Source organism: Akebia trifoliata, chromosome 12 (assembly GCF_017979445.1).
Source record: "Akebia trifoliata isolate Shusen 1 chromosome 12, ASM1797944v1, whole genome shotgun sequence".
In the NCBI taxonomy this organism is placed as follows: domain Eukaryota; kingdom Viridiplantae; phylum Streptophyta; class Magnoliopsida; order Ranunculales; family Lardizabalaceae; genus Akebia; species Akebia trifoliata.
The window spans coordinates 646707-780682 of NC_141386.1; the positions used below are offsets into that span (position 1 = coordinate 646707).

The following is a 133976-nucleotide window of genomic DNA, read 5'->3' on the forward strand; positions in this document are numbered from 1 at the left end:
GTAAATTACTATGAATTTCTAGCTTGGTTACCTCTAAGATGAGATGACTTGCCCAAATCATCTCAATCGTGAGCAAATTTTGAAACCATGATCCCAAAAGAGGTTTGTAACTTTGAAAATAACAATACCTAATTTCTTCAGAGTCATGATTTTCTCACTTCCTCCTCACCTCCACTCTGACATACTCTCCCCCACGTGACTGTGCATAGAACAATAGATTTTTTTTCTTTGGGATACATAGCTTCACATCCTAAGAAAAAATGTGCAGTTGTGTATCCTAAGGAAAAAAATCTATGGTTCTATGCACAACCACGTGGCGAGGGGAGTCGAAAAATCATTATTCATTTCATTGTGAGATTTGGTAAAATGTGTCCTAATCTTGGTTTTGAAATTTTTTTCGTTGGTACTTATCAACCAGCGAGACCAAGTTGACTTGTCCATGTCATTTCATCCTAGACCTGTCACAACAATACCTAGAGAATTCTGATCGGCTAAACAAATCGTGTCCCTTTATTCCACTTTGTCCAAAGTTAGATAATTTTTTTTTTAAATATTGTATCGGATGAGGGAGGAGGGGTGGTGTCCATTTTATACCGCAATCATGATTTTCAAATTTTTTTCCTTGGTGCTTATCTACAAACGATACCAAGATAACTTTTCAATGTCATATCATCCCAGACGTGTCACAACAATACCTAGAGAATTCAAGTCGGCTAAACAAATCGTGTTTCTTTATTCCACTTTCTCCAAAGTTAAATATTGTATCGGATGAGGGGTGGGGGGATTGTTTACATTGACCTCCAATATGACGCAAACCTTATATTTTGTTTGAACTTGTAAAAAAGGATGTAATGTAAAAAATGGAGAGTCAAATTCTTTTAAAATGGTATTGTTTCTTATTATGAGCTTAGATTAATAGGTGTTCAATCACAAAATCTTATTTTATTTAAATTATTAAAAATTAATTATTTTATATCCAAAAGTACTACAATCAATCAATGAGGCAAGAGTTCCAAACAATTGGGTAAATCTTCTGGGTTTTGATAATTTACTATGACTTTCTCGCTTGGTTACCTCTAAGATGAGATGACTTGCCCAAATCATCTCAATCGCAGGCAAATTTTGAAACCATGATCCCAAAGGAGGTTTGTAACTTTGAAAATAACAATACCTAATTTCTTCAGAGTCATGATTTTCTCACTTCCTCCTCACCTCGACTCTGACATACTCTCCCCCACGTGACTGTGCATAGAACAACATATTTTTTTTCTTTGGGATACATAGCTTCAGATCCTAAGAAAAAATGTGCAGTTGTGTATCCTAAGGGAAAAAATCTATGGTTCTATGCACAACCACGTGGCGAGGGGAGTCAGAAAATCATTATTCATTTCATTGTGGGATTTGGTAAAATGTGTCCTAATCTTGGTTTTGAAATTTTTTTTGTTGGTACTTATCAACCAGCGAGACCAAGTTGACATGTGTATGTCATTTCGTCGTAGACCTATCACAACAATACCTAGAGAATTCCGATCGGCTAAACAAATCGTGTCCCTTTATTCCACTTTGTCCAAAGTTAGATAATTTTTTTTTAAATATTGTATCGGATGAGGGAGGAGGGGTGGTGTCCATTTTATACCGCAATCATGATTTTCAAATTTTTTTCCTTTGTGCTTATATACCAACGATACCAAGATAACTTGTCAATGTCATATCATCCCAGACATGTCACAACAATACCTAGAGAATTCAAGTCGGCTAAACAAATCGTGTTTCTTTATTCCACTTTCTCCAAAGTTAAATATTGTATCGGATGAGGGGTGGGGGGGATTGTTTACATTGACCTCCAATATGACGCAAACCTTATCTTTTGTTTGAAGTTGTAAACAAGGATGTATTGTAAAAACTTGAGAGTCAAATTCTTTTAAAATGGTATTGCTTCTTATTATGAGCTAGATTAGAAGGTGTTCAATCACAAAATCTTATTTTATTTAAATTAGAAAGATTTAAATTATTACAAATTAATTATTTTATATCCAAATGTACTATAATCAATCAATGAGGTAAAAGTTCCAAACAATTGGGTAAATCTTCAAGGTTTTGATAATTTAGTATGACTTTCTCCATTGATTACCTCTAAGATGAGATGACTAGCCCAAATCATCTCAATCTCGGGCAAATTTTGAAATCATGATCCCAAAGGAGGTTTGTACTTTGAAATAACAATACCTAATGTCCTTAGAGCCGTGATTTTCTGACCCCCCCCCCCCCCTCCCCTCCCCTCCCCTCCCCTCTGACAAATACTCCCATACTCTCCCAACGTGATTGTGCATAGAACAATAAATTTTTGTTCTTCAGGATACACAACTTCACATCCTTAGAAAAAATGTGTAGTTGTATATCTTGAGGAAAGAAATCTATGGTTCTATGCATAGTCACGTAGCCAAGCAAGAGTTAGAAAATCATTATTCATTTCTTTGTGGAATTTTGTAAAATATGCCCAAAGGTGTATTTAATGCACCTTAACTTTGCTTCAGGACATGTGTTAGAAAAATCATATTAAAATAATGAAATTTTTTACGATGATTTGCAATCGGACAATTAGGTTGCAAATGCCTAATAAAAATTGTATTTTTTTACGGGGGTTTACAATAATTTTCATCCAACTTCAAAGTTTTAGTCCTAGATTGTGAACTTTTCCGTTTGTTCAAACTTCAAATTACTGACAGATTCGTTGAGAAAGAAAAGAGAGAATAGAAAAAAGAAGATTGTCCTATCAAAATATCATCATCATCATCTCTCCTTTTCTTGGAGAATAAAAGGATGTCACAGTTCGACGAACACCTCCTCGGGATCACCAAAGTACACATCTTTATCTTTATCTTTCTCTCTGTTCGATCGCCCCTTTAACAAAAGCTGTCTTGCTCATTTTCCAACATCTGTACCGATCACTAACTACACTATATCATTGGTTACTATTGAAGGGTATTTCAGTCATTTTAAATTTATGAGGATGCTTATAGGTTGGGCCTAAGTATATTTTATGGGATATGTGCAGAGACACGTGCTGAAGCAGGGTAGGTTTGAAACCATTTGGGCCAGTTTCCCACGTGCGCTTCTTTATCGGAAGCTATAGGTAGTGTTTGGAACAGGAACAAAAAGCGTTCCTCGTACTTTTGGTCATTAAAAGTTATTTTGGAAATCTAATTAGCGTTTGATAATGAATTATAATAATCTGACTACCCCATGTGGCACACTCGATCGACTCTCTTGACATGACAAGTTCAGAAATCGTAGATCTGTATGTCTTGAGATACAAAAGTTTAATTCTCCCACAAAAATGTGTATTCCGAAGGAATTGTATATCCCAAGATGTAAAGATCTATGATTCCTGAACTTGTCACGTTAGGAGTGTCAATTGAGTGTGCCAAGTGGGGTAGTCAGATTATCACAAATCTTTGGTAATATTTATGATAAGCACTTCTCTCAAAGTACGAAAGTTGAAAATACGTAAAAGTGAGAAACTACCCAAACCAATTTATCACTTTTAACATTTGTATGAAGTGGATGTATAATTATAGGAAATACGCTCTAAAGGGGAATATTAAGAGTCATGATTTTCTTACGCCCCCTCTGACACGTGATGTCATATGCCCCTTGATGTGGTATAGGCTAGACCATAGATTTTTCCCTCGGGACACCCAACTATATATCCCTATATATATGTGCAATTGTGTATCCCAATAAAAAGATTCAATAGTTCTAACACATGACACGTCAGGGGCGTGTTTCAAAGGGGGGTTTTAGAAAACCATTATTCAAATATTAAATTTAAGAAAAATAATCATGGAAAATGAATTTTGTGGAAAAAATTGAATTTCAAAACTTAATTGCACCTAGAAATTTTGATAGGGGAGTGAATGTGTGAATGATAAAATAACATTTGAAAGTGAAAAAACTGATTTTCTTGGAAGTGGGACGGATAAAAAATTTCTCACCGTAGATGGAAAATCAATTTAAGTTGGATTTTGAATTTTTTTTTATTTTTTAATAAATATTATAAATTACAATATATTTTAGATACATATATGATTCTTATATTGAAATAACAAGATAAATTTAATATAAATCGAATTATTTCCATTTTGGATGAGAAGAAGATTTGTGTAGATCATCTAATAAGTGAGATTGGTGGCAGGTTTTATGTGTATAGTTGGTAAGTGACATGCCTCGCTAGTGGCTTACCCATTATGTGGCTAACCAACTGGACATCTTATTTATTTTAATTAGTTAGTGAATGAAATCTCCTTTATGATCTATATATATATACATTTGCATAATGCACCCAACACTAAAATACACACACACAAACATTAACAACGATTGATCTTGACATTTTTTTGTTCTTATTTATTTTAATAGTCGTGTTAGAGTGACCTCACCAAAGGACACAAGGTGACATCTTGACGTGGTGGCGTGCGCATTTCCATCGATACATTATCTCTGAAACACAAGTAAAACACATCTACGGATATGCACGCACCACTACATTAAGATGTCTCCGCTGAGGTCACTCCAACATTAATCTTGTTGGTCAAGATCAAAATGGATCATGGTCTTGTTTCATAGATTTAATGAAAATTACCTACGTGTCCTCATTTTTAAACTCAAGTAAAGAACTCCCAAGATCAAGGGTTTGAATTATGATCGAGACTTGATCCAATTAAGATATGATTTAATAATGTATCGGAGCGAATTTAATCAACCATATCCTGATCTAATCTGAACTTAATCCAAAATGTGTTTGTAAATATATAAATAGTGTAGTTATGTTATATTTTTATTTTAATATACTCGAAAATGACATGTGCAATCATACATATATCAAAAGGGTTCATAGTGAAAAAGGATATTTTTATAATTTTGAAATATCATTATAGAGTATAGTCGTTGAGATATTTATTTGATTTTAGATCAAAATGACATTTGATTATATGAATTTTAAATGTAAAGACTGCATTTGTCAAATTCAAATTTGAGTCGTGATTTTCTAACCCCCCCCCCCCTCTTTTTCTAATGTGGCATAGGTTAGAACCATAGATTTTTCTCTCGAGATACACAATTATACATCCTTATAAATATGTATCATTGTATATCCCAAAAAAAAAAATCTATGATTCTAGCCCATTTCACATGGCCCATATCAAAGAGCATATGGGGGAATGTGTCAGAGGGTGGGCGTCGAACAATGATATTCTTTCAAATTTTGGTGTCAAATCACTTCTAGTAAAATCGTGTACTATATTTATATACTTTTACGACATCACAGATTAAGATGGACCCAAAAATATTAATTTTTTGAATCTAATGGAAATAACACATTATATCGTATTGGATGTAAAGCCTAAAATTATAAGTCCAATTAGACCCAAATCTATTAATTTTTTATCGGGATCAGTCCAGTTAAGTACAAACCAATCCAAACCCTACCAATTGAGAGCTCTATATGAAAGAGATGATACAAACAGATCTCCAGGAACCTTTATTAAATTTCTTCAAATCTCAGCCGTTTGTTGGTTTAAAAAAATCAATTTTTGTTGCGAGTAGGGGAGATGATGGGTTATGATGAGAGAGTTATAGGGTAGTCAACGCCTAGGAGGATAGGGTATCTCACGGCCATCACAATTAACCTAATCATCATTGTAACCAACCCTCCACTTCACCTAACGTACGAACCTTTTAAAAAAAGGGAGAATAATGAGATACAATAGTGCTAACTACACTGTTTATTAACCATTAATATAGAATCTTTATCATATTATAATACATATTAGACCTTATAGAACATTTAAAACTTATTTATATGTTCTTGTTTTAAGTTCAAGCCTTCAAAAGATTTTTAATTTTTTTGACTTATTGAATCTAGCTATTGATTAGACCTATAATGATGGGCTGAAAGCCCTTTCATGCTTGACATGTGTCCAATATTATAGTTATAACTAATCTCATTCTCAACCTACAAATTATCATTTTTTTTTTAAAGGAAGACAAATTGATTAAGTATGATTACTATAAAATAAGTGAGGATGTCACAATGTTTAAGAATTTTGAGATTATCAATAAAGTGTAAATTTTCTCATCTTCTTCTTCATTTATTTCTTGAGATTTGGAAATAAAATTGTATAATAATGTTTCATAAATTAAGTTTTAATGGGATATTTTTAGTATTTCAAAATTTTAATGATACTTAAAAAATACTGATTTTAAATAAAGGGTAGAACCTTATATTGAATTATACCGAAAAAGTGACTATGCAGTACATTACCGACACTAATTTGATGTGGAGGTGCGCACGAAACCAAAGACACTTTGCCTCGATATATGAGGTAAACGCATCAATGATTCTTTGGATAGACACCTCTCTGTCAGTTTAATATGGTGTCTTTCATAGTCACTCGAATAGTTCTTTTTTACATAAATAAAGAATAATATTAAATTGATCTCCTACGACATTGAATTCGACACTTAGCTGATGTGATGGTGTGCTTAGAATCATAAATGTTTTTCGATACGATTGTAAAGTATCTACGATTTCAAGCACGCCTCCACGTCATCTTAGTGTCCAACCCAATGTCATGCTTAGTCACTCTAGCGTTTTTCTTATAAAAATTCAGTTTTTGTTTGATAAGGAAAATCACCATTACCAACGGCATGTGCGAATCAATGCTTTGGAACTGTGAAAATCATCAAATGGAGTTGATTTTGGAACTAAGCGATTAACAAATCATAAGTCGCAACAATCAAATAGTCCAAAAATAGTCGAATCGTTGAAAGAGACAAAGATCAACCCAAACGTTTAGTATGTTAAAATCGACTAAATTAACGATATATGGTAGGAAAGTCAGACTGACATACAAGACTTTAATGTTCGTTGAGATTATGAACTCAGATCTCGATGACAATTAAGATCCATAATCTTTGCCATCAAACACGCCCCAACCCCAATAGATTCAAAAATGTAATCTTCGATGATGTCTCCAATGTTCAAGTAAGGTGAAGTGAGAGGGCCCACTCGAAGCAGAGAAAGCTAAAGCTATTCGCTTTCTCTCTATCTCATGTTAGAAGATTTGCTCTACTTTACCTCCTCTTCGTCTTCTTCTTCAACTGTTTACAGTGTGAACGCGATCTCGATTCTTCATTGCTTCTTTACTCTTTTTTTTTTTTTCACTTTAATCTGGATTTCATCTTCTTCTCTCGAAATAGAGATTTCAGATTCTTCAAATTCGACAAAAAAAAAACAAAAATTCACGGAAACAAACACTGAAATTGAACTAAAATAAAGAAATTAAAATTAAAAAAAGAAGATTTATTCTCTGATTGTAAACCCCCAAACCAGTAATTAAAAAGATAAAAATTTTCCATTTTTCTTCTTTGTTTGAGATTTTTTTTTTATAAAAGATCTACAAAATGAAACCATTAGCGATTGCTCGATTCGTCGCGAGATGCGTAGTTTCGTACACTGGAAGCTCTTCTCTGTACCTCTCGATCCCAATCGCTGAAAGATTATCGAGTTCGAAGAGATCAGAACTCGAACAACTTGCCACGTCATCATCATCATCATCTTGATAACTATCTCTCATATCGAAATCAGATTTATCTCGAGAAATTCCATAACCTTCGAGAAGATCTCTCGCAGCTTCTTCAACTCTTCGATTCTTCTCCACAAGATGGAATTTGAGTTCTTCGTTAATCGACATTAATTTTGGATCATCTTCGTAAAGAGATTTGTGTCCACACGGACGACAATCTTCATCCACAATCACACTAACAGGATAAAATCTGACTGATCTCTTAATGCCGCCATTAATGGATTTTCCTCTCGAAGAAGGAGTTTTGCTTAAACAAGATCTCGAAAACGAAGAAGCCGAAGAACAAGTTGATGTTTGCGTGGATTTCGATTTCCTCTCAGAATTTATGATTTCTTCACCGATTTTCGCTTTCTTTGTGCTTCCAGCTGTGAAGATCGAGTTGAGGAAAGTAGCGAGTCGTCCTCCTGGAGAGATTGGTTGTTTGACCTTCTTTAGATCTCCGTAGATCTTCAAAGCTCTTGATTTCGTCTTGTTGAAGCCTCCTTCGTGCTTCGGCTTCTGCTTAGTTTCATAGATGTTTGATCTCTGTTCAGAGTGAAGAGACCTCTCTGTTCTCTCAGAAGGAACCGAAGCACTTGTTCGAACCGGTTTTAGTTTCTGTGAAGTTAGAGATGATGATCTAGATCTTGATCCGTAACCAGACTCGGCTTCTGAGGAAGAAAAAGCTCCTCCACAGCTTGAATCAGAAGAGCTTGAAGTCGAATGGAACACCATTGAAGAGCGAGAACGATCATTTTGTAGTTTTCGATCGAAATCAGGAACCGATTTTCGCCTAATAACAACTTTCTCGCTCACCTTCTTTTCCATCCATTTCTCGATCATACAAGCTTGTCTAAAATTCGCCATCTCTTCTTCTTTCACGCTTTTTGATGCACCTCTGAAGGTATTGTTGTTGCTGCTTTGGTTCTTTTTCATGTTTTCTCTATAGAGAACCAATTCTTCTTCACCTTCGTCTCCTTCGTCGATTGAACGATAAATAGCGTCAAGAAGAGTAGAAGAGAATGATGGATTCTTCCTGTGCTGAAATTTATCTTCTCGTAATGATTTCGTCCACTGATCCATAATTTTTTATAGAACAAAAAGATAAAAGATGAACAAGAAAAAAAAAGAAGAGTTTTTGAGATTGTTTCCGTTTGTTGTCTGCTCAGAAGGAATCAAAAGCTGCAATAAAGATCAATTAATCAAGCACAAACAAGGCCAAGGTCACGAGTGAGAGACAGATTTCTGGAAGAAATTTCATGTTTCTCTGTTTCACAAACACTCTGTTAACTCTGAGTGAATGAGAATGGGACGAAAGCATTAGCAGACAAAGTAATCGATTGATACTCGAAGGCTTCTTTTTTCTGGTTTTTGGTTGTCGAAGAAATTTGGATGTAGAGTGAGAGTGAGAGAGAGAGAGAGAGTAATGAAAGCCTAATGCCACGCCTGGGGAGGACTGGAGTGTGGAGAAGAGAGAGTGGGTTTTAAAGGGCTCACGCGTGTGCATTTAGTCCTAGCTGGCATCAATGCCAGGGTGGCATTTGATGACGTGTGATGAATGTTACTACTTTTTTTGTGCCTTGGGGGTACCCTTATTTTCGTTAGAAATGACGTAACTTTCCTTTTATGTCCTCTTGGTTTTGAAATTTGAAACTAGTAAATTCTAATTAAATTCTGGAAGAAACCTTCAACGCTGCACTCTCTCTTTTAGAAAGAAAAGTTGAAACTTCGAATGTAGGGAAAGAATGGGAACAGTGTGAACGGATGGACTCAAACTTCCGGCATAATTAATTGGAAGAAAGTTAATTGTATTAAAAGTGTCACTATGTATTTAAGTTAATGTTTTAGAAGCATTATATATAGGGGTATTTAAGTCACTAAATATATAAATAAAAAAGTGATTCAATATGGGAAAATCCCTCCTAAATTAATATTTCTATCATATTCTTCCAAACCTTTATGTTAGAACCATAAAGCAAGTCTATACTTCATATAAAAGCGTGAAAGTATTTTTTATTTTTTTAGAATAATGCTGAAGTGACCTCAAGATTGTACCTCATATCGCACATCCTAATGTGAAAGCATGCAAAAATCATAGATACTTTCATCGAGATACGAGTCAAAAGCATCTATGACTTCCACCCACTTTCACGTCAGGATGTGCGATATGAGATACAATCTTAAGGTCACTCCAACACAATTTATTTTTTAAATGTAAATCCAATCGGGCATTACATGTTTTCTAGGAGATTAATGGTAGAGTGACTTCATTAAGGGACATGTGGGGAACTTCTTGAAGTGGTGGTGCTTGCATTCCCATAGATGCGTCTAACATCGATTTTTCAAAGGAGTCTTTAAGAGTACTAATCTCATCATTGAAATTTCCCTTCTAGGATGATGAAATAATATGAGGAACATCTTCATCATCATAATCTTTTTTTATTTATTTTCAATAACTACCAATAATTTTTAGTAGACTCCCAAAAATCTATTTCATATAGCAAGTAATTTGGAAGTGTAGCAGACATAAATAATATTAAACTAATGATTTTCTGACTCTAAAATTTTAACTTGATCTGTACTCGATTGACATGCTAAGGGTACAGAAGTATTGATCATTTCCTTGTGAATCACGAAGAAAAAGATTTATGATTTTGTACCCTTACCACATCAGTCGAGTACATATCAAGTGAAAAAATTCTAATTAAAAAATTACAACTCATAGTATTAAAATTGATAAGTCATGAAACATATATAATAAATGAGTCAAGAGACTCTATTCAACCTAACAAATGACTCCTAAAAATTAAAAAAAAAAAAAAAAAAAAAACCAAATAAACAGACAAACACCAAATTATTCCAAATTACTATTATGGCTCAAAACCATGAGATATGGATCTAATGTCATTGGCTCATCTCTTTTTTTATATTGGGAAAGTTAGGTCATGAGATCCAATTGAGCTGTCAAAGTCCCGATGATGTGAACTTAACTAATATAAGAGTGAAAGACAAAGGAAACAATAATTAGGAAAAATCTTTCCTTTTATTCTTCCTACCAAGCCATTCTCAGGACTTAATCGACATTACTTGCAAACACGATGGTATTCTTGTAATCTCGAAATATATTAGTTAAAGAATATTATAATTTGATTGTGGACACGTGGTGCACGATACAGAGTTTTGTATAACTGTTTTTATGTGGCTTGCCGCAGCAAATTTAGACTTAAAGTGGTGGGAAGCACACGAGGGGGTGGATTCTTAATGGACACCTTTCCAGACAAAGAAGGATTACCAACGCACCCACATCATTTCATCTAGTCAAGCTCATGCTCATCAATCTTCCTATTCTCTCTCTCTCTCTCTCTATTTTTTTTTTTTTTTCTTTATATCTTGATGTAGATCGGAAAAATGGCCCACTTATAAACATGATCATCGTCCTCGAAAATTGCATCAAGAGCTGACGAAGGATCAGATTTGAAATTCAATCTATTTTAAAATCATCATTCATTGTGATCCGAATAATTAATTATACATCAATTATGTCAACCAACAAGCGTTAGTGCGAAGTAGCCAGGACATCCTTCCAAAGGGAGAGGTCTTGATAAAACCCGCTCGTACCTGCTGGTTGATTCTACGAGTTCAGAACCCCATCATAAAAAATTTTATAAAAATATACATAAATCATGTCCTAATATGTTTTCTGATAAGACTCAATCAAATAAAATATGAGAAATTAAGTAACTTAGATCATATGGTTTGTTAAAATATATAAAGTTTACTTATATTTTGTATATTTGATTCGATTGTCATCAGATAAGAAAGGAACCCTAATACTGAGACCCAATAAAGAATTTAATCTGACAAGGTTCGAATCTTATCTAATTAGTTTTAGATCAACCCCAATCCGACCAGAACTCAATCCATTGACAATCCTACTTATGTACATCAACCATCTATCCAAGAACAACACTTACTCTACTATCATAGTTGATTTACTTATATGATTCAACAGATGGTCCTCTACTTGAATGATCCTTATTAAATATAGAGGGGCCCATTCCAAAATCTACAAATTGGATATGAATCCGACCGAATCCGATGAAACGTTATAAGAACTCATTCTGATAAGGACCCAATATATTAAATACTAAATTGGTCCCAGATCAACCCTAATCCAATCCGAACGCATCCATTAACAACTCTAATGAATGGGATTTGAAAAGAGTAAAGTGTAATACTAATTAGTGATAAAGAAGAATCTCTTTCAAGTTGAGCAAATCTTTGAGATTAATGGATAAGCTATCCACATAATCACTACAAGGCTTTGAAATCTTCATATTTGTGCATTAAAACATATAATTAGCACAATTTTGGTACTAAAGTTCTCTTGCACAATAATTCCTCTTTTTAACCTTGAGGTTGGTAAAAAAAAATATCATTCTTCATTATTGTTTGGGGGACATAATTGATGTAGCTGGCTCCAGGATGACCCTATCCCATATCATAAAGGATGACCCATCTATACATATATTGGTCAATTAGTGGGCCACTTGTTGAATTTAACCTTCTATGAGATCTTATAGGGTAAAATAGGAAATAAAAGCATGATGAGCTTAGTGAAGTATATTTAGGTGGATCTCCAACATTTCAAAGCCATGGTTTGTCCAAGATACAAATCCAAATTTATCTTGTAATTTTGTTGTTTTTTAATAAATTATTAAGGGTCGTTTGGTGGTGCCTCAACTTTATCAAAATCATAAATTGAAAATGGGCCAAAAGTGGATTTGTCCGAACCAGATTTATGCTTTTGAAGTTTGTTAGAATCTAATAAAATTTAGGGTTTGTACGATTGCACTCTCGGGAACACAATATTTAAGCATGTGATTGAGTATTTCCCCAAAATTTTATTTTCCAACCCGAAGTAGGATTATTTTTCACCTCTTATTAATGATTTTCTCATAAGATTTCTCCTCAACCCCAAAATTAAAAGCCAACTCTCTTTTTGACATCTTTCTATGCGCAACCAAACGGAGGAATTGATTTTCCCACGGAATTTAGTTTGGGTAATTTTAAAAGCACCCCACAAATTAATAAGTGCAATCCACTCATAGTAGAATTGTTTTGTCTTATATGGGTTAAAAGTATGGAAATTAGCTAAATTTTTGTGAGGATGATCTCTATCATGAGGAGATCATCCTCACCAAAATCAGCCAATTTCGAAACTTCTAACTCCATCAAAATTGGTTTACAAAAAAATAAATGGATGATTTATAGTTCTTGAACTTGCTTTGATGGGGTTAAAAGTTTCAAAATGAGTTGATTTTTTGTAAGGATTATCTCCTCACCAAAAATCAGCTCATTCCAAAACTTTTAATCCATGTAAAACATAACAATTCGGCTATGGTACGGATTGCCCTTATTAATTCCTCAGGTGCTTTTATAATTATCCATTTAGTTTTTCATTGCCATTTTCCTATGGAATTCTTGTTCCTTTAAAAGCAAATTTTCTACAATCATAAAAACCATAAACTTAGCGAATTGGTAAAAGGCTCGAGGAGAATTGATCCCATAACCTAAGTACAAATCCCATTGAATCCCCACTTTCTTAGCCCCCACCCCCTCAAAAAAATTACTTAAAGGACTTTGGGGAAAGAATTTATTTCTAATCAATCCCCAAGTTTTAGGACTTTTCTTAATAGTCAATTTAGTAAAATTTTATTTCTAATTAGTCCATGAATCTCACTCTAGACATTTCTCACGGTTGAAATGTTGAAACCATTCAAATTCATCATTTTCGTCAAAAAAAAAAAATTGATTTTCGACATCCCCATCAAGTTTCGGAGACTCCATTTTAATGGAAAGGATTTGAGAAGGAAGAAGTCATTTTCAAGGGATTTTTCAAGTATTTTCAAGATGTATGTAAAAAGTTATGATTTTTTTCAATTCTTTTACTTTATTTTTAGATGAAAATCGATCAAAGGGGATTCTCTTGGTTTGAAATCATCTACACAAGTCGTTATGTCAAGTTTTTAGTCGGTCTTTCCTTGTATCTTAGATGGAAAACTTGAAAAACAAAAAATTGATGGATTTTACTAGCATCGACCTCACCACTTTTTATTTTTTAGTTCAACATTTTTATTGAGTTTAATCCCACATCAAACCCTCATTGTCTTGTCTATCTACTTACAAGCTCTTGGGCTTCTCTACTCGTTGGCAATTGATTTTTATTTAGACCCCCAAATGCATTATGGTATCAGGGCAAGCCTGTCTCTTCGCCATGTCACCCAATTCATATATGTACGTGTTTTGGCCCTGTCCGATCCACACGTGCGGGGGTGTTGAGTTTAGTCTCACATTGGACCCTAATTGCCTTGTCTTTCTACTTACAAGCTCTAGGGCCTCTCTACTCATTGCCAATTGGTTTTGAGTTGGACCCTCCAAACTTATTAATTTTTATTGTCGAGTTTAACATTTTTTTTAAAATCGTTGAACTCAACAATAAAAATCGATGAGATTGACATTATAAAAAAAAAATTGAATCTCAGTTTCACTCTTCATTTTTGTAATAAATTGTCGAAATAAATCAAAAACTACATCCAAATGTTCAAAATTAGAAGTATATCGTTTTTATTTGTCATTCACTATAAATAAATTAAAACAAAAAAAAACATTGGAAATGATTGTAATCGTCATTGGAAAACCTGAGTGTATAAAGAAGATGAAAATTTCGTAGTTTGGGTGTTTCAAAAATATTTTAACCAGAGATGAAGTTGATGGACCATTAAGAAAAGAAAGTTTTACAAAATGGATTATCAAACAACTTCATAAAACGAAAGGACTAATTAGAAAGAAATTCCTCCACCAGATTCCTTTAATTAATTTTTCCTATATAGAAACACTTTTGTTGGACGACAACCGTCCAAACAAGACGTTAATAAATAGGGATATTATTTAAAGACCCTCGCGGATGAACATCTTTTTTAAATAGTCGCTAAAATTTCAATAGTAGCTAAGCAGGATATTTAGTAAGCTATTCTTTTCTAAATGGTCCCTCATTATTGGCGAACTCACCACTATTTACCATTGAGTTCACCACTTTTATTTACTGTCGAACTCGATGTTTTTTATTTACTGTCGAGTACACAATTTTTACTGTTAAACTCACTAAAATTTGGTTTTGAGTTCATCACTTTTTATTTGATGTTAAACTCGAGGCTTTTTATTTATTGTTGAATCACCACTTTTTAAATAAAAAGTGGTGAATTCGACACTTGTAAAATTCACTCATTTTTCAATTTTCGAGTTTTTTCGACTAAAATACATGGAAAGATCGACTAAAAACTTGAGATAATGAAATGTTTAGATCATTTCAACTCAAAAGAACCATTTTTGATTGATTTTCATCCAAAAAGTGAAAAAATTCTAGTTTTTTACATATATTTTCAAAATATTTGAAAATAACTTGCTCTTCCTTCTTAAATCCTTTCCAATAGTATGAAGTCTCTAAAACTCGATTGAGATGACAAAAATCCAAAAAAAAAAATAATAATATTTGGATGAAAATAATGAATTCAAACAATTAGAACATTCAATCAGGAGAAATGTGAGTGATGAGGCCCAGGACTGTCAAGAAAAGAAAAAAAATTACTAAAAGCTTAATGCCTATCTAGAAAGAACATCTTCTGCAACGGTCCTTTTAAGTAATTTTCCCGAATAAATAAACGAGTCGCAATAACATGACCTCCCTTGACAAACACCCCCCCAACCCTCATCAAATGATTTACGGTTATGTGATGGGGGCGTAGGTGACGTGTGTCAGAAGGGTCGTCAGATACTTACTATTCTAAATAAATACCAATTGGTCCTACCAATATTGAACCGTGGTCCATCCAACCACTATAAAATATTTCGATTAGTGAGAGAGAGAGAGAGAGCTTAGTGGGGGGCTTAGATGTGCTAATGATTGCGCTCGTGGCATTTTATCTTTATCTTAAGAGAGAAACTGCAATGCTATCTGTTCACTCTCACTTATTTATTTATTTATTTATTTTCTCTCTCTCATTTGTTTTTATGGTTAGGAGACTTCCAAACACCTCCCTCTTCTCTCTCTTATCACATGCAGTCTTCCTTCGCTTTACCGCCAACTTTTAAATATATATGTAAAAGAATTAAAATTATAAAAAAGAATATGATTTGGTACTACTGCCAACTCTAAGAATTATTCATTCCATCCAGTCTCTTTATGACAGATGTCTTGATTCTACTTCTCAATTGATCATCAAGAAAGTATCATACACTATGAAAGAACCGTACAATTATACATAATTTAAGAATATCAAGAGTAATTTAGATTTTTAAATTGTAGGTGTATATGCAAAATGAGACTCATTTTAGGATTCAATGAGAGTTAAATCAAATATAGAATTGCACACATCTCATCCGTAGATGTTGATATTGTCAAACCATGTAGATCTTGATGTGTTCTATGCAAGTTATTTTATTTTTATCCTGTTTATGATTTTGTTTGGAATTTAAAGCTCACAATGTAAGAGAAGCCCTTGGACAAACCTAGATCAATTATCCTGTCAAGAAAACTCTCAGATACTTAAGTTAATCAACAATTCGACAGAGTAATAATGTGAGTATAAAAAATTATGTATATTTTCCCCTCCTTTGAGGTCTTATTTATAAAGATTAGTTGGTTCTTCAATCCCTGCAAATTACGAATACTTCATCAATTTATGAGGGAATCAGTCACTGATTTCCCTTTTTAATTGTGTGAAATTTTGCTTTTTTATTTATTTTTTAATTGGATATCCCCGCCTGTCAAGTGAGACTAATCCCATGGTCAAACGCACTATCCCCCCTCGAAAAGTAGTACATGCAACTGGTTAAGTCAAGGGTCAAACAGACCCTGAAGGGTGGCCCCAAGGAATTCATTGCTCCATGGGGTTTCAAACACTTAACCTACCACTTCCTGAGGAGCTTATTTGAGTCCTCAAAAGAAATAATATTATGGAGCCGTATTTGACTCAAATACCCATCTTTTTCGTCAATAATGCCTTACTCCTATAATTTGTAGGGGGTGTTTGAATGAATTTTGTTTTTTTTTTTTTTTTTCAAATTCTATCTAAAGTAATGCATTGGTTATAGTACACATTTGTCCTTGCCATCTCAATTCATGTTCTTGTAGATCTCTTTTCTTTAAAAAAATTCAACGAATACGTCCCTAATATACAGTGATTTTGATTTTCATCAATTTCAAATCTAGTACTATATATATATAATCCAAAATTAGCATAATCAAGTATGATTTTGATTGATAGTGAGAGTTGCGATAATTACTTGATTAGGTAGTAATGGGCACGCCACTACCAACCAATTCTGGAAACTAACAATATTCTCTTTGTAACCACCTAATGATGGATAAAAATAGGAGCTTTTGAATGAGAGATAGATTCAGTTCAGATCATGGCTAATGAGGAAATTGGGCAGCCTAGATTCCATTCACATCAGGGTCTAATTCAATTATGCACTTTAAGAAGAAAATTTCTCTCCAAATATTATTTTTGAATGTAGACTCCATTTTCGAAGAATTTGGGTTTGATTGCTCTTTGAATTATTTTCCCATAGCCTATTTAACCATATAGTAAAACAAATTTTAGATGAATAATGATTTTCTGACACCCTTATGACATTCGCTCCCTGATGTGGCATGTGTTAGAATCATATATTTTTTCTTGGGATACACAATTGCACATATTTATGAGAATGTATATACCGAGAAAAAAGATCTATGATCCAAGCCTATGCCACGTTAGGGGGGTGTATGTCAAAGGGGGGCGTCAAAAAATCACAACTCATCTTAGGTTGTTTGAGTTTAGATCCTACACTCCCCGTCGCTAGTTTTGTCAAAGATTTGTGATAATTTGATACTCCCACATAGTATACACCCCTTGGTGTGGCCATAGATTTTTCTCGGGATACACACTGCACATCCCATAAATATGTACAATTGTGTATCCCGATAAAATAAATCTATGATTTTGGCACATGCCACGTTAGGGATGTATTGGGGAGAAAGTCACGTGGGGTGTCAGATTACTCTTTGTCAAATGTTCTTAGTCTTTTGGGTTAGTGACTTGCAAATATTTGGCTCATATTACGTACGGTAGATTTTAAAAACAAAATTGAGCACGACGAGAGAGAGGTGATTTCTAGCCATTGAATTTGAACATTTTTTCGTCGTAAAATTGTAAATTACCGATATTTCTTGGCCGAGGCAAATTTACAGTGAGGGCACTTAAAAAAAAAAAAAATTACTCTTATTTGCCCCAACAAAAATAAACGTGGGTTTTAAATCTCATCCGATACATCGACTTGTCTGTCTGTCTCATTGTTGGGCAATACCGAGACGACATGTGCAGACGATACGTCTTGGTCTCGGATGAGTTTTGAAGCCATGATCCAACCCGACCCCATTATAGATCAGATTCAAAATTTTAGAATCAAATCAAATTTATAATAAAATAAATACATGGGAATATTGGTTTTCAAAGGTTTTTATAGCATGTGAGGAGACTCTTATAGTCTAGTTAAACGAATGACGATGTTCACTTGCTTCTTGTTGCAAAAAATGATTGAAAGAAACATAAGCGGAAAAAAACAATTAGGTTTAGATTGATTTGATTCCCACCGAATTTTCGGACCCACTGAACAATGTCGTTGACACTCCCATGACATATTTTTCAAAGAATATTAGGTAGTAGACTACCACTCAATTACATTTTTTCGATGATCTTATTTGCACCACTCCTTTTGGTGGCGGCGACCCATCGCGGAGCCAAGTTCTTACGAAAAGGAAATTAATCGCAATCTTCTTGAAGAGAAAAAGAGTGCCATCTCTAAGTCGTTTCTTTTTCGTGGCCTCAAAACCATTAATCTTGGCAAATTCCCACACGACAAATCTATTTCACTCCATGAAAAGCCCACGTCGTGTATAAAATCTTGTCCTTATGTTCCCTCAACCATCAAATCAATGTGAAACACGTCATCGATCACACGCCTTTTACGTTGACCCACTAATCGATTATAATCGTTCGATCGATAGACTAATTTGTGTTGACTATTAATTAAGGCTTTATTAATTAATTGGGAGAGATTATTTGTAAATATATTTGTTTATATTATGGTGACAATTAATGCTAGATGTTGCTAATTAGTTTACATAATATCTCATTAATGAGGGTATGTCTCTTACCAACCATGCAAGGTGACCTAGCAATCCGACCATGGCACTCTGACTGACCCAGAAGTTCAAATTAGTGCTGCTGTTGTGGCTAACCATAAAGGGCTCGAAACAGTGGTCACAATTTGATTGAACCTTGGTTCAGACCAGTACCACACATTTGCAGGTAATGAAGTTGGACCACTTAATTTTATTTCAGTATCTGTCTCGGCAAAGAAACTAGTGGGCCATAAGCTTAAGTTATTGTTGAAGATCATTTTCTTCAAGTTCTGATTCAATGCATCGAAAAACCCACGTGTCATACATTCGATGCATCAACCCATTGATTGGGACTGCTCAACCATGGCCCACAGCTTATACTCAAAAAATAATAATAATAATAATAATCTTAGAATACAAAATTTAGTTGGGGGAATTTTTTTTTTTTAACTCTAGAACATAAAATTTCCCCATTATTTGATTCAAAAATCCGATAGGATGTTTGGTTCTGATTACAAAAGCAATTCTTATGATATTGGGTTTTTTTTTTTTTTTTTAACATTAGTAGGAATTTGTGTCATTGTTGTACCTTTTATCAGTGATTTATGTTATTAATCTTGTTTATAAGAGTAAGAGAAGGATGGCAACCTTTTTATTTTATAATATGTTTAGGTAATTTTTTTGTTGAATGATGATTTTCTGACACTCTCCCTCTAACCGTAAGTCATTTGTCTCGGGATACATAAATCATAAATCTTTTTCTTGTCTATCCCGAGGCAAATGATCTACGATTATCTGATGGGGGTGTAGGGGGGACGTTAGATTATCACGACTCTTTTTTGTTATATACTTTGGGATAGCTAGTTGGATTGAGTATTGTTGTTCTCCAAATTGATTCAAATTTGATAGGGCTAAACAATTTGAGCCTAATCCTATCTTTATGGGCTTCGGATTAAAACCTAACCTCATTTTTTTTTTTTTGGGTGATTTAAACGAGATTAGTGGGCCCAATTAACATTCCAATAGAAAAACAATTAACAAAAGTGAATTATGATTCTATATTCTAAAATCAATTTTTCTTGGCATCCTAAAAAAAAAAAAAATCTGAAAATCTGCTTATTCGTAGTAAACTGGGATAAAAAATCAAATTCAAACAAACCCTTATACGACCACCACCCAATCGAATGAGATCATGATCTGGATCCGGGCCCACAAGAAGGAAGAGATTTGATCCTCGTTGACATAAATGTAACTGACAAGATATTGTTATATGACAATTATCATTGCGTCACTGTACGGTTGTTCACAAATACATACAAATTGTAGTTGTATAATAGATGTGTGTGTGGGCCCATAAAACAGCTAATATTAAACATGCCAAGGCCAAAGCATGCCAATAATTAACGGTTTGTTATACTTCACACGAACCGCATGGGAAGGCTCAGCAATGGCACGTGAAACCACGTCCCCTCATGTCTCAAACATGTCCCACTCCCACGTGCGGTATTTGCTTCTATGCTAGACAACACAACATCATCATCTGACATTAAAATAAGTTTTCCTCTTTAGACAAATCTACGGTCAAAGCAGTTCTAAACATATATATAGGCCTTGGCATAATGTGGAATATCTTTACTATAAAAGTAATAATCGTTTTTATTTATTTATTTATTTTATTATTATTATTATTATTTTTTTTTGTAATCGAGATGTTCGATTCTCTTAGATTACCTGATTACACCTTTGCCAAGTATGGTCCCCTCCAACCACACACATCAGATAATTTCTGAGATAAATCCCCGAAGGTGACTCCTAAAAAGTGATTCAAACTCAAGACTTACGCTTCCTAAACCATGGTCTCAAACATGAGACAAATCCTTTTTGAGATTAATATAATCGATGAATTATTGTGATTAGATGAAAAAAAAACTCGAGTGAGGCAAACGCAATGTTGGACCACTTCTTACTCATCATAGACAACTTATTTATGATTAAATAATTAATTTAAATATTATTTGATTTATTAATAAAAGTATAGATTCAACAATCGGTCAAATTTAACTTGTAGAGTCAAAAATTCTTAATCCCATGGGATTGTATTGTTGTTTTGAATCACGTGTTCTCACTTCGATATGAAGTTCTTTGATTACTAAGAGTATACCTGCAAAAATACCTTGATTTCCCAAGTCGATCAAGATATTCTTTATTTCCTTACACTTTTTTAAATCCTTGTAGGGGTAATAGCGACATATTTTACTTTTCTCATTGTTATCTGTGTTACAATAGCATATAAATCTTTTTATGTTTTAAAATTTCTTGTGAGTACAAGTGCCCTCATTGCCCCTACTGTAAATCCACCATTGTGTTCAATTCTAACTTTTTAAAATCATTACTCACTCACATGATAGTCATCCCTGTGATTCTAACCATCGATCACAATTTTATTTTGCTACATTTGGTAGTTCTTGCACGATATGTGTTTTCAGATTGTAATCGTCAATAATAACTTGAGATTCCTCTACAATCTTCAATTAATGGTTGGTGTTTCTGATTAATTATATCTGACTTTAAAACTCCGACTCTCAACAATTCAGAGCAAAATATAGGTCTTGCTCTTTAGTACAAAATCCAAAGACATGATCAAGACCCCGACCTTTCCTTGCCATATGTAGAGGTGACACATCACATTAGGAACTATTATAAATTTCTTAAAAATACAATTTATTTGTGAAGATCTGAGAATAGTATTTCATCTCAATCAGTCATTTAGCTATTTAATTTTATTATTTTTTTATTATAATAAAATAGTATTTATCTTTTAAAATTCTCTTGATAAGTAATAAAATATCGATCATGATTTTAAAATTCATTGTTTCGTCTATGAGATCAAGTCATTAAATTTATTTGAGCATCTCATTCAACAATCACACAATGAATTGACTTTTGAGAAACACGTCAGGTTTGAAATGACTTGTCAATCCGTCTTGTTGATGAACAATATTGAGATGATTTGTCTCGATCTCGAACGAGATTTAAAATCATGATTTCGAACCTACAATATAGTCTATTAATATAACATGACATATATAAAGACTAAATCTTGATAGAAAGATAAGTCATGACTATTGGTGCTTGCGTGAATGGAAAGAAAGCTAAAGAAGGGAAGAAAAAGACAATCAACATAAGAGATAGAGAGACAAAGCAGCAGCTTTTGTTAAAGAAAGGATTAGAAATCTGTCTATCTTGTAGTTTTAGTATTAGAGAGAGAGAGAGAGAGAGAGAGAGAGAAACAAAAGGACAACAGTTTGTGAGGAAGAAAAAGTAAAAGAGGTCTTTGGCGATCCCGATGAAAGGGGGTAACGTCGCGATCCTTTTTCCTGAAAACAAAGACCGAATCATATCTTTTGCTTTCGTTTTCTCTCTCGATTCTAGTGCGTGTGTGACTTGTCACGTGCATCGCATGAATCACTATAATACATTGTGGACCCACTTCACTGTGTAAAAGAGATGAAATCACGTGCGTCCCATGAGATATTAAGTGATGTCTCTTTGAGGAAAATCTTAAAGACACCCTTCTCTCTCTTCTCTTCTCTTCTCTTAAATGTATGTTGTTGGGGATGTATACAGTTGACTGGGACCCACAATTCAACAAATTTTATCGTTTATATTTGTGGGCCCACCCATCCAATCAAGTGACAGCTGATGGGCTGATTACACGATGTATTCGAAACCGATTATAGGTCCATTTGTTCAATTATATAAATTAATCTTATGGGCTCTATAATCCCTTGTATGGATATTTTCAAATCTGGTCCGAGATTAAGATGACTCATCCGAGTGAGGAATGAGTAAGATATTAAATATAATCTTCTCGCACAATATCTTATTTGAAAATCGAGATGAATTGAGTGATATTTTTTAAAGAGCCGTGATAATTTGACAGTCCCCCTACGCCTCCAATCACAGAATCGTAGATCATTTGTCTCGAGATACACAAGAAAAAGATTTATGATTCTAAGTATCCCAAGGTAGATGATTTACAATTTTATGATGGGGGGCGTATGTCAAAAGGGAGTGTCAATTTGGCTCAATTGGGGTTTTTTTTTTTAAGTTACATATGATCATGTGACTAATAATCTTTTAATCTACATTATCTTATGAAGAACTTTAAAACTATTTACATTATAAATATTACTAAATAATTGTAGAGGGTTTATCTCATGCTAGATGAGATGTATAGGACGAGTCAACTCGGAAACTGTAGGGGCAAAATACCCAGTTTCAGAAAAATTTAGCCTGATTGGGGAATTTTAGAGGTTGAAATTAAGCATTAGTTTTAGTTTATCATCATGGGCTTTGTAAACAGGCTATTGGGTCTTCCCAAGCCCATAAAAAATTGATTTTTGGTGCTTACGTCCATTAAGAGGTGGATCAATATAAAGTCTAGAGTGTTTTATAAAAATGGGGTTGACTCTATTGAAAAAAAAAAGTGGACCAATTTTTTTTTTTTTGAGATTTACGAAAACGGTCGTACATCCAATTTCATAATTATTAGTTTTTGATAAGCAAGGCATTTTATTAATGAAATCTTGATCGGTCGAGGTGATCAGACGAGAGGAAACAAAAACAGAAGCTTAATCAGTAGAAATACCACAAACCCCTTCCCATTTAAACACAAAATCCTCGAACCTAAAGTCTTTAAATTCTTTGAATGAATTTGATTTCAAGAACATCAGCCCTAAAATTGATAACACGATGGATGAACCGAACATCTAGAATTTTGTCTTCAAAAATGCGTTTATTACATTCCAACCAAAGACCAACGTGAGTTTAACTCCGAAGGATTCTTTTGTGACCATGAAAGGTGCTGCCAGCATTCAACCATGATTCGAATAACATCTTCGCCGATCTTGGAGAAAGTGATTCCACACCTCAGTTGCCACTCGACAATGCATAAGCACGTGATCCGCTGTTTCCGCATCTCGAAGATGTATGGGGCAGCAACTAGCTCCACAAAATCCTCCGTGCGTCAGGAGATCCATAGTCTGAATTGTGTTGTGCACGGCTGTCCAACTTAAGAAAGCCACTTTTAACGGCATCCTCGGCCCCCACACCAATAACTCTGGGAAATGCACATGGCCACAGTTGACTAGAGAATGATAGAAAGATTTTACTGAGAATTTTCCATCTTTGGAATCTAACCAAACCAGATTTGAGCATCATCGCGACCAACTCCCAATCATTAAAACATCTCTGAAAACCAAAATCCCAATCCCAAGACCCATCTGACCACCGTCTAAAACTCAACACTGGAAGACCCTTTTTAGTGACATTGAATATAGGACGGGGAATTCCTCTATAAGCGTTCCGTGACCACACCAGAGTCCTCCCAAAATCTAACTCTATCTCCTTTTCCAACCTTAAACCGAGTTCTTATTTTAAACACAGGTAGGATTTTCAAGATTCCTTTCGAGATCCCACAACTTTCGTCCCACTTTCCTTCAAAACTATCACTCGTCTCCATAAGCTATCATCCTCAACACCAGTGGAAACTTCGAATGAAAATGTTCTCTCAGATTGGACATTCAATCAGTCACCTTTGCCATATACTTATTTGTCCTTCTTGTGAATCAAACATTAAACGCAAGGGTATAAAAGAAAATCCATCAAGTTGTTGTAGAGAGCTTCTACCGCCACACCTTTTGCCAAAGCCACCCCCAAAATGTGTGCTGATTTTCCATAGGAATTGAGGTGGGGTTAGCAAAAGTTGGTGTGGCTATAGAATCTCTCTTTGTTAGTCACCCCTAATTTCCATGGGACAAATAAAATTCTCAGCCCATCACCTTCCATCATCCATCAGTCTCATAAAATAGACTTGTGTACATCAATCCTGTACAAGTGAAAAGCTAATATAAAAACAAAACAAAAAATTCGATCTCAAATTTTGGGTTTGATAATCTAAATCAATTTAATAACCTGGAAAATTTCCACTTTATAAATTAATTTCCAAAACTTATTTAGTTCCAAAATATGGTTTATATCTCTTGTATCTAACTCATCAAATCTAAGTTTTATCCAGTTCTTTATACTTCAGTACCTATCCATAAAAATACCAGTTTCCAGATTTTCTCAATTTCACATTATAGTCTTCAATGTGTCCTTGTTTTTCTCAAAACATAAGACCCTTTTTACGCCCACTTTCAACAATTATCCTCTATCCAAGCTTAGACGAAAAACAGAAAGTTGTGTACCGTTTCAAATCATTCTGAGCAGACATTTACAAATTTCAAGAATATTTCAGTATATGATTTTTACCCTAATCAGGAAATTACTTCGAGACAAACTATAAGGCTTGGACAGATTTGTTAGGAGACCCACCACCATCAACTGGTCAGTCCAGGTTTTAAAACACTGGGATCTACTGTAGAATTACTTTAGACTGATACAAATTGCGCTAATTTTTTATTCATTTTTTTATTTTATTTTGATAGTTAAAAATGTCTCAAGATGGGTGCACAACAGAAGTGAATTGTGCAAGATGTTTGGAATTAGGAAATCTCCTTTAAGTTATTCAAATTGTATGTTATATTGTTCCCTTATTTCCAACTTAATTCCATCTCCATAAGCCCATCTTTCAGACTAAATCCATTTCTTCCTTCTTCACTTCCTTCTTCACATAAGTTTCAGAAATTTCCTTACTAGAATTGAGCCTCTGAACGTCTACCAACTGGTAAAGATCCCCCCGCCTTTGCTTCTGTAAAGGAAGGTTCGTTCTGCAATTTTCAATAAATAAAAATGTTTTTTAAAAATAAACAAAGAAGAAGAAAGCAATTAACGTCATGGTTTTTAAACTCGTCCGAGACTGAGACATATCACCCGAGTTAACTCGGTATTAGAGCTGAACGAGACCACCTCACAAAGTCATTTTTTTGACCGAGCTTAACATCTCACTTTTAATTTTTTGAGTTGTCTCACGAGACGTTTCAAACGTATCGGAAAACTTGTCCGAGACGACTCGGTATCGGAGCTGAACGAGACAAGACGCGATACCGAGTTTAAAAACCATGATTAACGTTCTTCGAAGTTCAATTGGATAAATATATTGATAAATTTGATGGCCAACTCAATACCAATTGGCAATGAGTGGAGTCCCAGAGTGAGTAGAGAGACAAGGCAATGAGTGTCCAATGTGGGACTAAACTCAACACGCCTTGCACGTGTGGGTCGGACTGGGCCAAAGCATGTGGAGATATGAACTGGGTGATGTGGAGGAGAGAAAGACCTGCTCTAATACCATGATAAATTTGGGGGAGGTGGGTCCAACTCCAAACCAATTGGCAATGAGTTGAGAGGCCCAAGAGCTTATAAGGAGAGAGACAAGGCAATGAGTGTCCGATGGACTAAATTCAACATGTATAAAAGAGTAAGACCAGGTGGGGGTACAAGCAACATCAAAGTGAATAACAATCTTTTGGGTTTGTGAGCATATTACCTTCTGAGCTCCATTTGTGAATAATCGATCTCCGCTATGACTATCGTCTCATCATGCTCCGTAGTTGCAAGTACTTCTCCGAACTGCCAGATTCATTTTATTCAATACTTTGTTGCTAAGTGTGTACTAGAACTCAAACTATTATGCTTTTATAATTTCCAAAATGGACAGAACCATCCTCAGTTTAATAAAGGGTACGAATAATTGTTGGGAATTTGTTTTGGAATATGAATTTCTAAGGAAAATGATCATGGGAAAATAAATCTGCTGTTTGATTGAACCTAGGAAAATGTCAAAATGAGAGTTTCTTTTTAGCATTAGAGGTGAGGTAATTGTGAGAGAAAAACAATAGGAGACAAGGAAATCCTTTCCCTTGGGGGGTTGGAGAGGGGGAACATTTTCCCTACAATGGAGTGGAATTTCTTTGGGCAGGAAAATGCACAATCATTCACCTCAAAATTGCATTTTCCCACCCATTTTCCATTCACAATCATAGAGACCGAAAAGAGTCTGTCTAAAAGAAACTCTGATGGGCATCATATCATTTTGACTGTCACTTAATGTTCAATGTATTACACCAGCTTAGTAGTCTTTTGAGAGTTTTCCACTAACCGGTCCAACAAGGGTAGAATGACCCCAAGCAACGTAACCAGCACCAGCACCTCGAGCAGGTGAACATGTTGCCACAAATAGCTGCCACTCGGAAACAGACACCAAATAAGTTAACAGAAAAAAATTAAGCTAATTACAAGTATTGCTATGCAGAAATGAAAATTTCAAGCCTCTTTTAGCCAGTAGAAAGAACAACACTTGGTCATCTTACAAAGTTTATCAATCATTGGTGTGCCAGTAAAAAACAAAGGTTTACATTAAGGTACAGCGCATGGTTTATTCAGTAAAAGAAGGTTTACATTTAAGAACTGGATTGCCATCAAGTCTGTAACTAACCTATCCAGCATTGACTCATACCTTACTTTTAACAAGTAATAATTATAGATAGAGAAGATGAGAAACAAAAAAATGTGTAAAATATGACAGAGAATCCATAAAACTCAATGAAAATCTTGCAGTGTGTTGTGTATGTGGTAGGCAAGCGTGATTAGTGGTCAGTAATTAGTTGTGAACCCAGATTGTGGTATCAACACTCACAGATTTTTAATCAATTTAGTAAGCTTGCATACATATAACTATAAGAGAAAACAACATTTTATTCTGAATACTAGGAAAAAAAAAACCTATATAAGCAAAAGAAAGACAATGCAAAATTCCACTACTACTAATTAACAAATTAGAAGTTAGCCAGTTTAGCACCAAGTTTTCAGAAGGTCACGTGGAAAACATAGAGAAACTTTACTACAGAAAGGAAATGCCCATCCATTTGTTAGACTTTCTATAGTTTCTGCAATCAATCAATTAAGTTGGGAGATCTACAAACAATAATCTTTTCTGAAGCAAAACCGAAATGATGATTGATGAATACCTCATTCATGCAAGTAAACTATCTTAATAAGAAAACTAAAGTGTTGACAGTCCGTCATGTTAATAATCCAAGAATTGTTGGTTAAGAAAACCAAACTGGACCAACATCAGATGGTTCAAGCCCTATAGATGTCAAAGTTCCAGTTTTAGAAATATTGGTTTAGTTACACCTTGATATCCCATCTGAATCCATAACATTGAGGTACACTCATATCTGGATTTACATTGCCAAAAAGTTAGGAACTGCAAAGAAATTGATTTTAAAACTTTTTGCTAAATATACAGACAAGAAAAATAGGCAGAATTAAGTTAAAATACCTGATTATCTGCAGCCCTGGGAGATGAAACAAAAAAAAGCATCAGTAAAAACTCTAACAAGTGATAAAATTAGAAAAAACAATAAATTGAACAGATAACATGGTTAAACATCTATAAAGATTTTTGTGATTAGTAATCATGGTTTAAATTTTGTATTGTTTCGAAATGTTTCGCCCAAGATATTCCGGTTTCAACTGAGACTGAAACTAAACATTGAATGTTTAGGATTGTCAGAATGTTTCGGTCAAGATTGTCTCAGTTTTTCTCCTGACCAAAACATTGCTTCAAGACAAGAATTTAAACCTTGCTGGTAATCACCAAAGCATCGAACCAAAAGTATAAGAAAAGGCAAAAAAAAAAAAAATACAACTAAAAGGTGGTGCTTGGATACTGCTTTATGTTTATTCATGAATATAGACTTTATTGTAATAGAATAGCTCTTTCTTGGCTTACACTTGAAAAAGACCTAAAAATTGTAGTCGAAGTCTCTGTAATTTAGTGTAAAAGAAGAACCAAAATACTTGGGATTCATTTTATCTTCAAAAAAGCCTAACATGATCAAGAGAAGATAAAAAATAGAATAGCTGATGTTTCCCATCAACAGTATCTCAAGGCTAAGGCTTCAGAAATATCTACTTGTTGAGGGGCAGGTAAATTGGAAGCTTCCGTGATCCCTCTCTGAAGGAACACTGGTTGCGAAGATAATCTAATGATTACACACACGTGTCTGTGTATGTGTAAGCATCTAGGAGGACCATCCTCACTAAAAATCAGGTCTTTCTGAAACTTCAACCCAAACAAATGTGGCATTCAAGACAACAATAACCATGGAGAGTCTATCATTGTTCAACATGTATAGATCTTTTTAAAAGACTAGAAATATTTTTATGAGCTGAATTTTGGAAAACAGGATGATATCTAGAGAAATAGATATCCCTTAGCTGAAATGTGGCTTGGATATCTTAGGAATCATTGTTTTAAGTTTGATCGTTGTCACTCCAACGACCGCAATCGATTTTCTCTTAGAAATGGTTGCAGTATCATAAGAATATATAGAAATATGACACAGGAGTTTTACTACAAAATATTATTACCTTGCCCTTTGCAATAATTCCCAGTGTAAGGGACCTGTAGTCATGTTAAATGCACCTGGGTAGCATAGCAAATGAGCACCTGATCTCCAAACCATCATATCCTTAATGATTAGTACAATTATACCAATATGACTATCAAGATATGAATGGTTTTTCAAGTATCACCAGCAAAATAATAATAAACCACGTGATATGAATTGACTCAGAAGATCAGTGGCACAGTAAAACATAGGAGATATGCAAGGTAAAAAGATCAAAGATAAATCTCATCAACAATAAGCAATAAACTAAAAGAAAGTCAAATGAGATGACTTGGGCATATTCAACGAAAGCCGATTACAGCTCCAGTTAGAAGAAATATTCAAGTTGAAGATCCTAAAAGAGAGGGAAGAATGCCCAAAAGAACATGGATGAACACACTTTCAATAACAAAAGACTTGGCTTTGAACAAAGTAGAATGGAGGAACGGGGGTTCGTTTAGCTAAACCCCAAATCTTTGGAATAAGGCTTACCTCTATGAAAAGTGAAAAGTTGCAAAGTCAAATTTTAGGACGAGGACGATGTAATCATATCAAAACAAAACCATCTAGATATTGGCTCTTTATTAAACATCAAGAGACTTAGTACAATTGAAGGTAGAGGTCTTAAAGTGAGATCAAATATCAAATACATGACAAATAAAAAAAGTATATCCCCTGGATGTCCAATTCCTAGGATGTTTAGTGATGGGCAAGGCCACATAATCTAACTCAAAGGTGGAAAATCATCTGCTTAGTTTCCACTTTCCAATAATCTAAGTCTTGGAAAATTACTACCTTTGAAATCAAATGCATTTGTCCTTCAAAATATAAGTTTTTTGAATATTCAATGCACGGCAACAAAATACCAAAGGTAATCCATCTCTTAAATATGATTCCATGCTTAAAATATAGTTGTAATTATGTAGTCCTTTGTGGATCCCGCATCTTGTGTTGTATCAACCCTTGTCTTTCTGGGAAAAAAAAACTCATTCTCAAGTTCAATGTGATAAAAAATTTCAGAGTAGCTTTTCTTATAGATGCTTTATGTTACGATCCTTAGGTTAAGACTTAAACTTTCCACTCTATTAACGCCTAGGTATTTTTGGAGCATTGGTTTGGGTCTTAACATTTGGTATCAAAGCCAACCCACGTCCAAGGTTCAAGTCATGGGGAGGCGATTGTGGAGAATGAAATAAAATTTAAAAAACAAAAAAAAGAGGTAAAAAAGGGACTCCTCTTTAGTTTGAGATATGGGGGTTCTTAAAAAAATGAGGAAAAAAGGGACTCCTCTATAGTATGGGATATGGAAGGGGTTCAGAAAAAAATAAAAAGGGGCTCCCATAGTATGGGAATGGAAGGGGTCAGCCATAGTAGGCCACCGTGATTAGTTAGGGAAGGGGCGACTTATGGAAAAAGAGAAAGGGGTACCTAGTACTTGGAAAGAAGGCCAAGGAGCTAGGGGGCCATAAAGTGGGCCAATGAGGGCATCGGCCTTGAAGTGTGGGGATATGTTATGATCCTTAGGTTAAGACTTAAAACTTTCCACTCCATTAACGCCTAGGTATTTTTGGAGTATTGGTTTGAGTCTTAACACTACATCAGTTCTTACCAGTTAGAAGGAACTTGGCCTCAGTTTTTGTCGGTGTATTGTCATGCACATCCACTTGACTAGTTTCAGGTCTAGCATGTTCTCCAATTTCATGAACAAAGTCCAATCTTCTTAGCTGAAAAGAACTATCTACCATCCTCCTAGATTAGACATCCTTTGCAAATCCATATGACATTTTCTTCATTTCTCAACAAAATGTCCATCATCATTATCAGACTTGTTCCAAAACTTTAGGAAAATGTACATTCCATATAGTACCAATATCTTCGTGCAACCTTCAAACAACATATTTGATTAAAAATTCTAGTCAATCCTCAATGCCACATTGTCAGAGACTTCTCTTGTGACTGTTGTATTTTCTTCAACAAAATTCGACACAGTTAAATTTTCCCTGGTTGAATTTTCAATTACGTCATTTTCATTGTCATCATAATCATCATAGATAGGAGCTTCATAGTAGAGCTCCCAAAGATCTAAATGTCGGTGCCATATTTTTTTGTTCAAAGAATGTAATCCTAATGGAACTGTTTTAATACCAAATTGATGCAAGGAGAAATACTTCAAACCCAAGAACACAAGAGGAAGAAAAAAGAGATGAATGACAACTGTGGGATTCAAAGCAACCCAAGCTGCTACAATGATTTAGACGTTTAGTTTATAGGAAAACCACAAAAGGATGTAGTTGTTTTAATGTTGAAACAACAAAACTCAGGAAGCTGTTCTCATAGATGAAAATAAGTCAAACGGTGATGAATGAGTTGCTCAAGAGGACAAAACCAAAAGCTTTGTGATAGAAAATCCAATATATATACCATCCCCTGGATGTCCATTCCTAGGATATTTACAGAAGGGCAGGGCAAATAGTTTAATATAAAAATTAAGGAACCAAAATACTAACATCTCTCTCCTTGGGACCTTGAGAGTCGTTAAACTTGAAAATTCACTACCTTTGAATTCCAATGCAAATACTCCTTAAAAATGCGTTCTTTAATCTTTGATGCACATCCACAGAGACCAAAGCTAACAATCTCTTAAATATGATCCCATGCTTCTCAAACGATTAGCAATTATGTAGTCCATTGTGGACCCCACCAACTTGTATTGCATCAATTCCCCTCCCTGTAAAGGAACTCATCTTGAATTCAACATGATATGAAAATTCAGGACCTCTCTGCTCATTGGCGCCTGCATCAGATTCTCCTTGGCAAACAAGTGCTTTATGTGCAACTCCAGTGAAGAATTGACAGACCATTGACTGTGCAAAGCACAGCAGTTCAAGCAATATGGGAAACTTCCTCCCAGATGTTAGGCATATACTGGATCATTCCAAGGACGGCCTTTGAGTATGTGAAACATTCTCTATCAAAGGAAAACAGATAGAAGATACGTTTGCTTGTAGTTTGTTACACAATTTGAAAGAAAGCGGACAATAGAGTTTTTGAGAACAAATAATCTGATTTTGACCCTTTTGTTTTGAAGATAAGGCATCAATGTCTTTTTGGCTGTCTATTTGAGGATTTTGTTTTTAGTCGGGAGGATATGATACATGGCTCATCCTAACTTTGTATCTATTATGCCTTGTACGTTGAGCTCACTCCACTGTTAGATTCCCTTGCATTTTTTTCTTAAATTTTGTGCTTCGGCCTTTTCTCTTAATATAAATATAAAACTACTTCCATTGATCAGAAAATGTATCATCATCAAGGCCTTTCACCAAAATTTTGGGATAGAATGAACGGATCTTCATCCTCCATTCAATTTTGTCTAAAGCTTTCTTTTGTCAACCCATTTGTGTTCCTATCTGCTCTCATTACCTCAACCCACGTTAATTTTTTTCCTCTCACTCTTTTAATATCTTTAACTTGCATATTAATTTTAACTGCGGCTATAATCGACCCTTGTTGCACATGATCAAACCATCACAATCAACATTCCCTTAGTTTATTACCTACCGGGGCTATTCCTACTTTTATTGCTTCCATACATTTCAAATTTTATTTTTCTCATTTTTTCCACTTACCCTTCGTAGCCAATAAGTATACAGCAGGAACAACTGTAAAGACATTGCACATGTAGAAGCACAATTAACTACTAAGATATCAACGTAAGAAACAGACCTCTTGCTGCATACACCATTGCAAGTTCCTGGAATCGAATGTCATAACAAATACCTATACCAATGCGTCCTACATCTGCACAAACAAGTTGATGATCATCTTCCCTATAGCACAAAATAATATATATATATATATATATATAGGGGGCGGTTCAAGGGACATATGTAAAAACAATGGTTTTTCAAAACATGGGTTAGAGGTTTGGATTGAGCTGATTTTTTGCGAGGATGGTCACTATGATGAGAAGATCATCCTCACAAAAAATCAGCTCAATCTGAAATTTCTAAATCCATCAAAAGTGATTTACAAATATTGATAAAAATTGGTAAAAAATCGACGGTCCACATTCTAAATCACTTTTAATGGGGTTAGAAGTTTCAGATTGGACTGATTTTTTTTTTCGGATGATCTTCCCATCATAGGGATCATCCTCACAAAAAATCAGCTCAATCCGAAACTTCTAACCTATATTTTGAAATTTTATTAATGTTACATTGTTTTTACATATGTTTTTTCATATGTCCCTTGATCCTGACCCATGTATATATATATATATGGAATATGGATATTTCAGTTAACATCAAAGGATGAAAGGAAAGTCAAAAATATCTTAACATGAAAACATAAACAGATAGAAAATTCCAAATTTGGTTAATAAGATTGTTATAAATTCTCTTTTGTCTTCAACAAGTTTGCTTGTTACATGGGTATATATATATACATAATATGAAATGAGATAAATTTGTAAGGAGAATGCAAATTTGGTATTGACATGAACACAAGAACCCCCAGTGGGATTACAACTGATGTTCTTGAGCAGGGGAGGAGCCAGGGTTTTGTCCTTGTGGGGGCAATAAGAGCAAAAAAAAAGTTTTGTGGAGGCAATAGCTCATAAATTCTAAAAGAATTTGAAAATTCTTGTGAGGGTAAGTGCCCCCACTGTAAATCAGACCCTGTTATTGAGGAAAAATACAGGATTCCTCCAGACTAAATTATGCATTAGTCATCTAATCATGGTCAGATACTACACTTCACACTAATGCTTACCTAATATGAGGCTGAAGCAGTATCGGCTATCAGGTACAAGCAGGAAGAAGTCATAATTCTAATTCCACAGTAAAAGTTCAAAAAATTTGTATTCAGATTAATCTTTTTCCCAGGCAAGCCCTATCATGCTCATCGACAATTAATATGACAGTTGCAGTCAGTCATTTCATTTCTCCTTTTTTTTTCTTTTGATAGATCATTTCATTTCTCTCTGTGATTGTTTATTGATTTACCCTTGAATTAAGGGAAAATTCAATCGTTTCATGGCTATTCCCCATAAATCTCCATTATTATCATCTTATGCTCTATTCCAAATACTGACGTCGGTAACATGAAGCTTATTTCACACACAAATAAAAAGTTAAAAAGAGACTTTCATAGTTTCATGGTGATCGTCACAATCATCTGCTAACCAATACAAAACTTTGCTAAAAAAAATGCAATGCAAACTCAACCAATTAGGAAAAAAGTCAGTTTTATAAATATTATTAACAAGTCTTGAATGCAGTACAAAGCATATGCATGCATGACTTTGTACATGACACCAAGAAACAGATAGATATGTCAATAAAAATATAAATGGAGAGAAAAAGTATTAATATAACCACTCCAAACCTGTGTCTACAATGGTAGGACTCTCCCCTGCTGTGAGAGTCTTTGACTCTATAAATGTAATTTTCCCAGGAATGTCAATATCAAAAAGATGTATCTGCAATGACACCCAAATATTAAATCCGATATTTTGCTCAACCAACATCACAGAAACAATCTTGACAAACACACTGACAGAAGTCAAGATCTCTTTAATGGTGGATATACATGTTTAATAGGTTCTATGTCAATTTTATGCTGTGGCATATTAAAGTTGAAGGCATAATGAAAAGAAAGTTCACTCACGCACCTTTCTGTGCTTGGCCCTCAGTTTTCCATCTTTCCCAAAGACACAGCATGTATTATACAACCGACCACCACAACGTTCTGGTATAGATCCACCAACTATTGTGATCTGGAGACTCTGAGCAACTTCAGACAGCATTGCAGTTGACGGAGAAGCATTACCACCAGCATCAATGTCCTCAGCATATACTGGAAAGCTGTCATTTGAATATGGACTATTCCATATTTCCTGAAAGCAGACCACACAATATGATAGCAGTATCTTTTCCAAACTAAAACATGAGACTTTCTGTTATCAAAGAAAAGTAAAATAGAAAAAAGGAACATGTAAAATTTGCAAAATAATGCCAGGACCACCTTGACTGGTAAGCAAAATAGCAGATGACAATCTTCTCTAAAAAAATTGAACGTGAACACGCAAATTTTTTATTTTAGGAAAATAAATATAACTAATCATTGCCTGAAGATACTTCCACATGGTAGATGATGCTGCATAGCTAGCTTTGATACCAAATTGATGTAGGATAATTAGCTCGAATATCAAACTGGAATAGGACAACAAGTAGGCTTCTATTGGGTTCAAACAAAGATTGAAAGGTGCTGTAACTTAGGGTTTAATAGGAAGGAAAATAAGGATTAGGGTCAGAGCTTATGATGGGTTTATTTTAAATAGGTTGGCACCATAAGACTGAAGTTATAGAGATATTTTGGGGATGAAAAAGGCATGAATTCGGTTTTAGGGGTTTTTATGCATTTTTCTTTGGAGAAAAATAAGGAGAACAGGTGTAACCTACCTACTTGTAAGAAATTAAGTAGAGTCTATATGCTAAACCTGCCTACTTCTATGGAATATCACCACATAATGAGAAACAGGTATGATGCAAGCAAAATAACTTCCATTCTTCATTCAGCTAAAATTAAAAAAATTACATCATATATATAGAAGCTTGTCCTTAAAATACCAACTTGTCAAGCAACTCCCAATTCTACTAACTTTCTAATTAAAATCCTAACAACTCCAGAAGTTATTAACTAAATTTAATAAATGAAAGTCCTATCAACTTGGAAAAATCCTTCCAGAGTTTCAAAAAAAAAGATCATCTTAAAAAGTGGAAGAGATAATAGGGTACATTTCTTGGAGGATCATTAGTGTGGAGCATCGCATCACCACTGAAAGAGCAATTTCCGTTGTTGTATTTGATCTCTACTGAAAAAAGGATGTCTCAGTTTGTTATTTTATAACTCGTGCTAGAGGATCAAAAGGTGTGCAAGTTTGTAATTTTATAATTCGTGCTAGAGGGCGTGGAAAAACTTCAATGATTGGGAAATTCAGAATATCACGTCCCTAAATAATCTCATATCCCTGATCAAATACTTCTACTTGAGCAAAACCATTGTTCACTCTTTCTTGTCACGGAAATTAGGGATCTAAAGTTCCTATCAAGGTGTCCTTCTTCATCAAGTTATCAACCTTAGATAAGTTGTTAACCATTGATCACACCATCAACAGTCGACAGGGGTATCATTGCAATGAATGTTTATTATCTCTATTCTCTACAAAGCCAATGTTGAGTCGATTAATCATGTATTAATCCATCGCTCATTTTCTAGTGCTATTTGGCTTGTTATCTTTCTCTATTACATATCAATTATGTTTTCCCTTCACCTGTAAATCTATGTTTCATAATTGGAAGGTCAAAGACCTCAACTTTAGAAAGAAAATCCTATGGAGGCTATCCCTTTTGTTGTGCATTGGAGCCTTTGGACAGAAAGAAAACCGCCCTTTATTTGGAGGAAAAGTCATTCTATTCCCGAGATTTTTAAGAATATTTTAGGCTAGTCGCTCTTTTGGTGCAAAATTATAAAGATCTTAAAGGAATGGTTTTTTGAGGATCCCTTGTTTAGGTGGGATTCGGTTTGTAATGGGGGTAGTAGTTTTATTCCAATTACAGTTTGATTTCATTGTCTATCATAAAAAAAAACAAACCCCATTCCAATTATAGTATGATTTAATATTTCTCTGTTATGATTTCGCAACTTGCACAAACAATTTGCAGGGATCGTTTAAAGGAATTTTATCTTACACGGATTTAATGTGGTATTAGAAGCTTACATAAAATCCTTGTCCCAAAATTAATAAAATTACATTGTTCATTTGTTGTAATATATTATACTAGTGACCCAAACATGGATATATTGTCGTAATATATTATAAAATAAAATAATCAAATTCAAAAACCAGAAAAATAGTTTCAGCAAACCCACCAATATATCGTGGTTTTTTCAACTTACAGGCAAGAGAACAAGTTGAGCGCCCTTCTCTGCAGCCTCCACAATTGCTTTCCGAGCATGAGCAATGTTTCTCTCCTTGTCCTCAGTCACAGATAGTTGGCAAAGACCAATCTTAAACTGAAATAAAACAAAAGAATGTGTTTTGGCCTTAGCCTTTGCTGAGGAAAATCAAAATTTATGGGGGAAATAATGCAGATAAGTGCGATCATAAAATTACACACAACCCTGATTATTAACCACTGTTTTTTTTTTCACTGAGAGGACCTCAAATTACCATAAAATACCAAACTTTGAACACGACTGGAAAAGTGACAAGAGATTAAGCAAAACTAAAATTAAAGATTACATCACTCGATACACTTAAAAGAAGCTCAATTACAACTTTAAAGTTTTCTGGATGTCAATCAGGATTTTCTGTAAATTAGAGCAAATCGAACCAAAATCAATGCTAACAAACTTAATCCTATCTTCATACATCACGTAAATAATATCACCAATTTAAGTCTGGTTTGGAGATTATTTGGAGATTTGTATCAGAAACAACGCAGATTAACAGAATAGCACAGAGATTCAACAGTAACTAAATCAAATGTTATCTTGCCTTGGTTACTGGAGGGACAGGTGGTGGAAGAGCTGGAGGAACCCTAGCTTGCTCGGCCTTGTAAGCAGAAGTCATTGGAGATACTGTGTGGATAGCTTTCGTTGAGAGCTTATTAATGTATTTTTTAGGGTTTTGGGTTCTAAATACAGATGGATGATCGAAGATAGGGATTGAACGAGAGATCGAAGAGATTGGAGGATTCGATCGAGTGACAGAGAAGAAGAAATTAGGATTCTCAAAGAGAATGGTTGAAGAGATGAAGGCTAGTCCAGCTTTCATTTTTCGGCCATGGCACATCTGGTGGGCCCGGATTAGATGAAATGGAGTGTGAGAAGTGAGAACCGAGAAGGAAGGACTTAAAAGAAATAGACCTCTACTTTTGATGAATATTTGAGATGCCTCCCTGGTGTTTTCAAATTATTGATATACTCTTTGACCTTGTTCTATGTTAGAAGACTAACATAAAATTACCAAAACGTCCTCGGCTTCAACCTCCAGCCATTAGACCTTGGTTTTTCTTCAAAAAATCTACTATCTTCACGAGCTATTGAACCTCAAAGATAAATTACTTTTAATGGCAAGTATATAACATCCACACTTTTTTCTTGGTCACTTCCCTAGATATTACTCGGGATTACTTTCCTTTCTAATCTCGAATTTTTCAAGCTCTTCGTCCTAAGTCCAAGAATAAAACGTAGTTGAGTTTTACATCGATTCAACCTGTTCTAAAATCATTTATATAATAAATTGGATGATTCTAATGATCATTGTCGTAATGAACTTTGTTATCGGGTGTAACTTTTTTTTGTCGATTGTTATCGAGTGTTATTGTTTGGTTGTTCATGTCAAAAATTGACTAGAACATGTTTTCCAACTGATAGAAACATAAGAGTTCATTGGGGTCTATTTGATTACATGAAAATTCACTTTTCTTAGAATTTGAAATCCGTAGAAAATAAGTAGGGATGGAAAATCAATTTTCATTGTTTGATTGTGCCTAGACAAAACGAGGGGAAAATTTTGAGGACGAAAGAGAAGAAGAAGAGAGGAGGAGAAAGAAAAGGGATGGAAAGAGTTGGAGTTAAGGGAGCAGACGACGATAGTGACGACAGAAGTAGAAGCGAAGGAAAGAAGAAGAAGAAGAGAGAGAGAGGTGGTTGATGACGGGTAAGGAGACGGTCATTGCAATGGTGGTGATAGGGAAGAAGAAGAGAAGAGATTGGGATTTTTTTTTTTTTATTTAGTCAAATTAACGTTATTCATACTGATTTTTTAGGACACTATGTTAGAATTGAGCTCACATAGACGTATACAAAGTACCGTAGATACTTTTCCTCAATATATGAGTGAAAAGCATCTATGGTTCTTTGCACATGTCCACGTCATCCAGTGTCTAACGAGTGTCATAAGAGGTTAGTTTAGCATTTGAGTTGTGATAATTTGACTAGCCGACATGACATACTCAATTGATTGCCTGATGTGACAAGTTCAAAAATTGTAGATCTACACACTCCTCGAAATACACAATCCCCTCAAGATACACATTTTTTGGGGAAATGCAACCGTGTATCTCAAAAAGCACAGATCTTCAATTTTTGAACTTATCACGTCAAGATAGTTAAATTATCACGTGGGGTAGTTAAATTATCACGATTTTAAGCATTTTTATCATTCATTTCTTATTTACACTTCCCTACATTCAACTCAAGGGCAAAAAAAAGGGAGGACAAAAATAAAGGAGCTTCTATTGCCATGCCAACTTTTACTAACAGCACTCCAAGAAGAAGTGTGTACGTGTCACTTTTGGGGGGTATGGAGTCATTTAAATTCAATGACTACGGGTTCATAACATCAGTAATAACCAAACTCTTTCATTCTATTACAACGTTTGAAACGACCGCCTGTGGTGCAACGGTTAAAAACTACCTTCCCATATTTTTCTTCTCTTATTTGTTTCATTATTACTTCAAGGCTTCAAACAGTGAGAGATCCTTTCATACCTTCTCAAGCACCAAGACGGTGCTTGGGATCACAGTGTGGTCTCTCTCCAAAGGCACCCCAGAGAACTACAACAACAACAACAAAGAAAGAGAGATCATTGATTTCGTCACCAATCATCCATAGAAGAAGAAGATCTCTCACCATCCAATCTTTTTATGGACCCACACAATAGCCCTTCTTCCCAAGACGTCCTTCGGTTTTGGGAAGTTCCGGATTCGAATTTCGCCTTCGGCACATTACAAGGATTGCAAGAAGTGACGACTGAACCCATATCTCTCCCTCCATTGATTCCAGAATCTGCTGATGAGGTTGTGGGCCTTTCTGATCCTATTGATGATCTGATATTTGAGAATATCACTGATAATGTACCAATTAATGGTGATCATAATGTCGGTCCCACGGATTTTCAAAATGGATCGATGGATCAAGAAGAAGAATATAACAAAAATCGGAACACGGGTTACGAGAATATCATGTCCCTTACTGTTTGGCCACCACCACCAGTTCCATTTAGTTGCAGTTGTTGCCAAGTACTTAGAAATATAGTCCATAACAATGGTATGTTCAATTACGATATAACTGCAATTGAATTAATTTGATAATCACTATTTTAAAAAAATAAATAAATAAAGTTTCACCGAATGAATCGAATGGTTGATATTGATTAATCAATGGGTCCAACATACATTTTATCATTCTTTTTGTGAGTATTTCATTTTGATTATTTTATTCACTACTTATTTATGTTTTTCATTGTTTTAGGCACTCATACCACAAAGCTTGAGATTCATGGAAGGGTTGGATTAATCTTCCATGCGATTCTTGAGATACGATTTTACGTAGACGAACTTTCATCAGTAGCACATCAAATGATTGAGTAAGGGTTTTGGGAAACTATTTTTTATGTAAGATGATTTCCATTTTAATTTAGAAGGGTGTATGGTAATTAAGATTAAGTTGCCCATTGAAAGTATACCATTTGAGGTTTTAGTTCGAAAAACCTTTACTTGCGATAGATGTCTTGAATCTAATTGGTGATTGATTACAAAGGGTATAATTTTGGTTCTTTAGATTTTGAGTATACATATTTTTAACGCGGCTCGATTGTTTTAGAATATTAGATATGATGCATTGTAAGAAAGTGTACTCTGATGTATTGAATCATGTTTTACAAAGATTAAAATATAAGTAGATTATGAGTTAGATTTGTTAGAGATAGAATTTATCTCTAATTAGACTTTGTTTTATTATTTTTCATATAAACCTTATTGGCTCCGGGTGATCAATAATTAAGAAAATCGTTCCTTTTTGGTAAGATCGTTCTCAAAGTATAGTTGATTCGGTTTTTGCTTTTTTATTTGGGTTATTTAAACATATATCCATGTTTTGATGAATATTTGAGATACCCCCATCTGCTTTCAAGCTCATGACATACCTCTTGACCTAATCAAGGAAATTCAAAGACCTAAAGACTCACAAGTAATGAAAGATTTCTAGTTATGTTCCCGGAAGAGGACTCGAAGCAAGAAAGCAAGGGGCACCATCTGCTTTCAAACTCATGACATATCTCTTGACCCCTCCTTTGATCTTTCTCTAAAAAATCAATCATGGTCAACTTCTAGGGTAATAATATTTACTCTCGTCTACTTTAAGATTCTCTCTCCTTCAACTATCAAATCATAATAGCAATATAGGATTTTTTTTTTTAGTTAAAAAATCATTGGGTCCTAATAGTAACCAAAGATCTTGAGTGACACAAGTGATAGAAAATAAAAATAAAACTTAAGAAGTATCGATAAGTTCGTTGTGCTCATTCTGAGTTTGAAAATACCATTTATACAAAAAGGAATCTCTCTCCTTATAATTTTTCTTTTCATATTCTATATCATAAAACACAACAGTGGAGTCCACTTGTGGGGGAAAATGACCCATCAGTTATAGTGAATCCACTATGTTCACTATAGCAATTCTTCTCCCCTTCAAATTTATTGTCTTTAATCTCCTCCTCCCTTATTCCTTCTCTTTTTCAATAACTTTCAATCCCAAAGATTTGTTAATAATCTCCCTCCAATTTTATTTTATTTTTCTCTTTTATCCCCTTGACCCCCAAAGAGGACGCCTATGCCTATAGCACGGGCGAATTCTAATCAATAAATCTAAAATTTGTGAGGTAATTACTTAAGAAATACACAACAGCCCTTCCTATTCTTGGAAAATGATCTCATGATCCCAAATCCCAAGTTTGTCTATAAGACATGTTTTACGGAGAAAAACAAGGGATTTTAGATAGAGTTTGGCATTAAGATCATTTTCTATCACACTTTCAAAGGAGACTAAGGTCAAGGGGTTAAGGGTATATCATCAATTTGAAAACACGGGGTATCTCAAATATTCAACAAAACATGGAGGGGCATATCTAAACATATTTGATTATTTTGGAATGATAAACTTGAACTCTTCTTATACAATATTTTTGTTTTCTTCAATGATGCATGTTTGGTCATCATGGGTGCACCAGCTTTTGTAACCAAAGCATGGAGGATGTGAAGCAATTCTTGATGCAGTACTGCCAAGAGCGCACACAAGCAGGGTTTGTTATGATGCAAGATCCACTCTCAACCTTCTACTCAACTATATGTGCTGGAATCAGTTGGGATGACAATATCAACACAGATGAATTCATTCAACCATTTCAAACTCCAACAGGTTTGTGGGTTAATTTCTATATGTAAAGGTTGCCTGAATTTTCTCTAAGTGGGTCCTACACCCTATAGGGTTAAAAATGGATTGGATCGGATCGGATCGGATTGGGCCAATTCCATAGAGACCAACTCATTAAGTATATCGGATCAGATCATGGACCAGTCCGATGCTTAATGAATGGTCTTTGGATTCAAATCCGATAAAGTGACAATCGGAATGGAAATGGGTTCGATCAAACCGAATCCAACTTAATTTATAAAATATAGATAAACATACATCACATACATAGACATGGTATGAAATATAATTATATTTCTTCTCACACATTATCATATTATTTGATCGGGTCCCAATTGGATCAAGATATTGATAAATTTGGGGGTCCAACTCAAAACCTATTGGCAATGAGTAAAGAGGCCCAAGAGCTTATAAGGAGAGAGACTAGGCAATTTGTGTATGATGTTGGACTAAACTCAACACGGCCCCGCACGTGGGGCCGGACTTGGCCAAAGCACGTGGAGATATGAACTGAGTGACGTGGAGGAGAGAAAGGTCCGCTTTGATACCATGATAAATTTGAGGGTTCAACTCAAAACCAATTGGAAATGAGTAGAAAGGCTCAAGAACTTATAAGGAGAGAGACAAGGCAATTTGTATTTGATGTGGGACTAAACTCAACAGATATTTGATCGGGTCCCAATTTGATTGGCTCAAATGAATTCCTTAGGGCCACCCATTAGGGTCCGGTTGACGCTCTACTCAACCAGTTACACGTAGGACGTTTTGAGGGGGTGGTGCTTGTGACCGTGGGATTAGTCTCACCTGGAGATGCCCACGATAAGAAAAACAAAAAACAAAAAAAGTTTATCAAATTGACTCAGTATTAGTGGATATGGGACTATATTGAAACCCAAATCCTTGTTTCCAACCTGAAGTTATTGGATTGGATTTGGGGTCTGAATTGATCCATTGACAGTCCAAACATATCCTGCCCATATGAGACCCAATCAGGCATTTTAGGTCTTAATCAAATCATGGGCGGTCAAACTTTCAATTAAGAAAAGAAGGCAAAGTCAAAGATTTTTTGGTTAAATTTCCCTTCTCTTTTGGCATTATTACAGGGACAAATCAAATGAGCCAACCTGTTGAAGAAAACAATGACACCATACAACCCAAAAGCAGCCTTGCAGCACAGGTCATACTTCAACCTCTACTACTAAACTGTTCATAAGTTCTCATAAATCATTTTTGTAATTAAGTTTACAAATTACATGCTATTATACATGAATTATTCATATTTAATAATAATAATAATAAACTTAATTATTTATTTTTAGACAACTATAATAACAAAACCTTACAAGCATTTTTAGTTGAAATTCAACCAAATCAGATATGATGATCATTAATTATATCTCTTTTGAACCATGTACTTAATGTAATTCTCTTTTTGGGGATATTTTAGAGAGAGAGAACAGGGAGATTGAAATTGGCCGATTTGATCGATTACTTTCACCTACCAATAGAAGTCGCCGCCAAGAGATTGGCTATATGTCCCACAGTTCTTAAGAAAATATGTCGGAAACATGGGATGCGACGATGGCCTCATAGAAAGGTCTCTTTCTTTACTGTACATTTTTTTTAGTACTTGAAACATAGGTACTAATGTATCTTCAAATCATCCCCATCTGCGGTCGTTGAACATGTTAAACTGTTTGCATTGATTTAATTTGAACAGTTAAAAAGTGTGGACAGACAAATATTGAAGTTGCAACTAAGTTTAAATGAGAAAGATGGAGAAGAAGCTGTAGCTGCCCGAGTGGAGATTGAGAGGCTTAAACAAGAACGGGATCAGGTTTGTAACATTATGATTCAGTGAAATAAAGAAGGGTTTAAAGGAAATAAATTATGTATTATTGTATGAAATTAAAATGAAGTTCTATTTGAAGATTTTGATTCATTGCTTTTATTTTATTTTCTTGTTTATATTTTATTAGTAGAGATAGAGACAAAACTGAAAATAATGTGTTGAAGAGTGAGAACTCTATGCCTAAACATTTTTTATAGGGCATGTTTAATCTTTCAAACTTCTTAGTGTGATGACTCGCCCAAGTCATCTTGGCATCGTTCACGACCAGCGAGAAGTGATGCCATGGCCGAGATTAAGTATTTTCTTCTTATCTTCTAATTTGAAAACCTTTGTCTCATCCGAGATACCAAATGACTCATCCGAAGTTATCTTGGTGTCATTAGTGAACAAAACATGAATCCTACTATATAACATTTACATAGCTAATTAAATCCCGAGGGGTTGGTTCAAGGACAATTTCGAATCCAATAAGCAGTGAGAGTCTGTAGGTTGTGTGTTCGATACCCAGTATGAGAAATGGCTCCTCAAGGCCACCCGTGAGGATGTACCCTCACTTACTTGGTGAGTGTGATGTGCGAGCGTTGCATGTTCCCGGGGGAGGGACCCATATGCCTTGGTTTAGGCCCTGGCTTACCCGATCCCACTAGTCAGACGTAAGTTCGAATTCCCCTATTAACAAAAAAAAAATAAGAAAATAGAAACTTACATAGCTAATAATTGGATCCGTTTCTATCCTAATTCATTGTAGTTTTAACTTCAAACTAACCTATCATAAGGCATTGTTATGTCATTAGTTTACCCTCTTGTGCAATTATTAATGCTAAAGCCATGCTAAAAATTTAAGAGGGCTTCTATTGCCACATGAACTTTTGCTAACGTCACCCCAAAATGTGTGCTAATTCTTTGGTGATGTACATATATGGCTTGGGGTGGCATTAGCAAAAGTTGATGAGGTAATAGAATCTCTCAAATTTTAGGATCAACCATACTAATTTCCACGGTGAGGATTGAGCTTGAATTGGCAATGAAGGCCACCTCATTTTCGAGCACAAAAGAGGTAGAGAATGAAAAAATAGGGAGCGGATCCTCTATAACACTTTTTTCCTGTAGTCTTCTAGTGATTTTTCCAGAGTCCTGATAGAGTCACTTTGAAAAGGAATAACACGTTAATCCTCTAGTTTTTGGAGCATAAATCATATTTAAAATATTTGAAAATAGACGATCACTGAACTCCTAAATTTAAATAGTGTCAATTTACATCCTTAGGAGTTATATGTATGCCATATTACTCCAACCAAGAGAAGCAGTACAAGTTTTATAAGAAGTTGTGTTTTGGATACTATTAAGTGATTTTTCAAGTTGACTCGATAAATTAGTTTTGATGAGTCGAGTCGACTTGAAATCCTAGACTGAATTTCATGTCAACTCGGTTGAGTTTTAAAACTATGGTTGCAACCCCAACCGTAGAATTTTTATTAGAAACAACTCACAAGAGTCCAAAGGACAATTTTATCATCATACAAATCTCCAACGAAGGACTAAAATAATAAGATATTTCCAAGGGTTTCCCTCCAGACACAGATCGCTAAGGAAATATTCTAAATCCTTTTGTCTCTCTAAGGTTGTCCAACACATGAATCCCTTCTTCTTATATTGTTTTATTAGATTGTATAAAACAATATAACAAGAAGATCACTATAGTTGGACGTCAAGAACTAAACTAATCTCTTTGAAATGTCCGTATTTCATCCTTCCTATATTCACCTACATTTTAAGTGTCAATCAATGCTTCTAGCAATATCATATCACATGGAGAAGTGCAACTTTTTGCCGAAAGACATGGGTGGTGTCCAGACACTACTAGTATGTGTCAAGGAAGTAAAGCAAGACATTCCAGAGGAGTGGGACGAGAGCATGCCATTGCCAGGAGACATCATAGAAGGGGTGGCCAGGGATGAAAGAGACGAGCTCTTCATGTCGGCCAAGGGAAGATCAGAGCTTAGCTCACAACTCGCGAAGCTAAATCGAGAAGTGGATGCAATATGGGTTAAAATCAGGAGGGGTGATAATACACTTAAGCTACAGGCTTGTGTTGTACAAGAACGAGCATTCAAACTCCAACGAAGGTTTACGATTAGAGCCATATCTGATGAGAGACACGTGGCAGTCTTGGGGGACCTCACGTTGGACCAATGCACCGAACTACAAGGTAAGATTTCTCTTCTAATAGTCCTTGGCCAAGTTTCGATGGATTCAACGAGTTTTAAAACCACATATGCATTTGAAGTCATATTTTATGAAAGTCACAAAGAAAAAAAAATCCATAATAAATGTAAGAGTCACAATCCAGAATGGTGTGCCATTCCTATATAGCAACATATGGTGCTGACATGACACATTTTAATTGGTGATTAAACACGTCAAGTAAAAAAATAAGAATCGTGATAATCTGACTACCCCACGTGGTGAACTCAATCGACTACCCTGACGTGACAAGTTTGGGAATCATAGATCTAATCTCCTCAGGATACACAGTTGCACTTCCCCCGTAAAAAAGTGCATCTTGAGGAAACCATGTATCCCGAGGAGTGTAGATCTATGGTTCCCGAACTTGTCACGTCAAGTAGTTGATTGAGTTTGCCACGTGGGGTAGTCAGATTATCACGACTCAAAAAATAAATGAGTCCAGATCGTATGCACCCAGGGTGGAGGATTGAAACCCTCCTCCCACACCTCAACACATGCCACGTAAGCCACAATTCAAGGAATTATTCCCTAAAATCTCTATTTTTCAAAATTCCCTTGGATTGTGGCTTACATGGCATGTGTTGAGGTATGGGAAGAGGGTTTCAATCCTCCACCCTTGGTGAATATGATCCAGAATCAATAAAATAAAATTCCGTAATAAACGTAAAAGTCATGATCCATAACGGTGTTTTGTTCCTATAGCAACATACGGTGTCTACATGACACATTTTAATTGGAAATTAAACACATCAGGCTGCATGTCACGTAGAATACGTTTTGGTTAGGAGCTTGATGTGTTTTCAACTCCAACCAAAACGTGCCACGATTGCATAGGAATGGGTCCAACCAATTTAATATTTTGGGTCCAATCATTTGTTTTATTCTTAAAATTAACATTGCATGCAACCATGCAGAGATGAGTAGGAAAGTGGTTAATGTGGATGGTAGGGGCTTCAACAAGAAAGAAATCAAGTATGATTGGAGAAAAAAGCTTGGTACATATTTACAAGATCACCGATCGACGGTCATCAGTTCCATCATCTTTATGCCATTAGTGGGCGAGCACAACATCGGTTCGACCACAGCAAGGTCCATGGTGTGGTTCTCTGCAGCAGTTTCTTCAGGGGCTCCTCTTATATTTGTTAATATCCAAACAGAACAAATAGTTACATCGGTACAGAACTTTCTTCCCTTTTTTTTTCTTTCATGGATTTTTTGGTAATATAGTTTGAGATAAACAATTCGAGTTTAATAATCTTTTATTCTTATTTGTTAATTATCTATTTCATAATAGGAGAAAATTAGTTCGACCCAACGAGAAATGAATTGGTATAGACAACAAAGTTACAACACTACCATCCAGATTGTGCAAGGAATACGTCTATGGTTTTTGCCTGGAATTGAAGAGGTTTCTGTTGTTTTGACACCAAGAAGAGGAGAAATTCGATTTGGAATGAACATAAAAAAAACTGAAGAGGTAAAATTTTATTCTATAGCCCACACAAATATAATTAAAGAAAGAGTTGCGATCAAGAACGGTGCATGTCCCGTTCCTATAACAAACATTAGTGTCTGCATGGCACATTTTTATTGGAGTTCAAACACATCAGGCTGCATGAACGGTTGGGTTAAGAGCCCTGGGTGTTTTAAACAAGTCGTTTTTTTGCTCACAGTGTTCACAGACTCCTTAGTGCTTGCCACGTCAAGCATACAAGGGTAGTTTTGTAATTAACAAAGGTACTTTTGTAAATTAGAAATGCCATTCAATACACGCGAATACATGTGATTGGTGGATCCCAGATTTCTGTGAGTAAATTTTTTTCGTTTTAAACTCCAACAAAAACGTGCCATGTAGACACCTTACCTTTATTATAGGAATGGGGCACTGTTCTGGATCCTAATGAATGATTGAGAATAAGTAAAAGTAGGGGGTGTCAATAAAAGCTCTCTGTTTTTCTTTTTTTTTTCTTTTGTTGCTACATTTCTATTTTTTGTGTTTAGGATTTTATATGAGCCTAATCCTAATTGTAAACAACTCTGAAATTGCTTGACCGAGTGTCATATAATTTGAGCCAAACACTTGTAATGTTTGAAGAGTATGTCTTAATCTTCAATTGGGATGGGAAATAATTTAAGAAATTGGGGTGTAGTAAGTCAAAATTGGAGTGCCAATAGCAACTCTCTATCTTAATTTTAGAAAGTTAATAGGTGAGTTACCAAATCGGTAAAGAAAAAGTTGAAAATTCCAAAAATAGTAGACCATTCCTTTTAATTTCAAACTAGAAGGTGGCATGTGCAAAAGCACATGTATCAGAAGGGTTTACCTGAAATTAAAATTCTTATTAAAGAATTTTTTATTATTACATAATAAAAATGATATTTTTGTAATTTTGAAAACTAAATCACAAGACGGTGAGTTGCAATTTTCTTGGATTTCAACCAAAATGGCCTTGATCATATAGATATAAATATAAAGGTGGGGGCTTTTTTGTGATCCAAAATTTAGTGTTGAACTACTTTGCCTTCTTTCATTATAAAAGTAGTTTTTCTTTAAATTTCTGTTTTTGGGTAGAGAGTTACTGTTACCACACCAACTCTGTGTAATTCTTTGGTGATTTACATAGCAATTGGTGTGGCATTAGTAAAAGTTGGTGTGGGTGTTAGAAGAACATTTTACTTAAGTGGGGAAAATTTTACTATTTGTTTTGTATCCTTCAACTAATCAATGTGGATTTCTTGGTTAGATTGTAACAATATTTTCTCTTTTGTGTAGGGATTCATTTGTGTTTTCTCAGTAATAGAAGGGTCAGCGGCAGATCGCGCTGGGCTCGAGCATCTGCGTGAGCAAGCAAGTGAAACAAATCACTTAGTTGTGATATCTAGACTTGATGGAAAGAGTCTCCTGCCCTCTGCTGTCTCTTCTACTGGCCACATTCGTTGTTGTGACAGCGCAGATGTCAAGGACACGCTCGCCACTGCGTTTGAGAGAATGGATGACATCCAACTCCATGTCATGGCATGGCCTACTCAAGCAACTCCTTCGCCAGCTTCCCATGCCATTAGTCTCACAATGCTTAAACCTCCAAATGATTTCTACTCCGGGCCAACCACCTTTGAACGGACCAACTCGAACCACGGGCTCGACCCTGATTTAGCTGGTTATCTCACTTAGCATCTCTCGTATTATTTTTCGATTCGAAATATCTATAGATCGATGTAAGATTATAGCATAAGCTTTGAAAACAAAAGAAGAATATGGTTTTTATTTTCTTGTGCCAATTTATAACAACTTCATATTGGAACTTATTTCCTAAACCATTTTGCATTTTATTTAGAGAGTTACTATTGCCACACCACCTTTTATTAACGCCACACCAACCATGTATAATTCTTTGGTGATTTACATAGGAATAGGTGTGGCATTAGTAAAAGTTGGTATGACAATAGCAGCTCTCTTAATTTACCAATATTTCCAGGTTATACATAGTTAAATATGGTGGATCAAGCAAGCGCAACTTCACTTGATGAGGTTCATATTTGGATTCATCAAAGCAAATAATTTTAGGGTAAATTACACACCCATATAGTTTGTATAATTCCATTTTGACCCTCCCTAATGTTTTGCACAAACGACACCCCAAAATGAGGATCCAATTTAGAGAGAAAGAAGAAAGATTTATTGAAAATAAGTTTACAAAATTACAAAGACAATTAGATAATAATAATGGTGGATAGATTGGGGAATCACTCGACCAATAAGTGAACATATGGAATCGTTTTATCGGTTGGGGATTCACTTGCCCATGAGAGGACCACTCGACTCTCTAATAGAGACTAGAAGCCCTCGCGCTCTGTTTTCAAACTCGATCAAAAGTCCCTAAATTGTTCAATCGTGCCCATTATATAGATGGACTAATATTTCTTAAAAATGGGAGTCAGAATTTTCGACAAATTTTCCCAATTTTCCAAATAATTTACATTTCCCACTGTTTAAGTTCCCCTCGTGTGTGTGTTGTGTTGAGCCCATTAAACAATTTGATGTGGGTCCAAATTTAAATTTTATTGCTACTAGCGTAGATGCTTTAAGTTTCGTTAAAGAGAATAAAAAAGTCAAATTATAAATAAATAGAATTTGGTGATCTACGAAAATTACCCAAGGATCATGTACAATAAAAGTTGTTTTTAGAGAAAATAAAATATATTCAACCATACGATAACAAAGAAAAAAATATATGTGAACCACACAAAATGAGACTAATTTACATGCAATGCGAGAATAGAATAATAAACCACTAAGCGATATTAGACATTAAAAGTTTGTTGTGTGTCAATGTGAGATGTCTTGTATTTTGTTGTGCTACACAATGTCGTGGGGGTGCATGTTTTGGGGAGATAAACGCGTTTTAGCAACTCTCGATTTTATAAATGGAGATTTCTAGGGCTGTAAAACTTAAGAGAAAATAGTGATTGTTCTTGTTTTGATTCGTGGACACACATTACTGAATTACGTAAATCCTTATGTTTGTGTGATTTCCCTTCCTTTGCTATTTTATGTTTTTAGAAAGCTTTCCTCCTTAAAAATGGTAAAATTCACCAAATCATCTTTACCCAATCTCAACCAAACCGAGGGTGGATTTACAATGGAGGCACTTTCCCCAATAAGAATTTTTAAAGTCTGTGAATTAATGAGCTATTGCGCCAAGTATCACCGGTGGATAAAAAAATCCACCACTATTGCCCCCAATTTTTTTTTTTTTTCCTCTTAGTTGCCCCCCACACTGGCAAAATCTTGGCATCGCCCCTGATTGGACCCATAGCTCGATTCGTTGACATATGCTTGCAATTTTGAGGCCCAACAATGGACTAGTTGTCACAAATATGAAACAATATTGACAGGACACTCCCAAAACTTCAGGCGACTTGGAAGAAGAAGAATAATAATTGTAAAAATTAAATATCTTCAAACCAATAGAACATTTTATTATTCTTAATCTTTTTATCGATGTCTAGACCAAATAAACCAAACTTGACATCTTTAACACAACCGACTTTTTCTTAGTTTATTGTTTATTGGAGATACTCCTACATTTTCTTAAATGCATTCATTTATAATAATTTTAAATCACAAAAACCAACGATGAAACTACCAAGTGTGATATTTTGGTGAATTATACAAGTGGTGAACCAAAAACATATTTTTATAGGCCTTCGTCTATTTGCCTTCCAAAAAAAATGTAAAATGTATTAAGATTTTAGCCCTTTTTATTTATTTATAACTATTATTAGAACTACATGTCATCATTTCTTGAACTCTATTAACACACCAACTTTTACTTATAACACACCAATCTATGCATAGACAATGACTAAATTTTATAATGATTGGTGTGTTGTAATTAAATGTTGTTGTGCCAATGGAATCCCTTTCATCTCCAACCTTGGGTTTTGGTGATAAGATCCCCACTTGTTCTACACCATTTTCTCTATAACATCTTTTACATCCATTGAAAAATGGGAGCAATTACTTGCTTATCATAAGTTGCCTATACAACTCAATCTTAAATTTTTTTTTTTAAAAATAATTTTAAATCCTTATTTGTTATACCCCACTTTTTCTCTGTTTTTGTTGAAGGATGAAGAATTCTCTCTCTTCTTCTTTCTTAAATGTATTAAGATTTTAGCCCTTTTTATTTATTTATAACTATATTAGAACTACATGTCATCATTTCTTGAACTCTAGTAACACAACCAACTTTTACTTATAACACACCAATCTATGCATAGACAATGACTAAATTTTATAATGATTGGTGTGTTTGTATAAATGTTGTTGTGGCCAATGGAATCCCTTTCATCTCCAACCTTGGGTTTTGGTGATAAGATCCCCACTTGTTCTACACCATTTTCTCTATAACATCTTTTACATCCATTGAAAAATGGGAGCAATTACTTGCTTATCATAAGTTGCCCTATACAACTCAATCTTAAATTTTTTTTTTTAAAAATAATTTTAAATCCTTATTTGTTATACCCCACTTTTTCTCTGTTTTTGTTGAAGGATGAAGAATTCTCTCTCTTCTTCTTTCTTAATGCGAAAAAGAAGAAGAAAAATAAGTGCATTAAGGGCACACGTTAAATTGCATTAAATATACATTGGGAACAAGCACTTGGGGGTATTTTTGAAAAAAAAAAAAAATTCTTTTGGGAGAAAATTCAGATTCCAAGGTGTATTTAATGCACTTTAACCTATGCCCTTAAGACACATACTAACAAGACCCTCAGAAGAAAAAGGTTGAAAAGAGTGCAATTATTTTTTTGGACTGCAATCATACCAGTGGAGTGCAGGTGGATTTCTTACGTGATGGGGGGGGGGGGGGGTTGGAAAAAAATAGATTGAGTTTATTATGAGGGTATTTTAGTCATTTCATCAGTCTCTAAAAGAAGACCAAGGTGAAAGACTTGTCGTCAGTTTGAAAAGAGGGGGGCATCTGAGAATAATCGCCAAATTCCAAGGGTACATGTAAGATTCCTCTGCTGTTATTTATTGAAGTTCTTTACAGCTCTACTTCATTCAGTACTTCTCTTACATCGCCCTTTACTTTCTACAAATGCCATTTATGTCCTCATTCCTCTCGTGCACCCAAATTCCAACAACAAAGTTTTAAATCTCGTTTTCATTCATTGAATCCGTGTCGCGGGTTCGTCACACCTCGTTTCAAACCCTAAAACCTCTTTCTCTCAAGCGCCAGATCGATCTGTAGATCCTACAGTATCCCTCTTTTTCTTGTTTTTGGAACCCTAGAAATCTTTTCGGTGATCCTGCTATATTTCTCTTTCTGAAGAAGAGGGGGAAAAAAAAAACAGAGAATAATCGAAGTTGATTTGTAAGGATCCTCTTCTCTTTTGTTCTCAAGTTTCTCTTTTTCTGCGAAATTCAGTTGATTTGTTATCTTTTTTTCTCTTTTAATTAGGGCTTTTTGTTAGTTTCTGACACTTATTTTTGGTGAGAAATCGGTTTTGGTTCGATCTGCATTGGTGCTAGTTGTTTTACTGAAACTAACTTTACTCATATTGGATTTAGTGATTTTTTTGTTTTTGTTTTGTTGTTGTTGTGATTTTGAATTTGATTTTGCTTACTGGTTGGATTAATCGGTGTGATTAACCCAAATTTTTTTTCTTTTTTTTGGTCCACAAAACGATGATCCGAACACATACCTAAGTTTATGGTATTTAGATAAATCTACTAAATTTTCTTTACTACTGCAGATAGGCTGTTTCGACTTCGAGGAATTTCTGCCTACAATTTCGATTAATAAGGTAGCTTCGTGTCTCATTTTTAGAAAATTAATTTTATGATAATATATCATGCCTAGTTTCATGACTAGGTATTCATGGACATTGCCAGATTAGATGATACCTATGTTACATATATGAACAAATAATATGGTGTTTGCACTTACAAATCTAAGTAATGAACATGGATAAATGTTGAATTTTGAAGTATCGAGGTAACATTGGATGCTATACTCCTTTCTGGATTCTCTGTCATGCATTTGAGTGTCTAAGAAATTTAAAAGTATCCATTACATGTGCCTTTCTTTTGACTTGCTAAACCATATGATTGAATTGTATTTTTAACCTGCATTAGGATGGAAAGTGAAAATTTCATCTCATGAACTGGAAGTGAAGTTCCATGCTTGCAAAGAGAATAAGGAAAGGAAATAATAGGGATACTTTCTAGGGTTCTTTAAGTTGAGGATAACTTTCCCTATTTCGACAAATATCTGGTCTTCTTGGAACTTAGTCCTTTACCAAATTTTCAATGATTGGATCCCATATTGTAGAGCTATTAATGGAGCTCCAAGAGACTAGCCAAGATAAGACGACGAGAAAGACTCCACTTACCGACCTAAGCAACCTTGAGCTGAAGATTGGAAATTGGATCCACACCAATCACTTTGCTTTTATGTATGTTGATACACAAGCCAAATACTGCTTCAAAGAAAATCAGAAGAACCTAATATGCTTCAAAAAGGCATTCTAGAAAACAAGGGCATTGTATGTAAATTACATTTGCAAAACCAATGGACCACTAATGCTAACTGCAAATCCATCCTATCCCTAATAACAGCCATTCTCCTCATTATTTACCAAAGACTTCTACAACAATGTTGAAGAGTAGGGAAGAGAGTGAATCATCTTGACGTAAACCTCTTGATTTGCTAAAGTACCCTACTGGGGATCCGTTGACAAGTATTGAAAGGGTACAAATTTCACACGCTCTATGATCGAGGAAATCCATCTATGCTTGAATCCCATTCTTCCCATCATATGCCCCAGAAAAGCCCCAGTAACATGACCATGGTCTTTTTCTCTTATTAATCTTACAAACAATTCTAGGGGAGCTTGACCTGATTCTTGAATCTATGACTATACATTCATTGGAAAATAGAACTCTATTGAGAATTAGCCAACCCCTAGTGAAAACTTTGTTTGTTTGCTAATGAATGTATGGTTATAAATTCAAGAATTAACTCGAGCTCTCCTAGAATTATTTGTAAGATTAATCCAGGAAAAAAAAAAAAAAGATCATTGTTCAAGCCCAGTCTCTCCAGGATTAAGTTCCTTACATCTACTTACGAGCTCTTTTGTAGTCACTTTATACAATGATCCCACAAAGGAAATAGGACGATAATCCACTATAGCTTTGCCACCAGATTTTTTGGGATCAAAGCGAAAAAAGTGCTATTAGAGTAGTAATCAAGGTTTCCTTCTTCTTGAAGATCTTTGATGACCTACACTAGATTATATCCCAACAAGCTTTGTAAGAAGCCATGGAGAAACCATCCAGGCTTAGGAGCTTCCTCACCACCCATGGATGTGATTGCATGGAAAACTTTCTACTGTTCAATTTGTCTCTCTAACCAATATTGTTTACTTTTACTCATTAAAAAAATATATATATTGTTGACTTTCAAACATACATGCAAAATCTAAATTATCCAACAAAGGGCAATTCTTGTGCTCCTCATAATACAAATTCTTATAGAAGCCCACTATACAATTCTCTTATCATTTCCTCACCTTTCGGAGCCTCTGTGTTGATTTTGATCTTTGGGATATGGTTAATCATTCGGAGACAATTAGCCATTCATTGAAAGATTTTTCGTGTTATTTTCAATTTTCATTTCCTTTGCCATTTTCACAATGGAACTATAAAGAAGGTTTATGAGCATGTCTATTGTCCTGTTTTGGTTGAGTTTAGGTCAACGAATTCTTCGAACATTTAGGTCTTCTTCTTATCTTGTTGGTAGGATTAAATCACTTGTAATAAAGTTTGAGTTTTATGACTTCATCCCTCTTCTCCAAGGTCCGAATGAATTCATTTAATCTGTTATTAAAATGTTCTCTCCCCCCACCCCTTTATGTCCCCTCTTCATCATGGTGAAACTCATTAAGATTGTGAAAATCAATGTAATTTTTTTATGAAGGGAAGTTAAAATGTTCTAGCGTGCTTCTTTTCTCTTTATTCAGGATGTTTCATTGCATTATCATATCAGAAGCTATCTAAATTGGCCACTTTTTTTATTTGCTTTCCATCGGTATTACATCTGAATTATTTTTGGCCAGAAGTATAACTTTTTTGAACTGGTCCTCATTTGATCAGAAGCTACTGCACAGAATGAGTATGCAACAAGTTGTACAGCCCAAGCCTTCTTCAAATGGATTTGGCCGTCGAAGAGTGGAAAGGGAGATGGGAACTCGGCCGGACCGTAAGTTGCAGCCTGGGAAATCAAATCTTGGCAGTTTGAGCAATGCAGGTACACATTGCTCATCTAAATTTGTTATTTTGTTACCTTCTTTTTCTTCTCCCTTCTAAGAGCTCCTTGGGTCAGGTGCGCTGAATGGCAGCAAAGTTGGAGTATATGAAAGTCCATCACGCGATCGGCTAATATATTTGACAACATGTCTTATTGGACATTCTGTTGAAGTCCAAGTGAAAAATGGATCTATATACTCTGGAATATTTCATGCAACGAATGCTGAAAAAGATTTTGGTATGTTTTACTGCTTTTGATTATGTTTTCCTGGGTCATGATTAGGTTAATTTAGGAGGATTATGAGTTATAATTGTTCTTAGTTTCCTAGGACCATCAATGGATCCAAATCCGATTCAATAATATTGGGTTTGGAGGGTGATGTTAAGTTCCAGCTATGATCTGTTACAATAAGATATCAAATAGGTTCCTGGATCGACCATGCCCCTGATTCCATAATATATGGAAGTACGTATGGTACAATATAATGTAAACCTGTAAGCTACCTTTCTATGCATTGTGTTTACATTGTTTTTTAGATGTATTATATCTATATCTTATATGTTGTGTATTGTACTGTTTTCAGCCGACACTAAAATTCTTAAATCCTTATGATAAGGCTTTGTTGTTGATGATGATATGTCTACTGGATAGGATCATATTAAATTGGATCTGGACCCAATCCGAACAATTGGATTGGATTTGTAACAAGTTGTTGAGATCCAATAAGGACCTGGTCTGACAAGGTAGTGATCCAACAAGTTACCTATCAGATTTGGACCCGATCCAACTGTTATAGTTTTGTTTCTGAATCAACCCTGATCTGATCCAATCTTGATCCGTTGACAGTCCTACAACTTCATCTTTGGAAAAGCAAATATCTCCTATATTTCAACCATTTCTGGTCTGAGTATTCGGTTCCTTTTTGCTAACTCTCAGGAATTATTTTGAAAATGGCTCGGTTGACCAAGGATGGTTCTCATAGAGGACAGAAGCCTATTTCTGTTAGCAAGGCCCCTTCAAAGATCTTTATCATACCTGCTAAAGAACTTGTGCAAGTTATCGCTAAGGTTATGCTTCATTTTTTATTTAAATTTTAATCTTTATTCGACCACTCATACATCAGGGATAATAGTATTATGAGATTTTTGTCCTGTCTTCATTGGGAATTTGATCATTAGTGATCTCATTGTGTGATTTAATTGTTTCAGGATGTGTTTGTGACTGGGAATGAGTTGGCAAATGGTGTTCAACGTGACAAGCGTCAGGATCTTATGATAGATTCCTACATATCGCAGTCTCATTTTGCTGATGGGGAGAGAGAGTTGGAACGCTGGACCCCTGATGAAGATGATCCAGAATGCCCTGAATTAGAAAATATTTTTGATGGCACTTGGAACAGGTTGTTATGACTGCATTTTTTTAACATGATTAGATCATAGCCAGACCTTGTTAATGGTTTCATTGTTATCTTTACAGAATCCCTATTGGACCTCATGTAGCCATTCTGCTATATCTTTGGAATGCCTCATCATTATTTTTCTTCGTATTATCATTATCACTTTCTTAATTCTTTATTGGGTATATTTATATTTTAGTTTCTGAAGTGATTAACTGTCATTAAATTGTCTTGAATTGAGGTACTTTTAAAGATATATGTTGATAATAATACCTATCCATTAAAATGTAACCATTTCATTGGAATATTAACATTCTTTTTCTTTTCTTTGATAAGTAAAAATTGTATTCAATAAAAAATCCTTCGAGTTGACCATCCAAGATCTAGATGGACACCAAATCAATCTCGCTACCCGGAACTTACTAGAAAAAATTCAACAAACTCACTCCCATCTATCTACAAAGTCCTCAAAGAAGTCTCCTTTGAATTCCTTGAAAAATTTACATGAAACAAACAAAAAACCCCAAAAATATAAATTATAATGTCTTTGAACAGAATGCTCCTTGAGTCCTTGTCATAAAAAATGAGATGATTCCTTCTTTAAATCAAGCTTGTAGTTCACGTTTATTGTGCACTTTTATCGTTTAGTATAGTTCTATCATCATCATCAAAGCCTCATCCCAGCAACTGAAAAGTTTACATATTATTTTGTAAACAGGAAGTGGGATCAGTTTGGAACTAATGAAGCATTATTTGGAGTGAAGAGCACCTTTAATGAAGAACTGTATACAACAAAACTTGATAGAGGTCCTCAAATGAGAGTCCTGGAAAAGGAAGCCACAAGAATTGCAAGAGAAATTGAGGGTGAGGATACTCAAGATCTTCATTTAGCGGAGGTAATATTTCCTTGGCATTCATTTGTTTGATCTTCTTTGGCGAGCTATTGTGTGGCTTATTGACTTGATATTATAGGAACGAGGCCTTCACCTTCATGCGTTTGATATTGATGACGAGACAAGATACTCATCAGTATTTAGGGGGTTTAGTGACAGTGGATACAACGAAAATGAGGACATAACATTGGATTCATGCAATACCGAAACATTTGGACATTCCTCTGCTTCTGTCATTAGCAGGTCCTTTTCTGATGTGACTAGAGGGAAAAGCGATGATGGAGCTCAGGCGTCATCAAGCTCTTCATCTGTGGTAGTTCCTTGACCATTCATTTTCTTCTATGAATTGTTGAACATTCTTGGTTACCGCAAAAATGTGTAATACTACTAGTGTTATTAGTATTGTTATGTTCATTTTATCTGTACTAGAAGTTGGCATGTGCAAATGCACATGTATCAAAAGGGCTGATTTGTAATTTAAAATATCGATTAAAGGGTTTTTTTTTGAAGATCACATAGTAAAAAAGGATACTTTTGTAATTTTGAAAATTAAGCAATGTGATTATACGGTCGTAGATTGCAATTTTCTTGTTTTTTACCTCAATGGTCCTTATTATATTGAATTTAAGTATAAAAGTGGGGGCATTTATGACCACTCAAATTTTGGTGTCGAACTACTACTACTCCGCCTTATCTCATTATAATAGTAAAGATATATTACAGTCTTAACTGCATCGATTATGGTGTATGTGGGAATGGTAAATTGTGGTGGAGGGAGAGGGGTAAACATATCTAGCATCTTTCTAAGGACCTCCCACCCTAGCTTCCACTCCTGATCCAGCTTCCTGAAATAATTCAAATTAATGTAACATCTGCTCCCACACTTGAAATGCTTCCCTCTCCTCACTTGATTTGTGCAACTAAGGGATTTTCTAGCTTATGCGGTTATGGCTACCTTTGATAGTCCTGTTTCTTTGGAGATTATGAAGACATGTAGCACCTCTGTTTGTTTTTGTGCAAGGAAGACTTATGATACACCTATTAAAAAAAAAAAAGACTTTTGATACTCAGTCATGATCTATGAATTGCAAATATTGTAGTTGTCCTGTTTCTTTGGAGATTATAAACTCATCTAGCATCGCTGTATGTTACCTTGCAAGGAAGACGTACGATATACTTAGTCAGGACCTATGAATTGCAAATATTGTAGCCTTCCTTGTAGCTAATGTTCAATGTTCCTTCTGTTTTCTTATGCTGTGCAGGATGAAGCACAATTTTCTCAAGTAAATGCTCCCAGGGACCCATACTCGTCTAGTTCTAGTGGTCATGATAGACAGTTGGATGGAGAGACCAGGTTTCTGCATTTGCTACTTTTATATACATACACTCACTTTTTGGTTGATTATACTTCATTTCATTGTTCTTCAATAAATTTTGCCAATATAAGGCTCGTTTTTTCATAAATTTTGTTTTTGTGAAGATAAAATTTAGGAATAATATTTTAAAAGAATCTTTAATTTTGACATTCTGAAGGTTTAGGTTGAATGAGAACCAATCCAGAGAACAGCATGGAGGAAAGAACTTTACAGATGAATCCACAGAAAGGAAAACAGTGAGTCAGAGTTTTCGTATTATTTCAGAATTATTATTGTTGGTAATTTATATCTCCTTTCTTTTTTATGCTTAGATGCTTGTGTATATTTCTAACACACAACATATTTTGTTTCCCTTTATCCTGAATGCAGGTTAGTGAGGAGGTGCAAATTTCAAAATTCGATGGTGAGTAGGGAACTCCTTTTTTGTTTGTACCACCTGTCAGATCATAAATGTTCCATAAAATGCATAATATGTGCCCTCTCTTTTATGATAATTTGTTTCGTGGACTATTTTTGGTTGATTCTATGGAGAAATTTTGGAATGTCATTGTTTTTTCTCATTTCAGAATGATTTCATTTATGAATGAATTACTTAGGTCTATATATATATCAACTTATTCAAGATCCAAAAGATACTGGAGTTGTCCTGTCCATTAGACCGAAACAAAGTAGTCCTCACTCAGGGGTTCTTGATGCAGGACAGTAAGGGAAGAAAATGAAAATAAGGGGATTAGGAAAATCTGGTTGGGGATTGGAGATTTGGGTTAGGATAGGGTAAATCCAAAGAGTAAAATAATTTTTTTTTTACAATTATTGTAGGGTAGAGAAAAAGGTTAAAGGTTAAGGTTTATAAGGTAATGATTAAAGGTTAAGAGAATGGAGAAATGATTAAGGGTTGTGGGAAAGGGTTTCAAGAAGTGAAGATTCAAGAATCAAATTTCAAGAATCTAGAAAAAAAAAAAAAACAAGATTAAAAGAAAAAGAATGTTATCGTGGACTCACTCCAAAATGGCCTCACACCACACCCATTATTGGGAAGGTCAAAGTTCAAACTCTATTTTTATTCAGCATTCTTCTATAAAAAAAACCCTAATACAATCTATATATAAAGAAAACAAATCTAAGAATCCTAATAAACTAAAATACCAAATAAATAACTTAATTTTTGTAACTCCTAATTTTTTAACTGTCATAAACTTAAATAAAGACATTATAAAGTTACCAAACTACCCCTAAATATTATACTAAGACCATGGGTCAATAAAATATGAAAATAAGCAACAAACAAAAACGTAAAAATAAAACCCTAAAACAATTCAAAACTAAAAAAATAACTAATCTAAAATAATCTCAAACAATAAAACTATACACAAACCCAATTAAGGGAAAACCTAAATAATTACAAATTTTTTGTTGGAACCCTTGACCGTTGACTTGATTTGTGTTCCGCATTAGTTCTTCATAAAAAATCGACCTGATTGGGTCACATCGAATTTTTTTAACCCTCGGCTGTCAGACCTATAAAATTTGGATATTAGAAGGACAGGTGAACTGTTCAGAAAAAAACATTTAGAGAAACAATGGTGTTCTGGTTATGTGCCAGGTTAGTTTTTGGCACTAAGATATTAGCATCTTTCTTTGTTTTTTACCATCTTGTCATATCTTTTTGGTATTGATCAATTTATTTTTTTGCACAATGATTTATGTGATTGACCATAGGAAAATATTATCACTTGATGTAGATTTAGAGTCATCACAGAATGCGAAGAAAGCCATCTCTGACAAAGGGGTATTATCACCGAGTGCCACGGCATACACCCCTTCATCTTGTGTTTCCTCTAAAGGTCAAGGCCACACAGATTCTTTAGGTGAATCATCAGAGGTTGTGGGATCTGGGAAAGCAGATGGGGCAAACCAACCTGTAAACCCTCGTGGACAACCAGGCAGTTCTGCATCATCCTCTTCAGAGCGTGCTGTTGCTGCCCCAGCTTTGAATACTCGTGCTTTGTCACCAAGCTCATCCATGGGATCGTTGGCTTCTGAAAAATCATCATTGAATCCTTATGCTAAGGTTTTACCTTTTTTAATCATTCTATTATATCTTAACTTTTCCTATTAAGCTATCTTGTTAATTTCAGTTGTCTTTTTAATACGCGGCTAATGACTAGTCCTACTCTGTTTCTGTAAAATGCTGATCCAGGAATTTAAGCTCAATCCAAACGCAAAAAGTTTCACCCCGACTCAGACACCTTTAAGGCCTCCTTCCCCAGTATCTGATGGTTCTTATTATTACCCTCCTAATGCATCTGCGGTCCAACATATGCATGGCCTACCAGTAGGCATTGGGGTAAGCTCTTAGTTGTAACTTAAATGTTATTTCTTTTCTTTCCTTCTCTTTAGCTCCTTTTAGTTCCCTTTTTCACGTTCATACTTCTATATGGAACTTTTTTTTAAATGTTCATACTACCACATATTTTTATGGACTATTAATTTTCCTTTCGGTGGTCATTTACAATGGCCATAATGCTGTAAAAGTGATGCAGGACAAAAAGTCTAGTGGAGCATGTTATGTATTTCTCTCAATGATCTAATTAATTTAGTACTTGGTTTTTCATAGAAGGCTTCCGTAGTTTCAAAGAACTTTGTGATATAGGCACGGAATAGATAGCTAAATAAGAAATGTTGGCCAAACTTGTGTGCTGAACTTTGGTACATTCCATTGATTGAAGCTCCTTTCTAATTCATGATCATGTGTACTGCCGTCTGCTCATGTTTTCATAATCAAAATCATTCCAATGGGTATCTAGTTTCCCCCACAAGATCTTATATCATCTGAGAATCAGGTCTAGTGTTCCTTATTTGAGAATCGTAGAATTTAATTAACAAATTGAAGATTTGAAATTTGAAGACTGTTATCTTCTCTAAAACCTTAAAACTAACTTAGCTGAATCATTAATCAACAACAAACTGACTGCCTTCTGATGCTATTTAAAAGAAGAGGAAGTTGATCCCTGTCGCATCACTTTCAAGAGCTTGCTAATAATCCTTTTTCGAAAAGCTTTTTAGATGGGTACATAATGAGTGGGAACAAAACTTAGAAGAGTGAGTTTTAATTATAACATGGTTATCTTTCAAAAAAATTAAAACAAGATAGATGGCAATTTAAATCTCTTGAGCCATGTATTATGTGGTTCTGATGTTGGTAACCTGTATATTTTCGATGCTTTCATTCTTGATATATGATCAAATCTCTTCAAATCAGCAGTGCTGTATGCTGATATTGTTAATGAATAATGAGGAGGGTTAAATCCGCCACGCATTTTTTTTCCTGTTGATGGGGTACACATGGAGATCGGGGTGGAAAATCCAGTTGCACGAAGAGTTTGTCATAACATGGAGATCAACTTTCACTAAAAATAGACCCAACGACTTGAAGTTGCTAATTCTTGATTGTACTATGTTGATTGTTGAGCAACATGGTACAATCCACTCTATTATTGAATTGTCCAACATGATCTCCATGTTGGCCTACCGATTGGAGTGGAAATTGGGAGTAAGAAATAGCCGCAGATTTATGCTAACTCATCGTTAATTAGTTTCTTTGATATCACTACCATATGTATGATTACTATTAGCGTACTCTTTTTTTTCAATGTTATCTACATTTGAGTTATATTTTATTCTTGAACTAATACCTATATTTCACGGTGTTTGCAGATTGGACCCACATTTGGTGGACCCCAGCATGTTATGTACAATGCACAGGGTGCTCCAATCCAATCGCCTCAGGCATACATGCATCCAAATGGACCTCTGGTATGCTACTCATACCCTCGTTTACAAAAATTTTGGGGGGTTGGAAACATTCATTTTGAACTCTAATGTGGGGGTTGAAACATCATTTATGAACTTAAAGATGACCATTGGCCACCCCAGGCAATTTATATAATTAGTATGGTCAGCAGATGATTGTTGGCCAAAAGATCCTTTTCTTTACATGCCAAGCTTGCCCCTGTAAGTAAAATACTGATCCTTTTCTGTTTTATATATATATATATATATATATATATATATATATATATATATATGGGGGCGGTTCAAGAGCCATATGAGAAAACATATGAAAAAACTTTCGTTTTTCAAAATAAGAGTTAGAGGTTTTGGATTGAGCTGATTTTTTGCAAGGATGGTCACTATGATGAAAAGATCATCCTCACAAAAAATCAGCTCAATCAGAAACTTCTAAATCCATCAAAAGTGATTTACAAATTAGTGATAAAAATTGGTAAAAAATCGACGGTCCACATTCTAAATCACTTTTAATGGGGTTAGAAGTTTCAGATTTGGCTGATTTTTTTTTTTTTTTGGATGATCTTCCCATCATAGAGATCATCCTCACAAAAAATCAGTTCAATCCAAAATTTCTAACCCATATTTTAAAATATTATTAAAAAGGAAAGTTTTTACATATGTTTTCTCATATGGCCCTTGAACCTGACCCCATATATATATATATATGGGGAATGCTAATGTCCAATACTTCATGGGGACATTAGCATTATCCGATACTTTTTTTTTTTCCCCCATAATACCTATATATATATATATATATATATATATATATGGGGATGCTAACGTCCAATACTTCATGGGGACGTTAACATTGTCTGATTTTTTTTTTTTTCCAATAATACCTCTCATTGTTTTGTCTTTTAGTGAAAAAGACAAGGGTGTATTGGTCTTTTACACAATAAATGCTTGTTTACATAATAAATGCGATGAGCATTTTGAATTAAATATATATATTTTGTTGTAAATGCTTTGGGAATCAATGCCAACATAATAAATGCATTTATTAATGGCATAATAAATGTATTCATTGTGTAAAAGACTAACATGTCCTTGTCTTTTTCTCTAAAAGACCAAACGAGGAGGGGCATTATTGGAAAAAAAGTGTTGGACAATGTTAACGTCCCTATGAGGTCTTGACGTTACCATTTCCTATATATATATATATATATATATATAGGATTAGGATCTGTATACACATAAAGCTACTCATAAAGCTACAACGTGTTTTGTTTTATATGGGCAAAAATGTTTGGAATGGGCTGATTTTTTGTGAGGATGATCTCTTTGGTGAGGAGATCATCCTTGCCAAAAATCAGCCCATTATGAAACTTCTAGTCCCATGTTTACCAGTTGAAAAATTTTAGACCGTCCAATTTTTGTAAATCACTTTTGATGGGATTAGAAGTTTTGGAATGGAATGATTTTTTGCAAGGATGATCCCCTCACCACAGAGATCATCCTCACAAAAAATCAGCCCATTCCGAATCTTTTTAACCATATGAGACAAAAACTTTGTAGCTTTATGTGTCTACGGAACCCCACCCATATATATATATATGTATATATTTATTATTTTATTTTATTTTATGAATTGGTGTGTGCTAATTATAGATTTAGACCGAATGGACTTCTCTTTCTGTAATAGAACATTGGATTTGGGCTCTTCTCTTTGGTTGAATCTTATATGGCCTCCTGTGAACACTTGATGACCATGTATAATGTTTCTTACCCTATTTGTTCTTGTGCTGACAGGAAATGCCATACAAATGAAGAGATTTCTAATTCCACAGGCAGATCGGCTTCTGGCCTGTGTTTCTTATGGTTCAAAGGTATTTTTGTAAATAAGAGACTTCTGAGGGATGGATTAAAACGAAATTCTCCAAAGAGAAAGCCTATTGTTCCATTGAAGATTCAATAATTATAGAGCAAACTCTGGAGTTATGGAAACTTTAGTCACCTCAGAATGTTATTGACACCGTTTGTATTTCTAAAACTTAGTATACTGCCTTCCACGATGCCTGTGTTTGCTTCATCAACTTGTAGAACTCTTTTTTTTTCTTCCTTGGAAGTAGTTTGGCATCGAACATAAAAGCCAAAAGAGTGGATTCTCTCAGATGGATACTTGTTCCAAGTAATATTGGCTGAGATAATTTCTAACAAACATGTGGATTTTTACGCGCTCTCTCGAATCATTCCGATTGTTTGTCTGCATTTTGATCAGAGTAATTAATTGTGGGTTATGAATTTTGAATGCAGGTTAGTAAGTGGGCAATTACAGCTCAACGGACGTGTACATGTCCAAATGCATGTTGTTGAATAAGTAAATATGTTAATGCTTCCGGTGTAATAGGGATGAAGATACCTGAGATTGAGTGAAAAAGAAGTCTACATTAATTTTTCTCATGCTGAACTCATGGTTTCTGAATCAACAAAAGGGAATGAAGATGCCATTATTGGTTAAAATGTCTTTAAATGTTGATACCATGACCTGAGATTCAAAATCTGCCTTCTTTGACAAGGAAATCGTACATTGGCAAGATTTTCCTTGAGAAATGATGAATGCACGTGGTAAATCATATGTGATCTCTGCGGTTGAAATGGCAAGGGCACAGAGCCATAGATCATTTTCTTTAAATTTACGACATTTGGGATGGGATGCATGAAATAATGTTACTCGCACCTTCCATCAGTTGGTTATTAATGACTAGTGTTTAGGGTGATTGATCTTCTTGTCCTAACTCCAAACCATGCATGGTGAGATATGTACTGGTGATGACCCTCACTAACTAACTAAATGGGCTAAACTACAGTAACGTATGGTCTCTACGTGGCATGCTTTGGTTGGAGATTTAATACATCAGGTTGGAAATTTAATTAATCAGGCAGTGTGACAGCGTTTTAAACTTACATGCCACGTTAACCCCCTTCTTATAGAACGGACACCTCAACTGATCCTGATCCTATAAAAAATAGAGTCATGCTATACCACCTGTGTTCGAAACTACGTAAACACCGAACTCATGTGGTAGTGCATAGATAATCGTAGATTTATTTTCTTCGAGATACAAATTAAAAATCAACGGTTGGACTGTCCAACTCAGTATGATGAACGCAGTGGACAACGTAGACAGTCCATCATTTCCTGTAAAAATAAGCAATAGAGGGAGAAGTATGAAGTACGAAGAGAGAGAGAGAGAGAGAGCAGGAGAGACATGCCACCCTCATATTAAAAAATAAAATAAAAATTCTAGAAACCTTAAAATCAATATTAAAAATGATACTTGATGTTTTTATTTTGGAAAAAAAATTACGAAAACAAAATTGATTTTTATAATTATTACAATTTTTTGTTGTTGTAATTTTTAAGAAGTTATGATACTGGTTTACAATGCTGAATTGTCCAACATTTGCTGAAGTTGTTGGATGATCCAGCGTTTTAGCTTCCCATCCATATAATCTTATATATAAATTGTTGGATAGTCTTGCGATTTCATTAAAAAAAATTTAATTGCTTTTGGTAATTTTATTTTGTGTAATTCTCCTTTGAATTGCAAGAGATTGTGTGTTATAATAAAAGGTTACTATATTAATGGTAATTTATATAAAAACGAAAAAAAACAAAAAATGGGGATCGTGCTCATTGCCCCCACATGTTCACAAAATGCACCCACTAAAAAGAAAACAAAAATATCAAAATGGATCCATTTGATTTTCTCTTACTAAACTCATTCATAGCAAGATTGCAATTTGGCATGTGTGTGAACAAAAGTAGGCAACGTCAAGTCAAGTCGTAGGGCAATCGGAAGCATCATTTGGTGAGTTGGAAGTGTGACCAAGACAAAGAATAAAAGGGGTTTTGAGATTAGGAGGTTCGGTTTGGTTAATTCGGCTCTTTTGAACAAATAACTTTTGAGAATAAAAGGGGTTTTGAGATTAGGAGGTTCGGTTTGGTTAATTCGGCTCTTTTGAACAAATAACTTTTGACAGTTTGGAATGGAGGTAGATAGCTTGTGGAGATGTGTGATTGCAGCGAAGTATGGGTCCAAACCTTTTGGGTGGGAGACTGGACGAGTAAGGCAGCACATGGGTCAAGACTTGGTGTTTGGAAATGGATAATGAAAGTATTACCCCTTTTTGGGACAAGACTTGATTTAAGGTAGGAAAAAGCAATAAGGTGAGATTTTAGGAAGATAGTTGGTGTGGACATGGACCACTTATGAAGGAATTTCCTAACTTGTACTCGCTCTCTTCAAAGAAGGGTCTCCCAGTCTTTAACTTCATGTGATGGACAAATGGGTCTTGAAATTGGGATTTTAGCTTCCAGAGGATTTTTAATGATTGAGAAGTAGAGTCGGTTGATGTGCGCTCATGCCATCACGCTTGATTCAAAGTGCGAGGATATTAGGATTTGGAAGGAGAGTTAAGATGGACAATTCTTGGTTAGGTCCTTTAATCATTCATTACTATTGTTGGCACTGCTTTGTTCCTAGAGGTCACAATTTGTGGGCCTAGAGTGCCTTCAAAGGTAACATTCTTTACTTGGATAACAATGTTGTGAAGGATTCAGACGATGAACCTTCTAACGAGTAAAGGTTTTTGTGGAGCTAACTCTTGTGTGTTATGTTTATGTGATGCAGAATCCGTTGAACAGGTTTACTGCATTGCAAGGTTGCGACAAAGGTTTGAGCACATTTCTTTGGCTTGTTTTGGGCGTCTCGGTGCCTACCAAACTATTGCGTGAACTCTTTTTAATACTTGGCTAACTTCTAAAACTTCTTTCTCCAGAGTCAAGAGATAAAGAGATAGCTGTGAATCATTACCCATTTCACAACTTTATTGGAGCGAAACAAATGCATTTTTGAAAGAAAAAACTTGAATTCTCAAGTTATCATCTTTTTTGTTCTAGGGTTGTTATTATTCTTGTGGTCAAAAGTCTACAAAGAACTTAAGGGTGTAAGATTTTAAGATTTTGTAGTGAGGTGGGAAGGAATCTCAAGAGAATAGTTTTTTGTATTTGGCTGCACTAGCTTATCATCTCGGCCGATCCGACCTTACTTTTATTAATGAATGCTTCTCAACACCCTACACCCCCTCCCAAAAAAGGTAGTAGGGGGTGTAATAAGTAAAAACTCGGGCGTCAATAGCAGATATCTTCTTAAAGTGGGCAGGGGGGCTACTATGCCAGTCAAAAAGCGGTTGTGTAACCCCCATTGAAGTGAAATTGTGGGGTCCACTTCCCAATCACGCAAAGCTCATGCTTCGTCTACTCGGCCAATAAGGAGGCCTTTTTTTTTTTTTTTCCTTCTTATTCGTTTTTCCCCCAAAAATTGTATAAAAAAAGACTTCAATTCCTCTCTTCACACGCACAAGCGCACAGAACACACTCTCTCTTTGTCTGGCACAAACGAAGCCAATAACGCTCACAGTAGAGAGAGAGCGAGAGAGAGATGGTGTCGTACTTGAGTCTGTTGTTGTACGGCGCAGGAGGGATAGTGGTGGCGGGTGTGGCGTTGTTGGTGGCGTTACAGGAGAAGTTAGTGTACGTGCCAGTGGTGCCTGGGTTCACCAAATCATACCCAATCACACCAGCTCGTCTTCGCCTTAATTACGAAGATGTGTGGTTGAGATCTTCTGATGGTGTTCGTCTTCACTCATGGTTCATCAAACTCTTCCCCGATTGCAGAGGTATAGGGAATAATTCAAGCTAGGGTTGGGTTTATGGATTTTTAATTGCTTGTTTATGTATTGTTTTTTGAATTATTTGGATGGATTTGAGTTTAGGGTACTGTTAGTGTTTTGTTTGTTTTTCTGATCTGAAATTTACTTGAATTTGTTGTTTCTGGATTGAATTTAGAATTGATTAAGTGTAAGTGTGAATTAGATGAATTGAAAACTTTACAGGAGAAGTTAGTGTACGTGCCAGTGGTGCCTGGGTTCACCAAATCATACCCAATCACACCAGCTCGTCTTCGCCTTAATTACGAAGATGTGTGGTTGAGATCTTCTGATGGTGTTCGTCTTCACTCATGGTTCATCAAACTCTTCCCCGATTGCAGAGGTATAGGGAATAATTCAAGCTAGGGTTGGGTTTTATGGATTTTTAATTGCTTGTTTATGTATTGTTTTTTGAATTATTTGGATGGATTTGAGTTAGGGTTACTGTTAGTGTTTTGTTTGTTTTTCTGATCTGAAATTTACTTGAATTTGTTGTTTCTGGATTGAATTTAGAATTGATTAAGTGTAAGTGTGAATTAGATGAATTGAAAACTTGTAATTTTACTCTGATTTGATTTAGGTTGCTAGAATTGGAATCTTAGTTGGACTAGATTGCATAGAGTTCAGTGTAGATGAGACGAGGAAGCTGAGATGGATGAGTTGTGAGACTAGGGAAGACGTAATCAATAAAGAATTTTTTTACTCACAGAATCTGGGATCGATCAATCACATGAGCCTGTGTGTATTGAATGCATCCCCAATTTACATAATTACCCTCATTAGGCTTGATGTGGCACGCATTAGAGAGTCTATAAGCACTGCGACGAAAAATTCTGTGAGCAAAAAATCAATCAATCAAGATTGGGTGCTTTTGGGAGAATGCAAAGTAGCCATGATTGATGATGAAATAAAGGAAAGACTAAATTGAGATGGAGCGCTCCTGTACATGTTATTGGCTCTATAAGGACAAAGTATTTGAGGTAGTGAGAATTTTTTTTTTAGAACTATTCTTTAATAGAAGATATGGTCCTAGATAGAGGGGGATAGCCTCACCCCCAACCCCAAATTGGTTTAATAGAAGAAATCCTAGATAGAGTGGATAGCCAGATCCCAAAAATCCCAAATTGTTTTTGTTAAGAAGTGTTCTTTAATAGAAGAAATGATCTTGGTTAGAATGGATAGCCATATCTCAAATTTTTGGGTTAGGCTCCAATGATGTTGGTGATGAGTACCTGATTACGCTCTTCTAGATGCTTGCACTTTCTTTTGTCCTTCCAAACTATTTGATTTAGTTGATGTGTAATAATAAGAAAAAAATGGGTAATATTGTATGACTGCTTTTTAGTGGCTAATGAGGGCCATATATTTTGCACGTTGGATGATTCTTTGCTTGGATGTGCTTGTGTTCCTACATTGTACAGTTGGCTGCTATTCTTGCTTGGCTGTCATCTCATACAAGAATAATTTAAAATAATAATAATAATAATATGATTGTTGGCATTTTATTATTAGGATTACTGTCAAGACATAACAGCGGTGTCTTTGTTATTGCAGGTCCAACCATTTTGCTTTTCCAAGAAAATGCTGGCAGTATCCTAATGGTTCTGTCCTTTTAGAATTGATTAATTAAGTTAATGTTTGTTAGAGAAACTCCAACGAGGATACCCATCTCCATACCCATTTATGGGTAACCATGTGCTTTATGGATAGCCACTTTGGATATTCATGAGATTTGCACTCCAACCGTGCTACCCATAAATATTTTAATGTTTTTTTTAATTCAACCCAGATTTCAAACGATCTGAAATTTTAATATTTTTCTGCCAGCTGTCTGAAATTTTTTCTCTCCAAAAAATGGAGAAACCTTGTGGAGCTACCCATTTTGGGTCGTGAAAATCCCGTGACCCAAATATGGATAGTGGGATGGGTCATGCGTTGGAGACCCCTATTTTGGATTTCACGACCCAAAATGGCAGTTGAGTTAACTTGATACTGTTGGCTTCGTTTGGTCACCTTGACCACTTTTTAATGAAATCTGCTTTTACCAATAAAAAATGACAGTTGAGACTTGAGAGGGGATGGGTAATGGGTAATGGGTTAGGTCATGCGTTGGAGTTGCTCTTACCTATTCTGGAATGGATACAACTTCTTTTGGAACGTCTTTTACTGTTACTCTGCAGATATCGCACACCGTCTTGAAATGGTTAGAGTGATGTTGCAAAGATTACAATGCAATGTGTTTATGCTTTCTTACAGAGGGTACAAATCTTCCCTCATGTTTGAAGTTTTTTTAGTGGCTGACTGATTTTTGTGACTTATTGGCAGTTGGTTATATATTCATTCAGCATTTCATTTGACCAAAGAGCACTAATGTTTCTTTGTTTTGTTAATAGATATGGAGCAAGTGATGGCTTCCCTTCTCAACATGGCATTACAAAGGATGCTCAGGTGTGTTCCTATTCTTATTACACTTTTACTCATTTCAACTTCTACCAATTATGCTTGGATTTGAACTAATAATCTCTTTTTTTTTTGGTCAGGCTGCATTGGATCATCTAAGTCAGAGAACTGACATAGACGTGTCTAGAATAGTTGTTTTCGGCAGGTCACTTGGGGGTGCAGTTGGAGCAGTGGTTACCAAAAATAATCCTGATAAGGTTTTTTTTCTAGCAAAATTTCTCGATATTTTATCTTGTTTGGCTTTTTTGGTAGTTTTTTTTCTCCAAAGCCATTTACCTAATAAAGCTTTGTCTGTATTTTTTAATATTCTTATTCCAAATCTTTTGGGAAGGTATACCTTGTCCCATTTAACTAGACGATATTTGGAAGATTCCACTCTATTATCCTAAAATAATCTTTTAATATCATTTGCCACCTTAGTTGGATGGAGAACAAAAGCATATGATTCATCAGGCTTGACAAAACACATTCGATGAGGGTCAAGCCTTTAGGTAGATGAATGAGCCTTAACACTCAGCAAAGCCGTTCATGTCTCCATCCATTCCCCCTCGATACAACTTTCTCCTCTTCATATTTATTGCTAACTTTAAGACACTTCCAAACCAATAAATGAACCTTCTCAATGACTTATTATTCTTTCTAGATTCACCCAGTAAAACTGGAAGTCATTACCATAGACCTCTTCTTAACTTTGTATCCTTCTAATCTACTCTCTCTATTGCAGAGAGAGTGTCTATTTGTGTCAAACCATGCAAGTTCTAAAAGATGCTTTTGGGCTGTCATTAATTATGATAAAAAAAGTCTACTCACTTTATAATCCATTTCCTCTACAAACTACCGAAACCCATTCCACCCATCAAATACTCCAAGAAGCTCTAGATCACATGATATTACCTCTTTTCCATGTCTACCTTACACGCTAACCTTGATTTTCCTCCTTTGATCCTAGAGTCATGCATTTAGCAAGAATAGCATGCAATCAAGGATTCTCTGATCCTTCACAAAGGCACTTTCTTTTTACCAATGATATGTGATAAAACCGATCGAAGCCTTGAAGTGAGAAACTATGCAAAAATTCAATAGCTACTACTTACCAAGTTTATGTCTTAAATCCAAAAGACTCTTCATCCATTGCTTCTTGGGAATTAGGACCATTAGATGTGCTAATTTTTTCCTAGGTCTTCTTTTTTTGATAAATTTTTTGCCTAGGACTTTACTTTATAAATCTTGGTATGTATGGCCTTACAAAGCTTTCTCAAAAAACTGATACAAGTTGGTGCAACGTGAATCATTTATATGAATCCAATCTTCATTGTCTCGATTCAATTCAGTTTAATCAAAGTATATATAATATGATCTGGATTTGTATTTTTAGATACCTTTTATCATGCTACTATGATATTGCTCAACCATACTCTGAAAAAAATCATTGTTATGTAATTACCAAAAAAGGAAAAAAATCATTTTTATTCAAAATGGTTGACTAAATAGAAACAATAAAATGTTGAACATCATTGAAGCCAAGGTTTCTTGGGAGGAACTTGGGTGAAACTCTTGGAAAGCTTTGCGCAGAGACATCCCATAAGTTCTTAAAATCATTTTTTTTAATCATAAGATTTATGACTTGAATCCTATGATACTATATAATTTTAACCAAAATGATTTGAATATTGTGCATGATTCACTTTAAATAAAAAATCCTTCAATATCTTTGTGATTATTCCTATTCAAGTTTGTCAAATTTTACAATTTAAATATAACCTTGGGCATATCAAGGCTTTCATGTATTTATGGATTAAGTCTTTTAAACAATATAGGGGCTCATTTATTTTTGGAAGAGTTTTTGTTTTTGGAAGGGATTCCATTGTAAGCGAAGTTGGGAAACATGTGGTCTTCTCTTGAAGTTACCATTTTGCTGAGGTGGGAAAGTTTGTGTGGTAATTCCACAGACCTAGGACTAATAACATATCTTCACGCTTACATCTATGGAAAAAAACATGGATTCTCTGGGCTCTAGCTAATTGCTTTTTTGTAGGTAGATCTCCTTGATGCCCTTAGCTTGTATTTGCCCTTTGTTTTCAATAAAATTGCATATTTATTTATATACAAAAGAAAGATTTAGGTTGTCATAACTCTAAGCACTACAAAAAGAAAATTGGTGTGTGTTTCCACATATTACCAAACATCACCTTAAACGAGTGACAAGAAATACATGCCCATCCATGCAATTTGAAATACTGAGTTAGATTGCTGATGATATATTGAAGCTTGTTTTATTTGATGATGAAGTTATGCAACCAAGATCAGGGATCATCCCAATTCCTTCCTAGATTTCTTGAGGGATCGTTCATGATTTTGATTTTTCTGAGAAAGAAGGTTTCTTAGTATAACCATGAGTTTTATTAGTCCTCTGAAATGCATTTCAAAATTGTCAGGTCAATTGTTTCATCATTATTTTTCAAGTGTTAGCACACAACGTTATCAATATATGATGAGACATGGAGCAGTTATGCATGCTATTGCTTTTTAAATTTTTTTTATTGAATACCATTTCTTTTTTTAGTTAATAAAGAAAAAAAAAACTTTTTGACAAATCCAGTGGTTTAAATCCTGATTCAATTTTAATGCTATTAGTTATAGTTTTATGATCTGATTTTGTTATGGAAAGATTGCTAAGTAACAGACCTTGAAGCAAATTTTCATTTATTAGCCAAAATTAATCTATATAGCCATGTTTCTTAACTACTATTCGTATGAAAGTATAAGTCCTCTATGCTAACTCTAAGATTCAGAAACTTAGGCATCCATGTATTTGGTTCTGGGCCTGGATCCCTTACAAGTATGCTGATTTGAAGAGTAATTTGGGTCACCCAAAATAAACTAGGTTTTCCACTTATTAAGTCATATGCAAGATTGATCATTCTAAATGTTTCCAAACAATGCAGTTTTATATACCAACCTTGGATGAACAGAAGCAATAATAAAAACTGTAAAACAACAATAAATCCATAATACAAACACGGTGGTCTATACAATAAGAGCATTGAATAATACGATTGATTTGGTTCAGCCCTCAGTCGACATTCCAATGCTGGACTGGTGTGGATTCCCACCTTTCATTCCTGATTTTATAGCTGGTCTATCACACCACACTTGGGAGACCATTTATCCAGCTTAGGTTGGCTTTTTGACCAAGATCCCCATACGGAAATCAATTGCGTTGGTCACACGTTTGATGACTATAAACTTTCATTGATCACCAAACAGCCCATGAGAGACGCCCTTCATTTAATACCAATTTGGCATACAGTGTAAACTTCAGTCATTCTCTACTTTATTCATAGACCGCCTTTAGCACACAAGAGTTTGTAAGGAATCTCTTGAACATCAACTGTGATTCATTTCTCCATAATGCCCCATAACACGAGGGAGACTAAACCTCAACTGTTATCCTAATGTAATTTGTTGCTTTTGGAATATAGTGACGTTACTCTTCATAGGCATCCTCCAATTCTTTAACGTATCAAGTCAAAATATATATACAATATAATATCATTTTCACAAAATCCTTTTTCAACTAACAAAGTAAACAACCATGTATGTTTGATGAACCTCCAATGCACTCAACTGGTATGCTTTACATGGGATTGTTAACTTGCATACAGACACTCCCTCCCCCAACAACTCTCCCATCGTTATTGAATCCCATGGGAGTTCCTCAACACATGCACATCCCATGAGAATTCCCATCTTATGATTTTATAAACCATCAATTCCTTTTTTCCTTCCATTGTGGTTTCTTCATCAGATAACAACTATCTGACAATTTAAACGATACTTATCAGTTTTATCTTGTCTGTACCCTATCCAATCTTGAACATCCTACTTGATCCATGCAATGTGCTGTTGTTTAAAATATGATTAAATTTTTTTTTTCTAGTCAACCACGTAATTTGGAGCATCGTTTTTGACTCTTCGGTAATTTACTCAATGAACTCCTATTTCCATGAATTCATGATGAAGTGAATAAAGTTGCTGCCAGTTTCTATTTCATCTTAGTTTTGTTGTTTCTTAATTCAGTGTAAATTTGTAACACCCAAAAATGCACATCTGTGTGCTATTTGCATCTCCTAAAAGTCATTACTTATCTCTTGACCTGAGTTTCAGGTTGCTGCTTTGATATTAGAGAATACTTTCACATCTATCCTGGACATGGCTGGAGTTCTACTACCCATCCTAAAGTGGTTTATAGGTGGCAGTGGTTCTAAAGGTCCCAAAGTTCTCAATTGTCTTGTACGGTCTCCATGGCCTACAATTGATATTATAGGCCAGGTAAGGTTGCATATTATAGAAGCTCTTACTCTGCACCAAGATTTCCTACTACTATAAATTGCACCTTGAATGGTTCTGAAAAGCTAGATGGTGGAGTTGATGCCCTTCCCACCCCCACCCACACACACACACACACACACACTTTTTAGAATATCGTATCGATTGATGTTTTGGTTAATGGAAAATTTGATACGGTATCGGCTGATACATTTGATAGAATGTGATAAATTCATTCCCCATTCATATCCAAAATACTCAATGTTCCGGGATCCATGTTTCCTATCGGTCTTGGCCGTTACTGATACACATTGACCGATACATTATGATATTTTAAACCAAACACCCACCCACACAAAAGTAGTCCCTTTTCCTGTTCAACTCTTTTTTGGGATCTTTTGAGCACAATGTTTTATATATTGTTTTATAATTTAAATTATATGCTGCAGGTCAGACAGCCAATCCTATTTCTCTCTAGCTTGAAAGATGAAATGATTCCTCCATCCCACATGCAGATGCTTTATGCTAAAGCAGCTACACGTAACAATCGGTGCACCTTGGTTGAAATTCCAAATGGTATGCATATGGATGCTTGGCTGGTTGGAGGTGACCGCTATTGGAGGACAATTCAGCTGTTTTTGGATCAAGTCCTCCCGAAGGAGGAAAATGACTTACGCCGAAATGTCAATGGTAATTATTTGAAATAAAGTCTCCCTACTCCTTGCAATTTACAGTTCTTCCATTGCTTTCAAATGAACATTCAAATTATTCATTTCATGTCTTCAATTTAGGCTACTTTGATGATCTTTTCGCCTCCACCATTTGTTTATTTATTTTATAGGTAAAGAATTTTATTGAAATAATGATAGAAAAAGTTACTGGTTAGGCAGTCGAGGAGACCTGTCTAAGGAAATGGAACACAGAGAAAATGGGGTACAAACATAAGAGGCAAGATCTAGCTACTTGTTTTGGCTTACAATAACATCCCATCTGAATACAATATCTTTGAAAAACAAGTCCCTGTAATCCCCAAAAAACTTAGACCTAAGAAACATTGATGATTTGATGTCCAAGACTCTTCCTTGTTTCCTTTGAACACCGTTTTGTTGCACTTCCTCCAGAAGCCCTGACATACTGCAAAAGGTAAGAACCTCCCATAATAAGCAACCTTTAAAAGAGAAGGTTGAAATATCGTTTCTGTGGAGTACGCCCAAAACAGAATGGAGGAGGGCAAAATCCAATAAACACACCAAATTGATTAAAAAGAGAGGTGCTATTGGCACCCCGACTCTTACTTATTACACCCCAATTAAAAATAAAGAATGAATGGTTTAATATAAGTAAAAGTTGCGGTGCCAATAGAAGAAGCTCTCTTGATTTTTTGCTAGATTTCTATTTTTTGGGTTTAGGATTTTATATGAGCCTAATCATAATTGTAAAAAACTACTGAAATTGTTTGAAAGAGTGTTACAGTGCTTTGTAATGTTGAGATTATTATCTGAACCAAACCTTGATAATTTTGAAGAGTGTTTTAATCTTTAATTTGTGTGATAAATAATTTAAGAAATTGGGGTGGAATAAGTAAAAGTTGGGGTGCAATAACAGCTCTCTAAAAAGATGCCCGATCCCCTACAAAAAGTACAATGAATGAGGAGAACAAGGATCATAAATAAAGAATTCTAATACTATTTGAGGGCTCAAGGGAATGGGGGAAAAATCCAATTATCACCCTAAACTTATTAAAAGAAGATGCCCCACTATGCTACCAAAAGCACAATGAATGAGGAGAGCATGGAGCATAAATAAGTAATTCTAATACTATTTAAGTGATCAACAATGAAAATTTTACAGATTGAAAAAAAGAGAGGCAAAAATGGTGAAAATTGTCTTGGGATTTGAACCATTAACATTTTGTTTCTTCCCAATGTATTTAGTGTCTACTCTTTGCCATTGAAGTGTATAAGCCGGGTGCATGGTTTTAGGAATCATTTTGATGTCTCATCTCGTCCATGAACGAGACCGAGTTGTCTCGGATGAGTTTTCCGATACATTTGAGTTGTCTCGTTCAACAATGAGACAAATGAGCCATAGTTTTAGATTTTTTCTGATACATTTAACTTGTCCATCTGTCTCGTTCAACAATGAGACAAATGAACCATGGTTTTAAAACCCTGGCTGGGTGGGATTACTAAAAAAAGTTAGCGTTGATGATATAAGGGTACATCATATAAGTTTCATAGCCACAAAAAGATTTGATCATCTTAGCACCAGCTTAGTCATTCTTCTCGCTCACTGATTGTTTTTTATGCTGCTTTCAGATTCAGAGACAAGGTGACTGGCAGCTTTTTAAACTCAAACTAAGGTGTAAAAAGTAGTCCTCCAGGGGACTCTTGGATAATTTTTTTTCTCTTGTTTTTAGAGTTGCAGCAGAAGAAAACTCTGAGAGTTGCTGGTAGTCACACAAACTGCAGACCCTATTCAGATAATTTTATATAATTCTTTGTCTTTAGTTGTCCTTACATAGTTCAGAATCGGATATATATGCCCAAAAATGTGATTGAACTTTGAATTTATACTACAACTGTTCTTCTTTAAAATACCTGCACAAACGCCCATTTGTATGAAAGAAGAAGAAATGCTAATTGAAATGTACTTTAGCTTTGCATTTATCGTGTTCTGTCCCACCATTCGTGTAATGTGTTTGCCTGCAATGGATCCAGATCGACATGTGTGCAAGACATCTGTGGACGATATGGATGGCACCATTGCATAGATCATGGTTCCAAATTTGGTACCATTTTGGTCTGTTTCGATTGAGATCGTTTTGGATTTTCTCATCTAAAAATTGTTTCGAAATGAGATTTTAAATCTTGGAAGAAAGTGGAATAGCAAAACAGGATTTGGGTATTGTACCCACGTGGCTGGGCCTGGGCCGTGGCGTGGTGATGAACGGATGATGATAGATATGTTCTTGCAATTTGAATAATAACTATGGATTAAACACTTGATTGTCACATTGCAATCACAAGATCGATCAATCTAAGGGTATGTTTTTTAGTGATCAATTTTTTGTTGTAATAATTTTCAAAATTTTAGTGTATTTCTGCATGCAACGGTAATTTTGCATTAATTTACTGAAGTGTCCTCACATTCTTTCTCCTCTAGCTATATTTTGGGTGTTTTAGATTTACCTTCGTTTTGGAGAATATTTGAGATATCTTTCAAATTGATGACATGCCTCCCTTGAACTCGGTCTTCTATAGTATACTAAGTAACCTGAATGTCCTGATTTTTTTAATCTCAAAATCACTCATCTTAAACTCTTGCTTTTTCATCTTCAAAACTATTCATTTTCGTCCTTAAGAATTTATTTACTTCAACCTTCAATCGTCAAGAATGAGATATAATTATTGGGAAAATAAAAATAAATGTAATTCTTGATTTTTCTACCAATGGAAGCTATGGTTGAATATATATTAAGAGAAAGTTTTAGAATTTAAAGATCTTGAAGATAAAGATTTGGGAAGTAAAAGAATTGGATATAGGTTGAAGAGGGGGTAATTTAGGTCATTTACTATTGGCCTATTAAAGAAGACCAAGGTCAAGGGATATGCCATCAATTTAAAGAAAATATCTCAAATATTCATCCAAACTTGGAGATGTACCCGTGTAGGACAAAACGTTGACCAAATGGTTGGCAGCCTAGTTGACGGTGGAGATAGTCCAATCTTGCTGATCTTTAATGGTCAACTGATCTAACCGTCTAGATTGATTAGAGTGTACGATGCTTGTATGATTGCACATTAACCACCTTTTCATGGCCGCCAACCAAAAAGCCCAACTACAATTGACATTTCGTGATTAGTTCTCAGTTTGGTGGCTCTGTAGGCACCATCAATCAACCAATCAATTTGTTCAGAAAATATGAACTAAGGAGGACATTTCATTGGGCCCACTACTACATTCATGGTTTCTTAGCCACGTGTATGAAATCGCATTCCATGCACTACTAAGTTTTTTACATCCAGTATCACTATATAACTATTTCTCAAACAAATCAAAAAACAATTATCAAGTACAGCCCGAAGCATCGTCACTATCGTCACCTAATTGTAAACTGCCCTTTCGATACCTCGATGGGTCCGTCAAAGCCAATAAGATTTTTTCTAAATAAAATTCTCAGAACTCTCAACTTCCATTACCAATCTTCATCTCTTTCTGTGCTAAACCCTAACCCTAATTTTCTTCTTCTCCGCCATGGAAGCATCTTCAGCTCTCTCACGAATCGGCCTCGCAGGTCTAGCCGTTATGGGCCAAAACCTTGCCCTCAACATAGCCGAGAAAGGATTCCCAATTTCTGTCTACAATCGAACCATCTCCAAAGTCGACGAAACCCTAGATCGTGCCAAGAAAGAAGGAGACCTCCCCCTCACTGGCCACTACTCTCCTCGTGATTTCGTCCTCTCAATCCAACGGCCTAGATCTGTCGTCATCCTCGTCAAAGCTGGTTCCCCAGTCGATCAAACTATATCGGCTCTCACTGAGTTCATGGACTCGGGAGACACTATCATCGATGGTGGTAACGAGTGGTACGAGAATACTGAGCGCCGTATGCGCGAAGTAGCCGATAAGGGTATTTTGTATCTCGGGATGGGCGTCTCGGGTGGTGAAGAAGGTGCCCGTAACGGTCCCTCATTGATGCCTGGTGGGTCCTACGAGGCGTATACGAACATCGAAGATATCGTGAAGAAGGTGGCTGCGCAGGTCGAGGATGGTCCCTGTGTGACCTACATCGGTGAAGGTGGTTCGGGGAATTTTGTTAAAATGGTTCATAATGGAATTGAATACGGTGATATGCAATTGATTTCGGAAGCTTACGATGTGTTGAAGATCGGTGGTGGGTTGTCAAATTCGGAATTGGCAGAGGTTTTCGCCGAATGGAACAATGGGGAGCTTGAGAGCTTCTTGGTTGAGATAACGGCAGATATATTTAGGGTTAAAGATGGGTATGGAGATGGTGAATTGGTGGATAAGATTTTGGACAAAACGGGGATGAAGGGTACGGGGAAATGGACCGTACAACAGGCGGCGGAGTTATCCGTTGCAGCACCTACAATTGCGGCTTCATTGGATTGTAGGTATTTGAGTGGGTTGAAGGAGGAGAGAGAGGCAGCTGCGGCAATATTGAAGGAGGCGGGGATGAGTGAGGAGGTAGGATCGATTAGGTCGGGAGTCGATAAGAAGAGATTGATTGATGATGTGAGGCAAGCGTTGTATGCGTCGAAGATTTGTAGTTATGCTCAAGGAATGAACTTGTTAAAAGCGAAGAGTGTCGAGAAGGGGTGGAATTTGAATTTGGGTGAATTGGCGAGGATTTGGAAAGGTGGGTGTATTATTAGGGCTGTGTTCTTGGATCGGATCAAGAAGGCGTATCAACGGAACCCACAATTGGCGAGTTTAATTGTTGATCCGGAGTTTGCAAGAGAGATGGTTCAGAGGCAAGCAGCTTGGAGGAGAGTTGTGGGGTTGGCTATCCAATCTGGAATTAGTACTCCTGGGATGTGTGCTAGTCTTGCTTACTTTGACACGTATAGACGTGCAAGACTGCCCGCAAACCTTGTCCAGGCACAGAGGGACTTGTTTGGAGCACACACTTATGAGAGGATTGATCGTCCAGGATCGTTCCATACGGAGTGGACAAAGCTTGCTAAGCAGAGTAAGGCTGGTGTGGGTGCTTTTCACTGAGCTTCACTCAAACTTTCTCATTTGTAGTTGGTATGAATTGAGGGTTGATGGTTTTGAAAAAAAGAAAAAAAAAAAGAAAAAGAAAAAGGTAGGCTTCACAATTATTGTTATGCCTTGCCTGCTATCAATAAGTGGTGAATCTGCCTTATGAGGTAGACTAGATTGATTATGTTTTTTTATGACTTTTTCTCCGTAAGTAACCTTTGAGGAGATAAGAGTTTTTTCCCCCCCTGCCTTTTCTGTGTTATGGTTTTTCTGGTCCTTATTATCATGCAAATGTATTTTTTAGCAATTTTCTATTCAATGAAGGAGTTTATGAATAGTGTTGTTTTTTTTGGGGGGTGTACATCGCGAAGTATGTTAACAAATAGATCTAGAGATATACATATTTCTTTAAATTTGTGGTAAAAGTAGAATTACCTTTTTAGAAGAGGAACAAGAGAGTCTTCCAAAGAGTGGAATTTTCTTTTCAGGATATTAGATTGTTGATTCTTGGGTTGCTATTTTTTTTTTTTGGGTGCAAACTATTCTTTGAGTTCAAATGTGTATTTTTTGAAGAATTTGTTTTTAGGTGGGAATTTGTGTGCTCTATGTAGTTCTTTCTTCATTTTAGTTGTATTTCTTTTCTTTTAGGTCGGTCATCTCGCCTGCCTTGTACAGTCTTTTCTTCTTCAGAAATGAAATTTATACTTATCAATTTTATTTATTTATTTATTGTCGATGGACTTACTCTAGTCATTTCTTACCATTTGTTCCTCTTTGTTTTTGCCCTTGCTCTCACCACTTTCGAACTCTAAACTTGTGCCAAAGCACTCCTCAAATTGTATTGTCGTTGGTCTTTGTTGTATGTGCCCAAACCAGCTTTTTTCGAACGTCCTTTGTTTTATCATGTGTTGAGGCATTTCCTAGCTTTCCCTGAATGTGCCAGGTCTGATTTTTTTCATCTTTCCTGTTTGCCGCCCTACAATCAGCTCCACAAGGCATAGTTAGTATAGTTTTCTTGTAAAAAAAATTCCTTCAGTTTGATGGATACATGTTGACCACATAACACTCCAGAAGCACATCTCTGCTTTTGTCATCCTTGTCAATTATTTACCATTTGAAAATGGTTATTTTGGGTATTTAATGCCACAAAAGTATTAGTTCACATCTCATCTCTTGGAGTATTAATGCTTGCACTCTTTATGTTATGCCATGGTCATACTTCTTTTGAAACCCTTAGTTTTTAGGTATCTTTTTATAGTTCTAGTTTTGCATTCAGTCCTTGTCCAATCTCATCAACCAACAGTAAAGGCAGGTATCGATCCCAAGTAACAATGCAAGTTTCTTATGTGTTCTCCTTGGTCTAGTTTCAAATCCATTATAAATTTATCAGTTGCTTGATACAATTTTACTTCTTTAGATGGCACGATATGGGCTATCATGGTGGAAAATTTCAGTGATGGCAGGGTAGATTATTAATTTATTTTTTTTAATTGATGATTCATGCTTGATGAATGTATCAATACCTTGAAGCAATCATTTTCCATGATTTGGGATGATTTGATCATGTCATTTTTTTTATTCCTCTTTATTATGTCATAAATTATTTTGGTTGATTGTTGATTTCCAATCTACAGTTGTCAATAGAGCTCTCAATAGGAGCCTAAAGAGGAATGACATACTACCTTATGGTGTTCTCTTGTGAAAACCCACTTAACTGTAGAGTCGTAATGCTATTAGATATGTGCATAAGTGTGTAATGGAACAAATTTGTAGGATTTTGCCCTGTTTTAACTGCATTAATCAGTTGGTTTTGGTTCCTTATCTTAAATTGGTTCTCTGCACTTCCTATCCGTAACATGTACATGATGCACATGTGTGCACTAGTTGCTTGAAAAGATCTTTAGAACATGAGCTCTTATTCTTGTAACAGGGGTAACTCCCCTTTGTGTGTGTGTGCCTGCACGAGATTGTATGTGTGTGAGAGAGAGGGGGGGTTGGGGATTTCTTTCCTTGTTTGATTCTGGTGGTCGAATTTGAGGTAAGAAATAACAAAGTTTTTATTGTCAATTAGGTCTTTCTTTTTCTGGGTTTGGATGACTGGCCGTTAAGACTTTCGAAGGGCCTTGTTTGCGAATGTAAAAATTTCCAGAATACATACTAAATTATCGATTGATGAGAGTTGCTTTATGAAAAATAGCTTTTTGTGGAAATGTTAATAATTATTAAAAGTTTTGGCAATGATATATTCGTCATTAAATTTCGGCAATCATATTTTCTTACCATTATATCGTGAATAAAGAAGCTTTTGGTGTTTTTGATCATTATCACTAAAGAAATTATGTAATTTTGAAGTCATGTCAGATTTCCACAAATGCTAGAAGTCAAAACCCTAGAAATATGTTTTAGTCAATTTCTCTTATTCCTTGCTAATTTTTAGTTTCTTATAGAAGTGGGAAGTATTTGGCATTGTTTTGCCGAAGAATAATGCTGAAGTGACCTCAAGCTGGAACCTCATATTAAACCTCATGACGTGAAAGTGGATAGGAACCATAGATACATTTCATCAAAATATGAGCGAAAAAGCATCTATAGTTCTTATCCACTTTCACGTCATGAAGTACGATATGAGATTCCAACTTGAGGGCACTCTAGCACAACTCTGCCAAATGATAATTTATAATTTGACTAATGCTAGAGTGACCTCAGTGGAGCGCACATAGAGGACATCTTGACATGGTGGCGTGTGCATGCATTTTCTCTGAGATACAAGTAAAATATGCATCTTCGAACATGCGCATGCCATTAGGTCAATGTGTCTCCCATGTGTAATAATTTTTAAATAAAAAAAATGTGAAAAAGGGACTGTGAACATGTTCCCAAATGCAAGGTGTCACTAGCTTAGATAGTTTGACTTCAGTTCCTATCATCACGGAGTTAAAGATCACATTAAAAAACAGGTTTACCAACCGAAAAAAAAAAAAAATGTTCATGAGCGGGCAGTTTTCTGATGCCATGTTGAATATGAGGTCATGACTTGGCCCTGACCTAGATTAGATTTGGGTAGTAGATTAGGCCATTAGGTATGGGCCAGGCTAGGCATCATTCAATTAGGTATGGAGTTGATGTGGCAAGTGTTGGGCTTTATGGAGCCTAGTTATGTTTGATCCGGTTGACGACCTTACCCGACCTGAATAATGTTTGCGTGGTATTTTGGTGGGATATTTTCTGAGGCTTACTCCATAGAGTGGAGGCTTGGGCCGATAGGCCCAAGTCGGAGCGCTCATGAATAAGCCTCCTGCCCCCGGAAAAATTTTTTGGGCTCGTTTTGTAACCCATTGTGTATCTTGTGCGCAGTATATAGAAGTCATTTTTGGTGATTAGGGTTTTTTAAGGTTTTGGTTGTCGTCTTTGAAACTTGAACCTCACTTTGTAATTTTTCTTGAAAATAGTGAAATCTCTGCAACTCCGTGGACGTAAGTAAATTGCCGAACCACGTAAATACTGTCTTGTGCGTGGGATTGCTTTCTTTTCGACGTGTGTTTTTCTTTATTTTTGTTTCTCACAGATTGGGAATTTTGGGTTGAATTTCTTATAACAAGCGCACTGAATTGTAGATCTTTTCCTTATGTATCCTGAAAAAAAAAAAAAGATCTATGATTCTGTACACTTGCCATGTCAATTGCATACGTTTTAGCATGCCAATTTATCACAATTCCGTAACTTATATATAGATAAAGAACGGTAACATCTAATGTATCATTGGGATCATTTACATTCTTCTCATACTTTTTCTTTTTGATAATATTTTTTAATTATTTTATTTTTTAGAAAAAATAAAAATATTTTAACACTTGAGCAATAACATTTTTGTAAATATTAAAATTTCATTGATATTTTTATAGAAATTTTTTTATAACATTTATTACTTAAATATTAAAATAACCTTATTTTTTCAATTATATATATATGGGTCCCGTTCAGCAACAAACATTTTGGCAAAACATTTTTCAAAACATGGGTTAGAGGTTTTGGAATGGGCTGATTTTTGGTGAGGATGATCTCTACGGTGAGGAGATCATCCTCACTAAAAATCAGCCCATTCCAAAACTTCTAGCCCTAGTTTACAAGTTGAAAAGTCGTGGACCGTCCATTTTTTGTAAATCATTTTTGATGGGGTTAGAAGTTTTGGAATGAGCTGATTTTTGGTGATGACGATCTCCTCACCGTAGAGATCATCCTCATTAAAAATCAGCCCATTCCAAAACCTGTAACCCATGTTTTGAAAAATGTTTTGCCAAAATGTTTGTTACTGAACATTTCCCTATATATATATATATATATATGGGAAATGTTCAGCACCCTAAGTTTTACCACACACTTTAACAAACGTTTTTTGTCCTACATGGGTTAGAAGTTTTGGAATGGGCTGATTTTTGGTGAGGATGATCTCTATGATTAGAAGATCATCCTCCCCAAAAATCAGCCCATTCTGAAATGTTTAGCCCCATGTTTACACGTTGAAAAATCGTGGACCGTCCATTTTTTGTAAATCATTTTTGATGGGGTTAGAAGTTTTGGAATGAGCTGATTTTTGGTGATGATGATCTCCTCACCATAGAGATCATCCTCACAAAAAATCAGCCCATTCCGAAACTTCTAACCCATGTAAGACAAAACACGTTTGTTAAAGTGTGTGGTAAAGCTTAGGGTGCTGAACGGACCCTCTATATATATATATATATATATATATATATATATATATATGGGTCCCGTTCGCCACCCTTAGTTTTACCACACACTTTAACAAACGCGTTTTGTCTTACATGGGTTAGAAGTTTCGGAATGAGCTGATTTTTGGTGAGGATGATCTCTATGGTGAGGAGATCATCCTCACCAAAAATCAGCTCATTCCAAAACTTCTAACCCCATCAAAATTGATTTACAAAAAATGGACGGTCAACAATTTTTCAACGTGTAAACATGGGGCTAAACATTTCGGAATGGGCTGATTTTTGGGGAGGATGATCTTCTAATCATAGAGATCATCCTCACCAAAAATCAGCTCATTCCAAAACTTCTAACCCATGTAGGACAAAAAACGTTTGTTAAAGTGTGTGGTAAAACTTAGGGTGCTGAACATTTCCCTATATATATATATATATAGATATATGGGAAATGTTCAACACCCTGAGTTTTACCTTTAACAAACGTGTTTTGTCCGACATGGGTTAAAAGTTTTGGAATGGGCTGATTTTTAGTGAGGATGATCTCTATGATTAAAAGATCATCCTCACCAAAAATCAACTCATTCCAAAATTTTTAGCCCCATGTTTATAAATTGAAAAATCATGTCCATTCCAAGAATGATGTTGCACTTGTGTTTGTGTTTTTGAAACTTCTTCAAGCTTCTCTCCTTTGAGTCCTACACCTTAATATTTTAAAGGGTGGAAGGAATCCTTCTTGTTACAACCCACGTGGCATTTTGTATTTATTTTAATCCCTATATTTTTATTAATATTTAGAATACCTCCTCCAAAATGCCACTTGGTGTTTAAAGGAGAGGGTTCCTTCGAAATTTTGAAGTGGATGCTCATTTCAAAGTTTTTTCCCTCTCCCTCAAATGCCAACGAGCCTACTTTACCTCGGACACACCCCAACAAATCTCTAGGAATTTTACTGATCCCTAGGACCATATATTTCTAATAGGTCCTAATTCAGTAAATCTTGATTGGAAAATATTAAAGTCAACTCTAAGAACGGCTATGATAGGAGCTGATACCCTAGGGATTTCCACTAGAAAGAATCTCTATAAACCTTTGTTTTCAATTCCATCTCAATCGTGCTTTGACGGTTTACATCAAACATTCGTTCGAAATTAGAACAAATCCAAAATCATTCTACAAAAATACAAACCATTATTAGTAAAAACGTCTGAAAATATGACACGTGGAATAGATAAAGAAATTGTGTCCAACTATAAGTGGTGCTTAAAACCCTAAAGCTTCACACCCACTTAAAAAGAGAAAAACTAAAACAACACCTACGGCTCACATTAGCCTTATCATCGTTAATATCTCAATCCGGTTTGTCGGACATCTCACCAATTTCTCAAATCCAGTTAAGCATTCTATTTCAAACGCGATTCAAATCCGTGAACGCTTCTCTCTCTCTCTCTTCTGCATTTATTTCCTTCGAATCCCGCCAAGTACCCCTGTCAAAACTATCTATTTACGTTTCTGTCCTTTTTTGCTCAGCATCTTCAGTCTTCTTCTTTTTTCAAGGTTTCAAAGCTGAAAGAAACAGAAAGAGAGAGATGGACGGAGGCGCTGGACAGTACAATCCAAGAACAGTGGAGGAAGTTTTTAGGGATTTCAAGGGTCGAAGAGCCGGAATGATTAAAGCTCTCACCTCTGGTTCGTTTTTTATTGATTTTTTTTTTTTAGTTTCAATTTTGAATTTAAGGGTTTTGGATGTTTAGTTTTGAATGTTTTATGTTTTTTGGTTTTAATGTTGCAGATGTTCACGAATTTTTTGAGCAGTGCGATCCTGGTTAGCGTTTCTCTTAATTTATTCGATTTTTTTTTTTTTTTGGTGGTGTGATATTTGCATGTTGATTTCTGGATGATGTAGAAGTCATAATGTGGTGGTATTCTCATATTAGGGCTTTTTTTGCGCAGAAATTATTTATTGGTTGTTTGTTCGGTCTAAATCTCTCAATTGTTTACGCTTGAGGATTTTCTTTTGAAGTTTAAATTTCTCTGTTCATGTTTCTGGTAGTTTGTTCGGTCTCAATCTCTGAAGTTGTTTATTTAGTTTTATTTTATTTATTTTTGTTCTGTTTTGAGTATGTTTTTTTAATGCTGAATTGCATTTTTTTTTTTTTTTGTGTGTGACTTTTATGAGAACATGCGGAGGCCAAATTATTAATATGGAGATTGAATTAAAAATTTTTTTTTAAATAATAATGCATATACTTTGTGTTCTCAAAGTAACCTCAAGTAAAAGAAATTATAGGGAACTAATTTTTTTTTTACTAGTGAAACCCACAATTGTGTTTCCTTTTTGTTTTATATAATGTAGATTTATCTCCACATGAAATCAATGGAGTTTGATTTTGTGTCTCCGAAGAAGTCCCAAGTAAAAGAAATTATAAGGATCTGGAATTTTTAGGGATCTAGTAAAAATTCACTTAGAAGACCACAATGCTCTACTTTTTTTAATTGTAAAATGTTTTGAGTTCAAAGAAAACCCCAACGAAAGAAGTAGATCTGAAATTTGTGTGCTTGAAGAAACCCCAATAAAAAAAATCCTTCTTTTCACTCTATAATTACATAAGAAGAGAGTTCTAGCAGACCTACCATATGAAAGTAACACCATCAGTTTTATAGGAACTACAGAGATAGGAAAAAAAAAATTTATGTTGTTGGGTAGAAATATTTATCATCTATGCCGATTTCAAATAAATCTCCTTCAATTTCTAAGCTTTTAATAAAGAAAATCAATTTTCTATAAAAAATAAAATGATTTAGAAGAAAAATCTTAAGAAAAGAAAAATAATGGTTTCTTGCAACTCAAACTCTCAGAGAGAAGAAGCGGAGAAGATGAATTGAGTACAAACCCTAACAATCTCATGCTCTTTTGACCAAAATACCTTTTATTTCGAAATCCCCCAGAAATTGCCGAGTAAATTTAAATCGAGTTAGTGCTTTTTAAAATTATTACTTGTTGAAGAGTATAACATGTTAAATTTTTAATAAAACTGTGAAGGAAAACACTTTTCTTACTAATATAGTAAGATTTCAAGTCTTACCAAGGGTCGTTAAGCTCAAATGAATTACCAAATTGACAATCCTTATCCGAAAACACAACCCTCTCGATTTCATGGAAAAACTCAGACTCAAAATAATAAAATCAAACAAATAAAATTGTTGAACTTGATCCAAGGTTTTGAAAATGGACAGTCATTGAACCCCCACCGAACTCCCAACTTCCAACTTAAGATTTAACAGTGAAAAAAAAACTTTTTTAAGGTGTCCCCCCCCCCCCCCCCCCCTCTTCCCCCTAAAGTTGATAGAATTTTGTCTTCTACATCTTTATAGCATTGGGTCATGTTTTTGGATGCCATGAGGTGAGCTCAACATTCCTTAGTAAGATTTCAAATCTTATTAAATTAGTAAGCCTAGCCTTACTCTAACTGTGAAACAGTTTTTCTTTCTAATGATTTTAAATATAAAAGAGAGATTTACCAGCAATTTTATTACCAAAACTCCCTTACTTTATAAAGTTCGTTACTGAACAAAGCTTACTTTATGAATCAGGCTAGAATGACTAACTTAATAAAGATTTCAATCTTACTAAGGGTTGTTGGGCCCATATGGATTATCTAATTGGCAATCCAACACCACAACCTTCTAGATTTTGTGGAAAAACTCAGATTCAAAGAAAAAAAAATATAATAATAATAATAAAATCTTTTTGAGCTTGATCGAAAGTGTTGAAAATGGGTGGCTATTGAACTCTCAAATTTAAAGCTAAGGTTTGGGGGGTAACAAACTTCGTATAAAAATTATTGTGGGGGCCACACATACCGTCCACATGTCACTCAACCCATGAAACTGTGAAAAATTATTTTCTTGAGATTTTATTATCTAAATAAAAAATTTGTGGGGGCCACCAGGCCACACCATCCACCTCCACATGAAGTTCAACACTTCATATTGAGTTAAATGTATATAAAAAATGTTTTGTGGGGCCATGGCCCCCCTTTGTCTCTATGTAGTTCCCCTTTGTCTCTATGTAGTTCCGCCTCTGCATCTGTAGAAGAAATATTTAGTTTTTAAATTGAGAGTAGTAGAAATTCATCTCGTTGTTAAAAAGTGTTTGTTTGTCCTTCTATGTTGCAAGGGCATAAACACCTATAGTCCTAGACTCGAGAGAAACCTAGAGTACAGTGTGGTGGTTGTTTAAAGATTCGTACTTTCTTGGAGTGTTTTGGCTGAGAAATTTTGGTTTCAAGCAAGACTGAAACAAATAGTCTTTATTTTTCTCGTAACTGAGACATTGCCTAGATGAGATTTTAAATCTTGGATTGGGTATCTTGGCTAATTGCGAAATACACACGTGGTAGTTGTAGATTATTTGAGAGATCTAAATGGTTGCTTGTTGGTGACATGCGGAGCATCATGGATCAAATCAAAGATTCTCATTTTACAAATCTATACATTTATATGATAAAATAAAATTAATCATACCTTGGGATTATCTTTATTGATAAACCATTTCCTGAAGATGATGAGGAATGGCACAACAGCTGCAATCGTTTTTACAATCTTGGAATCCTTGATCTTCCCTGCAGATATTCCCAAACTTTAAACGCACTAGGCACCAAGAGATTGTGGGGGTAACAGTTGTTTAACAAGGGAGAATTGATTTTCACATTTATGTGAATTTATTGAAGTATTTTTATTTTAGTTTAACGAGGAAACACCTCACTTGGATGTACATAAAAAATGTGTTTTTACATATTTATCGTTCAACCCCGGGATTTTTCATTTGTCCTCCTCGGTGAGAGGGGGAAGCACCGGGGCAAGGTCCATGATTAAGCCATTAGTGGTTGAGAAAAAGTGAGCAACAAGCTATTGCTGCAACAAGCGGAGCTTTACGAAGTGAGCCGTTCTAGCCAGCAAACAGAGGCCCCCTACTTATTTAGCTCACTTTGTTTAATGAGGTGAGCCTCTTGCATGGATATAGTTAGTTAGTTTTTTTTTTTCTTTTTCACATTAGTTAATGAAATTCCTTAAGTCTTTGATTTATGAGAGAAGTTTCTCATATACGAACATGCACAATAAATAGAGAAGAAGATAATTCTTTAAGCTAATTTATTAATGAGGAAAGTCTTTCATTTTCATGTATGCATATGTATATATTAAATAGAAAGAAAATATTGTGAGTTATTATTATTATTATTATTATTTTTTTGCCTTTAACAAAGAAACCTCTTTCATAAACGTATGTTGTTTCACATTTATGAAGAACACTTTAATGTATGCACATGATAAAAAAGATCTTACATTTATTAATGCGGAGTCATATTTGTTAAATTATTTTTAATAATTATGCATACGGTTTTTCTTTATAAGCTTAATTAAATATCAAGGTCATAATAAAAAATAACTCAATATCTTATTTTTCTTTATGAAAAAACTCTCACTTGCGCTAATAAGTATGAGTTCTGGGGTAAGAAGTGCCACTTGGCTTAGTGGTAGATGTGTAGAGAGTTGTTCTCACGTCCTATGTTCAAAACCTTTTGAACCCATACTTCTTATGCTTAACCACTAACCATATTACCTGTCACTAACCACTAATCAAGCATTTACCTATCAAAAAAAGTATGAGCTCCGGGGTGGAATCTCCATGGGTTGAGAGTATGTACCTATACCCATTGTTATAATGCAAATATCATCATGTCATTGCATTTCACCCCATAACATGATCGATACATAGTGTACTAAAAAATAAATTAACCCACTCTTGTAATCACATTGTGATTAGAGGTGTCAATGGGTACCCATTTAACTAGAATCAGAACAGTGGCCCTAGATCCCTTTTTATTGGAATTGATTAGAGTTAGGTCTAAAAGATTGAATTGATTGAGAATCAGAACCAATCTATTCTGCAAGTCGTGTACCTGTGGTATTCCATTTGAACCAAATATATTAGTAATTTATCAAAAATCCTAACAAAAGCAACAACAATTGCTTCTGTAACTTGTAAGATTTATAGCCATTTTCATTCCTTATTTATTTATTTTTCTTTTTTAAACTTTATTTGCTATTTTTCTTTTTCTTTTTTTGATGGGTAAGTTGGACTTGAACCCACGACCTCAAAGTTGCTTTGCAATGTGTCAAACCTACTGAGCTATGGGTCTAAGCCCTTTGCTACTTCTATTTTTGTTCTCAACCTAGATATCGTTTATGGTTTTTGTAGCTTTAATATTATATCTCAAATTAGATTAGGAATTTAAGTACCCATTTGGAACCTGAAATCAGGAAAGTTTAATAATTCCGGTTTTGATTCCTTTCGGAATCGAACTAAAACCGATCCATTAACCCCTTAATCGCGATCCTTCCACATCTCTCAAGTATCCTATTAAATGTTATATTATCTAGGACATTAGGATCTTGATGAGTTTTCCACCATCTCTCAACCATTTGATCAATGATGAACGACAAAAAATATAAATATATATGTATAATTTAAAAAAATATATATATTTGATTAAAAAATCATTTGATGAAATCTTGTCAGCCAACATTTTACTTATTCGTCCAAATATTAAAATAATTTGAGATGTTAAAATACATGGAGATGGTCACCATGACACTTATGAGTTGAACTAGATCCCCAAAATACCTAGGATATGGGCAATTAAAATCTCAAGCTTTTGGACAATCGAAGTATCATAATTAAAAATTACAGAATCCCATATGATTATCAGTTTAATGGATCAATGTTAATACACACAGAGAGATCATCATAAGCCTCATTCAATGATGTCAAGAATTGCATGTGACCAATGACATATCTAGTGGGAGAAAATTGAGAGGATTTTTTGCATAATTCTCCAAAATGTACCAACATACATTCACATACAATGAGACCTTCTTGTCCTCAACGGAAAAAACTAGAATACATAAAAAAAGATTATCGTGTATTTGAGGGTCATGAAAAATGAATTGTCCTTAATCTGATGTCATATAGTTTGGTCATAATTTGAGGTTTACAAGGATTCGATGCATTTACCATGGCACAAAGTCACCTACAATGTTACCTTAGAAAAGATACATATCTCATGAGTGTCAAAACTAGTTACTCATAATACAAAATGATAGGACCTATCATATTATTTTTTATTATAAAATTTGAATTGCACCTTGTAAAGATTGCCTACGTACTTAAACAAGGATCAGTCCTTAAGTAGTTCATGGATGTAAGATTGTCCCAGATAAAGATTGGCCTGTACTGGCTTAGGTTTATAAACTCACTTCTTTACCTAATTTTTATTAAGTAGAAATGAGCAACCTTCTCAGCAACACCCTCAAGTGGTCTTTTTGCATGTCAGAATTGAATAATAATATTTTTAGGTCTTTTGATTGAATCTTTCAATTATGGGAGTTTCAAGGGTGTTTGGGGGGGGGGGGGAGGGGTCAGGGTAGCATGACTTAGTCACACTCCCACTCCCACCCTTACTAAGGCTAGTGGGCCACACATGAACTGCCACGTTGGCCAAATAACACCTCAGTCCTCTAGAGTTCATGGCCTAGATCATATGGGAAGGAAACTTTTTTTGGCTTAATTAAAGCCTTTGAATATGGATGGCCGCTGAACTCCCAAATTTAAAATTCAAATCCAACGGTGAAAAATTATCATATTTATATGTTTCTTTTAAAGTTCTTAGAATTCTGTTTTCTACTTTCCTGCAGCATCTGATCATGTTTTTGAACACCACATGGAGGTGTGATTAGGGAACTTTTCTGACTAAGTTCGTCAGGAAAGAGTATTTACTGTGGTACACTGTTACAACTGTACTACACCGTCTCTGATCTAATAATTTATTAAGAAGTCTGCTTGATAACATACTTTGATTAATACTTCTTGGGTAATATAAATCTCTTGTGAATTGTGATTGCATGATTGCTTTTATACATATTATTTTAAATTTTTTTGCATGCTGTGTAATTCTCCTCTCGTTCTGTGCTCTTTGGGCTGGCCATCTCGACCACCCTTCTTTCTTTCCTCTTAATAAAATGCTTTGCTTATCAAAAATATTATTATGAAATTCCATCTGAACCCTATCTTTTTATTTTTTTATTTTTTCTAATTGTTGTGTTATATTTTGGCTCAGTTTGTCGGTGACATGTGGTCACTGAATTTTTCTTTCAAGACATAGGATAAAGTGCAAGTCTTCAGTGTTTTTTCTGCTATAAAATCATGTAGTCTCTTGAATTGGAGGACTTGAGTAACTCTTATCCTACGCTATTTTTAAATCAGTAATATCATAATATTTGATTTAATGTTCCGGTATTGATTCTTTTGAGTTTTGTTTCCCATTTCAAACCTGAGGGTGTCCTTCAGCTCCCCTTCTTTTTTGATAGGTGGCATTCAGTTCATCTGATTATATATACTTAGTTATCATTGGTTGCCTTTTCACCTTGTATCTACTTTATGGTTTTTAATTTTTAAATTAATAATTGTTTTCCTTGGTAAATTGTTATAATGTGCAGAGAAGGAGAACTTGTGCTTGTATGGATTCCCCAATGAGCAATGGGAGGTCAATCTACCAGCTGAAGAGGTCCCACCAGAGCTCCCAGAGCCAGCATTGGGTATAAACTTTGCCAGAGATGGAATGCAAGAAAAGGACTGGTTATCTTTGGTCGCTGTCCATAGTGATGCGTGGTTACTTTCTGTGGCATTTTATTTTGGTGCCAGATTTGGATTTGATAAAACTGACAGGTTTGCTTCTTTATTTTTCACTCCAACTTTTCATTATGTGCTCCATTGTGAACCTGTTGGATTTCTAAAGTATCAGCTTTCTTATGCATTATTTTGGATTGTTGAATAGACTGGAAGCAGTGACTTTAATAATTATTACTTAGTAGGGCTTTTAGCAGTTGTCAATATTATACAAAGAAATATATATTATGTAGCAAACTAGAAATGTCAATTGGCTAGTTGTGAATAATCCATGTGACAATGGAAAAAAGGATTCTTCCAGGTCTGCAATGAGGTTTTGACTGTAATCCTTGAAATTTGGGTTGCCTACTCCTAACAGTCAAAGCAAGTCTTCTATTTTTAAGCAAAGGATGCTGTGTCTCTCTCTTTCTTTTATTTTTTGGTTGTGTTTGTGCATGCATGAGGGGACGTGACATAGGTGTGTTTATTTGATGGTGGGTGTTTTGATTGATGTTTACTGTTATATGGTGGGAAATATCCATGTTTTAGTCTATGAATTGTATAGGAAGATGTATGAAAAATTATTATGTATTTTTTGGGCCATGTTCGGTAATTTATGGTTTTTTGGCTTGGCATATATGATGTATTTTTCTCCATGCTCTTAGCTAATTATGGGTAGACACGCACAAATTGGTATTTGAGCTTCAAGGCTCAATTACTATGTGGCCCTTTATCTGGTTTGTGCAAGTGCATAAGACATTTGTCAACGCTTCATGCTCCATTTATCGGGGCAACATTGGAGAATTGGAATCATCTTTCAAAGTCATCTGTGACATGAGCATGACATATAGATGGTGTCAATACCTCGTGCTGACAGAACACATTGAATCTGATTAGTTATAGTCTTTCTCTGCTTTATCTTGATCTACAATTAGTTTGCTGATCTGGTCATTCATTTTTTTTTTTTTTGGGATCTTTTAACACGTTTGAGCAGAACATTATATTTTCCTCTTGATTTGATCCCTTGCAATATGTTTTTTCACGTCCATTTTATATATTGTGGATGGTACCTACCGGATTTTTTTTTTTTGATTAGTCAAAAATCTTTTTTAAAAGCATGGTTGAGGTGACCATGACACTAAACAACAAAAATGAGGGGTAAAAAAATCACAAACTACAACTCAATATTACAAACCCAATCCCACTTTGTTACAAAATCTTCAAAGAAGATCCCTTTTGACTCTTGAAACCTTCAAGATTTTCCTTCTTGACAATTGATGGGATATCATAGTGGAATGTATCTCAGCTTTCGGAGGGCCATCCTCAGTTCGGTGAGTTGGAGGCCACAAATGACAATGCTCTGGGTTGGCTCCTAATCTCTATGGGACCCCATGTGAGCAATGGACTTTGGAAGTGTGGAACCTCCACAAAACTATTGGATGTTGTTACTCAAACTTACCGATGTTGGTATAGTGTTACAGGTTTATTAACTTTGACAGTAGATAACATATTTCACTTGGGTAGCAAATTCTTAGGGAGTACGTTGTCAGGTTATGAGCCTTGTGTGACAAAATCAATCCTTATGAGCCATTAGTTTTTTTTTTTTCAACGCTTAGAGAGGCATCGAGTTTTTAAATTCCTTGGAGACTTGAGGGATTAGTTTGAGGCCTCTTTTTCCTGCTTTGGCTCAGACATATTCCAGACATAGGATGAATGACGTCAAGCAATGAGTAGGAAAAAAGTGCCATCTGAGTAGTGCAGTTCATGTTTTGTTTTCATTGCTCCTTATACACAAGGGAGATAATATTTAATAACTCAATCAAATACAGAAAATCTTCCTTGTTAAAACTCCTTTTGTTTCTCTTTTTTTTCCATTTGAACCATAGGACAGTGAAAGGAAGAAGCCTCCATATAATATAATCTTATGAACTGCCCATCTCATTCTATACTGTTAGAAAATGAGATCCTGGCCCTTGCAAGGAGACAAAATTGATACCCTCATGGAACATGCTTTGAAGGATAGAAATATTTTCCAAATACTAGTCCCATAGTATCATAGGATGGTTAGAAAACCACCCATGAACCTCACTGCTGAATATGTGGTCAATACCCCCCCAGGAAAACAAACCCAGATGTGGTTGACTGTTTAATAGCCAATCTGCTATAGACCACCAATCCAACCCAAAACCATTCATTCTTTGGTCTGAGAAGTACATATAACTTGAGCTATGTCGTATTGTCATTTCTTTGCTCATTTGCAATAATACTAGGTTTCTTCTGAACATGGTTTTGCATCTCGTCTCGTCCATGCCAGATACCGAGTCATCTAGGATGAGTTATCCAATACGTTTGAGACATCTCGTCCAAAAATTTGAAAAATGAACGTGGGGTATCGTTCTAAAAATTGACTTGTGTGCCTGTCTCGTTCTTGCCTGATACCAAGACGACTCGGACGAGTTTTGAAACCATGCTTCTGAAGGATTCATGGTTAGAATGTTAATGTGAGAAGAAATTCTTTTGCTATTGCTTTATGGTAGTAGTGTGCTCAAGAAATATTCAGAAAGGGAACAGGTGGGTTAATTTTATTTGTAAACCAGTGATTGTCCATTGGTAGGGAGCAGAGACCTCGAATTTACATTTGATTGAATTGAAGGATGTGAACACAAACTAACAGATATGGATAAAAAGAGTGTTCTAAGGTTCATTTGATGCATAAGTTCAGTAATGTAAAGATTGCATATATTTTGTACAAATTGATTGAACTTTGTTGCATACTAAATAAGGACAAATACTCGGTAAAAAAAACGTACTGGATTCTAGTAGTAAATTCTTGCTGATATTTGTGATGCAGGAGACGTCTGTTCAATATGATAAATGATCTTCCAACAGTATTCGAGTGTGTCAGTGGAAAGAAACAAGTGAGAGAGAAATCTTCAGTTTCAAATCATAGCAGCAGCAAATCCAAGCCAAACTCTAAAGTGGTAAAAATTGTTATACTACATAACAAGTTTTAAATCTTTTAACCTAACCTGAATGACTGGTTGGGTAGGTGATGGGATGTTGTGTCGTGTTGGCATATACTAGTTGAGCTTTGGACTCGCTGATTGTTTGGTATGGCTGGGCCTGTTCAGCTTTTCTATGAGGAGCTCACCTCAAGTTATGGACGTCACCAAAAGTTAATGGGTTGGTTCATAACCTTTGAAAATTGGGTGGAAAATGGATCTGGGCCTTAAAATAGCAGTAACCAACCCTTACCACCAGGTCAAGCTTGAAATTCCACTGATCAGTAAAAGAATGGGCACGATCTCCCATTTATAAGGTCAGATGCAAGACTGCCACCTGGAACCTATAAAAAGAGAGAAAAAAAAAAAAAAACAAGCCAAACTTGACCTTATTATCTTGGTCAGAATTGATCATGATCTTGCCATGTTTATCAAGATTTGCTCTCCATTTTATACGTTTAGAACCATTTAATTTGCTAGAATTAACATTTGAATTCTGAAAATGGGTATGGATTAGGTAAATCCTACAGGATCTTCAGGGGAGAGTTCTGTTTCTACTGACATTTTCATGATAAAAACATGTTCACTTTTTCATGGACATGGAGGCTTATTATTATTATTATTAGCAGTAATAATTAACTTTTTGCAATTCCTATGAGAGATCGTTAAAATCTTGTAGTAATTCTGAGAAACCCTTATGTTTCATTTTGATCTCTTTCCCTGTCCCAAGAACAAAAAAAGAAGTAAAAAAAATGTGAAATTTATATTCCATTCCTTCAACTTGTACACATTGAGTTGCTAGAATGTTAAGTAGTGAGATTTTCTATTGCCACACCAACTTACTAACAGCACCCCAAGATGTGTGTTAATTCTATGGTGATTTACACATGAATTGGGGTGCTATTAGCAAAAGTTTGTGAGACAATAGAATGTCTCTAAATATATCAATAAGTCACTTTATTGAATATGTATAATTTTGCATTTTTATTATTATTCTACTGGCAACAAAACCAGCGGACGTCTGAGTCTCAGGGAAAGTATTCGAAGCCGATGCAACCAAAGGATGAAGAAGAGGGTTTGGATGAAGAGGATGAAGACGAGCATGGGGAGACTCTGTGCGGGGCATGTGGGGAGAACTACGCGTCGGATGAGTTCTGGATCTGTTGTGATATATGTGAGAAATGGTTCCATGGAAAATGTGTGAAGATCACACCAGCAAGGGCCGAGCACATCAAGCAGTACAAATGTCCAACTTGCACTAACAAGAGGTCTCGCCCTTAATGACTGGCCCAGAGAGGGCAGGTTCTTACTCTTGTATTTTGCATGAACTTCACTAACTGTTTAGTCAGTCAGGTTTCTTCTTTTTATCACGTGTCATGTTTGGCACGTCATGTTTACAAGTACTGTTTTGGATTCTCACTTTTGGATATGATAATGCTACTCATCTTTAGGCCTTCAAAATTATTTTCTATATCTTCTAATTGTTTCTGAATTAGGATATAAATATTTTTTGATCTGGATTTTTTTTTTCTTCCCGTTGATCATATTTATTAGGTTATTTGGTCATGCATTTTCTTGATTTATTGTTATTAAGGATCAATTTGGTTTGCAGCACATGAATTGGTCTCACAAATATTTTCAGAAAGCTACTTGCAATGGATACTAAACAGAGCTTCCTTCACTTGTTTATTGTAAGCTTTGTGAATGATCTTGATCGCCCTTTCGACGAGAAAGATTTCACCATTTACTGCTTAAGTGCTCTGGGTTCCTCATATGATACTGCTGCCAATGATCCTGACAAAGGGAAGTCTACTCAATTGTTATGTGTAATTTGAGTTGTTCATATTTTATTGATGCCAACATCTTGATTCTTCTTGCAGAAATTCTTTCTGCCTAGTTCTGTGAAGTCATGGGGGAAAACTCACTGACCCCCAAACTCTTGAGCTCAAGCGCCACCTTGGCTCGATTGAGTTGACAGTGATCATGGAATTCCTTTTCGATGAATCGGTACAGCAATGAAGATGAGATCAAGGTTTAAAATCTCGTCTTGGGCAATGTTTCAATAGGGAGAAAAATTGGGACTCAACCAAGGTTCCCATCATGAGAAATTCTTATGTTTATCACTGAAAGACAATGATTATGAGTGTATTATATGTTGTATTTAAATAGAGTTGTGATAAATTGATGCCCTTGACACGGCATGTGAACAGAATCCATGGTTTCTCTTCACATGTCGCGTCAGTTTGCTACCTAACAGACCTTGATGTGGAATACACATTCTTTTAGAGAGCTGTTATTGGCACGCCAACTTTTACTTATTACACTCCAATTTCTTAAATTATTTATCAGTCCCCAATTAAAGATTAAAACATAACAAAGGTTTGGCTCAAATTGTTATCTCAGCGTTACAAAACATTATAACACACGTTCAAACAATTTTCATGTTTGATTTATTGTGTGGTTGGTACACCAATTTTTAAAAGAAAAATCTGATGATTTATTGTGTTCAAAGGAAGAGAGACTAAATCATGGATTGCAATTTTAGGTGTTGAGATGATATCTAATCATATGTTGCAATTAATAGAATGTTGGGTGTAGTAGTCAAGGCGAATCTCCAATAATAGAGATCCTGAGTTCAAACCCTCTCATTGGCCACCCATAGCGATTTATCTTGACTTACCTAGTATGTGATTTGTGAGGTATTGCATCTACCCTGAGGATTTGGGTGAGATATGGTGCTTTAAAAGGCCAGTTGCCTTGACCCGCTAGTCAGGCCTTCGGATATGGATACCATTTTCATCAATAAGTAAATAAATAGAAATCATATGTTTATATGGTAAAGCACTTCTCACTAAGTAGTTAAAAATGATTGTCAATTTCTTCGCATCCAATCCCTTTGGGATATCAAGTCCCAAGGAAAAAATTTCAACAAATTCAAATATCTAAGATTTTAATTTGAATCTTTTGTCACTCTTATAAAGATTATTCGCCAACTATCATTTGCGATGATGAGCCAACATCCGCATAGAAGGAAGCAAAGATTATTGGTTGATTATGGTTAACTAGCACTTAGCCCCCACTGACCAAAATATCCTACACAAATTACAAAATCATCAAAATAAATATATAAAAATCATATGTTTCCATGATAGGAAATACATCCATTTTATTTTATTTAATCATCAAAATACTCTCAATATATTTCTAGGATTTTGAATTAATGATAATTAAAAGTTTATAAATGCTTTTTTTTTTGTTGTGATAACCGGGTATCCTTGTAGAAAGCGGACTGGGCCCGTATCTGGTCTTTTCCCCTTTCATAGAAAATAATCTTGTCCAAGGACTAGTCCTGGGGAATGTGCAACGCCCACACGTCAATAATATCTTGGGATTGTATAAATGTTATTTTTCTCCAAAAACTCCCATATGAAAAGCACTTTCGAACCCTGAAAAGTAATTTCCTAGACACTACTAAACAATAATATCTCTCTGTGATTTCCTATCAAAATAATTCAAAGAGACATGATTTCATAGAAGCACTTCTGTTGAAAGCTGAGTTAATCGAATACTTACGCCAATGACTCTTTCACGTGGCCCAAAACCTTATCCACTACCACCACCACCACTACCACTACCAAGGCTTATTAAAATGGGAGGAAAACAAGAATGTTGTGTGGGTCCCATCATGAAATCGATAGTGTGCTTTCATGGGACCCACTATTAATTGCTGCTAGGTTTTATAATGAAACAAAACAACCAACTTTCAAGATTCCTTGAACCCGCCAATATTTAAAAGAGAGTTACTACTGCCACACCAACTTGGACTAACGCCACACCAACAGTGTATTCATTCTTTGGTGGGTAATTTTCATGGAGTTGGTGTGGCATTAGTAAAATTTGGTGTGGCAATAACAGCTCTTATTAAAAAAATATAAGCCGTGGCTAAAGACAAGTTATGGACATCTGATTTTGTACCTCATTTTATATATCACATTTGATCATGCAACCCCACTTTCAAAATGGTTGAATCACAATGTTAGAAGTTGGAATCACTATTGATATGGTACTTCACAAACTAGTCAAATATCTGAAATCAAATGGATCACAACTATTAATCATGATAATCTGTTATTATTAGAATGCTAATGATTTTCTAATTCGAAAATTTTCACTCAGACTATACTCGACTGACGTGGTAAAGACACAAAACCATTTATCTTTTTCTTGTGTGTCCCAAAGAAAAAGATCTATTATTTTATACCCTTGCCATGTCAACCGAGTACAAATCGAGTGAAAATTTTTGAGTTAAAAAATCACGGCTCTTATCAGAATAATGGGTTCAGGTCATTGATATTGATGACTTTTGAAGGTTTATTTATTGACTAATGATAAAATGTACGGGATGATGATGTGGTTGATGTGGCAAATGCATTGAACTGTAGATCTTTTTTTCTTGTGTATCTCGAAGAAAAGCATCTACAATTCTACGCACTTGCCAAGTCAACCACGTACGTTTTATCATGCAAGTTTATCACTAACTCATGATTATCTATTTGTTTGAGTAGAAAGTTTCACAAGCTTTGAAGCCCACTGTTTCGTATTGGTTGATGATCCATCCATAGAATAGAAATGCATGTAAGACATACAATGAACATTTCCTTGAACCGTTACATTAGATAATCTGTTATAATTATGGAGAAAAGATGGAAGGCTATATATTGATGACTTGAATTTTGACACATTTGAAGGGAAATTTTAATTATTTATTTATTTTGGGTACACTGTTTCACAAACTTTTTTAAGCCCACTGTTTCACAATTCTCATGGTTTGATGATCCATCCATAGAATACTAGAAATGAAGATAATATATATACAATGGGCATATGGTAACGTTTCAGCACATTGTCTTGTCTCTTTTCATTCATATAAAGTACAAATCTCTGAAATTAGGTATGATTCTCTGTCTTTTGCTCAGAAAAGAAAATAATAATAAATATTTATTAAAAAGATAAATGGATAATGAGAAACAAACACATCAACAGATATGAATTATTAGATGATTTTGCAGATATATAGAACAGCTTAAGAGCTGGTTTTAAGGATGTCTTATACAAATTACAAAAGTATCCTAAACAATATAATTAGAGGAACTCTATTGCCACACTAAATTTTACTCACGACCCACCAACATGTTTGAGAGTAAGTAGTTGTTTACGTATAGATTTGTGGTTATAGTAAAATTTGGTGTGTTAATAGCAGCTCTTTAGATGTATAAGGACAATTTTGAGAAACACACACCCAATAAAATTAGGGTATGTTTATTACAAATTCTAATTTCTACTTTAAGATTTTGTAGTTAGAAGAAGTAAAAGTTCAGAGTCTGGGAAACTACTTCCAGGATAATTTTGTTCGTTACAGAAACTAATGAAAAAATAGTATAAAAAAAATCTAATTGAATTTGTTGTTTAATCAATGAGTTAAGAAAAATGAGGGTGAAATGATTTCACCCCATACGTTTTTTGGTGTTGGCTTCTATTAGTGGCTCTCATGCGAAAACAGCCCCAACAAAAAATTTCAAAAATGCAATTTTGAACTTCTTGCAAAAGTTGTTGAATTAGAAGTCATTATCAACAAACGTACTTTTCTGACTTTTTTCATTCAAAGCCCAAAAAGCCATAAAAAAGAAAAAGTCGTAACAAACAAACCCTTAGTTCTATGTTAAATATATATAAATCAGTACTATCTCATGGATGCTTGAGATGGCCAATCTAGATTAATTGACTCTACTATAATTTGTCAATTATAAGGACTTTCACATTAGATTGACACCTCCATCGAGTCGCCTATTACTACGACGATAACAACAACAATAAGTATTATCCCAAAGATTTGTAGTCAACTAAATTCCACTCTATTCAAAGCCAAGTCAACTCTTACCAACTTTGGAGTTTGAACCTATAAGATAATGTAAAGGATACACTAGTGGATTTACATTCACTGTAAATATCTTTTCTAGTGTTTCTACCTGTCCATTTTACCACCCTAATCTATTAAACCCTCACTAATTAATATTAAAACAAAGCTGATCTTATAAATTTTTATTCCAAAAAATTGGGTCCACTACATATAATTAATCTGCAACTTGTACAATAATGAATAATTACAGGATTCCTACAACATCTTTTATCTTGCTTGAGCAAGACTCATCATATGAGAACAATTATAGATTCCAAAGACCCAATTGTGTACCAAAAAGTCATCATTTTCAATTCCAAATTACATTAGATGATCAAAAGAAGACCTAGAGATGGATGGGAACCAGAAACATAAAGTGAAACCCTAATCATGTTATAGAACTTTCCATCTACTTATCCATGTAAACCATCTTCATAAAATTTTATAATATAGAAGATAAGATGGAAAGATTAAGAACACATATGATATAGAAAATTCCTACATCACTTACATTGATCATTTAAGTTGAAACAAACAACAAAACTATAGAACAAAGATAAGAGGGACTACAAAAAAAAAAGGTTTTTTTTTTTTTTTTCCTTTTTTTAAAATTGTTCTTCCTTTGATCATGTAAAGCTCTCTTGGTTCTTAGCAGAGAGGCGTTTCAGAAATTCATAAGTTGTGATCATGGTGGTTGCAGACATCGACATCGAAGCCCATCGAGGACCCAATCCTCTATAACAAGCACCCCATCCACCTTCCTTAACCAAATTCCTAACCGTTTTTCCGATCGAAAGGTGTCGTCGCCCGTTCTCCTCTCCATCCAAAACCTGCAATCTTGTCTTAATTGTATCAAGAGGCATCGTAATTAAAGCCGAAACACCACCAGCCATGGCAGCACTCAATCCCTGCACCGCCACTACAGTCTTTGAATCAGGCCTAAAACTAGCACTATTTTCTTTAAGGTCGTCGTCTTGTTTACTTAAATAACAGCCTAATCCACCCCAAACGAGTCTCTGCGTGACCGAATACGATGCCCACCAAACCGCATTTGATGGTGCATAGGTTAATATTGACATCCCAAATCCCCTGTAAAGACCACGAACTCCATCTGACCTTAGAATTTTCCCAAACGCATCGATCCCACCACGATATTTACAAGGGGATACATTGCTGCCTTGAACCATGAGTCTTTGGCTTACAACATCGATCGGTGTCCAAACAATCTGTGCTGCCATTGCAGCACTCAAGCCTGCAGTTGCGTTGGCTATTGCCGCTGCTGTAGGTTCTGGAAACCCTAGTCGAATAGTAGTTGTGCCAACGTTGCTCTTCGTAACCTCGAGCGCTGTCATGTAGAGCGCTCGAGCAGGAATTGTTCCCATTAATGAAGTTCCGAATCCTTTGTAGAAACCTCGAAAACCTTCGTGACGTAAGATTGAAAAAACTGTTTTGACGCAAGAAGCTTCAATTTGAAAAATCTGTTGTCGAGTTTTCAAGACTACAGCCGGATAAAGGGCGGCAGAGACACCAGAGAATAGAGCGGCGCCAAGGAAGAAAAATTTAGATTTATCAAGCATTTGCCAATCGATATCGGCAGGGAGATGGATATCCTGGGCCGAATCTTCCTCGGCTGTTCTTAAACTCATCTTCGCCACTTTTGAGATCGGATCGAGAAAATCAAAAACAGAAATTTAAGGAAATTAAACCGATTCCTTCTACTTCTACTTCTACTAAACTATTCTACTTGAATCTAAAACCCTAAACTGTAAAATAAAAAATAAAAAATTCTCCAAAAAAAAGAGATTGATCTAAACCTAATTGACAAACTGTACAATGATGATTTCTATATGATACAAACTACACATTCAACTACTTATTATGATACAGAGATTGAGATTAACGATTTAAACGGTTTTTTTCCTTTTGCGAAACCAGATTTTGGATCGAACAACTAAAATCAACATAAACGGATCGACCATTTCTTGAGAGAAAGATCTGATTCAGCAACGATGATGAGTCTTACCAGAAAATCGAAGGCATCAGTCATTTCTTCCACCTCCGATCACCGATTCAAATATCCGCCGGAGAGAGCAGTCTAACGGAGAAATATAGGTTTTGAACATCAGAGAGAGAGAGAGAGAACGGCTTCGTGAAAAGCGTTAAGAGTTTGTGATCGAGAGGTCTTTACAGGGCTTTAACTAAAATGAGAAACAGATTTGGGGGTTAGGGATTTCGGGGTTTAATAGAGATCGTAGCCTTTCCAGACACGTGTCGGTTATCAGTTAGAAATCGATTTAGGGTTTTGGGAATCGGTGGTCGAAGCGAGGAAAACGAGTTTGATACGAGTTTCTTATAAAACAACAACTATGCAAGTGATCAGATGTCGACACGTCTAGAAGATATAATTGGTTGTTTTTAAAAACAGAAAAATTTGATGTTCCCCTCTTTTAAATGCTTGTTGAGGAATCGGGTCCAACAAGCCCATGTTAGTCAGATATGAATTAAAGCCGGGGTTTGACCCATAGCTCACGTGACAGTCCTGGGAGGGCAATCATGGGGGACCACTTAAATCAACGGCACGTGTGGTTGATGATTGTGTCTGTGGGTTCTCTGTGTGAAACTAACAACGAGGAATTATTCCGTGCTTCAACGTCGTAACAATTTGTGTGCTCATCATGGAGGAGTCAAGTAATCCTGAGCGTTCAATTATTGGATCTGGGTTTAGAAGAACAATTTCTTTCTTTTATTGTTTCACGCTGCCTCATTAAGCCTTAATCTTACAAGACCTAACTCATTTAATTTAATATATCCTTGGATTGTGGCGAAGAGGTGGAACTAAAGAGGGACAAGGTTTGATTATAATAAGAACAAAAGCATGGATTTGGAGTTTAAGATTTGAATTTTAGAGAGATCAAAGAATAATTTTAAAAGATGAATTTCTAATATTTACACGATATCATATTCTATTATTTCTTCTGATCTTTCGAGTACGTGTAGTAATGTAGTGATGTGAAAATTAATTTTCATGTCTCTTGTCATGATTTGAGATCTTGTAATAATAATTGATACCATTCAGACCATGATATCTTATGCCCTCATTACAAAATCGTAGATCATTTGTCTTGGGATGCACAGTAAAAAATTCATAATTTTGTATATCTCGAGGCAAATGGTCTACAATTATGTGATAAGGCATATGTTAGAGGGGGTATCTGAAAATCATTATCTACTTGGTGGTAGGTACATAAATAGATTTACATGGATCAATATTGAAGATGCCCATGGGAGAAGCCATGAGGTTTTTGCGTTCTTATAGTTTTTATGAGAGTTTCAAACTCTAGCCAATTTTTTTTTTTTGGTCAAGAAAACATTGAAATTCAATATTTAAAAATAAATAATAAAAAAAGTTAGAGAAGAATATGGTAGTCCAGATCAGTTGGTCGATTTCTTAATGTGAAGGATTCAATTAAAAAAATTATGATTAATTTTTAATGAAAATATATGAAATATCTTTGTTTTGATGATGACAATGAGGTGATCCTTTCCAATTTTATAGGTTATTTGAATTTTGAAGTATCTCCCCAACTCCAACTGCTCATAACCTAACATTGCATATCAAATCTCTAAATAACACCAACTTTATAAACGTGACCGTCGCAATCGGACCAACTAAATTTGATAAATTTGTTCACTCCAGCATTTGTTTATTTTAGGTGAAGTAAACGTGTCAAACGAGCTTTGTACCATTCCATCGGCTGAGATTAGAGGCGTTCCATAGAGATTCTTAACTAAATCGAATCTCTAGGAACATCTGTGATTTTCTTCTTATCTCAGCCCTACACAACCATATTTTGAGATAATAGTAGTCGACATTTAAATTGAAATACAATCTTTTTAGAATTTTTTTTTAAAACTGCTATTGTCACCCCAACTTTTACTTATTATCCTCTAATTAAAAATGAAAAAGAGATTTTTCTCAAAACATACGCAACTTAAGTCCAAATTCCAATTTTTATTTTAATTTTTAAAACATGTTTTCTAAGTGAATTTATCATTTTTATAATCAATGAATTCGTTGATAAATTACAAACAAATTCATATATAAATTATCAATGAGATTATTGATAAAGTAAAAAAATCATTGTTATTTTTATCAAGGAATTTATGGATCTTAAAAGTGATAAATTTACGATAAAAACATATTTTGAGAATTAAAATGAACAATGTACTAAAATAAGAATTTCACCATATTCAACACACGAAATGGAGATTCACTCGATTAAAAAAATAATAATAATAAATTAACGATTGAAATAAGTAAAAAATGGGGTGGCTAGTGTTATAAAGTTTTGTGGTGTTAAAATTATAATTTGAACCAAACCAAGACCGTTTAAATCTTCAATTGGGGTGTAATAAGTAAAAGTTTGGGGTGCGAATAACATCTCTCGAAAATAATGACCTCCCCTTCCAGAAATCCAAAGCGTTGACGTCAACTGCTGAAATTTCTTCTCTAAACGGCAATGTAGAACTTGAATCCATAATAGAGAGAGAGAGAGAGAGAGAGAGAGAGAGAGAGAGAGAGAGAGAGAGAGAGAGATCTCAAAATGGAGAAAAAGCTTCGTGAAGCAGCTTTGAAGGGGAGCGTAACCTCCTTAATCGAACTTCTTGAAGAAGATCCACTCCTCTTAGATCAAACCATCGTCTCTTGCATCTCCGAAACTCCTCTACACATCGCATCTATGCTTGGTCACATCGATTTCGTCAAAGAACTTCTGAGTCGACAACCCCAACTCGCCACCGAGTTGAACTCACATGGATCGTCGTCTCTCCACTTAGCTTCGGCCAAAGGATACATCGAGATCGTAAAACATCTGTTATCGATCGATTCAAGTACCTGCCTTGTTCGAGATCTAGATGGTAGAACTCCTCTTCATCTAGCAGCAATTAAAGGTCAAGTCGAGGTTTTAAACGAGTTGATCCGAGTCAAACCTGAGTCGACTACGATCTTGACGGATCAAGGGGAAACTGTTCTACATCTGTGTGTGAAATATAACCGATTCGAAGCTCTGAAGGTGTTGATGGAATCGATGAAGAGAGATGAGTTTCTGAATTGGAAGGATCATGATGGAAACACTATTCTACATCACGCTGTATCAAAGAGGCAACTTGAGGTATCGATTTGTTCTTGATCTTCGTTTAATTGTGGTCCCACTAACTGATCAAACGCATTCTGTACCGTCCGATTAGTGGTCCAAGGAGTTATTCTGAGAGGTTCACAGCTGCTCATGTTGACTGAACTCCATCAGTGGACATATGAAAAAGAAATTTCTGCTGAGTTTAAAATATTTTAGACTAACGTCCTTTGACCATTGACTTTAGTTACAATTATTTAAGAGAGCTGATATTGCCCCACCATGTAAATCACTAAAGAATTTTACATAATTGGTGTGGCAATAGTAACTCTCTTATTTAAAGAAGGGTTTGAAAATAAAAATAAATAATAGTTAAGTCCTTTCAAGTTGAATAATGATGAATGCACACAGTCTGACTACACGGTTGGGTAGGCAGCTGACGTGGCAAAGGTACAGAATTGCACATCTTTTTATGGTTCTGTGTCTTTGCCATGTCCACCGCCTACCATGACCACGTGCATTCATCACCACTCTTTAAAGTTTTACTCCATCAAGTCAATTGTTAATAGGAGAAATTCTAAATACTTTAACAGATAGATAGGGACTTCTTTGGATCTGAATTATACCATAATGTATAAAATATTAAAATATAAATATCGGTCTTGGTAATGTAACAATTGTGATCGTAATACCAAGTATTTGTTCCCTTGAAAAAATTTTGCTCACAAAAAAGTAAAGAATCGTGGTAATTTGACTTACCCACGTGACATACCTAATCAACACTCCCTTACGTGACAGGCTCGAAAACCGTAGATCTACTCTTTTCAGGATACAAAAACACACTTCCCCATAAAAAGTACAGTTTTGTATCTCAAGGAGAGCAGATCTATGATTCCCAAGCCTGTCACGTTAGGAATGTTGATTGAGTATGCCGTGTGAGTAAGTCAAATTATCATATGACTTGAAAGTAAATTCAAGATTTCACATAATCCCAAATTGACTAATCACACGAATATTGAGGGCACCCCCAATTTACAAATTTAACTTTGTTGGGCTTGGTGCCATTAGTCATCTAGAATCATGTGAAATCTCAGATTGACTTCTCTGTAAGCAAAAGATCATTCTTCCTATAAGGTTGTTATGCGAATACACCATTATAATATGAAATATTATTGTAAATGATATTATTATAATTTCGTAGCATATAAAATGAGATTTTGAGGGCTTAGCCCCATAGCTCAGTTGGTTTGACCAATAGCAAAGCAACTTTGAGGTCGTGAGTTCAAGTCCAGCTTACCAAAAAGATTTTGTTATTATAGCACCTATTCACATATTGTGTGATTTTATAGTAAAATCAATTATGGTATGATTTTGTACGTATTGTGGCAATATCACCACCCTTTCTAAATAGAAAAATGTTGAAGTGACTTGAAGAAGCATTGCGGTGTGCAGAAAATTATAGATGTTTTTGTCTGGAGATATGTACACATTCGAGAACAATTGACGGTTTTCTGCACACTCAAGTGCAGAATAGTGCTACTTTGAGTGTTATTTCTACTCCCTATCACAAGGGCTCTTTTTATTTATTTATTGATGGGTAAGTTGGTCTTGAACCCATAACCTCAAAGTTGCTTTGCAATGTGTCAAAAGTTGCTTTGTGAATAGAAAATTCAATCTAGGATTTCATAAAATCTTGAATTAACCAATGACATGAAGTCATGTGTACTAAGGCCTTCCCTAATTTGGGTATTTTTTATAAATTGGGGATGCCCTTAATTCACACGGCGTCCTATGATTGGTTAATCTAGATTCTCTAAACTTTCAATGAGAGAGGGTTATTTTGCTAATAAATATCAAAGTTTCTCCACAAGAAGAAAATTATAAATCCTACACCATGCTTGTGTGATGCTTGGAATACCAGTTAAAACCTATTGTTTATTGACCATTGTTATAACTCTCGAGTTGATACATTTCTTTACAAAATTGTGCAGATCATCAAGTTTTTGCTCACTACCAGCAGAGTAGAACTGAATGCCTTGAACGCAAATGATCATACAGCCTTAGATGTTTTAGTGCAAAGTCCGCGAGATTTGAAAGACATGGAAATCGAAGAATCCCTTAGAAATGCTGGAGTTTTAAGGATCAAAGATACCATGCCTTCGATAGATCGTGATTGGGATCCAACGAGACTTCACCAAACAACACAACCACCAATATCACAACCACCATCGAAGAAAAACAGTTCAAAGAAACTGGTTAAGAAGCCTAAAAGTAAAGATTGGTTAAGTAAGAAGAAAAGCTCATTGATGGTGGTTGCATCGTTGATTGCAACTGTAGCCTTCCAAGCAGGACTTGCCCCACCATGTGGTGTATGGCAAGACGAGCTAAAAAACGATACTGATGGCGTACGTGCACACGAAATCGGGATGTCTGTAATGGCTACTCAGCATGAGGAAGCGTATGGGCACTTTATGATCTTCAACACAATTTCTTTCCTTTCGTCTTTAAGCATAATCTTATTGCTTGTCAGCGGATTACCACTAAGAAGACGAAGATGGATGTGGCTTAAAATGGGGATAATGTGGATTGCAATCACCGATATGGCGTTAACTTACTTTGTCGCGTTAGTTAACTTGACACCAGATCATGTCATGGGTGTCCTCTATCATGTAACGAAAATTTCGTTCATAGTGTGGTTGGGATTGATTACTATTCTCTTCATAACACACGTTGTTCGCATCTGCTTATGGTCTAAAAGAACTATTCAAACAGTCATTAAGGAGAAGATTAGAAAAGATGATACAGCTCTAATGGATGAAAACCGTGAAGATGTTTGAGTGACATTGAGTTTTACGTTTGGGTTGTTTGAAGTGTAAAGGTTAGGTTATTAACATATACGTTTGTTCTCAGAATATGTCATCATGCAATGCTGTATTTATATGTACTTCCTTTAAGGGGATATTTGTGTGCAAGGAGTCCTCCTTGCAGTGTTTTGAGAGTAGGTATAAACCATTGTGTCGTTTGGAGAGTAAACGAGGATGAGAAAACTGAAATCCACAAAATTGTATTAATTTTAAAGAAAATTTCCAGAACGTGCACAACTTTTGGGTCACTTATTATTTTCTGAGTCGTGATAATCTGACTAGCCCACGTGGCAAACTTTATCGACTACCCTAACGTGACAAGTTTGGGAATCATAGATCTATGCTCCTTGGGTTACATGGTTGTACTTCCCCATAAAAAGTGTATCTCAAGGGAACTTTGTATTTCGAAGAGCATTGATTTATGGTTTCCGAACTTGTCACGTCAGGTAGTCGATTGAGTCTGCCATGTGAGGTAGTCAGATTATCACCCGGGGCAGAACTAGTAAAGAGCTGGTGGGGGCAATTGCCACCACAAAACATTGAGACACCCCTATATTTTCAACTAATTACATGCCCCATTTGTCCTCACTCCTCTTCTCTCTCCCCATTTGCCCCCCCCCCCCCACTTTTTCAATTTTTTGTTGATGACATTGCCTCTTGACCTGGCCTTCTCATATACTAATTGGAAATGTCCTAAATATCCTTTTCTTCAACTTATAACCAAAAACTATGAATTTCTCCTTAAAACCATTCATCTTCAAGTTCTTCAAATCTACAACTAACCATAGTTTGCCCCCACTACAAGAAAATCCTGGCTCTGCCCCTGATTATCACGACTCTCACTTTATTGAACTCATCAAACCAACAAAAAAATTCAACTAACTACAATAATTGGGTTCACGAAAATATTAAGAATAATGATGAATGGATGCGGTTGGGTACACAGCTGATGTGGCAAGGGCATAGAACCACACATCTTTTTATTGTGTATCCCGATGAAAAAGATGTATGGTTCTATGTCAGCCGCTTACCCAACCACACATGCATTCATCACACGGTTGACGTGATGAATGCACGCGATGTTGGTATGTGGCAAGGGTAGAGAATCATAGATCATTTTCATTGGGATACATAGGAAAATAAGTGTGGTTCAGTGCCCTTGCCACATCAGCTGCTTACCAAGACTGCGTGCATTCATTATCATTCAATATTAATACATGGTTTGAGCTAATTTGACCGAGTTGACGAGTTGATAGGATGAGTCGGTTCCCTCAAGTTTCGGTGCCGAGTCACCATGAAATACAACGGAGCCAAGTCGACTCGGTTGAGTTTCTTAAAAGAGTCCGGCTCTCCCACGATCATTCATGGGAGACAATTATATGAATGAGTGAGGTAGCCATTCGATTTTAAGTGTGTATCGAGAAAAAAAAATAGGAAAAAGAAAAGCTTTTTGCCTCCCAAAATCCTTGCAGCACCAACTCTAGGCGTATCTCGAGATTTTATGCCACGTCATTATCTTTCCACACTAACTTCCTTCTCATCAACGAAGGGTCTTCCCTTTTTTTTATTTACTTATTCCATTCATTCTCACAAATCTCCATTGCAACTGACACCATAAACTCGAAACCAAGCCATTACAGACAATCAAACCTTATTTTCAGAAAATGAGACCTTTGAATTAGGATTTTTCAGCCCCAATAATTCTAAGAACTGATACTTGGGAACATAGTACAAGAATCCACCAACTAAAATAGTCGTTTGGGAAGCCAACAAAGACAACCCCACTTACAAATTCATCTGGGATGTTAAGGACATGAGATGGAAATCTCGTCCTTTTCAACCAAATTGATAGTGTTATCTGGTCCACAAGTTCATCAGGAGTATAGGTAGATCCAATTGCACAGCTCGTGCAGTCTCAAAAATCATCCATGCTTTCAAACACACTTTAATACTTCTGGTTGATGATGTTCCTTCCAGTATAACAAAAATGCAATCCTGTGGACCTGAGAGAGAAAAAGAGAGAGATTGTCGGTCGTCGGAGTTTGGTTATCGATCGGAGTAAGATTTTTGTTCGTCTCACATGAGAGAGGGACGCTTAGGTTTTTAGATCATAATTTCTGTTATAACTAATTTTTGTTATAACATAATCAGTTATCCAGCTGTATTATTGTTGTAACTAATTTCTATTATATTGCCATATATAGTTATCCTCTTTGTAATATTAGAAGAGGAATGAGAAAACATAACAGATTTCCAAATCTTTTTTTTTCTCTCTTATTTTCATTATGGTATCAGAGCAGAAGTTCATCTACTCTGTTTCTCTAGATTTCTAGATCATTCTCAATTTCTTCAGAGTTCTTCATTTAATCTCCTTCATTGATTCTTCAATTGTTTTCTTTGTTCCTTCTCTCGATTTCCATGGAGACTCCGGGATCGAAAAACTCGAAGACGTCCAGTGGTAATTCCGCCATTGATAATCCTTCAAATTATTATTTTCTTCATCATTCAAATAGTCCAGGTCTTGTTCTTGTTTCTCAACCATTGATCGGAGACAGCTATGCCTCTTGGAGTCGGGCAATGTTGATCACTCTCTCTGTCAAGAACAAACTTGGATTCATAGTTGGTTCGATTCCTAAACCAAAAGGTACTGATCCAAATCTTCTTAGTTCGTAGATTAGAAACAATAATATTGTGATTTCATGGATTCTGAATTCCGTTTCTGAGGAGATATCTGCTAGCATAATCTTTTTTGATTCTGCTTATGAAATATGGCTTGATCTTAAGGATCGATTTCAACAAAGCAATGATCCTAGAATTTTCCAATTATGTAGAGAATTGATGAACCATGTTCAGAACCAAAATTATGTTAGTGTTTACTTTACCAAGCTTAAATCTATATGGGAAGAGTTGAACAATTACAGACCTAGCTGTACTTGTGGTAACTGCACTTGTGGAGGTGTTAAACAATTGAATTCTCATTATCAAATGGAGTACATAATGTCATTTCTCATGGGATTACATGATTTTTTTTCTCAAATCCGAGGTCAACTTCTCCTTATGGACCCTTTACCTCCCATAAACAAAATGTTTGCTCTTATTTCTCAAGAAGAACATCACAGGAAGGTTGGCACAAACCTCAGTTCTTCCTCTGATTCCACCAATACTATGGTCTTTGTTGTAAGAGCAACGATTTTAAAAGATCTGGTGATGTAGGAAATTACAATTCTAATCCTCATAATTCAGGAACTTACAAAGGACAGAAAAAAGAGAGACTTTTTTGCACACATTGTCAGTACAGTGGTCACACTGTTGATAAGTGTTATAAGATCCATGGTTATCCACCAAATTTTCAACCATAACAAAGGGATATTCACTCACATTCTAACAATCAAGCAGCTGTGCATCAAGTGTCCAATCAGCCATCTCATAGTTCATCTCCTAATTACTCATATTCTACCAACCAAGTTACTGTGAATCAAGTCACCAGTCAGCCATCTTATAACTCTTCTTTTGGTTGTCCTGAGACTAATGTTGGAAATTTTGTCCAAAATCTCATTTCTAATCAGTATCAATAGTTAATGTCCATGTTGTCCACTCATTTCATTGCTTCTGCTAGTTCTACTAATCATCTAGAGCCTTCAGCTGCTACTACCTATTCTGCAAGTATATGTTTTTCTATTTCTTTGAGCCCAATCTTCTCATTTGTTTATTTTTGGATAGTTGATTTCGGGGCTACTAGGTGTAAACACGAGATTTTTCGATTATCGAATATCTCAATCACTTTGGGAGGTTTTGAAGTCGCCACCATTCATATTGTAAATGGGTGTGAATGATCCCGTGATGTACTTTTTTGAAAAATTATTTATTTTGGCATTTAATGACTCTCGTATGGATAAGGTACATTTGGCCCAACCTTTGATTTTAGGTAAGGGGGGTTTATATTAGGGAAGATGGAAGGTGTTAGGCACCTTACTCCCTCTACCATTGGTGGTAACCTCGAATTCGATGAATTTTGAAAAGAAAAAAAAAAGTCGAATAAATTCGATTTGTGCCCCCAAGGGACTTCGATGTTAGTTTAAACCATTAAGGGCACCCTTATTGAAAAATGGGACCTTTGATGGTTCAATTCTTTTGTAGTGTGTGCATAGGTGTAGAGAAAGGGGAGAAGTAGAATAGGAGAAGTTGGAGGGGTGAGAAGGAGGAGAGGAAGAGTTTTTCTCCTCTTTTAGTCAATGTCCTACCTTGCTCTTAAGTTGACCTTCATTGACCTTCAAAAGATGCTTCTTTGACTTTTCTTGACTTACTTAAGAGAGAGTAGAGAATTGATAGTAGATAGGTGAGTTGAGAGAATGGTGGCTTGAAATGGCATTTTTCTTAAATTTTCATTAGATTTTGTGAGTTAAGAATGAATGGGGTTTTGTAGGATATGGAAAGTTAATTTTAGGGGTAGAGTTGGGTGAAATGATGAGAAATGTTAGAATGGTGTAGGATTTAAGAGAGGTGTGTGTGTAAATTAAAAGGTATGGAAGGGTATTTAGGGAAAAGTGGTTAAATGGGTTATTTGTAATCCAAATGGGTTGGATCATTCAACCCATTTGGGTTGAGAGTTAGGTGAAAGGGAATTAATAGTGTTTGGTTGAAAGAGTGAGATTTTAAGAGGGTGATTGATTGATAAGGTGAAAGAGGAGTGGTGTTTGATTTAAGAAAATAGAAGATGTAAGAGGGTGGTTGGAATGGTGAGAGAGATGGTGACATGTGTCAAGATGTGTGAAAATTAGAGGTTTAGATGAGTTAATGGGAGAGAGAGTGTTTGATTTGAGAGGAGAGGTGTGGGTTTGGAGTGTAAAGATGGGTTTGTAGAAAATGATGATGGTAGGTTAGAGAGAGGTATGATGATGGTAGATTAGGGGGAGGTATGAATTTGTAGGAAATTATTATGGTAGATTAGGGAGAGGGTGATGGATTAATGTGATATTTTAGAGAAAAATGATGGGAGTGGATAGTTTGATGAAGGAGGTAAGTTGAGGTGGTGACATGTACCCCACCTTGATGATCTTGGGTGATTGGTTGTGATGTTAAGCTTAGGTTGAGAGTTAAGTAGTGGGTTGAATGATTGGGCTCGGGTAGGTAATTGGGTAGTGGGTCGAATAGTAATGGTAATGGGCTTGGGTTTGAGTAGAGTAATTGGGCTTGGGTAGGATAGTATTGGGTTGAGTTGATTTGGATTAGGCTAAGGATCCAATAGGCTTAGGTGATGGGTTGAATAGAAATGGATTTGAGCTTATGTTGAATGGGTTGAGGAATGTAGAAGGGTGGTAAGGAGTTTGGGTCCATGGGCCACGTGAGTCGGGCCTTGGGCCATTTATTGAAAAAAATAAAGATTTTTTAAGGTTTGGGGCCATTCCAATTTTAATAGATTTTGGGGCATTTTACGTCGAGGGCAGGGTCAAATTTGGGTGTCTACACTAAGCATATTTGTTCAAATGCTAATCTCTTCACTACCATTCAGTACTCTACTATTCCTTTACCTAATCATGCATAGATAACTGTTGCTTTTTCAGGTGATGTCAAGCTTTGTGATAGCATTATTCCCAAAGATATTCTTTATGTTCCTCAATTCAAGTTCAACTTGGTGTCAGTCAATACTTTTACTAAAGGATCACGGTTTAAGATAAACTTTTTTTTCCTGATTGCTTCGTTATTTAGGAAATCAACAACAAGAAGACAATTGGCAAGGGTGATAAGCTTGAAGACTTGTATGTCCTTGATACTACTGTTTTGAAGTCCCAGTCTATTACTTATGTCAACTATGTTTCTGCTCGAGTTTGGCACAATAGATTAGGTCATTTATCCTTTAAGAGACTTGATTGTTTGAAAAGCCATTTACACTTTGATACTGTTAAATACAATAAGGTTGATCATTGATATATCTGTCCTTTGGCTAAACAGCGAAGACTTTCCTTTGTTTCCAATAATCATATGGCTAAAAGTCCTTTTGATTTGATACATTGTGATGTTTGGGATCCTTATCCTGTCTCATCTCAATCTGGTTATAGATATTTTCTCACTTTGGTTGATGATTGTACTTGTTTTACATGACTTTTCTTGCTTAAACAGAAATCTGATGTTAGTACTGTTATACCAAGATTTTTAAACATGGTTGATACTCAGTTTAATGCCAAAATCAAGATTTTTCGATCTGATAATGCTCTTGAGTTGCAGTTCACTGAGTTTTTCATTGCTAAGGGTGTTATTCATCAATTTTCTTGTGTGGAAAGGTCACAACAAAATTCCGTGGTGGAACAGAAACATCAACATCTTCTTAATGTTACTCAGGCTTTATACTTTCAATCTAGAATTCCAATTGATTTTTGGAATGGGTGTGTTCTCACGGCTACCTTTCTTATTAATCGGACACCTTCTCCATTGATTCAAAATAAGGCTCCTTATGAACTTCTATACCAATCTCCTGTTGATTACTCTTTCTTCAGGGTATTTGGGTGCTTGGCTTTTGCATTTACTCTCACTATTTATAGGACTAAGTTTCAGCCTAGAGCACGAATGTGTGTTTTTCTTAGTTGTCATCCTAGTATTAAACAATATAAACTCTATGATATCCAGACCAAACAAATCTTTATTTCTCGAAATGTTATCTTTCATGAGGATGTTTTTCCTTTTCATACTTTGGTCTCTTCTGAAAATTTAATTGATCATTTTCCTAATTTGGTTCTGCCTAATTCTACTCTTGATGTTACTCCAGTCCAATTTGTTTCTCCTTCTTCTTTTTTTGTTACTCAAGAAGTGTTTGAGGCTACTGATCCTATTCAAGATGTTCATGTTGATTCTTTACCTGATATACCTAAAGCTTCTGAAGTTGTACCTGCTAGAAAATCCACAAGACAAGTTAAGCCTCTATCCTATTTACGAGACTATCATTGCAGTCTGGTTTCTCATAAGGAACTACCCGATTCGAACTCTTCTTATCCTTTATCCAAGTTTTTATCCTATAGTTCTTTAACAAACTCTCATAAAGCTTTTGTTTTGGATGTCTCTTCTCATTTTGAACCTCAGTTTTTCCATCAAGCTGTGAGATTTCAACATTGGTGTGATGATATGCAAGCTGAGTTAGATGCTATGGAGGCTAATAATGCTTGGTCCCTCACTGTTCGTCCCAAAGACAAGCATTACATTGGTTGTAAGTGGATTTATAAGATTAAATATAAATTTAATGGCTCTATAGAAAGGTATAACGCACGTTTAGTTGCTAAGGGCTATACTCAGCAGGAAGGACTTGATTTTATTGAAACTTTTTCCCCAGTTGCCAAACTTGTTACCATCAAGGTTCTTTTGGCTCTTGCTGCTAGTCAACATTGGCATTTAGTCCAGTTAGATATGAATAATGCATTTCTTCATGGTAATCTTTTTGAAAAAGTGTATATGGATGTTCCTCTTGCATATGGCAGTAAAGGGGAGATCATTCCTCAGGGGGACAAGCTTGTTTAACGACTTCACAAGTCCATTTATGATTTAAAACAAGCCTCATGACAATGGTATTCAAAATTTTCTCAGGCTCTTCTTCGATTTGGTTTTACTCAATCAAAATTTGATTATTATTTGTTCACAAAAGGTACAGGTTCTTCTTTTATTGCCTTACTGGTCTATGTTGATGATATCATCATCACTGGACTTAATACTCAGGTCATTGATTCCTTGAAAAGCTTTCTTAATGATCGGTTTAAGTTAAGGATTTGGAGTCTTTAAAATACTTCCTTGGTCTTGAAATTGCCAAGTCTAGCAAAGGAGTTGTTCTTTCTCAGCGTCATTATACTCTTCAATTGCTTGAAGACACCGGTTATCTTGCTTGTAAACTTGCCAATTTACCTATGGATCCTAAAGTTTCTTTGCTTGCTGATACTGGTGATTTGTTAGCTGACATATCTCAATATAAGCGTCTCATTGGTTGCCTTCTCTACTTGACTTTGTCCAAACCTAATATTACCTTTGTTGTTCACAAATTAAGCCAATTTTTTGCCACGCCTCAAATGCCTCATCTCAAGGTCATTCATCATCTTCTTCGTTATCTCAAGTCTCATCTTGGACAGGGGTTATTTTTTCTTTCTTCTTCATCCTTCCAAATTCGATCTTTCTCTGATGCAACTCATTCTTCTCTCAATTTGAAAGTTTTTTCTAATTTGGATTGGGTTTCTTGCTTGGATTCTAGGAAGTTTGTTACGGGTTTTTGCTTATTCATTGGTGACTCTTTGATTTCCTGGAAATCAAATAAACAATCTATCGTCTCCAGGTCCTCTGTTGAAGCTGGATACAGGGCCTTGGCTGCTACTACAAGTGAATTAGTTTGACTACGTCAATTGTTGCAGGATTTTCAAGTTGATATTTCTTCTCCTGCTCTTCTCTTTTGTGATAATCAAGTTGCAGTTCATATAGCTTCTAATCCAACCTTTCATGAACGGACTAAAAACATTGAAGTTGATAGTCATTTTGTCTGAGACAAGGTTGCTGATGGTTCTATCCAACTCATGCCCATTCGTTCTTAACATGAATTAACCGATGTCTTTACAAAGCTTTTGCCTTCTTCTTTGTTGTTTCCACTTCTTTCCAATATGTCTGTAAAGGACATTTACAATCCATCTTGAGGGGGAGTTTTAGATCATAATTTCTATTATAACAGAAATCACTTATCCAACTGTATTATTGTTGTAACTAATTTCTATTATATTGCTATGTATAGAGCAATCCTCTTTGTAATATCAGAAGATGAATGAGAAAACGGAACAGATTTCCAAATCTTTTTTTTTTCTCTCCTATTCTCATTATAGGTCTTAGATTGAACTACACACTGATCTAGAGATGACATGTGTCATCCAACAAATGATCAAAACATATGGATCCTATCATTACATCAAAGATATATATGATGAACAGTTCATAACTGTCCAATATTTATACACCCGAAGACATATTAACAAGCCCCCATATCTTTTTCTTGACTATTGTAGAAGGATCAAGTAACACCCAAACCTCTTTTTCCAGAAAATTCCCTCTCTCTCTCTCTCAACTATATAAACACCTCGCCCAAACACACAAATCCCTCAAATCAAAGAAGAGAATCAATCAATCTCTTTGAAACCAAATGGATCTCATCTTCGACTCTCCAGTCTTCTCTAATCTGCAGCACATGTGGTTGCAGGAAGAAGAGGAGATGGAGATGACAGAGAAGCAAATAACAGCTCCAAGTAAAAGATACGTTAGAGATACAAAAGCTATGGCAGCAACAAGAGCAGACGTGATTGAGTATCCGAATTCATACGTATACGTAGTAGACATGCCAGGTCTGAAAGCAAAGGACATTACGGTTCAAGTTGAGGATGACAACAGCCTTGTTGTTAGTGGGGAAAGAAGGAGGAGAGAGGAGAAGAAAGAAGGGATTAAGTTTGTGAGAATGGAGAGAAGGATGGGAAAGTTTATGAGGAAGTTTGTTCTTCCAGAGAATGCTAATAGAGAGAAAATATCAGCTGTTTATAAAGATGGTGTGCTTACAGTGACTGTAGAGAAATATCCACCACCAGTGCCGAAGAAACCTCATACTATTGAGGTTAAGGTTGGTGGTTAGTTTTCATGGAAGGCTTGTTGAAGAGGTGGAGATGGATGTTTTAGGTTTTGGTGTTTAATTATGTCTTGGTGTTTTGTTGTTTCTTTATCTTTGGTTTTCAAGTATCAAGTATGAACTGTGGGATGGTGTAAAGGAATGTTTGTCTGAAAATATGGAATCCGTTAGCAGTTTTTTTTTAATAATATAAGAATAAATGTTTTGTAAATTTCTATTGCCACCCATTGTTTTATTAATTATTACACATTCAATAATTATTCATCCTTAAATGAATAATTATTAATTGTTGTTTAATTAGTAATTGAAGGAGGCTGTCTATTTTGCACGCACAGAAATCACTCATTGCACCCACTCTCTTGTTTAATAATAATTTTTTAAAAAAAATCCAAATTATCATTTTACCCTTTTTATTGGTGCTGCTTATTGCACCACCACCTATCAAACAAAAACCCAAATTCATTTCTTCCTTTTGCTCGATAGGTTCAAAGTGAAGTAAATTAGATAAAAACATGTAAATTAGATAGGTATCTGTAGAATTTTACATAACAATTTTGTTAGGTACTTAATCAAATATGGAATCCATTAGTAGTTTTTTAAATAATATAAGAAGAGTCGTGCGAGGGTGACACAAAGGGAGACACAAGGGTGACAAAAACTCGATTATCATAGATGCTTGTCTGTGAGATATGAGTAAAAAGTATCTATGGTTATGTGCGCACCATGAGATACAAGTAAAAAGCATCTATGGTTATGTGCACCGCACCACATCATTTTTTTTTTGTATTCCAGCATTTTCCATATAAGAATAAATGTTAAGTAAATTTCTATTGTCACCCATTGTATTATTAATTTTTACACATTCAATAATTATTCATCCTTAAATGGATATTTAAGGGATCGGTCTATTTTGCACACACAAGAATCACTCAATGCACCCACTCTTATTTAATAATAATTTTAAAAAAAATTCAAATGATCATTTTTCCTTTTTATCTTTTGTTTGTGCTTATTGCACACCACCACTTATCAAAAAAAAAACCCAAATTCACTTCTTCCCTCTGCTCGATAGGTTTAAAGTGAATTTATTTTAATAAATTAGATAGAAACAAGTAAATTAATTAGGTATCTATCGAATCTTACATAACAATTTTGTTTATGTGAATGACTTCAATTCAATTGAAAATCTTAGAATAAGAAAAATAAGTAAGATCAAAATTTAAAATTCTTCTTAAAATCTTTTAAGATTCAAAGAAATGAGAGGAAAAAAAAAAGATAAAGAAGAGACGAAGAAAGTACTTTTAGGGGTGTTCAATAAGCAATGAAGGATGAAAAAGATATACTAAGGGTGTGCAAAGTGATATTTTTAAGTTAATGTGGTTATTGCATGTAAAGTGCGTGGAATGAGCCATTACGGTGTCATCCATATTTTTGTTCTAGAGAATTTTAGTATTTTAACCTTGATCAAAGCTCTACGTGGTGTTTTTTTTTTTTTTTTTCACAGTTCTTGTGGGTTAGTGGAATTAGAACCCACCCAGAAATGCAATGGAAAAAATAAAAATACTAAAATAGGGTTAATTTTATCATTTATTACCAAAAGCATAATATTTAAATAAAAAAATTACAAAAAGAGATTTAAAACAACAGTCCAGCATTTTAACTTGTTTTCTTCCTACTAGGTTTAGCTCGAATGGATTGTCAAAAGATAATTTTGTTCTGGCTTTGATCCAAGGTTTTGAAAATGAACGGGTTTGGGTTTTAAAATTAACCTTTGTTTTTAAATATATATTTTTTTTGCATGAGTATCTAAAAACCGAGAAGATAAGTTTATATATATATATATATATAGGGTAGCGTTCAATGGCCAACAATTTGGCAAACACATTTTTCAAAACATGGGTTAGAGGTCTTGGAATGGGCTGATTTTTGGTACCAAAAATCAGCCAATTCCAAAACTTCTAACCCCATCAAAAATGATTTACAAAAAATGGACGGTTCACGATTTTTCAACTTGTAAACTGGGGCTAGAAGTTTTGGAATGAGCTGATTTTTGGTGATGATGATCTCCTCACCGTAGAGATCATCCTCACCAAAAATCAGCCCATTCCAAGACCTCTAACCCATGTTTTGAAAAAGTGTTTGCCAAAATGTTTGCCAAACTGTTGGCCATTGAATGGGACCCATATATATGTTAAAACGTTGTACGGTCCAACGTTTTAAATCTATTTTAGAAATTATAAAAAAAATTATTTAATTTTTTATAATAAATTCATTCTCTTTAATCTTATGTTATATATATATATATAGGGTCCCATTCAATGGCTAACTTTTTGGCAAAACATTTTTCAAAACATGAGTTAGAAGTTTTGGAATGGACTGATTTTTGGTGAGGATGATCTCTACGGTGAGGAGATCATCATCACCAAAAATCAGCCCATTCCAAAACTTCTAACCCCATCAAAAATAGTTTACAAAAAATGGACGGTCCACGATTTTTCAATTTGTAAACATGGGTTAGAAGTTTTGGAATGGGCTGATTTTTGGTGAGGATGATCTCTACGGATCATCCTCACCAAAAATCAGCCTATTCCAAAACTTCTAACTCATGTTTTGAAAAATGTTTTGCCAAAAAGTTAGCCATTGAACGCTACCCACATATATATATAAGTTAAAACGTTGTACGGTCCAACGTTTTAAATCTATTTTAGAAATTATAAAAAAAATTATTTAATTTTTTATAATAAATTCATTCTCTTTAATCTTATGTTTGATTGTTTTTTATGAAGTTGCACCAGGAGCTAGTGCTTGTTATCTAAGAATTGATTCAGGATGTCATCGAAAATGATTGATGTTCCTTTTGGTTGCTTTGGCAATTGTAAAGTCATCGGATAAATTGTGGAGTAGATAGATTAGATCTGGATGTTGTTGTTGCTCCACTGCGATATGGACTCGACCCATTCCTATGCATCTCAAGGCACCATTGCATGTTGGTCAAGGACTTTTTAGGTGGAGTTCCATCATGTTTTGTTTCCCAGGGTGGTGATACACGTCAAGTTGTTGTGCGTATGGGGCTACACTTGCTACTGGTGCACTCGCTTTTCAATCTATTTATATCAAGTGTGGTGTAGTCCATGTCTGTAATTAGCACACGTATGCTTTTCAATAAAACTATCTTCTTTTTTTTTTATAAATAGTATTATATTTCTGAAAAAAATCAAGTCGGTCGAGGTGACCAAACGAGGAAGGACCTTACAAAATGACGCTAATTACGAATGGAATCACAAACCCCATTCCACTTGTACAAAAAATCCTCAAAAAACAGACCCCTAAACTCCTTATACACTTTGGACCAACAGAATATAAGACCCAAGATAGACATGATCGTGTCTGAACAATCATTTTGTTTCCCCTCGAATATGCGCCTATTCCTTTCAAACCACACCCCCCAACAAATTGCAAATGGCGTAATAGTCCAAAGCAACCACTTTGTGCCGCCGAACGAATAGCCAATTGACGACCAACCAATGAAGATATCCTTAACTGATTCCGGTAAGCATGTTGAGACCCCATATAACTTAAAGAAATGAGCCCAAATGCCATGCGAGAACTTGCAATGGATTATGAGATGATCCGAAGATTCTCCATTGTTCATACATAGTACACAACAACTCGCCCCGCACCATCCCCGCCGCATCAACAAATCCGTCGTTTCGATCCTTCCTAGAGCCGCCGTCCACGTGAAGAAAGCAACTTTACTTGGCACCTTTGGACCCCAAATAGCGGCATAAGGAAAAAAGCGGGTCCCCATTATTGCACAAGGATTGGTAGAAGGAGCGCACCGAAAATCTTCCGTCCTTGCTTGCCGTCCATATTCTCTCATATTCTCTTCCCATACAAAAAACGATACTTGAAGCCTCACCGACTAACCTACCAACTTCTTGGATCTCCACGTCATCAATATCCCTACGAAAACCAAGATCCCATGCCCATTCTCCACCCATAAATCCTCGGACGACTGTAATTGGTTGCCCTTTCTTAGAGGATATGGAATACAAAGTTGGGAATACCTTCATTAGGGGCCGATTGCCGCACCATGTGTCTTCCCAAAATTTCACTCGATTACCTTGACCCACTCTGAATTTTATTCTCATTTTGAATAATGGGATGATCTTCATGATGCCCTTCCACAACCCGCATCCATATGGTTGTCTAGTTGAACCGTTTTTCCACCTTGTCCTGTTCAACTTAAACTTACTCTCTATAACTTGTCTCCATAAACTATTCTCATCGTTCCCAAATCTCCACAACCACTTGCCCCTTAAGGCCACGTTCATCTCCCCAAGTCTCCTAACGCCAAGGCCTCCATGTTTCTTAGTTGAACAAATCTGTTTCCAATTCACAAGATGATGTTTTCTATTCCCAACTCTGTCATGCCATAGAAAGTCGCGAAACAACTTGTCTAACTTTAGTTCTACACTTCGAGGCATTGTGAGAAGAAAAAGAAAATATATTGGAATGCTAGAAAGAACACTTTTAATCAAAGTCAGTTTACCTCCCTTCGAAAGATAATTCGCTTGCCACCCTGCTAGTTTTCTTTCTATTCTTTCCACTATCGGGTCCCAAATCGCCACCCTCCTATAGGGGGCCCCTAGAGGCATCCCCAAGTAGGACGAGGGAAAACTGCCCACTTGCCATCCCAACGATGCTGCCAGAAGAATTGCACATCGAGCCGAGCCAACCGGAAACACCTTACTTTTTCTTGTGTTAACTGGAATGCCAGAAATAGCTTCGAAACAACACAGCAATCCTCCTAGCCTCCTTGTCTGATCTATGGAGTCATCCAAGAAGACTAAAGTGTCATCAGCGAATTGAAGGTGTGAAATGTTTACAGTGCCTGCCCCTGCTGAAAACCCTAAGAATGACCCACTTGCTACCCCTCTTTCCATCATCTTACCAAATGCTTTTGCCACTATGATAAATAAGAAAGGTGATATAGGGTCCCCTTGCCTGAGGCCTCTCGTACTCCTAAAGAATCCGTGAGGCGTTCCATTTACCAAGATTGAGTAGGAGGGGGAAGTCACACACGCCATAATCCATGTTATCCATTTCCTACCAAAACCCATATTCCCCAGTATGTATTCCAAAAATTGCCAATTGACTCGATCATAGGCCTTCTCAAAGTCCACCTTGCACACCACACCCGCTTTACCCGATTTTAGTCTGGAATCTATGCACTCGTTCGCAATTAGAACTCCATCTAGGATCTGTCTGCCTTTGACAAATGCACTCTGATTACACCCTATTAGCCCTTGAATGACCCCTTTCAATCTTTTAGCCAGGATGTTCGTGATAATTTTGTAACTAGTATTCACCAAGTTGATGGGCCTCAGGTCTTTAATATCTTCCGTTCCAACTACCTTTAGGATCAGAGCTATGAAGGTACAATTGGAATCACGGTCCAGCATACCCTCCCTAAAGAATTCATCAATCAGAGCCATGAAATAACACTTGATGGTCTCCCAACAAATTTTGTAGAACTCCACAAGAAAACCATCGGGTCCCGGTGCTTTATCGCTCTTCATACTTGAGATAACATCTCAAATCTCGTCTTCTTCCACAGGTATTTCCAGCCAATCGCCTTGAGCCTCAGATATCTTGTCAAACTGTAGCAGATCAGGTTTCGGTCTATTATTAACTCCATCGGTATACAGTTCCGAGTAAAAATCTACAATCCCCTTTGCAACCGCCTCTTCCCCTTCCAACCACTCCCCATTCACACACAACCTCGTGATTTGGTTGTTTCTATCTCGGGCATTGGCCATGCGATGAAAAAACTTCGTGTTACCATCCCCTTCTTTAAGCCATCTAATTCTGGATTTCTGCTTCCAACTGATCTCTTCCATAAGTGTCAATCACTGATACTTCTCGCGAAGGTTTAATCTCGTTGTCTTGTCGTTAAACGAAATCGGGTTCATCTCCTCCCTACGATCCAAATCTTCAATTCTCCAGAGAATGTCCTTACTCTGCGCATCCACTCTACCGAAGTATTCATTGTTCCATTCTTTTAATGCCATCTTTAAGGCCTTCAACTTCTTTCTGAACACCTCCCCTGCTGTTCCTGCAAATGAAAAACTCCTCCACCAATTGGTTATCAACTCCTTGAAGTTGTGATGTTTCAACCACATCAATTCAAAACGGAATGGGATGGGGCCCCTGCTACCAACTGAATAGGGCAATGGTCAGACACTGGATTTGGAATGGCCGTCTGAGAAATCTGACAAAAGATTGAAGTCCAATCATCAGACACCAAGAACCTGTCTAATCTGTTGAGGGTGGGCTCAGCTTGATGGTTAGACCAAGTAAAACTTCTGCCTTGAAGTGGAATGTCCATTAAATTATTTCGGTTCACGAAGTCCCCAAATCTCCTCATCCTGGTTGTTATCCTCGATCCTCCTAGTTTCTCACAAGCAAATCTAATGACATTAAAGTCTCCTCCCAAACACCACGGACGGTTCCATTACTTGCCCACGTCATCTAACTCCTCCCAGAATTGCTCTCGCTCCCAATCTCTCGTAGGTCCGTACACTCCCGAGAACACCCAACTGTCTATCTTCCCTACACATCGGCACAAAATAAATACAGAAAAAGCTCTCACTAGAGAATCCTCCACCTCGATCAATCTCTTGTCCCATAACACCCAGACCCCCCCTGCTGTCCCATTTGATGCAAGGTGCTTCCAACCCACGTTACGCCCTCCCCAAATGTCTCTTACTGCCACCCTATCCACATGGTCCAGTTTAGTTTCTTGAAGTGTTACAATGTGTGATTTGTGGGCTTTTAATATTGCCTTAACCGAAGCCCTTTTGACCCTATTGTTGAGACCACGCACGTTCCAAGAAATGGATCTAATCGACATTAACAGCCTTAAGTTTTCTCCCGCTCCTTAAGCCTATGGACGGTCCAGCCTTGACCAAAGCCCCTGATTTGAATCATTTAAAATAATACTTTTTATAAAATTAACATATAATCCACAAAAATATCTATTTAGTTATAATTTGTTCTACTATAAAAATAAGAGTTAATGACTATTTATCTCCATTACAACTAATAAAATTTTATTTTATAAGAGATGATCTATTTTAAGTTTTACTTGTTTATATGAAAAGTTGAAGAACGTTTATTAAAGGACTTGTGGACCTGTGAGAGAGAGAGAGAGAGAGAGATTTTGTAGGTCGTTGGAGTTTGGTTTTCAATCGGAGTAAGATTTTTGTTTTGTCTCTCGCATGGGAGAGGGACGCTTAGGTCTTAGATTGAACTACACATTGATCTGGAGATGACATGTGTCATCCAACAAATGATCAAAACATATGGATCTTATCATCTCTCTCTCTCAACTATATAAACACCTCCCCCAAACACACAAATCCCTCAAATCAAAGAAGAGAATCAATCAATCTCTTTGAAACCAAATGGATCTCATCATTCGACTCTCCAATCTTCTCTAATCTCCAGCACATGTGGTTGCAGGAAGAAGAGGTGATGGAGATGACAGAGAAGCAATAACAGCTCCAAGTAAAATATACGTTAAAGATACAAAAGCTATGGCAGCACCAAAAGCCGACGTGATTGAATATACGAATTCGTACGTGTACGTAGTAGACGTGCCAGGTCTGAAAGCAGAGGACGTTAAGGTTCAGGTTGAGGATTACAACAGCCTTGTTGTTAGTGGGGAAAGGAGCAGAGAGAAGACGACACAAGGGATTAAGTTTCTGAGAAAGGAGAGGATAAGAAAGTTTAAGGGGAAGTTTGTGTTGGAATTTATAGGGTTGAATTAGAAAACCCTTTAATATTCATGTAATTGCAACCATATGGTAAATCAATTAACCATAGGGTATTTAAATCCCATGTTTGCTTTTTGCTTTTTACTTTATGTTTTATGCTTTTTACTTTATTGCTTTATGTTTAGTTGAATGTTTTGATTTTGCCTTGAGAAATATTAGTCTCACATCGACTAGGAGAAGAATTGATTTGCAATTCTTAAGTAGTTGCACTTCTAATAGCTTTAAAGTGGATAGAAGTAGTGGGCGGGCTCACGCGCGCACACGGGGGTCCAAGAGGAAAACCCATGGTTCTAATTGGAATTTGGATCCATCGGTCCGAAAACCTTAATGCGTGTGCGCACGTACGACGTGCGCGCAGGGGGGGTGCAAATTCTCGGATTTACACCTCACGTGGGTGCGTGCATAGGTCCGTTTTTATTTAAAAATTCTAGACGTTTACCAGTTTGTGACTGTTCTAAACAGTCACTTTCTCTTTTATTTATATCAATTGTTTAGTCGATTTAAAACAACTTGATTTTCTCTATTATTATGTATTTTCGAATTATCAGTAAATTATTATTTCGTTGTGAGAGCACACAACATCGTCGAGTTCGAAGTTACGTTCCAATTTAGAGTACCCTTTTGGATACGTGGGTTGTTGAATCCTGCAGAACGAACGCCTACAGACTGTGGTACCGTAGCAGGGGCGAATTTCGTTTTAGGACAGTGCTTTGTGCACGCCTCAACCATTTCTTTGTAGGTAATATTTTCTTTTACATTCAATTTCGAAATATAAGGTTTGTTCTAACTTCTTCTCACTTTGCCATAAAAGAAATCAGTATTCAGAAATAACAATCTAAAACGATAATTATTTATTACTGATTTCTATAGAGACAGTTTCTAATTCCGTGCACAGTGAAAAATCCGATAAATTCGATGGAAAGAATTTTAAATTCTGGCAACAAAAAATGTTGTTTTATTTAACAACATTACATTTGGCTCATATCATCACTCAAGAACCAGTTTCTTTAGATGATGATGAGGAGGACCAAATCAAAAGAACCGAATATCGGAAATGGGAACATTCCAATTTCATGTGCCGAAATTATATCCTAAATGGATTAAGTACTGTTCTTTATAAGGTGTATTCCTCTATTGAGTCTGCCAAAACTTTGTGGGAAATTCTTGAAAAGAAATATACTTTAGAAGATGCCGGCACAAAGAAATTTGTTGTTGGGCGTTTTCTAGATTTTAAGATGGTAGACTCTAAGTCAGTTGTATCACAATCCGAAGAGCTCCAAATCCTTATTCATGAGATCCATGCTGAAGGCATGAGTATAAGTGAAGGATTCCAAGTTGGATCGATAATTGAAAAATTACCACCATCTTGGAAAGACTTCAAAAATAATTTGAAGCATAAGAGAAAGGAAATGGGACTCGAGGATCTAGTGATAAGACTTAGAATTGAAGAGGATAACCGAAAGAATGAGAAGAAGAGTGAAACAAACTCTATGATTTCTAAAGCGAATGTAGTGGAAGAAGAACCTTCCAAATTCACTAGAAAGTTCAAACCCGGATTCCAGAAAAAATATGTAAAGAAAAATTTTCATGGTCCAAAAGCCAATATCCAGAAGATCAAGGGAAATTGCTATTTTTGCAATAAACCTGGACATCGGGCTAAGGATTGTCGCAAAAGGAAAAATCAGCAACACCATCAGAAACATGAACAAGCCAATGTGACTGAAACACAGAACCTATCAGCGGTTGTTTCAGAAGTGAATCTGGTAGGAAATACCAATGATTGGTGGTTGGATACGGGAGCCACCAAGCACATATGCTCTGAGAGAGGCATGTTTTCCTCTTACAACAACGTTGGAGATGAAAAGTTATTCATGGGAAATTCTTCCACATCCGCTGTGATCGGAAAAGGAAAAGTGAATGTGAATTTCACATCTGGCAAAGTTCTGACTCTGAATGACGTGCTACATGTTCCAGAAATTCGAAGAAATCTGGTTTCAGGATCTCTTTTAAGTAAGAGAGGCTTCAAAATGGTGTTTGAGTCTGATAAATGTATAATTACAAAGAATGGAATGTTTGTGGGCAAGGGCTATCTATGTGATGGGTTATTTAAACTCAATGTAATTTCTGATTCTATTAATAATATTAATTCTTTTGCTTATGTTTCTGAGTATTCTAATATTTGGCATGCTAGATTAGGCCATGTTAATAATAAATCAGTTATCAAATTAATGAATAGTGGTATGATTCCTAAAATGCATATTGATTTATCTAAAAAATGTGAAATTTGTGTTGAATCAAAATTTACTAAAAAAACTTTTAAAAATATTGAAAGATGTACAAAACCTTTAGAATTAATACATTCTGATTTATGTGATCTCAAATACATTCAATCTAGAGGCGGTAAAAAATATTTCATAACTTTTATTGACGATTGCACTAGATTTTGTATGATATATCTTTTAAGTAGTAAAGATGAAGCATTGGAAATGTTTAAATTTATAAATTAGAAGTTGAAAATCAACTTGAAAATAAAATTAAAATTTTAAGATCTGACCGAGGAGGAGAATATGAATCTAATCCTCTAACTATATTTTGTCAAGAAAATGGAATAATACACCAAACCACTGCTCCTTATTCTCCCCAACAGAATGGTGTAGCAGAGAGGAAAAATAGAACTTTAAAAGACATGGTAAACTCTTTACTTGTTAGTTCAGGTGTACCTTTAAATTTATGGGCAGAAGCTCTTTTAACATCTTGTTATATTTTAAATAAAATTCCATTAAAGAATTCTGAAAAATCACCTTATGAACTTTGGAAAGGTAGAACACCTACTTTTAAATATATGAAAGTGTGGGGGTGTTTAGCCAAAGTGGCTGTCCCTTTACCTAAAAGAACAAAATTAGGTCCTAAAACTATAGATTGTATTTTTATTGGATATGCCATTAATAGTAGTGCATACAGATTTCTTGTTTATAAATCTGATATAAATGATATTAATCCTAACACTATAATTGAATCTAGAGATGCTGAATTTTTTGAGGATGTGTATCCTTGTAAGGATAAAATTGAAAAACCATTAAAAAGATCTCACATTGAATTATCTAATAATGAACCTAAAAAACAAGAGTCTGATATAGAACCTAGGAGAAGCAAGAGAACTAGAATAGCAACATCCTTTGGACCTGATTTTATTAGTTTTCTCTTAGAAGGAAATCCTCAGACTTTTAAAGATGCAATTTCAACACCTGAGGCTCCATTTTGAAAAGAAGCTATAAATAGTGAAATGGATTCAATTATGAGTAATAACACTTGGAAATTAGTTAATCTACCTCCTGGTAATAAAATAATTGGTTGTAAATGGATTTTTAAAAGAAAATTAAAATCTGATGGAACTATAGATAAGTATAAAGCCAGATTAGTGGCTAAAGGGTACAAGCAAAAAGAAGGCATTGACTTTTTTGACACTTATTCTCCTGTTACTAGGATCACTTCCATTAGAATTCTTATTGCTATAGCTTCCATTTATAAATTAGAAATTCATCAAATGGATGTAAAAACTGCATTTTTAAATGGAGAACTTGATGAAGAAATATATATGGATCAACCGGAAGGATTTGTAATTAAAGGACATGAAAATAAAGTTTGTAGATTAATTAAATCCTTATATGGTTTAAAACAAGCTCCAAAACAGTGGCATGAAAATTTTGATACTATAATGATATCAAATGGATTTAGAATCAATGAAGCTGATAAGTGTGTTTATTATAAAACTATCTTTGATTCTTATGTGATTATTTGTCTATATGTAGATGACATGCTAATTTTTGGATCTAATATAAATGTTATAAATCAAACTAAGAAATTATTGTCTAGAAATTTTGACATGAAAGACT

At 35.4% G+C, this 133976-nt stretch overlaps 10 protein-coding genes across 12 annotated transcripts; 7 read left to right on the top strand and 3 right to left on the bottom strand.

The window, feature by feature from the left end:
• Nucleotides 1–7342: 7342 nt before the first annotated feature.
• Nucleotides 7343–9070, bottom strand: LOC147388451 (protein BIG GRAIN 1-like A). The gene has a single exon (XM_086419340.1). The coding sequence runs from the start codon at nucleotides 8706–8708 to the stop codon at nucleotides 7458–7460; it is 1251 nt and encodes a 416-aa protein (XP_086275466.1). The 5' UTR covers nucleotides 8709–9070; the 3' UTR covers nucleotides 7343–7457.
• Nucleotides 9071–25290: 16220 nt separating this feature from the next.
• On the bottom strand, nucleotides 25291–38154 carry LOC147388452 (Nitrilase/cyanide hydratase and apolipoprotein N-acyltransferase family protein). Its single transcript, XM_086419867.1, has 10 exons — nucleotides 37819–38154; nucleotides 37218–37334; nucleotides 34930–35154; nucleotides 34644–34737; nucleotides 32982–33056; nucleotides 29236–29314; nucleotides 28142–28157; nucleotides 26957–27037; nucleotides 26345–26427; nucleotides 25291–25625 (listed from the first exon to the last, which is right to left on the bottom strand). Exons 1-10 carry the CDS (start codon nucleotides 38113–38115, stop codon nucleotides 25487–25489), a joined length of 1206 nt encoding a protein of 401 aa, XP_086275993.1. The 5' UTR covers nucleotides 38116–38154; the 3' UTR covers nucleotides 25291–25486.
• Nucleotides 38155–39770: 1616 nt separating this feature from the next.
• LOC147388453 (protein RKD3-like) lies at nucleotides 39771–44482 on the top strand. The gene is made up of 6 exons (XM_086419056.1): nucleotides 39771–40377; nucleotides 40582–40696; nucleotides 42338–42525; nucleotides 43644–43717; nucleotides 43988–44137; nucleotides 44261–44482. The coding sequence occupies exons 1-6, from the start codon at nucleotides 39975–39977 to the stop codon at nucleotides 44399–44401; spliced, it is 1071 nt and encodes a 356-aa protein (XP_086275182.1). The 5' UTR covers nucleotides 39771–39974; the 3' UTR covers nucleotides 44402–44482.
• A 1719-nt stretch (nucleotides 44483–46201) lies between these two features.
• LOC147388454 (uncharacterized) lies at nucleotides 46202–49811 on the top strand. Its single transcript, XM_086418252.1, has 4 exons — nucleotides 46202–46601; nucleotides 47554–47813; nucleotides 47934–48116; nucleotides 49413–49811. Exons 1-4 carry the CDS (start codon nucleotides 46202–46204, stop codon nucleotides 49809–49811), a joined length of 1242 nt encoding a protein of 413 aa, XP_086274378.1.
• Nucleotides 49812–53222: 3411 nt separating this feature from the next.
• LOC147388455 (polyadenylate-binding protein-interacting protein 4-like) lies at nucleotides 53223–64147 on the top strand. The gene is made up of 15 exons (XM_086418253.1): nucleotides 53223–53523; nucleotides 53906–53956; nucleotides 56307–56460; nucleotides 56536–56697; nucleotides 57397–57527; nucleotides 57669–57859; nucleotides 58575–58752; nucleotides 58829–59062; nucleotides 60012–60103; nucleotides 60283–60361; nucleotides 60495–60528; nucleotides 61868–62196; nucleotides 62326–62472; nucleotides 63843–63941; nucleotides 64079–64147. Exons 3-15 carry the CDS (start codon nucleotides 56322–56324, stop codon nucleotides 64145–64147), a joined length of 1884 nt encoding a protein of 627 aa, XP_086274379.1. The 5' UTR covers nucleotides 53223–53523; nucleotides 53906–53956; nucleotides 56307–56321.
• A 5464-nt stretch (nucleotides 64148–69611) lies between these two features.
• On the top strand, nucleotides 69612–79150 carry LOC147388456 (alpha/beta hydrolase domain-containing protein WAV2-like). Its single transcript, XM_086418254.1, has 9 exons — nucleotides 69612–69633; nucleotides 69832–70035; nucleotides 71247–71282; nucleotides 71873–71951; nucleotides 72086–72140; nucleotides 72233–72349; nucleotides 76320–76484; nucleotides 76931–77171; nucleotides 78800–79150. Exons 1-9 carry the CDS (start codon nucleotides 69612–69614, stop codon nucleotides 78814–78816), a joined length of 936 nt encoding a protein of 311 aa, XP_086274380.1. The 3' UTR covers nucleotides 78817–79150.
• Nucleotides 79151–80626: 1476 nt separating this feature from the next.
• LOC147388457 (6-phosphogluconate dehydrogenase, decarboxylating 3, chloroplastic) lies at nucleotides 80627–82559 on the top strand. The gene has a single exon (XM_086419907.1). It carries the CDS (start codon nucleotides 80739–80741, stop codon nucleotides 82224–82226), a length of 1488 nt encoding a protein of 495 aa, XP_086276033.1. The 5' UTR covers nucleotides 80627–80738; the 3' UTR covers nucleotides 82227–82559.
• A 5669-nt stretch (nucleotides 82560–88228) lies between these two features.
• LOC147388458 (PHD finger protein ALFIN-LIKE 3-like) lies at nucleotides 88229–100986 on the top strand. 3 transcript variants are annotated; one of them, XM_086417865.1, is made up of 6 exons: nucleotides 88229–88362; nucleotides 88493–88624; nucleotides 88728–88760; nucleotides 95495–95723; nucleotides 98515–98644; nucleotides 99680–100146. In XM_086417865.1, exons 2-6 carry the CDS (start codon nucleotides 88525–88527, stop codon nucleotides 99944–99946), a joined length of 759 nt encoding a protein of 252 aa, XP_086273991.1. In that variant the 5' UTR covers nucleotides 88229–88362; nucleotides 88493–88524; the 3' UTR covers nucleotides 99947–100146. The 3 variants fall into 3 exon arrangements, with proteins under 3 accessions (XP_086273991.1, XP_086273993.1, XP_086273992.1); XM_086417866.1 differs by adding an exon at nucleotides 100278–100986 and having other exon boundaries at nucleotides 88344–88624; nucleotides 99680–99933; XM_086417867.1 differs by having other exon boundaries at nucleotides 88342–88624; nucleotides 99698–100146.
• Nucleotides 100987–105085: 4099 nt separating this feature from the next.
• On the bottom strand, nucleotides 105086–106883 carry LOC147388459 (uncharacterized). The gene is made up of 2 exons (XM_086419025.1): nucleotides 106645–106883; nucleotides 105086–106275 (listed from the first exon to the last, which is right to left on the bottom strand). The coding sequence occupies exon 2, from the start codon at nucleotides 106265–106267 to the stop codon at nucleotides 105248–105250; it is 1020 nt and encodes a 339-aa protein (XP_086275151.1). The 5' UTR covers nucleotides 106268–106275; nucleotides 106645–106883; the 3' UTR covers nucleotides 105086–105247.
• Nucleotides 106884–109149: 2266 nt separating this feature from the next.
• LOC147388460 (ankyrin repeat-containing protein BDA1-like) lies at nucleotides 109150–112845 on the top strand. Its single transcript, XM_086419175.1, has 2 exons — nucleotides 109150–109792; nucleotides 111745–112845. The coding sequence occupies exons 1-2, from the start codon at nucleotides 109226–109228 to the stop codon at nucleotides 112588–112590; spliced, it is 1413 nt and encodes a 470-aa protein (XP_086275301.1). The 5' UTR covers nucleotides 109150–109225; the 3' UTR covers nucleotides 112591–112845.
• The last annotated feature ends 21131 nt before the right edge of the window (nucleotides 112846–133976 follow it).

Excerpts from the sequence above, each read along its gene's own strand:
- LOC147388451 (XM_086419340.1), bottom strand. The coding sequence starts at position 8,708 with ATGGATCAGTGGACGAAATCATTACGAGAAGATAAATTTCAGCACAGG.
- LOC147388452 (XM_086419867.1), bottom strand. The coding sequence starts at position 38,115 with ATGTGCCATGGCCGAAAAATGAAAGCTGGACTAGCCTTCATCTCTTCA. Across the intron at positions 35,155-37,217 it reads CTCAACTTGTTCTCTTGCCT|GAAATATGGAATAGTCCATA; the intron begins GTAAGTTGAAAA and ends GTCTGCTTTCAG. Across the intron at positions 34,738-34,929 it reads TGAGGGCCAAGCACAGAAAG|ATACATCTTTTTGATATTGA; the intron begins GTGCGTGAGTGA and ends GTGTCATTGCAG.
- LOC147388453 (XM_086419056.1), top strand. The coding sequence starts at position 39,975 with ATGGACCCACACAATAGCCCTTCTTCCCAAGACGTCCTTCGGTTTTGG. Across the intron at positions 40,378-40,581 it reads AAATATAGTCCATAACAATG|GCACTCATACCACAAAGCTT; the intron begins GTATGTTCAATT and ends TCATTGTTTTAG. Across the intron at positions 40,697-42,337 it reads GTAGCACATCAAATGATTGA|CTTTTGTAACCAAAGCATGG; the intron begins GTAAGGGTTTTG and ends TGGGTGCACCAG.
- LOC147388454 (XM_086418252.1), top strand. The coding sequence starts at position 46,202 with ATGGAGAAGTGCAACTTTTTGCCGAAAGACATGGGTGGTGTCCAGACA. Across the intron at positions 46,602-47,553 it reads CCAATGCACCGAACTACAAG|AGATGAGTAGGAAAGTGGTT; the intron begins GTAAGATTTCTC and ends GCAACCATGCAG. Across the intron at positions 48,117-49,412 it reads ACATAAAAAAAACTGAAGAG|GGATTCATTTGTGTTTTCTC; the intron begins GTAAAATTTTAT and ends TCTTTTGTGTAG.
- LOC147388455 (XM_086418253.1), top strand. The coding sequence starts at position 56,322 with ATGAGTATGCAACAAGTTGTACAGCCCAAGCCTTCTTCAAATGGATTT. Across the intron at positions 57,860-58,574 it reads TTTGATGGCACTTGGAACAG|GAAGTGGGATCAGTTTGGAA; the intron begins GTTGTTATGACT and ends TTTTGTAAACAG. Across the intron at positions 62,197-62,325 it reads CATTGAATCCTTATGCTAAG|GAATTTAAGCTCAATCCAAA; the intron begins GTTTTACCTTTT and ends ATGCTGATCCAG.
- LOC147388456 (XM_086418254.1), top strand. The coding sequence starts at position 69,612 with ATGGTGTTCGTCTTCACTCATG. Across the intron at positions 71,283-71,872 it reads TTTCCAAGAAAATGCTGGCA|ATATCGCACACCGTCTTGAA; the intron begins GTATCCTAATGG and ends GTTACTCTGCAG. Across the intron at positions 72,350-76,319 it reads CCAAAAATAATCCTGATAAG|GTTGCTGCTTTGATATTAGA; the intron begins GTTTTTTTTCTA and ends CCTGAGTTTCAG.
- LOC147388457 (XM_086419907.1), top strand. The coding sequence starts at position 80,739 with ATGGAAGCATCTTCAGCTCTCTCACGAATCGGCCTCGCAGGTCTAGCC.
- LOC147388458 (XM_086417865.1), top strand. The coding sequence starts at position 88,525 with ATGGACGGAGGCGCTGGACAGTACAATCCAAGAACAGTGGAGGAAGTT. Across the intron at positions 88,761-95,494 it reads TTTTGAGCAGTGCGATCCTG|AGAAGGAGAACTTGTGCTTG; the intron begins GTTAGCGTTTCT and ends TATAATGTGCAG. Across the intron at positions 98,645-99,679 it reads CCAAGCCAAACTCTAAAGTG|CGGACGTCTGAGTCTCAGGG; the intron begins GTAAAAATTGTT and ends CAACAAAACCAG.
- LOC147388459 (XM_086419025.1), bottom strand. The coding sequence starts at position 106,267 with ATGAGTTTAAGAACAGCCGAGGAAGATTCGGCCCAGGATATCCATCTC.
- LOC147388460 (XM_086419175.1), top strand. The coding sequence starts at position 109,226 with ATGGAGAAAAAGCTTCGTGAAGCAGCTTTGAAGGGGAGCGTAACCTCC. Across the intron at positions 109,793-111,744 it reads TATCAAAGAGGCAACTTGAG|ATCATCAAGTTTTTGCTCAC; the intron begins GTATCGATTTGT and ends AAAATTGTGCAG.